Source organism: Centrocercus urophasianus, unplaced genomic scaffold (genome assembly GCF_019232065.1).
Source record: "Centrocercus urophasianus isolate 14NV4802_14NV808 unplaced genomic scaffold, USGS_Curo_1.0 seq_46, whole genome shotgun sequence".
Classification (NCBI taxonomy): Eukaryota; Metazoa; Chordata; class Aves; order Galliformes; family Phasianidae; genus Centrocercus; species Centrocercus urophasianus.
Window position 1 is genome coordinate 2261068 of NW_024885044.1, and position 109827 is coordinate 2370894.

At 46.9% G+C, this 109827-nt stretch overlaps 3 protein-coding genes and 2 long non-coding RNA genes across 5 annotated transcripts; 2 read left to right on the top strand and 3 right to left on the bottom strand.

The window, feature by feature from the left end:
• The first annotated feature begins 4742 nt into the window (after positions 1-4742).
• Positions 4743-16444, top strand: RBM38 (RNA binding motif protein 38). The gene is made up of 4 exons (XM_042834442.1): positions 4743-4954; positions 5301-5424; positions 5987-6041; positions 16008-16444. The coding sequence occupies exons 1-4, from the start codon at positions 4787-4789 to the stop codon at positions 16306-16308; spliced, it is 648 nt and encodes a 215-aa protein (XP_042690376.1). The 5' UTR covers positions 4743-4786; the 3' UTR covers positions 16309-16444.
• Positions 16445-23505: 7061 nt separating this feature from the next.
• Positions 23506-44075, bottom strand: LOC122168838. The gene is made up of 3 exons (XR_006171381.1): positions 43738-44075; positions 42566-43286; positions 23506-25258 (listed from the first exon to the last, which is right to left on the bottom strand). It is a non-coding gene; the product is annotated as an uncharacterized LOC122168838 (long non-coding RNA).
• A 6513-nt stretch (positions 44076-50588) lies between these two features.
• On the bottom strand, positions 50589-58661 carry LOC122168837. The gene is made up of 4 exons (XR_006171380.1): positions 58216-58661; positions 57952-58098; positions 55743-55953; positions 50589-50668 (listed from the first exon to the last, which is right to left on the bottom strand). It is a non-coding gene; the product is annotated as an uncharacterized LOC122168837 (long non-coding RNA).
• Positions 58662-59256: 595 nt separating this feature from the next.
• On the bottom strand, positions 59257-66462 carry CTCFL (CCCTC-binding factor like). The gene is given in 8 exon segments (XM_042834331.1): positions 59257-59312; positions 59515-59598; positions 61939-62098; positions 63133-63243; positions 63995-64068; positions 64071-64127; positions 64580-64750; positions 66415-66462. Coding segments are annotated over 8 exon segments (738 nt in total). The 5' UTR covers positions 66440-66462.
• Positions 66463-77474: 11012 nt separating this feature from the next.
• PCK1 (phosphoenolpyruvate carboxykinase 1) lies at positions 77475-85287 on the top strand. Its single transcript, XM_042834392.1, has 10 exons — positions 77475-77885; positions 78066-78340; positions 79730-79911; positions 80524-80727; positions 81060-81247; positions 82110-82272; positions 82398-82622; positions 82714-82845; positions 83559-83654; positions 84224-85287. Exons 2-10 carry the CDS (start codon positions 78117-78119, stop codon positions 84676-84678), a joined length of 1869 nt encoding a protein of 622 aa, XP_042690326.1. The 5' UTR covers positions 77475-77885; positions 78066-78116; the 3' UTR covers positions 84679-85287.
• Positions 85288-109827: the final 24540 nt, after the last annotated feature.

Sequence of the window (109827 nt, forward strand, 5' to 3'; positions counted from 1 at the left end):
AATTAATATTTCCCATGTGTACAATATTAAATTTAAGTTATGAAAACATTTGTTGAGCTAATTGGAAAGCTTTGCAGTTTGACTCAAGTGGAATGGAAAAAATAAAAATGCAGGGAGGGCGCTGCCTCCTTTGCACTGAGCATCCTGACGAGCTCACTGAGTGCCAACAGCCTGAACGGGCCAAAAGCCATCCTCCCCTGGAAGGTAAGGGCTGCATCACTCAAGGCAAAGAAATCATCCTAGTGATTATGATAAAGCCGTTTGGCGTAGATTGCAGTGATGCCAGCAAACAAGTCGCTGCTCTAATCGAGGGCAGCGTTCTCATCACTTAGAAAGGCAGCAAAGCACCCTGCAGGCAGACTGTGACAGTTCCCAGCTAGCAGGTCTGATCAGATTGTCTGCATCCTCAGAGCACTGTTATCCCAGCTCCTCAGCGTGCTCTGCCCAGGCTGGCTATAGTTGGGTTGGCTCCACAAATCCCCAGAGGTGACCTGTGAAAAACAGACCGTGGAGGAGAAACTCCCCAAGAGCAGAATAACCAGCTCTGCTCTGTGGATATCGGCAGGGAAGGCATGACCACTCAAAGTGCACTGCAAGATGTTCAGCTGAAGCACAGTGAAACAAACCCTTTTACTTGCTGACCCAATCATCTGTGGTCCCAAGCACATGCTTCATTTTTCCGCAGCTCCTTCTGGGCCAGGAACTTGTCTCAGCGATGATTTCCACCTCCCAGCAACAGGCAACCAGCAGAGTCCTGCACATCAGGCTGGACCTCAGTTTCATCAAGGCTTGCCACCAGCTGCTCCCAGCCGGCCACCTCACAGGCAGCAATTCAGCACAGAAGGACTTATTTTCCCTTTCTCGCCATCATGGCCCATTTTGGTCATGGATCTGTTATGACACAGATGCTTCACAGCCACACCTATCAGTCCCAAGCATGGTCTCAGCATGAAGGGAGTCCGTAATGTGTATGCTGAGTGCTGGAGCATGTGGAGGGGAAAGTGCCAAGCTGCTGTGCTGCATCTGAGCCTGATGTGAGGAAACTTGCAGGGAAAGTGATGGTGAGAGTACCAGTGAGGAATCTCACCGGGGAATCTCACTGCCACAGCTCATCTATTCTCACATCTGGGAGCAAAGCTCTTGCAGTGGCAGCACCCAGCAGCTGGAAGTGATTTACCATCCAATGGACTTTGATTCCTGACATTGCCTGTCGACCGTGTGAAGTACAGGACTGGAAGAAGGGGGAAAGAAATTGCAAGATCTGCATGCATGCCATCAACAAAAGGCAAAGCACAGCACTCCAAACTATAGAACGTCCATATTCATGTGGCATCCTGTTGTGCTTGTTCATTGCAGGTTACCTGCAGCATTAAATCAGACCTCTCTGTGTCCACTAGAGCTAATGGTCTGCCTGTGTGCAACCAGTGGAGCCAGCAAAAGAAATGGAGCATGCTCAGCATCCCCGGTTCTGAAATATTTCAGAACAGAAAATAATCCTGCTGGAAGACTCCTACTAATGCAAAAGCCTATTCAAAGAGCACTCCTGACTAGGAACATCCTCTATTCAAATATTTTATTAAAAGTGGCCTGAAGAGAAAGAATATTCATTTTTTAATTCTCATTGCAGCAGCTCTGAATTAAGCAGTGGTCGTGGTGCGTTCAGGGCATCAAAGCAGAAAATCAGACAAAGGGCCCAGATGCAGAATTTCCTGCCATAACCTAAACCAAATGCCACTGAACGCAGCTTCCCCCAAGGTCTCCCTGCAACACTGCTGCTCACAGCCGAGCTGGTGGCCAGCATCCAGGCAGAGCATTAGTAAAACTAACAGACCAAACTGTTCCCACACTAAGTCCCTTGCTCTTGAGCTAACTTATTTAACTGCTGAGCATCTGAAAGGCATGTTTCATCTACTGTTGCAACAAGCAGTGAGTGGGTATCCATGACAAAATCCAAGGGCACTGCCCTGCAGCCACGAAGCCTTGGCTGAGCAGCAGCAGAAACTGGGAAAGGTCAGAGTTCCACAGTAGCACTGCTCCTTTCTAAAAATAAAGCCCATCAGTTTCTTAAGAAACGAGGGACATTCTTTAATAGCTTTCAGATCAGATGTGTGCTATCTCAGCACACTTCTCCCAAACAAAGGAGAAATGTACGTGAGGACAGTACCACTGAGCCTCACTGGCAGCTGTTTTGTCCATCCCTGCAAGAGAGGGACAGGAGCAGGGCAGGCTTAACAGCAAGCAGGGCACGGGGCTAGCTTTCTCCCTGCAATGAGTTTGCTATCTGCTTTTCTTTGATCCTGCTCTTGTGCTGTCAGGCACACAGCTCCCTCTGCCACCATTTGTTTTTGTTCCTTTAGTCAGGGACGTTTCTATGGTTCTGTACCTGTTTGATCTTACAGTGCCTTTGCTAAAGCTCCCAACAGACTCCGTGCACGTGGTCTGGTGACCTGCAGCTGCTCTGTGTTGGCTGTGGGATATGCTGCTGCTGGAGCCCACTGGGAGGAGCCTTTGTGTATCAGTTCTGCGTCAGCCTTAAGGAGTAGATGAACGTGAGTAGAAGTATATTAATGTAAGTAAGAAATCAGTGAGTTTTCTTAACTATGTTATCACGAAATTAATCTTCCCAGTGTGTATTAGGATAGGATGCTCTGGATGTGCCATACAATTCACATAAATCAGGAGTACGGACAGTTGCACACTGCTGCCAGATAGGACTTTTATTGCCTCTGTGTTGGGTGACCGGTGTACTTTTAGTTCTTAATAACTGCACAGAGCTTCATAGAGCTGTGCAATAACACGTATCAGATCTGCATTGCTGCTTCTGTGACTTTTTGCTTGCAGTCATCTCTCAGCTTTGTGCTGAGCGTTGCCCAGTGTTCCCAAAGCAGCTCTGTAGTCGGAGATACATCCCATGTCTGCAGGAGTTGACCGAAGAAGCTCAAAACACGCTCTTCTCAGGTATTCCTCTTATCATAATAAAAGCATGGGAAAATCAGCTCCTGCAGCTTTGATCTGCTGGCTGAATCAAATCGCTTGGTGTTAGGGGGAGGCCAGCTCCCCCCGAAATTAAAGTAATTATATGTATCTCTATAATATATACATAGACACTTATTTTTTCTATTATAGATATATAAGCTCTTGTAAAGCTACTCTTACTCACTTTCTTTCTCTTTTCCTTTCCACTGTGTTTGGGTAACATCTCAGGCTGTGTTTGTAATAGCTGCATCATGAGACAGGAGATTTCATTTCCCGTCCTGCTTGCAGGCTGTGGCACAGCAAATGTGTGCTCCCCCACCCCACAGTGCCAGTGGTACCGTGGGATTCAGAGCGAGGATTGAATCCTCATTTCTTTCTTCTCTTCTGACTGCAGAGAGCTCCCATTGCTGTCTCCACGAAAGAAGAGGAATTGGGTCTCATCCTGAGAGAGAGGTGGGGTGCAGTGAGGCAGAAAAGAGAACAGTGTGTGTGATGGTTTTTGTTCTGATGGGTTTGAGTGTCAAGAGCTGAGATGTTTGTGGTGGCTTTCAAGGACTCCAGGAGCCTTGCCTTCCTTGGGGCAGGAGTCCATGTGCATGGTTTGAATCTCTGCCGCCACGTGGAGCAGAGTGAGGGCTGTTAAGGGCTGGTGATTGAATGCCAACTAGGTTGTTACTCACCGAGGGTGGCCCAGAGGGCAGTTTGTGGGGGAAGTCATGCAGGCATAGGGCAACGATGCAGTGTCACAGAGGTGCGGCTCCCGCTGCGTTCTGACCCCTGAGATGTGCCCTGGCTGTGGGCTGTGTTGCTGGGAGCCAATGGCTGATGGTCCCTGGCTGCTCCTTGTTCAGAGGGTGCTGCTGCTGTGGGATGCTGGCTGTGCCAGCTCAGCTCCATCTGCCTCTACAGCAATCAGTGGAAATGTGTCTTAGCCTTAAGGTCTGGGGCTTTAGGAATGAAAAGCTTAACGGCTTTCCTTTCTTCTCTTACGGAGCATAGGATGTTTAGAGCTATGGAAGCAGTGCAAGAAAAAATATTAATGAATAACGATGGAGTGCAACCTTAATGCATTCCTTTCTCTTGAAATAACTGGCTTTTCTCTGTGGGCTCTGTAGAAGAAACATCTGTAGAGGCCGAGTCTGTTCAGAAGCCAAAGGATGGAGTCAGACCCTTCAATGGTTTTCTCGCTAAAATGTTACCCCTGCGTTTAGTGCCCGGCAAAACTCCTCCTTCTGCCCCACTCTAAAACCATAACGCAGGATGAGCCGAAGGCTCCGAGGCTCCGGCTGATGGAAACCGGGGCGTGGGAGCTGCGGCGGTGAAGGGGTGCGGTGCGGTGTTGTTCGGTGCGGTGCGGTGTTGTTTGGTGCGGTGCAGGAGACCCCCGCCCTCGCAGTGCAGCAGGAGGAGGCGGGCGGTGCCGGCGGCGCGCCCGAGGCGGGCTGTGTAGCGGCACTCGGCTCTCGGCCCCCGGCGCCCTTCGGCCCTCCCTCCCTTCCTCCGGGGCCGCCGCCGGTGCCCGGCGGGCGCAGGGCCGGACTACGCGCCCCGAGCGCCTCTGCGCGGCGGCGGTGCGGCGCGGGGCGGGGCCGGGCGCGGCCCTACAAAGGCGGCGGTGCGGCGCGCGGCCGATACTCACCGGCACCGGCGGGCGGGGAGGGCGGGCGGCGCCCGCGCTGACGGGACAAAGCGCGGCCATGAGCCCGCTGTAGGCCGCTGGGAGCCGCCGCCGCCTCCAGGGAGGGAGGGAGGGAGGGAGGGGGTTCTGGCCGCGGGTGGATGCCGGTTGCGGCCGGCCGCGCCCGGCACCATGCACACCGTGCAGAAGGACACTACCTTCACCAAGATCTTCGTCGGGGGGCTGCCCTACCACACCACCGACTCCTCCCTCAGGAAGTACTTCGAAGTCTTCGGGGACATCGAGGAGGCGGTGGTGATCACCGACCGGCAGACGGGCAAATCCCGGGGATACGGCTTTGTAAGTGCCGCCGCTGCGCTGCGGGCCGGGCTGCGCGCGGGCGAAGGGCGCGGTGCGGTGCGGTGCCGGTAACGCTCCGTGCGTCCCCCAGAGTCCTCGCTCTGCTGGGACTGCCGGGACCGGCCCCGCTAAGTGCCCTAACGGAGCGCCAGGAAGGCGAGGAGAGCCGCCGGCTGAGGGCAGCTCGGTGCGGGGCACGCAGCCCGTTTGGGCACGGGGCGCTCCGAGGAGCGGAGCGGAGCTGAGCGCCGGACCGAAGCGCGGCGGTAAACAAAGCGGTCCGGGCGCCCGTTGGCGGAGCGCTGCCGAGGCGCGGTCGCTACAAACGACGCGGTTGTCCTTCCAGGTAACCATGGCGGACAGAGCCGCGGCTGAGCGAGCGTGCAAAGACCCCAACCCTATCATCGATGGCAGGAAAGCAAACGTGAACCTGGCGTATCTGGGAGCAAAGCCGAGGAGTATTCAAACCGGTGAGGAGCCCGAGAGGTCCGTCCCTCTCTTGTTAGGTTGCTGCGGCACGGAAGGAGTGCTCGGGCTGATCGGCACGCTGCCTGCTCGCCCCTGGGTGCTGCTGGTGGAGGACGCGCTGTGGTCGTGTTACCTCTGTGCCGTATCCATTACTGTACCTGTTACACCAGCACAGCGCACCCAAGTTCACGTAACTGAGTTAAAGCCCTTTTCTTCTGCGGCCGATCTGTTTTCCTGCTCTCCCCTCCGTTACGTCAGCGTTAGCACCGAGATCCATTTCAGCGTTTTGCCCTGGGGTTTAATTTTACCCGCGGTGCTGGGCGGTAGATGAGGTGTTGTGCCCGTTGTCTGTGCTGATGACTGCACTCGTGCACCATTCTTTAATCTGAATCCCCATCTGCTGTGCGCTGTGCACCAAACGAATTTGCTCCTAAACGGGGCTCTAAGTTTGCTCACGCACGCAGCACACAAAATGGATGTGTGTTGGTCTGATGTTGTGTGTGCTGAGCCGCAGGGCACAGTGGGTGCCATTCGGTCATATTGTTTTCCTGAATGTTTTTTCAGGTTTTACCATAGGTGTGCAGCAGCTCCACCCAGCCTTCATCCAGAGACCCTTTGGGTAAGTGGATGTTGTTTCTTAACAGTTGGGTGGAAATCAGATTCGCAAATCAGCTTCCTCATTATTTAAAATGCGTGAAACGAGCCGGGAGAGGGGAGTTGCAACAGCTGTTGTAAATGCTGGGAGTGCTTTATTTCTGGTGGAGATTTCAGAAGTTTTGTGCATTTGTCAGCTTTTGTATAATTCCCAAAGATCCTCCTTTATCCTCAGTAAGTCTCAGTCACAGCAGACCCGGCGCGCTGCTCGCTGCTTTGCCAGCGTCAAGAATTCACGCGAATTCAGATATATGGAAAGTAGTTTCTCTGTTGCAGTACTTAAGGTGTCAAAGCAATTAAGCAAATTCTGTTCTCATGTTTCTCAAATAAGAGCTGCTTCCTCTGCGCCGTTTCCCACGTAATAATGCTTGGGGTACAGTTTTATCCTAGAAAACAAATTGCATTGGAAACAAAGTCTGTTACTTAATGAAAGTAACACTAGGTCAAAAATTGATTTTGGACAGATGTTATACAAGGCTTGAATAGTCTGCAAAAGTGGGCTTTTGTCTGCTGTTTTCAATAGCTTATACCATCCCTGCTCGGTTAGAAAAGTCCTCTTTTTATACATCTAATAGGATCTGGCAGCTGCTCGGGAAAAGACAAGTGTGCTTCACGAGAACAATAGTGACTGTCATACTGCCTTCATTTAACTGTTTAATGATTGATGCCTTTCCTTTTCTATGCTATTTCAGAAAGTGAATATTGATAAGGTTTTTTATTATTATTTTCTAAGAGCATTAAGAAAGTAGTGCATTTTGTAAGGCTTTTGAGCACCTCTCTGTTGTAGTTTTTATGTGACAAATATAAATAGATGGGATTTTGGCCTTTGTCAACAGAAATATTTCATCCCTTCCCTGTTTTCTGTTTGTAGCACTTCTTGTGCCTTTTTTGAGGGATGAGGGCGAAGAAAAAAAAAAAACGAGCTAACAACAAAATAGAAACTTTCTCTCCTCTGCCCTCACGCCTGCAGTTGCCAACTGCCTGGGTAATCTCATTCCAGTGAGTTTATGGGTGCAAGAGGCTGTGTTGCCACAATAGCGCACTCCCAGTGTACGCGTTGTGCACAGTTCAAACATGCCAGTTTTCATAAGTGGTCACAGCTCTGTTGGAAGGACTTGAAGAACATCTGTCATGAAACGAAGAGGAGTTTTTCTGTGTGTGAGAGCCACAATAGCACGGATAGAGAAGCTGTTGTTCTTCGGGAGTGTTGGGAGTTACAGCAGCTTTCGGAGCCTTGGAGGTAGGCAGCGCCTCTGAGATGTGACCACCAGAAGCTTTCCAAAATGCATGAGAGCACACAGTAGAGCTGGGTGATAAAGCCCAGCATGTTATGAGGTTTTTCATGAGCAAACAGGCGAGGTGTGCAGGCAGGAGCTGACCCTTGCCTATTCCCCATGCAGACGATCTGCTGTTCCTTCGTGTGCCTCCCAGCAGCCACAGCTCTGCGGCTGTGGAAAACGTGGTTTTTCTTTTTGAGCAGTTCACTTCTGAGCTTCAAATCCAGAAAAATGTGGGATCGAGTGAGTAGGTGTTCCCTGTGATCTAGGCGGCTCCTGTTCCAGTTCTTGGTTTCATCATTAAGCCAGCAGAGCTGCACTTGGTGCATGCAGCAGAGAGCACTATAAATTATTTATCAGTTGCCAAGAGACAGGAACCAGGAGACCAGAGGGGTGGAAGGAGAGAGGATTATATATCGTTATTTGCAAGCATCGGTAAACATGAATTTCGTTGCATTCAGTCACCACTGGAGCAGAATGGCTAGAAATGTGGGTTTGGCAGAACGTGGAGCCATTTACCTGAGCACCACGGCTGGGGCTGTTCTGTGACTTCTGAGCACAGCATCAGGTGCTCAGTCAAGCAGTGGGGCTTGGCTGCCAGTTTTCCCTTTGTGTTGTCATTAGATCAGCAGAAACAAGAGCCTGCCAGGCTCTGCTCTCGTATTCCCTTGAACTCACGATGTTCTTTGTCCTCTGTGGGATCTGAGGATGGATGAGGAGTTTATCGGGGTCTGGCAGTCTTTGGAAGTGCGGCCAACTTGCTGTTGCTCATTTGCTGTCCACATTGTAGAGCGAATCCTGGTCTTCCCCAAACAGAACTCTCTATTTTCTCTGCTTTGCTGCACACAAGGTGTTGCAGGGTTCTCCCTCCTGTACCTTCTGTCTCTGCAGAATGTTTGCATCCAGGGATTGCCATAGAGTTTCCAAGTGACGATTGTTTATGGGACGTGGGGTATTATGTGTGCAAGCTGGATGTGGCAAGGAAGAAATGAATGAACAGCTCATGATCTATGAGGCAGTTAGATAGGAGAAAACAAGCCACAAAATGCAGGTTTTTTGGTAAAACGTGAATGGAAACTATGATGAAAGTTACCCAAACATTAGTAAAGATTATTTATAAACCGAAGGCTTCCCCACAGCCCCAGGGACCCAAATGCAGCTGTAAATATTGCCCAGGGTATGCGGAACAGAAAGAGAAACCATGAGGAGCCTCTCTCCTTCCTCCTGCTGTCCTGGCAGGGGAGGCACACAGCAGACAGCACGGAGTCGGTAGTAAATCCTGTTTTGAAAGTAGGCTCTGGGCTGTCGTAACTGGAGATCTTAACAGTAATGTGAGGTGAGGGATGTGGTTGTGTCAGGGTGACTTGGAGATCTGGCTTCTGGGGTTAGGGAAGCAGCCCTGGGGGCTCAGTCTGTGGCTTATAGGTTGCACTTGGCTTGGGGGCAGGTGGGAGTGCCCCAGCGTTTGCCTGCGGTTACCAGCTGGCATGGAGCTGTGTTTATGTGACCAGAGGATGGGAAGACTCTGTAGATGGACTTATGTCTTACTGCTGAAATGTCCCTATAAAGAAATTTTGAGAAATATCTGAAGCATCTTTGGAAGCTGCTAAGAGTACCTGCATAGGCTGCTTGGCCAGGAGCATTGGTGATGTGGCAGAGCTGCCTTGTGCTCCCATTGTGGTCCTCTTCTCTGGGACTCCTCCTCAGGGGAGGTTCAGGTTGGATATTAGAAAAGATTTCTTCTCACAGCAGTCAGGCACTGGCACAGGCTGCCCAGGGAAGTGGTGGAGTTGCCACCCCTGAGGTTTTCAAGGTGCATGTAGATGTGACACTGAGGGACGTGCTTCGGTGGAGGAGGCTCGGCGGTTGGACTGGGTAATCTTGATGTCTTTCCTAGCCATAATGATTCTGTGGCCCCACTCACTGCCCCAGGCTGGCTTGAGCCCTGCAGGGAGGGGGATTCCCTGGTTCTCCTCTTCCCAGCTGTGCTCTCAGCTCTGTATGCAGGCGGTGCATGGCAGCTGCATTCCTGTGGCTGTGTCTCAGCAAATGGGCTATCTGTGTGGGAGATCTACCAGTGGCTGAGTAAGTGACTGAGCTCTTGGAAACTTACAGCTGTCTCTTGCAGTATCCAGCTCTTTCCATATCTGCACATGAGATGTTGCTCCAGAGACTTCATCTCCCATCCTTCAGCAGTTGCTTATTTTGCTGGCCTGTGGTCCTGGGCAACACTGGAAATGGTGAAATCTCTGTGATTTTGACATTTCATGCATTGGTCTTGCTGCAGTGGGAAGTGAAGTGAAGGAGGTCCCTATCTGTGTCAGCCCACCTCCCTTGCAGCTGCTTATCCTTAAAACTTCTCTACTGAGTTCAAATTAAGAAGAAACAAACTTTCAGTGGCCAGAGGCACAGGCTGCCCTTGCTCTGTTCAGGCTGACAGCTGGCACCCCCGGCTCTGACTTTCATTGCACCACGTCCCAAAGCTGGCTTGCTGTGGGACCCCCGGCTGCTCTGCTGCTCCTGTGGGGCAGGCTCATCAGCACCTGTTGTGTGTCGCGTGCCAATAACATGAAAGCTTTGGGGGTGGGTGATTTCCTAAGAAACACTCAAATTTGTTTTCCAAATGGCTTCAGCTGCTAGTTCTCAGGCATGCTTGCTGCTATTCAGACCAAAAGATTCCCAGTCAGAAAGAACTCTTTATTTTTTTTTTTTTTGCTGTTTTTAAGAATAGACTTGTAGTTATAAATGGATCTGATGGCTTTGCAAACTAGGACGTCTACTTCAGGATGGCAAATGTTGGTACTGGGGCCAACGCCTTGGTGCTGTTGTTTTGGACGCAGTATTCTCATGTTCTGCATCTTTATAGAAGACACGAAGAGAGAACAGCCTGATATACTGACTGTATGTGTGGCTGTACAGCTGGGGTGCTGAGCTCAGGACAGCACTGGACCTTTCCTAGGGACCAAGCTGTTGATTCAGGCTTCACTGTGCTGTTCTGATGTATGTGAGGGAGAGCAGGGCTGAGCTGGCCCTGCCTTAGTCTCATTAAGATGTGGCTCAAGCTGTGCCCTCTCCTCTGCGTGGCTCTGTTGGTGGATTTACTGTTCTCCATCCCAAAGCAGTAGCAGCAGTGAACCAAGTCCTTTCTCCTGGCTGCAGGGAGCTAAGGAGCAGCAGCTGTAAGCCTGTCCTCTTCTGATCCATTGCCACTTTAATCCCAGGGCATCGGATTTGTGCACGTGCCTGAATTTTGAGAGCAGCCCAGCCTGTTCCTGATCTCGTCTTTCTTGAGCGCAGCTGCTGGCCGCTGGTCCCTCTGTGCTATTAAACACATGCCCAGTAATTCGAATGAGAAATGCAGCTCTGACCAGCCTGCTTCTGAGCTGGGGACAGCATGAGGGAACAGTTGTGCTGATAATTTGGTAGCAAGGACACTGGGTCACTTCTAAATACGACTTCTATAAAGAACTTCTTCCCCACAGATGGAGCAGGCTGCATACAAGAGCTAAATATACTTTATGATCACAAAAGATGAAAAGTCTTGGACCTCAGAGTGAAAATTTACTCTCCTGTTTCTTAATTTCTTGATCCCGTAAGCAGGATTGCACTGACCCTGATTCCCTGTGTGTGTCAGCTGCCCTGTGCCCTAGCTGGGGGCAGTCACTGAAGGCACAGCTGGCAGGAGACACCCCAGAAACACTTGAAATCAAATTTCTTTCTTGTCTGAGCAACTGCTTGTTTTATCCATTACCTATTTCTGATAAAAGAAAACCTATTACTTCACTGCTTCTTCTGTAGGTAAAGCACTTTGCTTCAAAATACTTTGTATATCCAGGAAAGAACTTTGATAAGCATGAAGATTTTAATTAAAAATCAGTGGAAAGAATCATACAAAAAGAAGCCTGCTAGAAATAGTCAGTTAAATGTAGGCAGCTTAATATATATATTATTATCAAGCTTGCCAGGTACTGGAGAAGACTTTAAAGATGTTTCTGTAGCTTTTGCACCTTCCCAAAATGCAGAGGAACATGGGAAAGCTCAGTTGAAAGTGGAATTTCTGGGGCTTCCTGGGCGTTAATCTCTCAGAGCCATTAGTTTTCCTCCTATGTGGACACAATGAACGTAGCATCCTACTGACTTTCTCTCCTTGATGCTGAAGGCACCTGCAGATGACTGAGGTGAAGAGTTTTCTGCTGCTCCAGTCAGTCTGTCTGTTTGGGCTGTGCTGATAACTGGATCGCTGACTGGCTGTGGATAAACTTCCATGTGGCTTTTTCCCTGGTGCCAGATGGCTCTTGTTTCAGGTCGATTTTATTTCCACCTCTTCTACCTGAGTGGTTTCCAGCCTGCTTTTCCAAATCTGTTTTTGGTTTGTCCCACTATACTTTTCTTTGGAATTACTACTGATTTTTCTTTTTCCCATGGGTGTGTGGGAGATGAGATGCAGAGGATAAAGCTGTGAATTGTTGAGCCTGGTTAACTGGTGGTGGAGCTCAGGATGTTACTCTCAGGCTCTTGGTTAAGAAAAAGGATTAGATCGTTGTAGGAGATGCGTTCTCGTCTTCGATAGGCATCCTCTTTCTGTTTACTTTTTTGTTTTTTCTTTTCCACACCTCTGCACTGGCTGTGCTTCCTGATGAAGGCGTGGATGGCATTTATTTTTATTTCTTTCTGTGGGATCCACCTTCATTAGTTTGCATCCCAAAGTCAAGATTAGCTAAGGCTGTAAAATGATGGCATCGCTGGGCTGTGTTGGGTTCTCAGCTGCTGCAGTGCTCCCTGTTCCCTATGGTGTTTTTTTTCCTGACAAAATGAAGTTAGTTTGAAATCATGAATGTTCATAATAATCATGAATAGTTGGCATTTGTATTTCTTAAGCAGTGGTTCTGGGGTGCTCAGCTATCAGTAGGGGTTATCACTGAATCCTGCAGTATGCTCACTTTCTGCTCTGTACTGATTCCTGCCTGGGACAGTGTTGCAGCAGGCTGCTCCTCGGCCATTGCCACCAGCACATTGTGGCAACCAAGCAGGAAACCCAGTATGTACCTGTTTCCAAAGGACTAGAGCAGGAAGAGCAGAAGACAGACAGGCAAATCAGTTACAAGATGAGCAGAATTTTTTTCTTTTTACCTTTTTTGGTGCTGATTTGTGTTTGTGTCACAGTACAGTAGGCAAGGGTACATACACAGCCTCAGTGGCTCGCCCTTGTCTGTTTGGAATCTGGCTGATGAGGCAGAAACCATTGACATTTCAATGCACGCTTTAATAGGGACATTTCAGGAATCAGAAGTCTGTCATGCCAGTGGTTGAAGCCCAGCCCAAGTCAGTAAATGCTGATGAACTGCACAGTGGTCAGTGCAGAATCAGTGTCCCAATCTGCATCAAACTGTTCTGCGTTGTGTTTGGATTTGAGAACAGGACTTGAATTTGTTGCATTTCTGCAGCCTGGCACTGTGGCTGTAGGCATTGCCCAGACACCAGTGTTTCACCCAGGGTTAAAGAGCCCAGGCAGCTCCTTGTGTGATGTGTGCTGTCCTTGTCCTTCAGGAACGTTGCTCCTGGGGCATTGGCCATGGCAGGATGTGTCTGTACCTCACTTACCACAGTGGTGCTGCACCACTTCAGCCAGGGGTTTTCTCAGAGCAGCTTTGGTCTGATGCACTTAGACTCACAAATTCTCTTCAAAACCTCTCTTCAAACCGATCACCCAGGCTATGGTTGGACATGTTACTTCTGTGCAGGCAGTTTTTACGTTGCTGTGGTACCTACCAGCTGGAGCCCAGCATCCCATGATATCACTGCTGGTGCTGTGTACCCAGAGGGCTCAAACACATCCGTCTGTCCTGGCATCACGTGTTGGGGCAGTGTGGGTGTCTCTGTAGCAGCTGACGGGTCAACGCTGGTGGAAATGGAGGCCAAATTCCTGGGGAAATGCTGCCGTTTGTGCCTGCAGTGGCAGACACAAAGGGCTCTGTTTCTTTTATTCTTCAAGGACTAAATGGCTGGCCATGGCAGTGGCATTTGTGTGCTGATCTGTGAGGCTGCCAAGAGCCCCGTGCCCCTTCTTGTTTACTAAGTGTCTGTGTGATGCTGTGTCCCTCCTGACAGAGGACTGCACTTGTCTCCCACCTTGGCAAAGGCAGCTCTTGTGTGGCTGGCGGAGCTCGAAGGGGCCAGGAGCTCCAGCTTTCTCAGACCAGCACACTTTGCAGGGGTCTGAGTGATTCTTGCTGGGCCTTCACCCCCATTGCCACCAATGGCATCAGCATCTGCTGCATCTGCTGGTGGGAGCAACGGGGGGTGGTGGCAATTGCTGCTCACCTGGGTGATGTTTCCTACTTGTGCTGTGCATTCTGGATGAAGTTCCCTTCTGGCTTGCAGGGCCTGTTGTGGAGGTGAGGAAAGCTGCAGGGAGGAAGGGGAGGCATGTGAACACATCTCATTCTGGAAGATGTTCAGGTTACAGTTTGCTGGTCTGTAGAAAAATACAGCACTCCAAAGGAGGGGGTTTTTTTTGTTTCTTTTTTTTTTTTTTTAAGATTTTTCAAATATAACAAAGGAGGGAAAGGTGTTTCAAGACCTTCTAGAGATGCTAAATGTAGCCAGCAGTTAACTTCGTCTGCTGTACTGGTTTTGTTGTCTTTGTAACTGCAAGTAATCCAAGTGACCTTATCTTGGGTTGACAAATGACTCTCCATCTATATGCTAATTCAGAAGCCCAAACTCCGTAATATCTGTAGTGAATCTCCTATAACTAAATGCTAGAAACCCACAGACCAGAAGAGCCTTCCCTTCACACAGAACGTGATGCTGGAGTTTTTTCAGTGCAGTAAACTGATGTGTGATGCGTGCCTGTGTATGCGCTGAGCTGGGATTTATTTCTGGAAGCAGGGTACAAGAATACTCCTTGTCTTGTTAGCTAATGGTGCTTTTTATTCGAAGAGGCACTGAAGAGATGGAAACTTTCCTTGCTGAGGAAGTAGCAGTCTAGGATGTTGCAGGCTCGCTGTCTCTTTGGAGCATGCTTCAAGAGGAGCCATGTGCTTAGAGACAGCCCCTGGAGCATGCACTCACATGGGGTGTAGCTTTGATGGATTTCCCAGAGGCTGTCAGCCCAGCCGGGTCATTCCACAGGCAAGGCTCGATGGCCCAAGGAAGAGGCCATCTGCTGCAATCCGATGCGAGCACGGGACATTGAGCCTGAGGTCTGAGCTCTGGTGGGAGCTTCTGACTGAGCCATGCTGGTCTTAATTTGGATCACAACTGCAACAAAAATGATTCAGTGAACGTCTGTCACCTCATTTCATTCTTGTTAGTCACTGGCTGATACTGGGTACTGTGTATTTCTGGACTGAAAGGCTCCCTGTGAGCTCTGGAGGTGGCCATTGCATTTAATCAGCCACGCATGGGGGTGCTGCTCCCCGCCATGCATCCTGCCCCATGCCTGTGCTGCCACCTCCTTTCATCTGAGGAGGGAGAGTTGTTGAGAGGAGGAAGGATAGCAATCATTCTCTCATAGTGCAAATTGCCTACAGAAAAAAACAGTGTGCGAGTGGCAAAACAAGAGAAAGATCAGATAACGTGTGTGCTTGTTTGGGGAAAGCCTTTCTCCTGCCTGAAGAGCGGGTGAAAGCATCCAGTGCTGGCTGGAGAGCAAATGGGAACAGCCCCATAGCTGCTGGCAGGGGCAGCCCCAGGGCACTGAAGGCACTGCTGAGGCCCTGGGCAGTGCTCAGATGGGGTGAGGGAGTGAGAGGCCCTGCAGAAGCTTCCAGGCCACGGCTGGGGCAGCGCACGGGGTTCTGCTGCCCTATTTCTGACAGGGATCAAATGGGAGAGTGGGTCCCTGAGCAGCTGAGCTCCGCTTCGCAAAGTGCTTCAGGCATGCAGCAGCCTGCAGTGTGTGAAAAGCCTGTGGGAGGCTTTTAAAAGTGGTCGCGTTTGAAAATGCACTGTCACACATCCACACAACAGTCCCCCAAATGCTTGAATCTGCATAAGCGTGGTGCAGTTATACCTTGGTTTTTGTTTGCCAAAGCAAGTGGGATTTGGGGGTGGGGATGAGGAGCTGTCTGTGGGTCACTGCTGCCACTCAGTGCAGCACGGCAGTCCGATGGAGAGCCTTTGCACATGGATGGCACCTCTTGGGGCACGGGGCACTGCTTTTTGGTTGTAACGTGCTGTCAGCTACTATTTTGGCAGCCCCAAATCTTCTCATGGGCATTTCCTTCTGTTTTTATGTATTTATTCATTTATTTATTAGTTGCTTATTAGCATTTCCTAACAAACGAGTAGGCAGTCCTGCATTAAGCATCCCCAGGATGGCTCGGTCTGTGCACAGCTCGGTTCCTGCCAGCAGCAACTCAAGGTACAGACCGGTGATCCTGGAGTGCTGCTCTGACCCAACGGCCACCAAAGAGCATGACGGGGGGGAAGAAAACCAGAAAGAATATCTCGTGTTTTACAACAAACACATTGTAGCGTTGCCCTAAACATCCCATGTTATGGAAACACCAGCCTAAATGTGTGCTAACTGATAACAGTGAGGAAGGCCTGGGGAACAGCCCATGGGGCACGGGGAGGGAGCGTGGAGGTGACGGGCAGGGACACGCGGGCCGGACCCCTCACTCACCCCTCTCCCTTTGCTCCCACAGACTCACGCCTCACTATGTTTACCCCCAAGCTATCATTCAGCCCAGCGTGGTGATCCCCACCCCCGTGCAGTCCATCGCATCTCCCTACATCGACTACACCGCCGCCAGCCAAGCCTACTCCCAGTACACCACAGCTGCCTACGACCAGTACCCCTACGCTGCCTCTCCCGCCGCGGGCTTTGTGGGTTATGGCTACACGGGGGCTGTGCAGCCCCCCATCACCGCCAGCACCCCGGCAGCGCCCGCCACCGCCTTTGTGCAGTACCAGCCCCAGCAGCTGCAGCCCGACCGCATGCAGTGAGCCCGCCTTGCTGGGACAAGTCCTTTGCAATGGAAGGAGACAATTAGGACAACAAAAGCAACGGCAAAAGAGAAAAAGAAAAAAAAACAAGAAGAAAAAAACCCCACAAAACAGAACCAAGATGCAAAAAACAAAAACAAAAACAAAAAAAACAAAAACAAAAAAAATCCCAAAACAAACATAAAAAAAAACAAGGAAAAAAAGAAGTCGCCCTGACCTGTCTCCCATTTATTTAGGTGCATATCAATACCTAAGCTATTTCTAGTGTTACGGGCAAACCCAAAGCCTCGCAGTCTGACTGTGCTCACGAAGAAGGACTTCGGGTAAGTTGTTTTTCAATCTGGACAGATCGCGTCTTGAAGATGTTCTTGAAGTGACTGAAATGATTCACAGGAAAACTGCAGCTCCTCGCACATGTCGCAGGCTGCTTCCATCACCTGTGGGCTTCTTTCTGCCCCCCCCAGCCCTCCTCATCGAACCTGCAATTTTCTTATTTACTGTTGAGGTACAGAGGTACTCGGAGAACGTGGAGAAAAGCAATCTTATTTTTTGGTTGTACAAAAACTTTGTAATACTCAGAGATGCCTTACAGAGAAAAAAAAAAAAAAAAAAAGAAAAACTATTTTTTAATATTTATTGCGATTTTATTCGCATGAGCTGTGAATTGCAGACAGAAGAATAGTAGTAAGTATCTGCCTTGTTTAATTCTCATTTTACTAAATTATTGTACGTAGTTAAAAGTTCCTAAGTAATTGCTGAATCACTTCAACTTGCAAGAGGGAATATCAGCTCGAGGGAGGGCCGAATATTCCTTTAGTCAACGCACTGTACTATTTTCTTATTGTAATTGTTACTCTGTTAAGATTATCTCAAATTTAGGTATATTTTTAAAATGCAAAAAAAAAAAAAAAAAAAAAAGAGAAAAAAAAAAAAAAACAACCAAGAATACCGAACATTTTGTCTACTTCAGTAGATCTTTTGTTACAATGCTGCAAACTATGGAGACATTTACAGTATTTATGTCAGAGATTTGGGGCTGTTGGCCAGCTAAGCTTAGGAGAATATCATGAGTGGAGCAAAAGGAAGAAAGGTGTTATTCACTGAACAAATGAGTAAACGTGACCTTTTTATGCTTATAACGCAACAGCCAAATAAAGGAAGAGAACAGGCAATGTAAGTTAAGTGCATTTCTACAAAGAACAGCAATAAACTATTTTAACTTTTAAAGTGAATGGATACTGTTACGGAGTCATGTTTGCTTGGCTGGAGTGCATTAGGGTGTATCAAACCAAGCTGTTGCAGCTGGCCTCTGTCTGCGATGTGCCAGGGTGGGACCTCAGCCCAGCACTGCGTTGTGTGGTCACTACCTGAGCACAGCACGCACTGTTGGTTGCTCTGTCTTTCCCTGTGGCTCTCGGCAGCTGGGGCTTTCTGAGCTCTGGGAGCATCGTGCTGGGGCTGTGCTTGGGCACAGGTGCTTGAGCACAGGCAGTGTGTGTGGAGCAGGGCAGATGGGTGCTGAGCCTGTGCAGCAGTGCTTACACCTCGTGTAGCCTCAGTGCAAAGCCAGGCAGCTGCCATCCCATCCCAGCCCAGAGCTCTCAGGCAGCAGGCAGTGTTCTGCCCCAGCCCTGCCTCAGTCTATGGGCTGCAGAGGTGCCTGCATCCCCTGAACCTCCTGTGCATTGCTCACATGGCCACATGTGACTTGACCTCACTGACTTGCTTTAGAAATTTGGTTTTCAGATTTTGACAATTAGGAATTTCCAATATTTGTTTTTAAAAGTAAATAAAATGATTCTGTTTGAACACGACAGCAATCTATTTAATCTCTGCAAAGGCGAGGGCAGGACTGGTGCCAAGAAGTGTTGCGTCTTTGGCACCAGGTTGTGTTACTGCTCAGAGGTGATGATGCCTAAAGCTGTGATGGGGGAAGAGGGTGCTGTAGGACAGAAGTAGAGGCTGGACAGTTCTGTGTCTGATCAACTGCCCTGTTGAAGTTAAAGGCACAGAGCGGGCATGTCTAACGTCATCAGTAGGCTTCAGAGTAAACAGCCCATCTAGATGAATGGAAACAGCTCATTCCTCCCTTCTTCATACTGCATGAGAATGCAGAGCCTGATGGTGCTCTGTTAGCTCTGCTTGGGGTTTTACTTACAACCATGCGGGTGACATTTATTTCCTTTTTAAGTAATTACTTTCTGTATACAGCTGTGGGGCTGCCAAACGAGTAAGAGCTGAGCACCGCGTCCAGCCCAGCGCCGGCGGGATTGGAGCCTGGCTGCTGGCTTTGGAGTCCTGTTGGGGTGGGGATATTCAGCAGTTCCTTCTCCCTGTTTGAGTATTTGGTGGGGAGCACATTTTGGGGCTGGGAGCTGCTGGAACTGTCTGGCCCTGCAGCATCCCTGTCCCCAAGCCCCAATATGGTCCTGCAGCAGGGCTTAGCACTGGCTGCTGCCTGCACCTGGGGCCTGCCTCTCCCTCAGTCAGTAAGACCAAGGCCTCTGAAGTGTCATCTGTCAGGAAAAGTGCTTAAATTGCCTTGCAATCGTTTAAAAGCTTAATTATTATTATTTCTGTGTGAGTGCACTGCTAGATGGAGCCTCATCTTTCCCCTATGCCATGTGGCTTCTGTTGTCCTATGGCCAGAGAGCTTGTGTTGGGCTGCTATTTCCATGCTGGTACAGGCCACCTCCCTACAGCTGTGCCTGTATGCTCAGTCATTTGCAAGACAAATGCAAATACTTTTCCCAGGAAAGCATCAGACTGGGGCTATCCAGGTGAGCGTTGAGCTGCAGGACATCCACCTGCTGCCACTTGTCAGCATTGCCTTAAATGCCAGCACATCCCTCAACAGCATGCCAGGACTGTCACCCTGACCCAAAGGACAGTGACATCCTGGGGTGCTCAGGCAGTGCAGTGCTGCCCACATGCAGCCCTGCTCCTGCAGCAAAGCCAGAATTTCTGATCTGCGAGGGAAAGGCCTGAAGTGGGGTTCGGTTGCATGGCAGCAGGGATGCTGGTGGCACTTGCCCTTTAAAATGTGAAGTTCACAGCAAAACGGTTTTACCCCCTCACACACAGGGAATGCTAACAGCATCCTTTTCTTTTTTTCCCCACTTCTGGCCGAAACTTGTTTTTCCCTCCTTTGTGCCTCTCTGAATCCTGCCAGCGCAGAGATTCCCTTGTTCAGAGAGAAAAAAAAGGAAAGAAAAAAAAAAAAAGAGAGAAAGAAAAAGTTAAGCCTGGGATTAAAAACCCCATCACTAAAATAGTCTGAATAACAAAGTCAACTGCCTGCATGGGGGACTGCCGCATGCCTGTCCCATATCGCCGGCCGGCACAGTCATGTGCTGCTCGAGATAGTTCCTGGCAAAGCTTCTGCTCAGCCTGATAGCCCCGCAGCTGCTGATACTGCTCTGCCTGCAGGAACAGCCACAGCGCTGTGGGATGATGTGGGGGAGCAGCGAATGTCCCTTTGGGAGCAGAGGAATGGGTTCTTCTTGGGACCGGAGCCACCTCGATGCCTCCGATACTTCCCATGGGATGGGGCACTCCAGGGCCTCACTGGGGGATCTGTCCTCACCCCGCAGCCTTATCCCTGTGCTGACAGTGCAGCACAAACTTTGGGGCACAGAGGTGTGCCACGGGAAGGGATGATAACACAGATAAGACCCTGCTGTGTGAGGGCAATGACAGGCTCAGATTTATCAGCTGTGTGCTCAAAGCCCGGCAGCACTGGGGCTGGGGGATGGCGTGGAGAGGGGGGAGAAGGAGATGCCTCACATGGAGAGGTCAGTGCTTCATGTGCTGCAGTGCTTTAGGGTGAAACTGCACAATAAAGGCAAGAGCCCGAGAGCCACAAACTCCTCAGCCACTGAACCTGGGCTGTGCCCCAGCAGGTGCTGGGCTGCAGAGGTTATACCCATCCTCTACAGATGTGCATGACTGCATTCGTTTACTTGTGTAGGCATTAAAACTCATACATAACATCTGAAGAATTATGCAGAGATTTGTTCAAACGTGCATCTATTGTTTACTTATTTGCTTAGATGTTAGAATCCATGTATGTAATTTGAAGACGTAATTTCACACCGTCGTGTTTAAATTCGGTGTTGCACAGCCCTGCGTGACAGCAGAGACACAGAGGTAATGCCCACATGTGGGCATCATTGCTGTTGTTCTGCATCTTTCTGTAAGAGCCACTCTACTCAGCTTCCATCAGCAATGCAAGAAAGAAGCTTAAGGAGAAATAATGCAGCACAAAAAGGCGAGAGGTGAGCTCCAGCCCCGTGCCTGGAGGTGGGTGGGCAGCCCAGCATTCGTTCCCATTGACATGATGGGCCCCAGAGTCCCAGCAGCAGATTTTGAGGAGCTTTTAGACATACAAAGCCAAAGAGCACAGCCTTTTATAAACCAGCACGGAGCATCTTGCCTCAAAAATAGCACTGAGCATCTTATTACATGTTCAGCACTCAAAAGACCTTTTAAAATCGGGCTAAGCTCGCCTGAGTGGTTCCCGTTTAATCTCTCCCTCTGGATAAACACTGGGGAGTGCACAGATACAGCCATCCATTTGTTTTCTTGAGTAACATCAGCTGCTCGTGTTTACATTTGCTTCTTGCATGCTAGCATGTTAAGTAAACCTGGAGCCCTGCGAAATGAAAGTGAAATGAAAGGAATCATGGTACCATTATTTTGCTGAGATCTGGCTTAAAAATTAGCAGACCTTAGGCATAAAGATGAGCCCTCAGGGGAAAAAAAAGCCTTCAAACCCCACATCCTACTTTATTTTCAACGCTGTACATTGCTATGACTCATTTTGGAAAGGTAAACCAGTTGTTTCCTGTTTCCGATTAAGTTTGTGTGTGTATATATTTATACATTAGTTATATATATTTATATGATCTATAGAAAAATCTCGTTAGAAACATACATGCATGAATACATATACGTACTTTCAGCTGCATGCATATTCATTATATGCAATACAATACAATATTCATGTATACATGGACAGATGTGCAGTACGGTTAGCCTGGACAAGAGAAGGCTCTGGGGGGACCTGAGAGCGGCCTTCCAGAACCTGAAGGGGCCCACAGGAAAGCTGGGAAGGGACTTTTTATAAGGGCATGTGGTGACAGGACAAGGGAAAATGACTTTAAATTGAAAGAGGGGAGAATTAGATTAGATATTCAGAAGAAATTCTTTACTGCGAGGGTGGTGAGACTCTGGAAGAGGTTGCCCAGTGAGGCTGTGGATGCTCCCACCCTGGACGCGTTCAAGGCCAGGCTGGATATGGCTGTGAGCAACCTGGCTTAGAGGGAGGTGTCCCTGCTTATAGCACAGGGTTGGAATGAGATGATTTTAAAGGTCCCCTCCAACCCAAACCGTTCTGTGACTCCGTGATAGTATACTTATGTATGCTATAAACCTACATCAGTGCATGGATGGGTGCAGGAGTGAGGGCTGCCTGCTGGGGGCTTTCCCCTCTGCATGCTCCCCCCGTGCTGAGCCCACTGAAGTGCCTGCAGGGCTCACAGCAGTCTTGCAGGAGCCCTGTGGTTTGTGGCAGCATTCCCACATGTGCACTTCGATCAGCCAACCGCGAGCACTTCTTCAGTCTCACTCAGACACAGCTATTTTGGGCACCTGCATGCTGGACGAGAGCTTCAGCCCTGCCAGCAGCTCTGCATGGGTGAATGGAAAAAATACATATATACACATATAGCCCTTCAGTTGGGGGACTGCTGGCAGGAGTCAGGCTGCCCCAGCTCTGGGCACTGCCATCCCATCCCACATGGGTGAAGGGGAGGTGCTGTAGCCCAACCCACCTCCATCCCCCTCCTCATTCCCATCCCCGCTGCCCCCCCAACCTCATCCTGCCCAGCCTGCCCAGCCTCCCAGCAGCACCAGGATGAAGTACAGAAAAAATAATAAATTGAATCCAAATGTTTATACCATTGGCACTGTCTGGGGCATGTGCCTAATAAAGATGAAGAGTATTTTCTTGTAACTGCCTGCTAAATTGCCAGAAATGGCTGCTGAGCAGACTGTGCAGAGGCAGGATGGAGGGGGGGGTTAACCTGGGACAGATGATGGACAGACAGACAGATGCTACGTGTTCTGGCTGCTGCACTGAGATGCCTGGGAAAAAAAAACAAAAACAAAAACAAACAACCAAACCAACAAAGCCCAGCCTGAGCCATTGCAACAGAATGGCTGCAGTGAGGTGACCGGGCATTTACTCATTTCTTCAGCATCATCAGGCTGTGAACGGGGCCCCGGGGGCGGCGGGGCTGCAGGCTGATAAGGAGCAGCTCCGTAATCTCCAACCCCAGCAGCTGGGCGGGCGGCGGTGATAACGCACATGCACAGGGTGTCCAGAGTGCTGTGGGGTTTGTGTAGGTGCAGGGGGGGTAGGATGCAGCGTGCCCACAGCACAGCACCCTGCTGCCACCCTCACTGGGATGCTGCCCGGTCAGGGCACAGCACACAGCTGTCATCAGGGTGGGTATGGGCAGCCCGGCTTCTGATGGGGGTAGAAAGCCAAAATCTCAGTGCTTGGCTAGCACTGCCAAAACAAATGGCAAAAACCAACTGTGGAGCTCACACGCTGATTAGAGGAGTTCCTCATTGGTGTGAGGGGCACGGGGACCTGCAGAGCCCCCTTGGAGATGTGCAGGATCTGTGGATGCCCACGGGGCACTGGGACTGTGCCCTAGCACCAGGAGCACTGAGCGCCGCCGCTCTGCACTGCCACTGCTCGGCTCCTGGGACAGCCCCTGTGTGCCAAACTGCACACACGATAAGCTCTGCTGCAAAGCACATTTTTGCCAGAGGGCAGAAAGATAATATCTTAAAATAGCTCTGCGTGACATTTGAGGGGTCTGTGCCACTGCCTTTTCCATGGGCTGCCTTCCCCTCCTGCCCTCCCCAGCTCTGGGCAGGACCATCCCGTGGGAAGGCTCTGCTCCTACAAGCTGAAGCAGCCACGTGCAACTGCGGAGGCAGCGCTTTCTGCAGCGGGCATCGCGCTCTCCTCGTGGCACGGTGCACTGCGTGGCACTGCAAGACAAAGCCCTGCCTCCACACCTCGGTGTGCCCGCAGTCCCTGTGCCAGAAGTTCCGCGCCTGCTCTGCCCGCGCTGCCTTGGCTCGGGCTGAACAGAATTTGGCCAAAGCCCCGGCGAGGGAACAAAGCGGAGAGCCCCAGCAAAGCGTGGGGGAGCTGGAGGAGGGCCCTGCTCCATGCACAGCCTGTCTCCAGCACCAAAAAACAACACTGCATGAAAGTTCAACCTTCCCCTCGCTGCCGTCGCCTCCTTTTCCCTCTCCCTCTGCTCCCAGCGCTGCTCAGGGAGAATGGGTCGTGTTTGCTGGGGTGCACTGGCAGCTGTGTGACACCGGGGAGAAGAGTGAGGGGACGATGCCAGCATCCTGCCTTGGGCAGGACAGCTCCAGTGCTCTGTGCTGCAGGCGCACAGCCTTAACCCCCGTGGTGCCAGCTGGGCATTGTGCAGCACCGCAGGCCTTGAGCTTGCAGCAGCACTGACAAGCTTTAAGAGAATGTATCCCCCCACAGTGGATTTTAGGCACACGCTCCAAATCTCTCCTGATTTGCTTATGCTTCTGTGCTGCTTCTAGCATGTCATCTTTAAAGGCAGAGTTTCAATTTCTATCTAACCTTTCTTAATGGAAGGTTAGAAATGCCTTCAAAGAAAATAAACATTGCAATGCCCACACAAATTTTCTAACTTTTTAAAAGGCCCATGAGAGCAGCTGCTTTGTGTAGTTCAGAATTTCTGCATTTAGGAAATGAAGCAGCTCACATAGACAGGAAAATGTGGCCCACACACTGCTGCACTGCAGACCCAGCTCCTCTCTCAGTGGCCAAACTGCAGCTGGCCCACAGCACCCAGTGTTTGGGTGATCCTGGGAGCCAGCTACTGGACTCTTATCCAGGGCACAGACACCTTGTGTCCTTCCAGCCCCTTCTGCTGTGCTAGTATCCCCAAAATCCAGCCCTGCCTGTGAGTGCGTCCCCGCAGCTCTGTGTGTCCCCCCCTATGGGTGCCATGCATGGCCTGAGAGCAGCCAGCAGCCATTCGAGCAGCAGCACAGGGCTGTATGGAAATGCAGCACTGTATCTCAGCAGCCATTAAATGCACACCTGCTCCCGCATCGTGCCGTGGTGGGATGGCCCTGTCCTCTAAGACACGCATGGGTGGCTCCTTGAGTTGTGTTTCAAGCACCCAAACCAGCCATCTAACCCAGCCACCCACCAAACCAGCCATAAAACCAGCCATCCCAAGTGGCTCCCTGGAATGGCTGCCCCGTGTCCTCCCTGCAGGTGGCCCAGGGATGGCCCTGTCCCCCAGTGGCCTGCCTGCCCCTAGCATGCTGGTGGTGATAAGGCTGGAGGGTGCTTCGTTATTACTGTTATCAGAACAAAATAAAGCCTGTCTGCCTCCAATACATTCTTTTGTCTTAATTGTTCTATTTCCCTGTGCCTGTGCTCTCCTGGCCACACCACTCCTGCCAGGAAAGCAGAGCGCTGATCATCCTCAGATGGTTCACACAGAGGTTTCTGTTTTGTTTTGTTTTAACAAGGATCCAAGATGATTGGGGGAGGGAAAGAACTTTTGTCCTCTGCTTAAAATAATTCAAGAGCTTTCCACTGCCTATGCCAGGCCAGGCCGAAGCAGATATTTGCATAACAAACGAGCTTCTCCTCGCTCTTCAGCCCCAAGCGACTCCTGAGGCTCCTGCTCCATTCTCCAGCTCCAGCTCCAGCTCCAGCTCCAGCTCCAGCTCCAGCTCCAGCTCCTCCCATCGCTGTCCCACAGCCCCATGCAGGAGCTCAGCCAAGGGCTTTCATGGAGCAAACTGGAGAAGGTGGGTGGAAACAAATGCTACCAGAGCCCCAGCGCCATCCAAACATTGCATTCTAAGGAAGAAAGGTGGGAGAGAAGGCAGTTATTCATTTTGAAATGAGTTTCCATCGAGATTAGATCCTTTTTTTAATTACATGTCATTATGGCTACATAATTAAAAACAACAATCCGTAATCGGGCAGATGCTATCATCCCTCCACAGACCTCTAGACCTCTTGAGCATCTTTGCAGCCCACAGGTAGCATTTGCTACAGGGCAGAATGAGGATCCTTCTGGCCATTTTCAACAGCGTTCTGAGGCACAACGTCCTTGCCCTGGGACGGCGCTGCCCTGGGCCTCAGGTTTGATCTGATTCCTCCCACCTGCAGCTCGCTGCCTTGTCTGCTTCCTCCTCCTGCCCAGTGCCAGCTGCTCACAAGCCCCGCCGCATCAGTGCTGCAATGGCACAGGTATGGGCAAGACGTTAAACCGGTCACCAGTTTACAAAGACAAGAAAAAAAAAAAAAAGGCAACAAAAGACCAACAAATAGTTGACTCCGTTCCCAGGCAAATAAAAAAGAACAGTTTGGGATCGTCACCAGTGTCCCTTTGTTTACGGAATGCAGCAACAGAATAGACAAGGAAAGAAAAACCCCTGCTGATAGCGACAGCTCAGCGTGGGTGAAGCAGGCAGGGACATGCCCAAGGAAAGGAGGGTCAGGCGGTGCCTATCTGCTGCTGACGGGAAATTAATGTGCCCGAAAGCACTTAAAAGAAAATAAAAAGGACCAGACCTGATTGCAGCAGTTAGAAGAGATGTATTCTTGGCACGGAAACAAAAAGCAAATTCATAGCAGGTTTGGAGCCGATCTTACTGGCTTACATGGGATTTTATACTTTGGTAATTCCATTGTTGGCTGGTGATACGTGATTTATGGCTGAATAAGGTCCTGATCCTGCAAACATTTACTTATGTATTTTAGTTTTACCTTTGCCCCAGACGCCCTATTAATTTCACTGCAGTGAGGATAGTGCTTGTTTGCAAAGCTGGCGCCTTTGCAAGAAAATCTATGCCATAACGCCTGCGATGAGGAGGAAATTTTGCAGTGAGAAGTGAACTCTCCCAGACGGGTGACTGCTTGTGGCCTCAGGCAGAGACAGCGTGGCACACGCAGCCCCTCCAGCCCAGGAGCTTCAGCAGGCAGCAGGGAGAGCCCTCAGCTGAAGCCTGCAGCTGCTCTCAGCTCTGGCAGCCACTGCAACAAGTGGAGAATCAGGCAACAGTGTGGCATTAAGTTCAGTGTTACACCGTCGTTTCCCCTGGGCAGACCATAAAGACGAGCTTCTAAACAGAGCCAAAACAGTATTTATTTGTTGTTTCCGTTCAAGAAAGTGACGTTTACCATTAAAACCACTGGGTTTAGTCTATACCCTCCTTGTCAGAAGAGGGGACATGCTAAAATTCATCCACCAAACACCATCCTTTAACAACACAACGACCGAATCTGCTTCAGGTTGATCACAAGAATAAAAACCTGACAGAGGGGAGGAAGAAAAGCTGTGAAGTTGTGGACACATGGACAGAATGCAGCAGCTTCGGCTGCCAGCCCAGCAAGATGCTCCCAGCAGAGCCGTTGCTCACATGCCCATCACATGGGAACACTCTGCTGCTAAAACCAGCCGAAAGAGAAAAAAAAAAGGGGTGGTGGTGGTGGTGGTGGCTGTGTATCTTGGAGCAGCTGCTTTCCTCACTACTGCCGCCAAGCCTTCCTGAGAGCAGAGCTACTCCTCAGTGCAGGGCAGAATTCATTTGCTCACAATGGAGCCGTGGGGGCTCTGCGGGTCTGTGCACGGCCAGGGGCTGCTGGGGGCCTGGAGCCGGGCCCAGGGGCACTGGAGGCTGTGGGAGGGCTCAGAGCAAAAGCCCTCCGGTGCAGATCTGTGCTGCTCCCTGTAGGAGATGCTTGGCCAAGATGCAGCAGTTCCCAGCCCACACTCAGTGCTAGCTGCCCAGCCAAGCTTGGAAGCTGCTCGTGTGATGTAGGGCACTTCGGCTCCGTGTGAACACTTCCTCCCTGGCACATCTGTCGAAGAACAGAAGCAGCAAGACATGTGCTGCTATACTTTGATTTCAACATCTCTACCAGCTAATGGCTTGCTGCCTGCGGGCTGGGGCTCCTGCTCCAGAGCCGGAGCACAGCGTGATGTGGGTCTGGACTTGTGCAGCTCAGGTGGATGCAGCCTGCAGCAAATCTGGGCAGTGCTGGGGCAGAGGGCACAGCCACAGCTCTGCTGCAGCACCCTGGCCCTGTGTGCCTTGCACGGCTGCAGGCTGCTCCCACGAGCTCTGGTACACTTCCAGAGCAACTCCTGTGAATTTGGCTCAGCTTCCAATGCAGCAGCCTGGAGAAGTGAATATTGCCTCTCTACACCAATTTAATTATATATAAAATTAGAAGGAGGAAGTCTTAGTTAAAATTTCATACTTCTGGAAGACAGCCGGTTCGTTAGCATCACTTTAATGAGGCACTAACCTCACTGTAATGCTTTTATTAATGCTCGTCACTTATTGAGTGCCAACAGCTTGGCTCCTCTCCGACAGGCCGGCTGGCCCGCAGAGTGAATGGTTTAGGGGTTCTTTGATGCAAAATGCGAGCGCGTTTCCACCACAGCCACAGGACAAACGACAGTTGGTGAGATGAGACACAGCAAACCCCACCAGATGGTGCCCAGAGTGGGCGATGCAGCAAGAGAGTGAGATTGGGATAGACGGAACGGGCCCGGGAGGAACAAACCAAGGAAGCAGAGGCGATGCTGTCCCACTGACACCACTCCTGTTGGCTGCAGTGGGGTCAGGATGGGGCCAGGCCAGTGAGCAATGACAGCCCATCAAAAACACATCTCACAATGGGCTTTCTTTGGCCCAAGCAGCCTCCAAGCACCCAGGCTCCTGCACTCTGCCCTGCCCAAGAGCAGAGTCTGCTGCTCGCAGGTACAGCCCAGGTGCTCCAGGCACACCTTTCAGACATGGACACAGACAGAAGGACGAGATTACCCCAACAGCTGCCAGGACAACAGCCCCACACCTCCTGGGAGGTGGCATATGCCATATGTTTCTCCTCCTGTTCCTTCAAACGCTCTGAATAGAGGGATTAGAAATTATCCATTGCAGCCTAAAACAGCAGAGCCAAGTGTGGGCTGATATTCCAGCACAGAGCTTACCATGGCAGCAGAAAGCTGGTGGGTGCTGCATGCACACCAAAAAGTGGGGCATGGGTTGGCTCTGGTTTCCTACCACCTTCTAGGAATGGCTGCAGAGGTAACAGGAGAGCCCTCAGCAAAGGATTCAGCTCCATGGCTGTCATACTCTCGATTTTTCCTGCAGCTGAAATAGAGCACTCCAAGTCAGCAACAAAAAGAGGGAAAAAAGATTATGCAGAGCAAGGGGGAGGAAGGCAGTCGGCTGCCTGGCACAGAGCGGTGGGACGGGGCCAGCTGGATGAGAAATAGGGCAGAGGCTGGAAAAGCAGGGAGAAACCCCCCCGTCCCCATTGCATTCTACCAAATCCGCAGAGCAACAGCACCAAACCACACAGTCATTGAACTGGAAAATTCTCAACATTGTTTTCTCCACCTAATCTGACAAGATTCAAAGCCAAACATGGACATTTCATGGGGTGCTGATGTGCTTTTTTCCCTGTGAAAGTTTCTCTGGGTTTCTGTGGGAACCAACCTGGTTCTTGTGAAGAAAATAATCATAGAAGAGAAAAGAAAGAGGATATTTTCAAGGAAAACTAGTGAAATGCAGCAGCTCTTAAAGTGACTGCTACAGGTAACTGGGGAAGTGGTAAAACAAAGTTGTTTTTCCAAGTATATTTTTTGCCAAAATATGGGAGTTTTTTGGTGAAATTAAGAGCTTGCAGGGCTGCTTGGGCCCAGGTGTAGCTGTTGGGCAGGCTGGGCTGCCAGCATGCAAACACAGCTCGCTCACTACAGTGGCTTTAGCAGCAAAAAACTCCAAACTTGATATTTTAAATGGGATTGTATTCAGGGCATAGAGAGGAAGTACATTGTCCTGGTCAGAAACAAGAAGACTCATTAAGAGCTCAGTGCAGCTGTAAACAAGATGCACGTTGTTAGGGTTCATCACCCTGGCAGGGATAACTGTGTCCAAGCTTAATCAAGGTAGAAGGGGGAGTTTGGGAAGCATCACATCCATGGCACACGTCCCTGCTTTGTCACATCGCACCAAGCACTCGATAAAAGGTCCCTTTGAAGAGGAGCCAAGTTCCTCCTTGCTCTACTACAGCCCTGTTGTGTTGGGTTCGCTGAGCCGGGTTTCCAGTCGTGCAAAGGATTTGTGAGAGGCAGAGAAAGAGTGAGAGCGTACAGAGCGCGTTGTGGCTCAGAGGGAACAAGAGGTAGAGCTGTAATTAACTGTTGGGCTTTACTTCTGGGTTTTTTGTTCTGGCAGTGGGACAAGCAGCGCTGTGTTGGTAGAATGCCGGCCCTGCGTTATGAGCAGGCTTGCCTTCTGCATGGCAGTTGGTTTCATATCGTTAGATATTCAAAATCCACACGCCACGTCCCCAAAATCACAAGATTGGTAAGCAAATCCCGAGATTAAAAAGGCTAATAGTAACAAAGGGCTGCCTTTTGTCTCTTAGTGGAGCTGTTAGCCTGCCAACCTGATTTCAATAGGGACTTGGGTAAAGGAAAATAAAAAAGGGAAGGTGAGACTTTCCCATGGTTACACCAGGAGTTTAGTTTCCCAGAAAAGCGAATCTGTAATTCATCTGTAATGTAATGAGATCATTTCCATTCGATGAAGCCTAAGTTTATATTCAGAAAGCTAAAGAGAAAAAAAAAATCCGGCATCTAAAAGCATATGAGCCAGCCAATGGGTATTGGGATGTGTGTGTGCCCAATCAGAGCGCACAAAGAACGCCCTCTTTCCTTCAATTAGGGGACTGTGGCCCTGGTTTCCTTAGCAGCATTCACTCTGCAGTGGGTAGCAGAGGTGTGAAATGGAGATGCTCATGACACAGAATGCCTGCAGCCTCCTGGGGCAACTCGGGACCACAGCCCCACTCCTTTCCTCTGCTGGGTGTACAGCTGTGGTAGGAACGGCCCAGAAGCTTCTCTTAAAAGCTTGTGGCCCTTTCTCTGTCTTGGGTTTATTGGGCATGAGCTTAACTACTACATGTCAGCCTGCTCTTGGGAAGGAGCTCAGCTGGCTGCTCCTGTGAGGAGCTGGGAGCAAGCAGGGTGCTTTGGCATGGCATTAGCATGGGCTGATTAGTGGCAGGCACACCCTCATGCTCCTGCCAGCAGCCCCAACCCAGAGCACCATGGCACCTCTGCCCACCAGCCGTGCTGCCTTTGTCCATTTCCCCGCAGCTGTTTGCTCTCAGCTCTGCTGCTTGGACAAGCTGGCCACAGTGGCTGAGCGTTGTTGCTATTTGTTCTCAGCCCTGGCTTGGCTTTGTTGCCACAACCAGGTGAGTACGCAGTTGGTTGGTTCTCCCACTTACTTTCTACTGGAAGGGGACTTCAAATATTTGCTTTCAGAAATATTTGCAGCAGCTCCTCTACAATTAACAGCATCAACCAAAATGCTCAGAGGGGGTGGGAGAGTGCTCCTGTGCCTTCACTCTCTCCTCAGTCTTGCTGTGATGACCCAGAAACTCTTGGACTTGGTTGCTTTGCTACTGGGTGCATCTGATGGGCAACATATTAGAATATATGTGGGAATTGCCATTGGCATCACCATTTTAGATATCCCAGTTCCTATTCCATACCAGACAACTTTGCAGCTCTCAGGAGCAGCTTTCAGTAATACCTGTACAAAATCAGAAAGTCTCATTGACTCACCTTAGGCTGATAGCAGTGCAGCAGAATAGAATCTAGCCCTTGCATTTAATGAACTACAGAACTGCCTGAGGTTAAGTGCTAATTACAGAGGTACTGGTCTGGTCATGCTGGGTTACAGTGCAGGACACCATCCAACCAACCAACAACCTGGCAAAGCGTGCCTTAATTCTGACAGGAGCTCCAGCCAGACACCCATCCATTGAGCATGGATGCTCTGCTTGGGATCAGTTCAGGGAAGGGTTTCTCTTTGCACAGCAAAGGCTGAGCTGAGACTTTCACTATATGGGCTCCACAGCCTGTTGGGTATCTGTGACTGCCATCAGCCTACTGCAACCTACCATTGGGAACTTGCTTTAGCAGGGGGTTGGACGAGATGATGCCCAGAGGTGCCTTCCAACCTCTGCAGTTCTGTGACTCTGTGATCACTTGAAGCCTCCAAAGGCGGTCTAAATCCCAGATGAGCTTCCACTCCCTCAGAACACACAGACCTAATGGCTGTATTTCAAGAGCAGACTAAGAATTTTGGAGACAAACTCCGTTGCTGAGATGTGCTCTGAGAGCCTGGCTGTGTTGCCAGGAGATGGGCTTTCCTCCAGACACAAATCATTGCTCCCTGCTGCAAAAGGGATCCACAGTCACAGCAAGTCAACATGAGCTCTGCAAAAAGGGAGAAGCGACCCAAACCAAGGGGTGTTTGGTACTGGGCAGTGCATCCCGAGAGCTGCTGGAGAGATGCCACTGCCTGCAGGGTGCAACACTGTGCAGCATCAGGACAGCACAGGATGGGGCAATCCAAGCAGGAAATCCAGAGGTGGACTCTGGTCAGTGGGTTCAGGCAGGAGCAATGTCTTCATCATCACCTCTCCCGACTGCCCGACTGGAGTCACTGATCTGTAATGCCGTCAGACCCACACACTGCACAGCATGCGAGTTGTTGCTAGGTCCCTTTTATTCTCCATCCTGCCTGGGCAGAGCATGCTTTTGGCTTTATGTACGCTGTAGTTTCTCTCTTTTTGTTCTTTATTTTGTTCTTTTTTTTTTTTTTTTCCATCTCTTGTAAAGACTTTGCTATGTCAAAATCTGTCAAACAACTCCTCGTGCCATGTTTTTACAAGAATCCTACTTGCTGAACGGTGCCAAACACCCTTTAAACAATACTCAGTGAAGTATTGCGTTGCTGTGCTCTCTCTTGCATGCCATATTTAGACAAAAGTTAGGGAATTCCCTGGCCTAAATGAGGGCTTGAATGAACCCATTCTTTTCCCACCTCAACTAAAAATGTACGTGATCACACCAGGCAGGCCTTCTTCTCAGCTTTATTATTCATTGATTCCGCACTTTATCTGTCTAGAAATCAGAAAGGAAAAAAAAAAAAAAAAAAAGGGAATCAGAAAAAGAAACGAATGAAGTGCATGTGAGCACAGACACACGCTGGGTCCTGCTGGGTGCATTCCCACCCCAGGCAGCAGAACACAAACACCGCACCCCACGCTGACACCCAAGCCGAGCGCACGCGACGTCACATCACAGCCAAATGCAGCTTTATTGCTTGGGCCCGGTGCAAACAAGCAACAAGGTTACGGCCGAACCGCAATCAAGGTTTTCGTGGGGGTGTTGGCAGTGCACCAGGACCCTGTCAGCCACCAGAATGTTCTGCACAAAGGCCGCAGCACGTGGGGCACGGCGTGTGCTGCCCTGTGAGCAGCAGCCCGGCGAGCTCTGCGCTCCCTGCACACGCTGCCCTGCACGTCCATCCATTCAGGCAGGCGAAAGCCGGAGTGCAAGGGCTCCTACTGACAATGCAAAAGTCAATGGGGCTGCAGATCTTTCTGGAGCGGCTATTGAGGCTCCGCATTCCAGAGCGCTATGCTAATCGCTTGTAGCCAGCCCTCCAACATCCCTGCAGTCAGTAATGTTTAAACTCTTTGCCATACTTTTGTCCACAGTGCGTGGGCCCCCCAGATTTTATGACATGTGGCTCTCCCACTTGCTGCCAAGTCCTGTGGGATGTCAGCCCACAGGGCCCAAGCAGATGCCTTCCACGCATGAAATCTGTTGGAAAAGCATCAGATAAAAGCCCGTCTTCCCCTCTGCTCTGTTCCATAAAGCACTAAAAAATGCTCACTATTCTGCCCCGAGAACCGACTTAGAAGGAAATCTGAACCCTGAAGCTGAGCATCGACAACCACAGTGTATGCAGTCTGAAACACAAGGTGAAATACTCTGAAAAAGAAAGCATTAAATGTTTTATATACAAGCATACACATATAAAATCCATTACAGCCATCTCAGTTGTATCCGTGCTGCCGATGGCGATGGTGGGGACCTGGTGATGGTGCAGACAGGATGCCAACAGCAGCTGCCTGTAACTGCTGTCATTTAATTCCTTCAGTGTGGCCTGAGACAACATAATAACTGAGACATCAGTCACGGCCTGAGCAGCCTGGTGCTCCTGGTGTTATTGCCACTGTGGGAAGCAATAGAGGAAAGGAATGGGACGGAGAGAGCTGTAGTGCTACAAAATGCACCCTTAGGATCAGATGCTCACAAGCACTCAGTTCCCATTTAGGAACCGAAATGCAGCTGGCAGGATTTCAGAAATGCTCAGCATCTATCAGCTCCTACCGAGAACATGCTGAGCTCTTCTTGAAATTGTTGGAGAAAAACAATTCAAAGATAAGAGCCAGCTTGTGGTTTACAATTAACATCATTGTATGGGTCTTCTTGGCAGTTTGGCAGGAGCAAGAATAGTGGCTTTCACACGAGATATTCCGTATGAATTCATGTCTGAAAGCATGCAGGCAGGTCTGTGAGCAGTCACTCCACTGACTGCCTCCTGTGAAAACTGCACACCCTAAGGAGAAATTTCCACTTTGTGTTAAATGATGCCTTGTATAGCACTCAGCAAGATGGGATCTGCTTCTGATTGCATCAGTAGAGACCAGAAAGAGCAGCATAACACACTGAGCTGCAATCAGGAGAAAACATCTGGAGAAATGCACTGATTTAGTCCTAACTGACATCAGTTTCTGACTTGCAGTTAGGAGCAATATTATACACAGGTTGATATCTTTAGTCCTCAGTAAGCTCTGTCCCACGAATGCACAGATGCCTTCTGGCAGTGGTGCAAAAGCAGTGTTCTCACACAGCCACAGCAGGGCTGGCTCCAGCACACACCTCCAGCAGACAGAGAGGGCTCTCAGATCTCACCACACCAGGAATTCCCTACACGAGTGCTGTGCCTCAGTCAGAACTGCTGGGTAACGCCCAGTTCTGGGACTACATGTTTTGTTCTCTTGCACCTAAGGAAAAGTTTTGTTTATTCTCAATAATGGGTGCAAATCACAAATGGACGGAACCCAGAGGAGCTGTGCTCCTTTAGAAGGCAGATAAAACACCACACAGCCATGCATCCCAGACCTTACAAACTCAGGCTGTGTTGATTTACTTCCCAACATCTAGAAATGAAAGCAGAACAACAGCAAAATGCATACTGCTGTTTTCCATTCTGACCAAAACATTTAGCGTGCTGTTCCTCAAATGTAATGATTCTGCACAATTCATTACATCCATCTATCACAGCTCGTTTTTTACAGCTGTAGCAGCAATGCTGAGTCAGGGCCTGAAGCAGTGATGGAGCACCTGGTGGGAAGGTGGGGCCAACACAGGAGAGCACAGGTGTAAGCAGTGCATCTGAGTGATGGAAGGGCTGGAGCCAGGATCCACCCCTTTCAGTCCTCATTTAAGGGCTGGCAATGGAGATGTGGGTATCTCTCTTTGGAGGTTCCTGTGTATCTGAGGTCTTTTGAAGGTAAATAGTTTTCTTTCTTTTGTTTCTGCATCAATAGTTGTTGTTGTTGTTGGGCTTGTTCTCATTTGCTGCAGCCTAGAATTGTGCCACTTTGCTATTATTGCTGTATTCTTTGTCAGCAAATATTATAGCATTACAATAGCTAACTTTGTAGGCAATAATTTGCCCAACAGGCACCAACGCTAGGGGGAATGCTCTATTCCCAGGAGGTGCCTCTTCAGAATAGATTACTGTAATAGGCTGCAGGAATGGGAAAACAATTGATTGCCATGCTTTGGCTAAGGAGCAATTCTGTCCTTCCTCTCCTGAATTTGTTCTTCATAGGACAGGACAATCTGAGAAGATCTAGCCAAGAGAAATCTCCATGCCAGTAAGTACTCAATTCAAGCATGGTCTCCCAGTGAGCAGGGAAGACACAGAGCTGCAGAATCACTGCCACAGCACTGAGGGTCAAACACTCATCTGTCTCTGAGCTGAGCTGAGCAAACCCAGGTGAGAGGAAACAAAGAGAAATAACAAATTAAAAGGTGTGTCTCCTAGGATGGGGTGCTGTGGGTGTTCCTGCCCCCAGGAGCTGGTTGCTCACATGCTAATACTTGGGGTTTGGACATGGCCTTCAAATCCTCCTCTCTGTTCCTTTTATTCCCTGCTAGGTTTACACAGCCTCTCAACTTCTAGTGTATATTTAGTCCAAAGAAAAACACCATTAAAATGCCAAGGAGGTTTTCAAGACAATTGTTTTATTATATTAAACTAACTTCAAGTCTAAACTCTGCTTCTGTGAAGTTACTCAGTAGATGGGTTGCTTCAAACCTAAATTGCTGACCAAGTGCAACCATCACCAAAAAAATATCACAGCTTTCACAGGTCAACCAGAGCAGAAAGGCTTCAACAAGAGGATGCCTGACTTCAGGGGTCTGCACACAGCCCTTCTGCTCCAGCTGCCATCCCAAAGATGGGCATCCTTCAATGCAGAAGGCACCTTCCCCAGTCCTGGTGCTGCCACCTGAGCAGTGCTGCAGCTCTGAAATGCCCAGTGCTTGTGTGTGCAGCTCTGGCACATGCTTCTTCTGTTTCTGCTGATGCTTCAGAGGAGAATCAGTCTGAGCACCACAGCCTGTGTGTCACCCAGTGAAACCCAAGAGCTGCATCCATTTTTAGCACCCGGCTGCTTGCCTGGAGATATGTTGCATTATCTGACCAACACGTAAGGGAACAAAATGAACTGCAGCTCCCCCTGCCACTTATTTACCTTCAGTTTAAACAATGCCTCTGCAGCCTGCTCTGCTCTCTCCTGTGCACCCATTTACTCAGCACCTCTTGCAGGGCTGCTCTATTTTTAAAAGTGTGCTGCTGGCTTTTATCTTCAGCTGGCTGCTTTTTTTTTTTTTTTTTTTTTTTTTTTTTTTTAAGCTCTTGTACTCTCTAAACTTATTTAAAACATGTTGGCAGATAAAAGTAGCAAGGGGAGATACAGCAAATGCATCATGGTTGGCATTGATAATTGAGAATTAAGGCAAGAGATAACAGCAGAGGTTAAAAGCAAACCATTAAGCTGAACAGCAGCAGTGTTGGTGCTCAGCAGGTGAGCTGTGATGAGGGAGCTCTGAGGCCATGAGCACTGAAGGCCTCTGGGTTCTGAGTGCACCAATACATCACCCCAGTACATGCAAAACCACTTCAAAGTCTGGGCATCATTAGAGCTAAGAGTCTTGTTCTCCTGAGGTTGTGGTGTTTTTTTTTTTTTTATTAACAATTTTGGTGACTCTCTTTGCCGGGTTTGTTTCTGTCCTATTTCTATCAAATCTTGCAATATTTTGGTTGTGTTTTAGTTTCTGTCTGTTTCATGCAATCTGTAACCTTTGCTTTTCTCTATAGATCTCATCTGGACATTTAGAGTAAGTCACAGGCTCATGGACTTGTGTACATGTTATGGCTTCCTGCAGTGCATCCGTCTCTGCGTACATGGGGGAAATTCTCTCTCAGATGGAGCAGGAGTTGGGGCTTTGTTTGCCTGATGCTCAGGTGCCAGCTGTGCCCTGTGGGGCTGCCTTGTGCTCCCATGGTGTTCCTGCAGCAGTCCCACAGCCACCTCTGGTACACTGTGCACGTCGGGGGCTGAGCTCAGCTCCATTTCACATTCAGGCTGTCTCAGAGCTGGTTGGAATGAGGGCTTGCTAAAGCTCCCATCAGATGCTGACGGGCCTTTTTGTGCCAGGAAAACGGATGTGTGTGACAACAGCAAAAGTGCCTGGAAGCATCCCAAAGGCTGAGTGAAACGAGGGAATTTTGAGTGGCACCGAACAAAAGGAGCAGTGATTTAATTGCCACAGATGGGGAGGGGGGAGTGGTGTTAGGAAAAGCAGGAGGCTGAGATTAGCGAGGCAATAAAATGAAAATGGGCAAGAGGTGGAGCAAACTGTGCTGAGATAAGGGGAGGTGGATTTCAGTGGTGGCAGATGGAGGGGGAGCTGGCAGCCAAAGAGGGAACAAAAGGAAACCCAACAGGTAATAAATCCGTAAAAATCTCAATCAACAACTCGAAATACCATTTCCAAACTCTTTCCTCCAGGGAGCTGTGATTACAGCAGATGGATGTGCGGGGCTGTGTGCTCTCCTCAGATGCACTGAGGACCTCCATCCAGGTGAGTGTAGGCAGCACAGTCCTGGCACAGCAGAATGGTGGTCAAACAGCAAGAGGTGAAAGAAACACCTTCTTCCTTGGTTCCAGGCTGACCATTTGACTCAGCCTGAGTCAGCAGCACGAAGGCAATGCGCTGTGTTTCCTCAAGCCCTGTGGCAGCACACTGCACCAGGTATCTCAGCTCTGGGTGATAAGGCAGCTGTTAGCAAGAAACTCATTAATGAGTAAAGCTGGGAATAGGTGATTAATAACAAGCAAGCATCTGGCCACTTTTAAGGAGTCATTAAGGCCTTGACCATGGAGGTTTTAGCAGATAATCTCTAGAATATCTGTGTCATGTTGGAAAGGCATCCCACATGCTGAGCCTTTGCAGGCCTTTGTGTACCCCACATCAATCCCCCAGTTCTCCATTGCTGCAGGTGGGTCTGTCCCAATTCTCCCTGGCTGTATTCCCATCATTAGATGGGAAATCATTCATTTGACATAATATTCTGGGAGAATGGAAAATATCTGGGTACTGCAAGAACAAAATGGGGAATGAATAGGTGAAGTATGCTGGTTGCTCTGAGCTGGCACTTTCCCACCTAAGTGTAGGCATGGTCTGACTGCTGCTGAGATGGGTTCATTGAGCCCTGCTTCCAGGCTGCCCCTTCCTTACCCCACATGGGTCTGTCTTCCTCCCTATGCCTCCTCAGCCTATGTAACATCTCCCTAACCCAAAAGAACAAAATTGTACCATAAAAGGGTACTGATCATTGTAAAAAAATGAATAAATAAAATATTTATGCTTTAAAGGCTTCCATTAGCTTTCCCTCATTGTTTGTTACAGGTAGGGCAAGAAGATGCTTGGAACAATGATCCTTACTTGTGGCCTTTAAGAATCATAGACCAGAAATGAAATTTCATCTCAAAAAGACCAAATGTAAGGGAAAGGGGAGGAAAAAATGCAGCCCAGCACAGGGGCAGGAGAGCTGTGAGCAGTGAGGGGGCACAGGGCAGCAGGAAGCCAGGGCCACAGCTGTTTGTCCAAGAGTTTTCTTGGAAACCCCTGGGACTCCTTGCTCCCAGCATGTCAATGGGAATAAGAAGCATTTCTGCAACACTGAGCTTACTGCAAAATCAGGGGTGGTCTGTTTGCTTTTTTTCCCTTAGGGAAGCGCTGTGGTCAGCCAGAAGTTCTTGGACAGACAGTGGGAGTTAAGTGCATGAAATCCAACACTCCATGCCATATACCAGAGGTCAGGCCCAGGGTCCCTTCAGATCCAAAGCACAAACGCAGCAACTGTTTCCCACCAAGAAAGCCCTCCAAAGCCTGTTTCTGGAAAACGAGAGCAGAGGCAGAATGAGATGGGAGAACAAAGTCAGCCTAATGGACACAAAGCACTGCGAGTCGACATCTGATGTCAGTGCCTATGGACACCAAGGCTTGGCTCAGCTGCAGGGCCCAGCAGTGGCAGCCCAGGGTGCTGGTCCTTGTCTGACCCCGCTGTGTTTCACATGCTGTTCTCCTCTGGGCTGAGCCAGCTCATCCCGCTCGAAACTCCGACTGAAAACATCATCTAAAAACAGCTCCTCGTGCTGGTGCCCAGGGGGGAGGAGAAGAACTCAGCAGGCACAGATGGAGCTGCAATAAATAGCGGAGCCGACGGGACGGGGTGGGATCTCACACTGACAGCAGCAGCTCTGCATGAGCTGGGATGCAGGATGTGCAACTGCTATGCACCCTGAAGGTGGCTGTGGTAAACTCACAGCTCCTCTGCATCCAGGGCTTGGAGCTGGCAATGAATGCTACAAGAGTATCATGGTGTTCTTACTACCAACTAAATAAGCTTTCCTGTGGTTGAAAACCATTCGTTTTTTTTCTTTAAAGCTTCATATATCAGCTAGACACAGAATTAAACAAACAAACAACCCGGGACATTTAAAATGCTGTGTTTACACTTCTCTTTGGAGGAGCTCAACTGTTCTCTGCTCCGATGCAAATAAGGCGTATTTCCACTCTATGTATTTTTGGTCAGAATGAAGAGATAAATAGTGCACTCCAAACGTCACGCTTCCAACCGGCTCCAGCTTACTTTGGTCAAGAAAACTTCACACAGAACACCAGCACATTTTGAGCCTGAACTGTAATTCTCCTGGCAGGAATTTATTGCTAATCGAGCCTATCTGCAGCATGGGAACCAACAAGTGAGGCCCAAAACCGAGGCTGTCAGACTCACTTCACTTACTGGTTATGAAATGGGACAAAACAGCCCCAGAGTCACACGGAAACATGAGCATGGTGGTGACACGGCCTTTCATGCACAGCGTCAGCACTAAAAACAGCATATAGATGGTTTGGGAAGTTATAAACACCGACCTCATGATTCTATTCTGGGTTGGTCCTATGACAAAAGGGGAAAAAATAACCGAATGAAAACAGCAACAACAAAAATCCAGTGGAAGATAAGGGCCCAAAGCAATGGGCAGCACTGCTCGGGGCGCACCGTGCTGGCTGTGGGATGGGAGCTGGCGGCACTGACTGACACCAGCACAGCTGCAGCCCCATAGTGCTTCAGAGCTCCCCTCTGTCTTCCTCTTCTTAATTATTGTGACTTTTTAACTCAACAGCTGTTGTCAGGTTACTCGTGCCGTGCCCCTGTCTAGCCTCCCCATGTCCAAAGTTTGCATGGATACTGAGAATGGCTCTTCCTCATCTTCAGCATGTCAGACTTTTTCAGTGGATCTCAAGTCTACCTCCAGACATCTCCCAAGTATGGTGTGGGGCTGATCTGCCCCAGACAGCCCTGCAGGAGGCCTGGATGGGACTCTATGGGGCAGATGCAGAAGTGCAGCCCCAGCCGCACCTGCCCTCCTCTGCCCTATGCCTCCATCCCCCAATCCCCTGATTATTAAGCAGCATTGATCTGCAAATGGGGGACTGAAAGGTCTTTGGGAGACAAGCGACAAATTGTTTAGAAGCCAAAAAATTTCCATGAGATAATTTTCAGTGGAAAAAGATGGAGAAAAGCCCACTGTACCTTAAATGCAATATAAATTCTTATCCGTGAGTGTTTTGATGTAGCTTTAACCTCTGAATTAAGAGCTACAATTCAAAAGACATCTGCTAACTGATGATTCTGCAAAACCAGAAGTGCATCGCCTGCATTCAAATGAGCTCAAAAAAAGCACAAGCACATCTGGTTTCGTGAATCAGATCAGAACAAAAACTGTTCTTTGTTGCTGCTGGTTTTGCCAGCAGTGGAGATGAAGGTGAGTGAAAAGCAGAGCAGATGAGATTTCTGAGGGTCGTGCGGAGTCGGCTCACCCCCAGCTAGGGTGATGTGCTGGGATGATGTGCTTGTGCGTCAGCACACAGAACTACTCCTGTGTTTTCCACACAAGAAAAAAATATCAGCTTCAGCCTTGAGTCCAGAGATGCTCCTTTGGCCCTGGGTATGTTGAGCACATGAGAGCTGGAGCTGAGGGAGCCCTCGCTGTGTAAGTAAGGGGGATTTCTGCCAAGAAGGGGGGAGAGGTTTTTCTGTAGCTGGCCCCTGGAGAATGCTGCCTTTGACAGAAAAAAGTAAATGTAAAAAATCCATCCCTTGCAAGCTTGTGAAAGCATGGCTGTGGGCCACGGCCATTCTGATGGGCTTTCTAACTCCCTGGCAAATGTCCCCCACCTTACTGCAAACAGAAGAGGCCTATTACAAGAAGTCCTCGTCCCTTCTCCTTTTTTTAATTTATTTTTTTTTGCTTGTTCTTCTAAAGCACTGTCATCACATTGCTCAAGTGCTGCAGTTCTGACTTCCCCAGCAGTAATGCACAGTTTTCCCCAGCCACCCTTTTCACAGCAGAGATGATGCTGTCCAGCCCTGCTGCAGCAGCCCCCCGCTGTGCTGTGAGCACACAGTGACAAACCCAGCCTCCTGTTGTGCGCTTTGCAGTAGATATCTTTCCGCTCAGAAAAATCACATTCCCCTCTCCCAGGGCCATTCCACCACCTGACCAAACACCTCCCTAAATTCAAGACACCAGGACTGAACTCTGGACTGGCCCTGGGCAGGAGAATTATCCACAACCCTGTCCACCAGGGCCCAGTTTTCTCTTACAGAATTTGTCAAGAATTGCCACCAGCTAACCTCAGCTTGAGAGCAGACGCAGGTTCCAGTATCAGTGCTGTCTGCAGCCCTTCCACAGCTGGGTGTGCTCTGCTCCAGCACCTGGAATGTGCTTCCGGAGCCATCTCCTCTCTTATCACTCACTGCACCGATAGTCAGCCTGAAACAAGCTCGACCTTCTCATTGAGTTGAACTTTGGACAACAGGAAAACACTTGTTGTAGCAACACAGTCAGGCACCCAGCTGTCTGCTTTGTGCAACGGGACAGTGGGGTTGCATTAAGGCCCGTTCCCCACCGTGAGCACAGGGGAAGAATGGAAACTCACCAGATGCAGGCATCAGGATCAGCAAGATGTGAGTGCAGGTGGGGCTGTCAGTTCTGCCTCATGCTTACACTGCAGAACGCATTTCAAAGAAAAATAAGCTTTCCAAATCATTGAGAAAAAAAAACCCTGGTTTGTCACCTTCTGCCGCCCCCATGTGCCCTCCCAAAGCCATCCCTGTGCTGAGGACACTTCCTGAGAAGGGTCACTGCTGATCCTGCACACTTCGTCACCAATGATGGCCAACAAAACCTTGGGATTAAGGGAACATTTCCGTGGCATTGAAAACAGAATTGGAAAGGAAAAGATTTAGTTGAAACAAACAAACATGCTCATCAAGCTGCCACAGGCCAAATTCTGTAACTTCATGCTATATTTCAAACTTGGAAAGGAGAAACGACACCGAAACAACAGAAAATGGATAACAAATAGTAAGTGGAAAGCAATGCAAAAACCAGACATGCAAGAAAAACCACGCTGGAGTGGATCCAGATCTCCCCAGCATTATAAAGCTATTTTATATTAACATGAAGGCGAATTCATGAGTTTGTTCTCTACCCTCTGCACAGGATTCAATCCAGACAGACCTAAGTACTGAGAAACAGTTTTTCTTCAGTGGTTCCCACCTTGTGAAGCCACACAGCCAGTGCTCTCCTGCTGGTCCCATGCTGCTGCTGTGCAGGGCAGCGGCTGTCACATGAGATCTCGCCCTGCTCGGATGCTGCCGCAGGACAGCCCCGCTGCGGCACGGCGTGATGCCCTCAGGGCGGTGGGGACGCGCACTCCCTCCTGGGGTTCTGCAGATGCATCGCTAGGCGCTGCCAGCCCCGAGGGGCTCCGGGAGGAAAGCAGCCCGGTACCGCTCTGCTGCTCCCTGCGGGCTGATTGCAGAACTGCTGTCACCCTGCAAAACCTCTGTAATCCTTGAGCGAGTGCCAGAAGCCTTGCTCATTCTGGGTAACTCTTGCTGTCTCTTTAGAAGGGATTCTCAGAGCCGCAGCTGTCTGCAGCCAGCATACAACACCTCTTCTTTCTTTCCAACACCAATACGGAAATGGTGCTACATGCACAACACACGTGGTGCCTTTGGAGCAGTGCAGCCACTACTTCAATCTGGGGGCTGGAGTGCAGCAGCGGTGCCTTCAGCACAGATGTGCCTTTGCCTTTAGGGCTGTGCTGCAGCATGGAGCTCTGCACGAGGAGCCCTGAAGCACCGTCAGGAGGAGCACAGTGTTCAGTGCTGACTCTTCGGGTGCAGAGGAAGGAAGGTTGGAGAGCAAGAATTCTGCCCTTCAGGGCTCATCAAACAGCCACACATGAAAATCGCACCTTCAGGGCCCCAAACACCTGGCAGCAGGGAGAGAAAAGCACTTTTTGGTTTTAAAATGTAAGAACATAACAACATTCTGATTTGGATCACATCTCCATGTCCATTCAAGTTTGGAAAGTTAAATATAGCCAGCACCTTATAAAATATTAATTGAAGCAAGCACCGCACTGGGACCCATGAATCACTGTGCATGTGTTCAATACTTACAAGTGTAGCTGTGGTGAGGAGTTGGGCTCGACCCCTCACTATGGTGCATAAGGGCTGGTGGGCAACCTGCTGCTGCTGGCTTACCAAGCCATAAACCACAAACCTGTTATGTGGGTGGGGACAGCCCTCAGGTCACAGAACAAGGCTCACAAGTCAACAGCACAATTTGATGTTAATCCGCAGCTCACGTGTCAGCTGTAAAAGAGTGAATGTTACAAGCAAAACGTCTGGCACAGACCCTAGGAAATGCTCTTCTTTTACCTGGTTGGTTTCTGTCTTCTTAGTGAGGATGGTTGGGGCTTTCTCCACATCGCATTGGGGCTGCAGTGCTGAGCATCTGACTCATCCATCCAGGCATGGAGGACCTCGCGCATCCCTCCTCGCTGCTCTCAGCCACCGATTATCTCAGATCATCATCAGTGCTTTGGATGACCGAATAAACAGGATTATCCTCTCCCGGTGCCTGTTAAGTCAAAACTGGATGGTGATCCTATTAGTGGATCGCAGTAGCACGAGGATATCCAAGCAGGAGATTATCTTTTACTTGCTCTGCAGAGCTGAAAACAGCACTGGGAAACTTTTAATCTCCATGAAGGGGACAGTAGAGCTCACAGAAAGAAACCTGAATTCATCACCATCCCCTCAGTCAGCTGCCTAGCTCAAAAAAAGCGTCACGATCGACAAAGTCACACCATCCTTTCATTGATACAGTAATGGATTTGGGATGCCAGTGGAAAACATCTTACATGCAACGCCTCTTTCATCCGAACTGATCCCAGCAAGCCTTACAAGCACCACATGCCAACGGCACGTGGGATTAACAGCACTTACAGGAGCCTGTCTGTGCTCCCACTGAGGTTACAGAGCAGGGGCACTCACTGCTGAGTCAGACATGGGCTGGAATGGGGCCAGGCTGCTGAGCTCAAGCCTTGCATTGTGCTGGAAGGGTTTGGGCCTGCGCCTCGTGCAGAACAACGGGGCAGGTTGCAGTAGGGCACAGAACAGTGCTGTTTGTAACATCTTGATAGCTCACCCTTGTTTTTTTCAGCATTGAGGGTTAAAAATATTGCAAGTTGCAGAGGAGGAAATACCCGTATCTCAAGTAAAATCTACTTAAAGAAATGATCTGTTTTTTAAAGCAGAATATCAGGGAAGCAAGCCAGCCATTCCCAACACCTTTTAATAAATGCATGCAGAAAAATAAATTCCTTCAAAAGAAGCTTTGAAGAGTGTAATTAAGCATGAAAGTTACCATATATTAAATTATACATCTAGTAAAAAAAGAATCATTAGCCCAGCAAATGGGCTGTTAATGATTTCAGGTTTGCCTCAGGCTGCAAGCTAACCAACCTGTGCTGAAGCAGCGGCTGGGCTGCTGCTGAGCCTGGCTGCTGCCACAGACCTTGCTCACTGCTTGACAAGTGTGGAACAGCCAAACCTACGATAAGTCACACCAAATGTGACCTGTAGAAACAGCTGGCATTTGGGACAGGCAAAATGCCAACTTTAAGGTGCTTGGAGCTCCTCCACGCATCAGACTCTGGTGTGCATCCAGCTGCACTCCCCCACTTTTGCTGGGTTTCATGGTCCTTTGCTCCTGCCCAGAGGGGTCCCAAAGCCATGGGGTTCCCTGCAGAGCTGCCACAGCCCCATGATCCCCACAGCAGAGCTTTGGCTGAAGCCTGCCTGCCTTCAGCACTGAGCTGGCTGCCTGCCCAGAAAGGGGAGATGTGGCACTGAGGGGCACCGTGGTGGGGCACAGTGACATGGAGTCATGGCCATGAGGGCCCAGCTGCTCTGCCTGTTGCTGGCCGGCTGCTGCTCCCCTCCTCTCTCTGGGTAATTTCTCCTCTTCCTGTGGTGCAACCCAAAAGCACAGAAACCCATTCCCTCGCTGGTCCCTGAGCTCCACTGTTGTGCTCCCTGGAGAGCTGCTCACGGTCTGAGCTGGCAGAGGACTCCCCCTGAGCAGAAGTGGTGTGAACACAGCACACCATGGGACGGTCCAACAGCAGAATGAGACTCTGTTCGATTTAAGGAAGCTCTGCTGTCACTATTTTGTAACGAACAGGTCTGGTTAGTTCCAACTTTTTTCAAATAAAACAAAGAGGCGCTTCCCTCTTTTATGGCTCACATGATCGAAGGGCCAAGATTTGCATTTCCACATAAGAATAAATTGGATCATGTCAGCAGACAGTGGCACGACCCCCAGACCCAGCTCCCACCAGAGCAAGGCCACTTGCCAACTAAGGGAGGGAGTTTCTGTAGAAACAATGCTTACCAACAGCACCAAGAGCTAAAGTTTCCTTTCCCGACAGCAGCATTCAAGGTAAAATCTCAGGTGGCCTTTGGGACCCCATTTAAGACATCTGTGTCATTCTATGTCAGATAAATCACATGTATGGTGCCTGGTCCTTCCTCCAAATGCTGTTTTCTTCTCATGGTTATTCCTACAAAAAGAACATGGCTCGATTTTGACAGCAGTTGCACAGACTTCAGGGTAAATATAGCTGCCGTTGACTTTCCCTGAGCCTCAAATACTTCTGAAAATAAGCTTTCTGGCACCCACTGAGGAACATGCTGAACATCTTTAGTTACATGCCCCCAAATAAAAGGGACCCATAAGATCCTTACCAGCAGCAATATGAATTCAATTTGAGATCACATTGAACTCTGGTTAGAAATATTCGGGCGCAGTCCATCTCTCGCTCCACTGCTGCAGCCAGAATATCTTCAGTGTAACTGGAAAGTAAGATAATTAAATAAAAGAACTGAATTATTCAATTTAACAGCCTCCCCTGTGGGTCCACATGCACACTGGAGGCTGTTCTAAGAGCACCTGGGCTTCCACTGTGCCGATCCCAACCTCAGCTCACACAGCTCTCAGGTCTTCATATTTAAAATACACTTTCCAAATTTTTTTTTTTTTTATAAAATAAAAAAAAAAAAAAAAAGAAAGAAAAAAAAAGAAAAAAAAAAGAAAACCTTTCCCACTAAAGCAAGTAGATTTTCCAATGAACTCCAGCACTTAACCCTGCAGCACTTTACTATTTCTAGATTAGAGCATGAGTTTCGCATTTTTTCCAGGAGAAAAAATATATGCATGAATTTATAATGCCACTGTAGCAAGCAGAGGAAGAATCCTGGAACAGAAAATAACCCGAGCAATAATACTGAGCCCAAACTTTCCCAGAAGTTCAGGAGCAGCAGCTCACTTCTGCTAAGGCTGCAGACAGTTCTGTGCCCCTGTGTGCAGCTGCCCCATCCATCAGAGCTGGGTGCTCTGTTACGGACAGCCTTTGTTCACTGGCTCTCTGCTGTTCCAGGGATGCTCTCCTGAAGGGACAAATGCTGACACGTTTTGTTTCACATCCTACCTGGCTGGCATGGCCTTGGTGTGGCCTTCATCACTCACAAGTGAGCACAACAAATGAGCATTGCTTCTTGCTGAAAGCATCCCGGTCGGCCCTGACTGACCCAGAAGGGTTTTTATCACCACAGCTGGTCATGAGATGGGAATCCTTTTCCATAAGACATCTCCCGATTAGGAAAAGTAGTAATAGAAGAAAGCTACTTCATTTCCCCAGAAGAGCATTTTGGAGGAAGCAAACCAGGGCTTTTCATTCTGTTAGAAACCTGTCTGGGAGGCATCACCCACCCCATGCTCTCCCACCATTTGGGAGAGGATGAGACGAGCCTTCTGGAGCTGAGATACACACTGCATGCTCATGGTTTCATTCAGAAACACGAATGACAAAGTGAACTCTTACTTCAAACCACATTTCAAGCCCTCTGAGGATGGACTGCAGCTGCCCAGAGCTGGGCTCAGGGGGCTCTGCGGGGCTTCAACCTGCTGTGCTGCTGTCCCTCCCCACAGAACCACAGAACTGCCTGGGATCAAACTACTAAATGTCATTTATTTGTGATGCCTCTCCTTTGCAGAGACGTGCAGACACTTGCTGTGGGAGCTGCTGGGCATAGGCAGCACCAGAAGGGCACTGCTGTCCCTGGGAGGGCAGGCTGGCTGTCCCACACCCAGAGCTGCCTTGGGAGCAGCTACTGCTGTGAAAAGTGGAAGAATAGCTCCCGTTTTTAATTATCTGATTTTTTCCACACTAAATTCAATTGAGACAGCAAGGAGGGGGCAGTACTTGAAGACAGACAAGGCATTTGCATCTGTTTTGCCGATTATAGTAGTTGCACATTTTACTTTAAACACCAATGGGCTGCAACTGCTATTCAAATGATATGGAAATTGGTACTTTACACTGAAATCTCCCTTAAGCAACAAAGGAAGGGATTAGCACATGGCTCTGCTTCTCCTTTTCATTTTACTAAAGCACTGTGGCAGTGGAAATCTGATGGCTCATAAACAACACCTGTATCTTCTGATTTTTATTACATCAAGCTGCAGAATATTTGAACCCTTTTGTGTAACTATGACAAAACAATTTTTAATGAAAAAAAGAGTGATCTATATCTGAAACACTGAATTAGCTTCATGTTCACAGGGCCTGTCCATCCCAGATACATAGGCACACAAATGACAGAGGACAGCGATCAGCTGGGTGCCTGCACACAACCTGCCTCTCCTGCACAAACCCACATGGGGCCAGTGCCAGCCAGGACTCAACAGCTGCCCTCTACCCCCTTTCATGCAGTCCCACAGATGGCAACTTTCAGTGAGCTTTAATGGAAACGTTGCATGAATGCACCCTCTCAGCACAGTTATCCAGGACTTGCTGGGGAAACAAAGGTGCATTGCTAATAAAGTATTTTCATGCAATCCACTGCAGAACCATTGATAGAATTAAATGGTGAAAGAGTTTGCGCAGCTCACAACATGCCTGTGTCAAAACTTCGATGCTCCAGGGACCTGGGATGGGCGAGATTGTCAGGTCCTCACCAAGTCATGCAGCCCCCTGTGCTGAAAATTGCTGATTCAAACATTGAAGCACTGAACACAATCACTGCGTTCTCATGTTCCACTGAGACACCTTCAGCTCTTCATAGAGCACAGACAGGATTAAACAAAGTAACTCCTTTATCTCAGTAAAATTTCACTACGTGACCCACAGAATAGAGCATTATCAGTCTGGAGCTGCCCACATTACACAGGGACCCAAATTCTGCTCTTACCCAGTGCCTCTGCATCCCCACCGCCTTCAGGGGATTTTTAATCACAGAAATAAAAGGGCAACATCACTTCAGAACATTTGCACTGTATCCATCATACTAAAACCAACACAACAGGGCAGGCCACAGCACATTCATGCAAGAACTCTGATAACTGCATTTGCACTTCTAGTTTTGTCAGCCACACATGAATATTTATGCACATTTCCATGATGTGCCCCTGGTTTGCATAGGGCACAGGTTGTCAGCAGCTGAAAGCCATTAGCATCTGACAGCTGCTGAAAGAGCTTGTTTGGAACAAATAGGTGTCCTGTCCTGCAGAGCAGGCAGGTGATGGGGCATCGTTAGGGGTGCAGCTCTGGCAACTGTCTGACAAGGAAGGCACTCCCTGTGCTGCTCAGCCCGGCCTGGGCAGGGAGATTTAATTATCATCACCACATAATGGGTGGTTTGTAGGAGGCCCAGACCTGACAGAAACAGATAGTGGGCAAACAGAGCAGATCGCAGCCGATGGAGCAATTACAATCCAAATAAGAGCCTGTGAGCTGAGAGAGCAGATGTTGCTGCCCATCTCCCCACCAAATGTGTGTTTGAATGGGATTTGAAGAAAAGGTAAAAGAGCATTGCTTGCAGAGCTATGGGATGCTGGTGGGGGATGCTCAGGGACAGGTCCTCAAGGGCCTCTTGGGAGCAGAGGTGGGGACATCCAGTGATGGGGATTGAGAGAGCCCAGGAGGGGGCATCTCCCCCTGCAACCAGCACCTCCCAGCACAGCTAGAGCAGGACTGAGCTGAAGGCTTGTTGTTTTATTCCATGGTAGGGAGATGAGCCCTGTGAAGTTGGCAGACAGTGCTGGGTGTTCCCACCTCAGCCACAGGGAGGTGAACAGAGCCCATGGAATCCTGCTGGGAAAGGCTGCACTTATAAAGCATGCCCACAAGTGCCAAACGCTCCACAATATCCATCCAAGCAACTGTGCTTTCTCAAAACCAAAATAAAAGCATTAGGTGGGCAGAGATGAAATCGAGTGGTCAAATATAACAGAAGAGGTACATTGCAAGATTACCCTTCTGAGATGCTGGAAATACATGCCTTTGTCCCACACCAACAGCACAGCAATCCCGCTCAGCACTATTCACACATCACTCACACCTCCCAGCACTCATCTGCTTCTGGGGAGAGACTTGAGAGCACATGGGGCTGGGCCTTCATCTCACATTCTGTGCCCATGTTTGCAATTATAAGCACAGTCATGGTGAATGTCTGCACAAAGGACAAGCTACAAATCCTCTTGGTACTTCCTGGGTCGTTGCTTCACTGGTGTTCTTGAAAACAGCAAGTATGGAAATGCCCCCACTTTTCTACAAGCACACGCGTGATACAGCTCTGATTGACAAGCCTTGAAGTTAACAGGAACAGCAAACATCTGTGCCCAAAACCATGGGTGAGGAAGCACCCTCCATCTCTCAGGGCTCACAAAGCATTCACTGCTGCCTGTTTGAGCTGTGTTTTTAAAACACGGGTTGTTTAAAATATACACCATTAGTATTAACAAAGACCTGCATTTCTCAGGGCAAGGCACTGGCACAAGCACTGCCTTCCATCTCATGTGCAGTGACCTTTGGAAGTATTTTTAGGCACTGTCCCATAAGCAATGCCTCTTGCACCAATTGCTTCTCTTCTGCCCAGATATAAACCAGCAGTAACCGTGAGAGCTGCGTGGGATGGATTTGTGTTTTCTAAAACTGGGGGGAAAAAGACAATTACTGAAGTTTGGAAGAGGGTCTAAGCTGCACAACTTTCTCATTTATTTAATTCTAACACATACAGAGACTGCATGCCATGGGTAAGGACACTGCAGCACATGGAGAGCCAGCAGGAGGCTTCTCAACAGATCACACCACAAACCAAACTGGTGCCAGAGTTCAGAGGTGTAAGATGAAGGATTTGTTCCTTTTCACTTACTATTTAGAAGGGTCACGTGAGGGAGCAATCAGCATACGAGAGATGAACAGAGTTCCACTTCTTTTTAAATTTATTTATTTTGCCAAGGCTCCTGAAAGAAAAAAAAAAAAAGTTCAGCAGCCTTCTGTGCCCAGACTTCTCACTGTCTGCCCACCTTGCAATGCTATGACATGATAGAAAAGAAAATATAACAAGGTGGAAGAGCAGCAAGATCTCAAACTTCAGCGAGTGAAGACCTGCTTAGACGTGATAACAGCAGGTGCAGAAATAAGAGAAAGAAGCTGCTTACCTTCAGGATGCCTGCAAAACCCTGTCATACACCAGCATCTCCAAATGAGATACCTTCACTTTCACTGCCAGCCCTTAAATGAGGGCTGGAAGGGGTGGATCCTGGCTCCAGCCCTTCAATCACTCAGATGCATTGCTTTCACCTGAGCTCCCCTGGGTTGGCCCCGCCTTCCCACCAGGTGCTCCATCACTGCTTCAGGCCATGATGTACCATTTGCCCTGCAGTCACAGGACACAGCCCTCAAAGCTGCTAGGGGTCCTGGTGGCAAACCCTCCACCCTCAGTCCCCATCCCTGCCATGTGCCCACACTCTTTACACCGCACACAGCAGGAGGAGTGCCGGCCACCTGGCTGTGCAGGCACAGCACTGAGAGAAGTGATGCCAAGGAGCTGCTCACTGTCATTTCCTGCAATTAAAGACTATTTATTTTTGAAGCTCGTGCTGCCAACCCCCCATCTGACTGTCACGTTTGCTGAATTTTATTTTCAGGACGTTCTAATTTGTTAGAGATCACATCCAACTGGTTATTTGACTGTCTGGGTTTAAATACCACCTTTGTAGCTAATCCTGGGTCTCTGTATCACAAATGTGAAAATTTAGGAGAACTTTCTCCATTTGTATCTCATGAAGGAATTCTCTTCACTTAAGGCAAAGGATGGAGTTCTCTGCCAAGCATTTATATACAAATAGAATCACAATCTCTGGCTTTGTGATAGGAGCTGCATCCTCGGGGTACAATTACGGCAATTATCTGGATGGATCTTCTCATCAGTAACCTTTGACTCATCTCCTACAAACTGTCAGTCTTCATCATCAAATGGGGAAAGCAGCCTATTGTTTCTATTCAATCATCTGCTTCTGAGAAAGAGAAAACTCCGCGATGAGGACAGCCTGCCTGCCCATTTCCGTGACCTCCTGCAGCTCTCCTGCATCTGCCAGGCGGGCGGCAGGGACTGGCAGCAGCTCACTGCTGTGCTGCACTGCTGTCGTGAGGAAAGCAGCAGGCGCCCTCTGAAAATGCTGCATTTCTTTTAGGGATTTCAAGGCAAGCAGAAAAGATCTTTTTGCATGCAAAATACAGATGCACCTCCTGGTTCTAAAAGGTACCGAATGCCTCAGTCCTCCGTGGGGTCTGTTGGTCACCCATTATTTCTGGGACGTGACCCTAGAAGGGAGAGAGCACTGTCCCAGCTCCCATCTAACTGTAATGCATTACACTGAGCTGAAAGGGACTGCTAATGATTTGCACCTCTGCAAAGATGGAGCACAGTCTTGCATTAGCACTACTGTTATGCTTACTGCCACACAGCTGGTACTGAAACACCAGCAGAAATGTTGTTGGAGGGCATGGCCTGGGGGATACAGCCCATTTTAAATGGAGTGATCTTAATTTGAAGTCAGCAATGCACAGCAACATGGCGTGAATGACTCAGTTCCAGGAGAACATTTAATATAGGATGGTAAATAACCACTGTAAACATTTTTAGAACTTAAATTATTGTGAATTATTATGGGAAAAGGACAGATGAATTGCTATGGCAAAACAATGGAGAATCACTCCTGCCCTAAAGGGGTATGGCTTAATTCTCCAAGCATACAGTCCTTCCAGAAAATAAGTAGCAGTTCCCAGGCTAAATTACAGTCACCATTAGCTGCTGCATACTCTTGGATAAGGTGGTAACAAAAGCAAACAGTAACATCCCTCCTTGCTTTCACCCCATTAGCTGTGAGTGCTGCTGCGTGAGCAGGACAAGGACACAACTAATAACAGACCACAGCTGGAAAAAAATCAAAGCTAGAAATAAACTAAATCACAGCGGTGAGCTACCACAGGAGTAAGAAGCGAAGTTCTTCATCCTCAAGTGCCAATTCAAAATGGAAACAGATTGAATGAAAACTGTCAGAGGATTCTTCACACCTTCGCATTGCTCACACCCCCCCATAAGCTCACACAGCCCTGTGATGCTAGGCAGAACCCAACTGGTTTGCAACTGACTTCAAACAATAGCTGGGCTGTCCAGAGCCCAACAACACCAATGACGTTTGCCTGCAGGCATGCTGTATTAATGTCAATTGCTTTCAGATGCGCATTTAGTTTCTCAAGCAAAACAAAAAATCAATATTAAACTGTGCAAGTGGAAGTTAGTGTAAGAGCACACAGCATTCTGTCCCGCACGCCTCTACCACCATCAGTCACACAGAGCAGCTCCCTTCATTGCAGGAGGCCACACTGCATCTGTACCCACATGTAAGAATTCCTCATTTCACTCTTGCTACTTTTGGAAGGTCTTCAGACTGTTGAACCTGCATCTCCTTTGTGAGCCTTCCTTGTTACCAACAGCTGAATCTCATCCACGTTTCCTCCCCGCGAGACCCTTTGCCACCAGCCACAACCACAGCCTCTAGTCGTGCTGCCATGGTGCTTTTACATCAGCCTAAGCTCTGACCTTTGCAAAGTTATGAATGTTATTTCAATTTTAATACCTGGAGTTTAATGTCTCTGGAGGAGATTAACAGCACCAGCTTAATGTCTTTAGGTCCTTGCACATTTGCTCACTGCTTTCTAATGTAACGTGATCACTGCATGCTGCTACACCCCTGTTTCTTTTTTGAGTTCAGTGAGATGACTTAAACAAGCAATAAGACAGCAGCACACTGTATCATCAGCGGGTCTCATTGCTCCTAAAAGCAGAAGAATTAAATCAGAGATTAATTTTCTTCTGTTTCATCTTCCTCCTCCGTACAATGGAGGCAGCCATAGCTGCTGCTGCAGGGAGCTGCCAGGTTTTCACAACAACAGATACAATTAATAGAGCTGCGGGAGCAGGGAGGAAAAGGAGGTGTGCTCAGAGCTGTGGGCAGGGAGCTCTGGCTGCAGCTGTAGCAGCACAACGCCTTTGCTTCCACCAGTACCAGCACTGCCCATCAGGGAAGGAACCAGGCAGCACTGCCATGAGGTCACCTCAGGTTTGAGCTCTGAGGTCCCACCACTGTCACTGGACTCCTTTTACAGAACAGAGCAATGTGCACCAGTGCAAGCTGGTATCAGAGAAATTGCGGCTGTGCACCTTTTCCAATTGCAGTTGTGAGATTGTTAAATAACAGTAACAAAATAATTCTAACTGACAAAAAAAAAGTAATCGCTGTGAAGATCTTGAGCAGATGACAGTCAGTGTGTTTTGTTACTGAGACTCAGCAACCAGCAAGATTTAAAAGACACAAACAGTTATTTTGGATACGAAGGAGAGGGGATCAGGAATTTAAGATGACAGTCAATTTCTTGGAAAGGAGACAATTCAGGAATGGAAACAAGCTGGAAACTCGCTGTTCTCTGCTCTTACAGAACACTGCCTAGGCAAAAGATAAAGATCACTGTTCAGTGAAATCCCAGATCACAGCATGCTGAGCTGCCCTCATGTGTGCAGTGACACTGTGCACCATTCCTACGCCACTGTAGGAGCACACAGGCACAGGAGTGCAGGCTGGCACGGCCCCGAGGAAGGCAGGCTGTACACTGGGGCTGTGCCCCCTGAGCACACTGCCCTGCAGCCCGTCCCAGCAGCGCTGCTGTGGGAGCAAGGCAGATTCACAGCCGTCCTCCTTCCTGGCAGCGAGGCTGCAGCTCGTAGTGACAACTGGAGCTTCGTCTGCTAAGAAAAACAGCTAACAAGAGCTCTTGTTTAGCCCTGAGCTGCGTAAGATGTTAAGCGAGACACCTGATTTCTAACTAAGGCAAAAATAAATAAGTAAATTAATTAAAAAAAAAAAAAAGAAAAAAGGAAAAAAGAAAAAGAATCGGAGCATCTTTGTCGGCGTCTAACTTTTGCTGGTCTGCTGTCGGAAGAGATGCGAACCGGTGCTGCCATCTCCAGGAAGCGCTGCCCATCGCCTCCATCGCGCAGCGCTCAGCACCAACCCAGGGCAGCACAGCTCACAGCACCGAGCCGTGGCAGGGCAGCACTGCTGTGAATTTCTATCTCACGACGTGAGCCGTTCCTGAGGCTTTAATGACTCCTCTATAATGAGTAACATCAAGTTTGTAAAAATTGGCATCTGTTCAGAGTAAGGGCTTTTAAAGGAAAGAGATAAAAGTGTACTGATCTTAAAGGTAGAAATAACACCGTTAACTCTGTAAACTAATCACCTGAAAGCCATGGCAATGCACGTTCTGAACCACAAAGAACAATCAGCGTTCCCAATTAAAAAGCATGAGTCCATAAGGAATGACTCCTGAACAGGTTGAAAGAATTCATTCTTGATTTCAGAAAGGACACATTCTGGCTTCTCACTGTTCAATAGTCATTTTTCAACTTCATTAAAATCTTTTATTTTTGTCTTTTACATTCCTCTTTGCATAGTCCGGTGCTCGGACCCCAGCACAAGATAGCATTCAGCTTGGTTATGGACAATTGAAGCAAGCAATATATTCAGAACATTGATAAAGTAGCTTCTACAGACTTCAAAGATGAATTTCAACAAAGAAATCTGTTGCTCAGAATTTATAACAATAATGAAAACCTTCATGAAACAGACACAAAACAATAATTATTAAACCTTATTAAACGCTCTAATAACAACTGCTATAATGGAAGGACGAATGGAGTGAATAATCTTGATAAATGAAACAAACTGACTCCTAGTAATTGCCACAAACATCAGATATAGAGCGGTCACTGAAAGGACAGTTAGCAAATGTTCCTTACACTGAAACATCGTTGCCTTTCATTTTCTCACCTCAGGAAAACACAAACAGACTGAAGCTCGCACAGCTCTCAGTTGTACAGATTACTAAAGAATAAATCTGTTTCAGGTCAGCATGTAAATCTAGAAGAAAAATGACATTCAAGCAGAAAGAATCCTATCTTTTGCAACTTACTTCAAAATTAGCTGGTTTTCTTCATCCTGTTGTGTGAATGTAATACAAGAGGTGAAGCTTCCCTATAACTTTCAGACGTCAGTCCATCACAGCCATTTCACAACGTGGTTCTGTCTTCTGCTTTCAAAGCTGTTGCCTCTATTCCTTCTAAAACAGGAAGAATCTCCCTGGCACAATGTTCACTCTTCACAGTAGAGACATCTGGGAACAACTGCAGGACAGTTTTGCAAAAAAATTAAATATTGTGATGATTAACCAGAAAGACAAGCAAATATTTCAATAGTTTCCAGTATTAGACAATTTAATGTAGTGAATAAAATAGTTCCAGTATATAACATCATGTCTTAGCTTTCAATTTATTTAGAGAATGAAACTATTTTACAGTGAATATTATGTGAGGAGCCAGGTAAGTAAGCAGCACTCATTATATGTTTAGAAGAAAACTAAGCATGAAGTGTGGAAATTTAATTTTCATATGAGAATATCATCAACAATTAGAAAAAGAAAATGTGTGCTCCAGCAAATCACTGATGGCAGCAGCCACAAGCCATTTCTAACAAGGGCTCAGCTCTCATGATAACAGCCACTAATGAAGGATCCCACAGGCCCTGCATGATGTGCAAGCAGTGAGCAGTGATGTATACCCCAAATGTCAACTGTGTAAAAAAAATCTGGAACTGGCACAGGAATTCTAAAAGTTGTGCGTGTCAAATAACAGACTGAATATCTGCATGAGCACTATCTAATGAGACATTATCTTAGGGTAGAAATTGAAGCTTCCAGATGAAAGGATCTGAAAGATACCAAAAATATATTGTTTGCATGTACCAAAACATTAATAAACAGCTAAATCTAATTATTGCAAAAGCATACACACTGCAGCTGTAAGATTCTCTCTAACCATACCATTACAGCTTTACCAGTGAAAACAGAAATGTCAATGCTCATGTAAACTCAGCTGCTGATATATATTCATTAGATTCTGAAAGGCTTCAACATTTCTTACTGTGTCAAATTTTGTCTCCATATCATTGGCCACAAATCAGTATAGGTATAACCTGCTATATCAAAATGTGATGTTTGAGGACACCTGGGCATCAGATCTATTTCCATAATTGTCTCTTGATGCATGAGCAGACCAGGATCCTGCCCATGGCCTTGCCTAACTGAATTTTGTCTATATTGTGCTTTGCCCAGTCAACAGAATTGCGCATAAATAAGGAAACATCTATGGATCAAATTTAGACTGTAAGGTAAAATTGCTAGAATATTACCATGCATGTGATGACACTCTAAGGTTTAAGAGTATTAAAGTTAACTTCACCTCTTCTAAGAGTTGCAAAGAAGAGAAATACTTGTGCCAGGAATACGCCAGCAGACAGCACAGGTGCTGCTATTGCCCCTATGGAGATCTCTGACTGAGCTCAGCCAGTGAGTTATCTGAATTGATTCACATCTTAGGAACCTTTACCTAATGAGAAAAGATGAGGAAGCAGAAGAAAGAGAAGGAAAGAGATTAACTGCAGACCATCCTCTGTCTTACACTGAAGGAATAAGCGCTCAGTGCTCAAGAGCTACTGAGCATCACTAAGTGATTACAAGTGCCCTTCTGGCTGCACAGACATGCTGAGCCAAGAGCTCTGTAAATGGGCCTGGTCACCTCTGCTGCATGACAGAAGGGTGACTCTAGCTATTCAAATCACTGGAGTTTTTATTGCTGGATCATTATCTGATCCAAGTACGAGAGAAGAACAATTTCTTCATTAGGATGCATATTGAGATTGATGTGCAATTTGAGTTTTGAAAATGAAAATGTTCCAGTCTGGTTTGTATTAAAGCAGTGCATTAGCAAAAATGGGCTCATAAGGAAACTCACTATGGCTCAACTCAGCAACGAGTGTTTCATTCACCTTTATAAAGGCAAAGTGAGTTTGTAAAAGGGAAAAGAAAAAATGCATTTGTAAGCATTGCTGAGCAGGGAGTTTAGGAAGATATCTGCAGGAGCTGGGGAGCAGCAGGCCCAGAACAAGTACCTGAGCAGAACTTCTGCTCAGCAATTCCAGACTATTCTAAAGCATTCCTCCATTCTTAGCACTTAAATTAGCTTCATTGTGAAACAGTAATTAAGCAGCAGGGAAGATTCACCGCCTTAGCCTTTTATTCTTGATTCTAATTTACATGATTAAATTCTAACTTATTCACTGATTACCTTCTTGCTTAGCATGCTTTAGATTCTCCCTTTCTTTCCTTCTATCCTTGCTTCTTTTGCTGGATGCAGCAGTGTTGGCCCTCACCAATCCACAGTTTTCAGGATGCTTGTGCACATCGCCCTGTTAGCATCATGAGCCACAAATACCTGAATCAAATATTAATATATGTAAGAGCTTTAACACACACAAAAAATCCCCCCCCAAAAAATTGTTTTGGCAGGCACATTTTGTACACCGTGTGAAGGGCTAACTTAGTTAACAACCTCCATAGAACTCCTGGAGATTTGTTCAGAACACATGCTAAAGTTCTGCTGGAGAGGAGCTCTGTACATCTGATTTCATATTCATTCACTCTTTTTTTTTCCTTCTGATCCATGCATAAGCAAAAACGTAAAATCTGTGGGGAAAAAAAAGGTTACATTTGTTTTAGAAATTTGCACATTTGATCCAGAAATGGATACACACCTCACAGCACACAGCTTTTGAACAAGTGAATGACAATTTCATGGTAATTTTCTGGCTGAACTGGTCCTAGCACTCTTTCCCTTCACTTATCTTCTTGAGTTCTTCAATTTGTCTTAAAATTCATACCTCCATGCTGCCTCTTGGTTTGAAAAGGCTACTATGCTCAAGATGAATAACTTCCATACCAGACTGTACAAGCCAGTACCAGCTCTGAATGCACGATGTGGCAGACATTCTCTGCCAAAATGGGAATACTATAATTATTATTAATTATAAGTAATGAATAATTATTATTAATTATTAACTATAAATTATTAATTGACCAAAGTAATGCTTGGGAAAAAAAAGACACAAAAAATCTGCTCTGCTGGTTTAGCATTAAGGAGTTAACATTCCACCCAGCAAACTGCTTCTTATTCTCTGCTCCTCCTTACAGTATAATACTAGATTCTTAAAGACAACTCCACAGAGATTCCTTAAAACAAAGTATCTTCCCCAGAGTGAGGAGCCCGTGCCACATTTAGGCATTCATAAGCTGTAGAGTTCACACTGGAATCACAATGCTGCTTAGAGTGAATTGTGAAAAGCTGTTTCTGTTGAAAGGTTTTGCTGCAGCATGAGCAAGTGAAAGACTTCTCATCACTATGAGTTCGTTTACGTGCAATTAAAGGACGTTTCTGAAACAAAGAAAATATTTGCAACATAACTATCCAGCTGTGTATCACATTCAACAAATCCATGCAGAAAAGGACAAATCCACACAGAAAAGGACAAGAGCACTACGGCTCCTTCATTACTCTCCACTGTAAGCAGATTGAGGAATCTGCTCAAGGAATGCATCAGTTGCTGCCCAGTCCCTTGGAGAAGGTCACAGCTTCTCCTCCTGAGGTCATTCCTGTTTGCAACGACCACAACCAGGTGAATCAGTGGAACACATTCCCAGGGAAGTTGCAGATGCCCCATTCCCAGCTGTGTTCAGGCCACGCTGGATGGAGCTTAGAGCACCTTGATGTGCTAGAAGGTCTGCATCCCTAACAATCCTAAGGTTCCCTTCCAACCCAAACCGTTCTATTATGTAAGAGCTTTTTTTATCATACTGTCTAGCATTCTTATGGCAATGTAGTGGTACTCAATTTCACCCAGGACAATAACAACCACAAAGACAAAAGATGATGTCCACACTACAGGCCGTGTGAATGGGCAAAAAGACAGATTTTTCAGATGGCTGAGAAAGGAAGCAATGGGAAAGCTTCGAATGAGGGCAGAATGAAGATGCTTTTACGTGACAATTTGCTCTATCAAATAGTGCTATTATGGTTTGGCTTTTTTAAAATCTTTTGTAGTTTCCATGGAAATAAGTAGGAGACGTCACTGTTGGATCAATCTTCGTATTTCTCCATACTATCAGTTCAGCAGAAGATATATGCAGTGTAATTGATGCTTTCATTCTGGATTTTACAGTTGTATAAAAAAGTATTTGTCAGAGATACACACAGATCAGAACCTGTGGGCCTTCATTTGAGCACACACACTCACTGGTCTAGAGATCTCCCCCTTTTTTTCTCCCTGTAAGTCAGAGAAAAGTATTGTTAAGTTTCTAAAGTGTTGACTGTGCTGCAACATAAAGAAATACAACACAAGCCTGTGGTATTTGTGTGCTGTACATTAGATGACAGCAAAGGTAAGCAACACAGCAACTAATTAAAAGTGGAATACACTGCCAAAGTCCAGTCTTCACTTGAGGCTGGAAAGCAATGTGATCCTGACCGTGTTTGTGGGTATGTTTACATGCTCAGACCAATTTTACCCAGCGACACTGGGTGAGAAATGTGGCTGAAAAATCACACAAAGCACAAATATTTGCCTTTGTTCTCACGTCACTGAGGTGGGCCGTTCTTCCTTTATACTTGTGAACATCCAAAAGATGTAACAAGACAGCCTCACTTTTCTGCATTCCTGTTTTATTTTTCATTTAGGAACCATTTTTCTTGCAAATAAACCATAACCACCCCACATCAGTTAGAATGCAGTAACAAATCTTTATCTTATTTAAGTAAGTATAGCCAAAGTGAACCCTGCCTTGCCAAGTCATCCACTTAATGTGCAATAATTTGTCGGTGAGTTGAAATAGCTGCTTGCATGCAGAGCTGCACTGATCATGTTTGAAACTTTTTCCATCCCTGTGAATCTTCCTTTGCTGATTAAGAGCACAATGGTTGTGAAAGGCAGCTTCACAGTGACTGCACTGAACTGCCATTCCATGTATGGAGGCACGTTTTGGCACCTGGCAGTCAAAATAGTTATTTTAATGGTAAATTTTGGATCTCCACAAGTTTGAACAAGAGTTAGGTTGTGCTTAGCCCTGAGTTACACGTTGGTTATAGAAGAAAATGGAAGGAAAAAGAAGACCTGTGCTCTCAGCAACAATTCCAGAGTAATTAAGCATTTGTAAGCTGAAATATCACTGATTTTAATGAAAACTGTTTAACAAATCAAATCCCTTTGAAAATTCCAGCAACTGCTTTCACCTGCACAAGATTAATTTCAAAACGCTACCCAAAGCGGTCTGTATGTACAAAGGAATTGTGACATGTAGATAATAATCCCATTTCCACCTTGAAATATTTACATCTGTTAAGTGGCACCTTTCTGAAAACACAGATAGATACAAAAGGCAACTTTGTCTGCCTAAATATTTTTAATACAGCCATTTCATAACTTCAAAAAATCTAACACTGCATCGAGCTCTTCTTGGTATTTGTCAACTGAATCACTTAAAATAAGTAAATACACTCTGTGTCTTAATACTGATTTCTTAATAAAACTCTTACCCCTACAAGAAAATTCTCTTCCTAGAAAAGAATTCAATTTACTCATGAAATAAAGCCACAGTGAGTTTACAGGGATTTGAATCAAGTAATCTTCCAAACAAGAGCTGTTCAGAAATGTAGTACATGGAATCACCAGAAAACCCCAAGGGCTTGCATCTCCAGAACTATGTATGATAATTTTAACTTTTACTTTCAGTGTCAATCTGTACGCCAACGCTGTTTGATATGGATGACAATGGGGAAAAACACAAATCAATTTCCTGCGTATAGGATAAAAATGGACTTATGCAGTGCTCTATTTTCTACATTCTGGGAGAAGATCCCAGCCAGAGAAGAGGCATTTCAGTTTATTGTATCACCTTCAATGTTTCATGATTGGTTTGTAGCCTGAAAATAATAGTGGATACTGACATAAGCAAATTCAGAGTCCTACAGGTATCCTGGAGGGGAAAAAGACCAAAATACTTGATGTTTTGTATTTTAAACAGCTTAAAGCATCAACCACAAGATGTCACCCCATCTCCTTGCAGGAGCTTCCCTGTAAATCAGCAGTGACCACATTTTCCACAGCATATTCTGTAATGATGTAAAGTCACAGAACGCATTTGGTTTCATTACAAGCAGCAACAATTACAAACATTTCAGCCCTGCTTATCTCTACATTCCCTTTTCCCCCTGCTTTAAACTCACCCAAATCTCTTTTCTGTGCAATATAGGCACTGCAATGTGGACACTGGTATTTTGGCACATCTTCTCCATGCTTCCTTATTATGTGTGCTTTCATGTTACCACTCTGAGCAAATTTGGTGTAGCAAATGTAACATTCGTGTGGTTTTTCACCTATTAAAATGTGAATATATACTTAGGAACCCTGTATTCGATACAAACACTACATTCACATAGATCTGAACATCTAATCTTTAACAGCAACAGCCAGACCAACCAAAATGTAACGTTACCTTGTAATGCATGAAAGGCCAGCAAGTTTACATAGCCCATTCCTATGCAAACTCCTGGTTTCCTGAATCTGCAAGTCAACCTGATGAAGCATAAAACCATTAATTCTAAATTATTAGTCAGGAATTATCTTCGTTACCTTTTATCCCATCTTGTGGATGGATTCCATTTCACGTACAAAAATGCAGTGTTACAATTGAGTGCACAAGGAGAGGAAGTGAATGGCTGCAACATCAAGATAAAATTGATTCAACCCCAGCCATCAATATTGGGGAAATATTTTCTTTTCCTTGACTTTCTTTCCCAGAAATCCACATCAGCTCTGAATATCATCAAAAATTACATCAGCACTGGTGGAAAGCCCAGCCTAAGAGCACAGGGAAACATCCAGTGTTGAGGTTTTGAGCCAACTCCAGTCTGGCCCTAAGCGCTGAGCCCCCACCACGACTGGGCAACACGAGGCCCACTTTTAGATATTTCTGGTCAATTCCTCGAAAAAGAAGTTAGTCTGTTTGCACCAGATTACTCTGGAATGTAAACCAAAGCATAAGTGGGCATTTTCAGGAGATGTGAAACACACTGCCATTCGTGCTAACATGTTAACGAGGCACAGATCACACTGTGACTGAACTGATGTGAAACCTGAATTATGAGGTAGATAAGGTAGATACTATGTTCTCAGACAGTGTGCATATTACAGTCAATTTGGGCAAGATCAATCTGAGGTCACAACAATGTGGAATAAGCAAACTGCACAAAGAATGTGCTTTTCAGGTACGTTTTTACTCAAAACCACGAATGAAAAGCGTTGTGATTTACAGTCTGAAATTAGGTCACAAGGAAACCCATGAATTTTGAAGGCCTATACTAGATACAAGCATAAATCATTACATTGGGGAATCCTACCTGATTCCAAGTGTTCCTGATTGCCAAGTGTCTTTTCAGTTTATATGCATCTTTGCCAGCATAGCTGCGCAGGTAACATGCATGAGGACGCTCTCCTGTATGTGAGCAAACGTGTCACTGCAGTTTACTTGCCTGGCATAAAAACAAGACAATTTCTGCAGTAACATTTACGTTTATAGAAGTATAAACAATTGAAATATCAGGACATTCACAAAATACATCTACTGCAATTTTAAATACTGCATCCGTTACAGACTTAGTGCTGCCTGTTCTGGATTTAGCTGATATTCTGTACTCTTCCCCCAGATGATCTTGCTTCCATCTTTAGTACCAACATAAGTAAAAGGAGAACCCTTAACGTGAGAACAGAAAAAGCCACATTTTAAAACTGGCTGAAAAGAACACCAATTACCTTCATGCTACTCTGTATACCAAATTTAAAATGCCCAAACTCATTAGCTAAAGCCTTTATTCATCTTCAAGTTCATACGAAGAACATTCACTGCAGAAGCCTAATTCATTCTATTTTTTAATACTGTTTTTGTGTTCTGTCCTACATAAATAACAAGTATGCAAGTTGAAATTAGGAGTTACTTTCTGTAGAATTCCTGCATACTTCATGAGCTCGCTTCTAGAACCACTTAAATCTACCATACCATTGACTTACATAGAACTAAGCACGATTGTTTCCCCACTTTTGTAGCCCCTGTGGTCCTTTCACAAGTCAAGTTTTATACAACGTCAACTTTGGCCATTTGGCCATGCACTGTCCAGCTGTACATTTGCACTGCAAGCCAAGCATTAATGCTGAGCTTGACATATACAGCTTAGTATCTGAAAGCCTACCAACTTTCCCCAAAGGATTCAGAAATGCTGTGCTTGCTTCTGCACTTGAATATTTACACACTGAACACTTGAAAGGTTTTTCAAAGGTATGCTTGTAACACCTGTGCTGTGAAGCTCTCCACTGGTCACAAATGCCATATCACAGTCACTGCATTTACAGGGCCTGGTCCCTGTAGGAATATATCATTTCTTAAAACCTTATTTAACAGCTGTTTGATTTGTCTGCATTAAATCAACACAATTTTTGCCAGAACCTTTTTGTGACTCTATTTTTTTAAAAATAGACAATAAACATCCCCCATACACTGATCATAAACACCTGCTGTGTCAATTCTCTTCACATTCATAAACAGTCACAAAGAAATCATCAGAGAAGTTTCTATCATGCATACAAAAATCCGACAAAACCAAAGCAAATTTTCAGTTGATAAAAAATCTTAGAATGGCAAAAGGTAACAGGGAATCACAAACAGACCACATCCTGTCAGTGCAGAACTCCAAACAAAACTGGTGAAGCTTCTGAGGACAGAACGATCACAGAATCCGCCTCTAAGTCTGCCACTTGCCCGTGGATTAAATCCTGCAGACAATATGTAATGGAATAACTACACACATTAGATACCTGCATGCACATTCACGTGGTTCTGCAGGAGAGCAGCTGTTCGAAAGGCCTTGAGGCTGATGGGACACAAGTGACGTTTGCCTTTAGAATGGATTTTCCTGTGGCGGTTCAGACCTGATACCTTGAGCGAGGTGCATGTACACAACTCACAGCTGAAGGCTGCTTTTTCTCCTGTGAGAACAAAGACGCATTTAGATCATGAGATAGAAAAGAATGACTTCACTCTTCAAAAATAGTACTGAATTCAAGATAGTGCCTCTAGTTTAGGGAAAACTACCTCACATTTATACATAAAAGTGCTTCAAAATGCAATAATTTCTGCCTGACAGCTTGCCTTTTCGTAATGTAGCTATTTAAGACTTAAGCAACTCACCCCAAGATAGTGCCACGCATTAGTGATACAGTTCAGAGCCTAATTCTAGAAATCCTACCTCTGGTCACAGAATCACAGAATCACAGAATCACAGAATCACAGAATCACCCGGGTTGGAAGGGACCTCAAGGATCATGTAGTTCCAACCCCCCTGCTTAGCAGGGCCACCAAACACACACATTCAGATCAGGTTGCCCAGTGAACACATCCAAGGACGGGGCATCCACAACCTCCCTGGGCAACCCGTTCCAGGGCCTAACCACTCTCCTTGTAAAGAAACTAACTCCCACCTCCAAGAGAAGATGAAAGTGGCTAAGACATGGTTCATGAAGGCACTTCTAAACAATGCAACACACTTCTTGTTGTCAACTGTATGATCAGTACTAACAAATTTAAAGATTTGGGTATGGCAGGCTAAGCTATCCTCAGCTTTCAGTAAGGAAAAGTAAAATCTGGTACGATGTAAAAGCTGCTACAAAATCATTAGTTGACTTCAAGGAAAGATCAACTACTTGAAGAAGACAGAATAAAGTTACAGGATTATATAACGTTTCCAAGTTCTTATCACAGCAGTAAGAAGTTCCTTTGAGAGTACCAAGTAAAGAGGAAGCATGCTGCACTTTCAGTTTTGAAAAAGATTCAAAACTGCAAAATGGCAAATAGATCATATGAGAAGAGCCTTTCCAGAACAGTTGCCTCAGCTCCCAAGTGCACTTTGTAATGTTTTTCATGCTGAGACCAGAATACATTTATACAGTGCTTCATAGCGCACAGAACATGCAGCTAACACTTGAGTGACAGCAAACAAGACTGCTTTGTTGTTGTTTATTCATTATGGATTCATCCCACAGAACAGAACTTCCTTTGCATTGTTAAACCTGCTAAGTGTGCTTCCTTTAAACACAATATCCAAACCAAGGGACATTATTGATTGGTACAACATCCATACTCCAAACTTCCTCCACCAGTATACCTTCATAACCAGATATTATGAGGGACACATTCACAGATTCTTCAACCCCACTGATGTCACCCAACTTTCAGAGTACAGACATACAGATGCTAGGGAAAGTCACATTACATGCCCTTTAAGCCAGTCCTTAACCTCTGCAACACACTTTTAACATTCCTGAAATATTAAGACAGCTACGTTCCATTACTCTTATTTAGGATCTGGGAGATAACCTTGCTGACAGGCACTGGTATTTGCCTACCACTCTCAACCAGCAAGTTGCAACCATTCTAAGCTCATCCATAAACCCCTGAATCTTGCAGCTGAACGGACCAAGGAAGATTAAATAAATTATTAGGCTTATTCATTATATTATTCATTTATACCCAGTCTTAACTTTGACAGCTCCCTGGAGGTTTTAAAAACCACATCATGTTCATCTTGTTTCAAAATCTAACTTAAAATATGTTATCAAATAATTAACTACAAATATTATAGTCAACTGTTTACCTTTCTTCTGAGGTGAAGCACTCATTTGACATTTTAGATACTTGGGATTTCTTATAACTGCTTGTACTGATGGAGATGCATATCTGTGGTTTTTATCTTCATCACGCGAGTCTGACAAATCATCACTAGCTTCACAGCTCAGACCCTCTGCTTCCTTTCCTCCATCCTCTGCAGATTGGGCCAATTGCTGGACCTTATTTTCAAATTCAGTGACATCATTATCTCTGTTAACCTACTTAAACAAGAAGTTTTTAAGCTGCCTTAATCAAAAGTAGTTGCTAATGGCAAAACAACTCAACTTTCATCAAGAATCAATCTGGTAATGCACAGTCATCCTAAATGCTATCAGGGAAAGCTGCAATGAAATTTCACATTTAACATCCAGCAACCTAGCTGGGATCTGAACCATTACTAAAATGGAGTCCTTGCTCCTGAGAATTGTACATTGAGTTTCAGAGCATCTTTCTGAGACAGCAGCAAGGAGAACATAGAAACTCATATCCTCAACATTAAAAGAAAAGGTATTTTAAACTTAATTTCAGTACTTTTCCCTTCTAAAAAAGGACAAGATATGTTCTCAATTTTTTTTTTCTTTTTTAAAATGGAACTAATATAGGACACACATCCAACAACCACTGTTGTATTGTACTCATTACTAAAAGAAAGGAAATTATCTAACACTATTTAACAGACCTAGGCTATGAAAAACAGAAGCACCACAGCGTTTCTGATGAATTGAATTAAAAGTTTGAGTTGTAGCAGCTTAGAGCTAGTAATCTAGAAAGGCTACATTTTTTGTTTGCTTTCCTCAGTATAGCTTGAAAACAGAGAGCTGCACAAAGGATTAGCTATTTCAGTCCAACAAATCTCATCACTTAGGAAAAATGATACGAAAGTCAGAACAGTGGCCCTCAGTCTTAGTTGTAGGCCCTGAACCTTCTGTCCCTGCTCAGCTGGAGGCCACGCGGTGCAGCTCAGTTGGTTTTCCCACTTTTCAAAGTATTTGAAGTGATTCCCATGTTTCCCATCCGGAGGCACTCAGCCTGGTGCCACCTCTCTGAGTGCTGCTGAAGAGCTGGCTGACGGCAGCGCTCAGCATCTCTTACCTTTGCAGCTTAAGTATTGTGCAAAGCTGATGAAGTACATTCATAGTGGCAATGGAGTGCTATATAAACATCATTATATTATACTTTAGGCCACTGCTGGTTATTCAAGGAGAACAAGTTTTGGATTAAGTGCTCTCCAAAGGTATTGTAAAAATGTTTTTGAGGTAAACTGGTGAGATTTGAGAGACTAACATTTAATCTCGTGTACCTTTCCAGACTAGCGATTTCCAACACTCAAACATCTCACAAGGCCCACTTATCATTCATACTCTATTGGAAACCAGTGCAGAGGAAGGATGTGGAGCCTTCCCTCTAAATGCTGCACAGCGCATTGCAGAGCTGCAATAGCCAACTATGAGCCAGATCCCACTCAACACTTCACTGACCTTAAAAAATATCCCTTGCCAATTTATGGTTTTCCTCACCTGTGTAAGTGACCCCTGGAAAGCAGCATTTGTGAAATATCTTTAGTTCAAAGTAGCAGCAATGCTGGTGGCTTGTTTGGCTTTATAGTTCCATTAGACAAGGTGGTATTTTGCCCAACACCAATATTAGACTGTGCTCGTCTGAATACAGTAAGCACTACTGGGTATCCAGGAGCCACATGAGCCCTTTTCCAAAGAATTTGGCAGGGACTTTTGTACTTTCGTGTTTAGAGTTCATAAGATAGCACACGTGATGCAGCTCTGGATTTCTGCAAAAGGTGCAGCCGTGAAAAGTACCTCAGTGGTAAGGCTGTGAGAGTGGTAACAGGCTGTAAGGATGGCAAATTAAAATCTTCCTGAAAAATGAATATAACGATGAGCCAGATATTAATTAGGTCATTGACCTTATTGGACTTTATCCTCAAAGGCAGCACATTCCTGTAATTACCACAGATGTCCTTGACACAGCTACTCTTATCCACAAATCTGTAGAGTTGCAAATGCAAGAACAACATAAAATTTTTACCCTTAGTGACTGCAAATTAGTCATACCTATTCTGTTACAATGATTCAATACAAATCCAAAGCAATTATTTAAGGAAGAGTGTGTACTCCATCAATTCAGGGCTAATATTTCAGTGCTGATACCACATTATGAATAATCTTCTGAATCTGTACATACGCAGCTGATATTATAAAAGCTTCATTATGATGCAACGTAAAACACACGTACTTCAAAGTCTTCAGCTTCATTCTCTTCCCATGTTTTAGAAAATCATTTCAGATGGATTTAGGGGCTGTGTAACCAGCCTTTCTTGTGTATATTTTACACCTCCATATTCCCATCATAGGTCCTAAACTATAACCCTCTGATACCAACAGGATTGCCATTAATTTAAATGCGTTTGGAATTAGGCCCAGAATAGGTAACTACTCAAGTAGAAATGCTATTTGCACATTTATGACCTGTCCACAAAACTCGGGGCTGTTATGGCACAGCAGAAAGAAAAAAACAAAAAACAGACCAAAGCAAAAAGCCTAACAGATAAGCCCCAGTTTAACCTTACATGTTCGTAACCATTCACTTTTATATTTCTTCTTGCAGTTCAAAACTCCGTTCCCCTCTGGCACATGACTCCTGTTACCCTACTAGGAAACTCAGTCTTTGTTGTGACTTATTTTGACAGTTTTAATATCATTTTCCACCTGGCATCTGAAGTTTTCCATTTTCACTTTCCTCCGATGTCTCACTTTTGTTTCCAAGTGTATGTTGCCTTCACACTGCACCTGTCACAGTGGAATCTATGTCCCCTAACATTGGTCTACAAACATATACGCCTTTACTTTTGCTCTTACACCAGGGACAACTGCTGCCTTCGTCACCTGTTTTGCAGTGTGATCTGCTTCTCCGAATGATGATAGCAGGAAATAGCTCTCACACCATCACCTGTTTCAGAGAAAGCCTTTAGAATAATAAGTTCTCCTACCTCACGTGCCTCCTTATATGTTGGTCTGTTATCAGGTTGTACTCACTAAATGGTGACATATTTTCACTTTATTTTCTGGTGCTGTTGTCGACTTGTTCTTTTAGTGTTCCACTTTTGCACTGAAGAAGGATTACTTCAGGGACTACCAAAGGCCTGAACTAAAAAAAACAAAAGTCATGTCAACTAATGGTAAAAAAAAAATACATTATATATACGATGTATATACAAATACATTATATTCAGTGCTGTTCCAAGCACTGAAATTAGCAGATTCAGAATAAACTTAGTGCTTCAGCACTGGCCTAGAAGGTTCTCAGGAGAAATTATACGTTCTGAATTTCAGAAAAGACACTGATCACTTGGAAAGAAGACGACTATTAAAACATGTGAGCTTTTTCCTTTTTTACAGACATCTGGCTCTGGGACAGGAGTTGCAGTTGTTTCCAGCAGGCATTTTTTAGCATTCAGATCTGCCTTGGATTTCTTGCCGAACAGCACAGGACTACTGTCTTCATCTCTACAGCTATTTAATAGCTGGTCAGACCTCTAGCCCAGCGGTTTAGCTGCAGCTCTGTTTGTATATACAGTCCTACTTGTTACTGTACTTTTTCACCGTAGCAAAAGAAAGACGGGAACACAGCAAAGCAAAGTCAAAGAGAAGTCATTCTGGGGTGCATGGGTTGACCAGTGTCTGGCCAGGTATAAATTACCACTTCTCTTTCTCAGTGCAAAGAGGAGGATGAGCGGAGATACAGCGCTCTCTTAGAGGCACAGAGATGCTCAGACTGTGCCACTCATGCACAAACCACTTGATGTGCACTGTATGAAGGCACAGTGAAAGTCCTGTGCTGCTCTCTCTCCAGGGCTCCTCTTGGCCTTGAGAAGACAAATACCCTCTTTAAATATGAGTGGTTCTAACAGAAGAACCAAAACAACTTCTATTGACTTAAAGACCTTAATACTTTTACAGCTTGCCTCTGCTTTTCAAATCCTGCTCCATGCAGTTAACAATTATAATTATATAGCGTGACAAAAAAACAGGGCATAATAGCATACAGATGTGGGATACATAAAAGGGAAAGCATTTAGCATAAGCTTGTTGGAGCTGAAAGTACCAGGGGTGATTGCTCAGGCACAAGTCACAGGAATGATCTAAAAATATTAACCAGAATTGCAATTTGTGTATTAACTGTTCCATCTAACACTGTTACAGACTTAGAAACAATTTTACCATCCAGTAATGCATGGCTTGCTGCTTCTGGCAGACAGCAGATCTACGTGCCTGGGTCTGTTGGGAAGAAGTGTGTTTGCTTCAGGACCTTTTCCTTCCATTTCAAACGACTTGAACGTAGTTACAGTTAACTACACCTCAGTGACTCCCAGTGTTCTTACAGAATACTCTTTAATCAAAGAGATAGCAAAGAAAGTTCTAAAGACAACTCCCCTTAGTTAGTTAGTGAAGCCTTTTGCTGCTGTTTGTGCAAAGGTCAAAGAAGTTACGTTTAAAAGGCAGAAAGTTTTCCTCTTGTTTTGACTAAACTGGAGGAAACGTGCTAGAGCTGTGCAGAATTTGATTGCCAAACATCAAGTGAAGACACACAGTGAGAAAAGGTAGTAAAGGTTTAACCCAACTGATGTAAGAAACAAAATTCAAGGATGCCCATGTTTCCTTGCCTTTATCACACTGTTAATCTTTAATCAGGAAAACAGTTCTGAGAACAGCACTTTGTGGACAAATAAACAGGCATAAATGTCTGGAAGTTAACAGGATCACCAGAGAACAAGACTATTAAATCATTGTCCTAATAAATCAACAGATGAGATGTACAACCCCAAGGAGTTCAAATTCTGCTTCCACGTGGATATGCAGCAAGTGCACGTTAAACCTTGCAGAATCAGCAGAAAGGAGCTGGTCTGCGGGTTCAGAAGAGCACTGGCTTCCTGTGCAAGTTTTTTCCAGCTCAGATCACAGATCTGCACAGGTTCTAAAATGTCTGAGGATCCTGAATCGAATTCCTCAATGTAAAAATCCAAAGAAATTTAGGATGGTCTGCAGAGTTCAAGGACAAAATAAGGAATTACTGCCTTAGTGCTACTGCAATGCAAATTCCTGAACCATGCAAGATTAACCTGTGGATTACTTGTTTTTACTTTACTTGCTGAATGCACGTTGGTTGCTGGTCATTTGAGCATATTAAAGCTCACAAATAAGACCTTCTTCCTTAAGTAAAGAGTATTTGTATGCTAATGAACCACCCCAAATCAGTAACCTTGGAGACAGGTATAGATGGTCAGTAAACAGAATTGTGCAGCAGTCAGAATTCTGTCTTCCCAGAAGGATGAGAAAAAAAGTGTGATCTCCAGTGTACAGTATGTAGGGTTTCACCTGACCTATTAACACTCACATCAGGGTTTACCAGTCAGCACAGGATCTATTACACAGGGAACTGCTTTATGTAATGTTGATTTTCTTGCAGCAGTCAGGTTCAAGAACCCAAAGGTATGTAGTGCTTGACCTAGGCACATTTGCCTTCTGACCTTTAGTTGTAGCCTGGCTTTTATTTCTGCACAACCAGCTTCTCTCTCTTCATGTTGTCACTTCCAGTGTTACAAAGTGCTTGAAATATTCATTGAAGCCATTTTCCTGGGAAAAATATAGAACAAATCTTACTTGGATCGGAAGTTTAGCCCAAGTTGGTGCCATCAAAGCAGAAAACGGATCATAGTAATGTTTTTCACTTTAAATAAGGACACACTATTTGCATCACAATAATCTAAAGAGTAGCCAGCAGGGACTGTCTGTGGCACAGAATATAAATATGAAAAAAGATAATGATCTCGTCTTATTTATGTTTTAAACTCCTCAGATCAGGAACTATCAACCAAACCAGAAAGAACCCACAAGAAGTGAGAAGCTGACATTGCCAACTCCCAGCCCCTTCCCACGGAGAAGATAAAGGCTTGGAGATGTAAAGTAAAGCATCCAAAGTCAAACAGGAAATCCGTAGCAAATCCATAGGAAGAAACAGAAGCTAAACTTGTGGATCTGCACCCACGCTCACTGTAGGGAACCATTCTTCTTGAAGGAAACCGGCTGATGAATGACACGGATCTGTGCCCCATAGGTTGGATTTCATGTAACGAGGAACAAAAATGACAAGTGAGACAAAAGGTAAATGAGAGTCTTTCAGTAAGTGAGAAGTTTGTTGCCAGTTGGATAAACTGAAGCAACAACTGACAGTGCAGTGCTGCTAGCAAGCAAAGGAACATGGAGGAATACTGTGCAGCACGCAAAAGGAAGGAGCTCCAGGAACCAGGATTAGCTCATCCTAGAAAAAATAAACCAGCTTACATTTTTACAAGGCACTGCCATTTCATTCCATCGGTGAAGTCTCTCTTAAAAGTGCCAGTAGCACCCCAGTAATCAGCAGGAAGACAAAAACTGCTCTTGAACAAGAGATTGAAACATTGCCTGCTGCTCTGAGACTGTGGGTTTGGCACTAAGGTTTGTCATTTACCCTTCCACAGGTAGGAAGCAGGGAGTCCTTGACAGCTGGAAGCACACAGCACTGAGGTAAACAGCTTTCGCTCCAGGAAGGGTTACCATTTTTATTTGCAAAGCTAAATATTGATGCCATCTGGGCTTTGTGTGACTGAGCAGAGCAGATGCTGCATAGGTGAAGGGAAACAGAACCTTATGCTGACTGTTTTCCACTCTGTTTAGTACAGTTTGTCCCCATCTCTCCTGGCTGTAGTCCTGCTGTGCATCCAGCCAAAAAATGCATTAACCACACAAAAAATAAGACACGTTGTTATCAGTCTTGTGCTGGCTAAGGTAAATTCAAAGTCTTTGTGGGTCCAAACACTCCATATGCCTCTTAGATCTTCTATAGAGTGCCCACTCTTGTGCCATATCTGGCGACAGGGCACATACCAGTGGACAGAGTCATGCACAGTGTAGTTAAGGCTACACGGCTCAATGCCATCTCTAGAACTAATGGGATAGTGAGAGAGAAGGGTAAATGGTGGACAGCATGCTGCTCAGAACCAGCAAGTGAGGAAACACCATTCGTGGGGAATGCTTGCCTTGCTCTGCTTGTGGGGTGCTGTCTGGTGTGACACAAAGGGAATTAAATCCTCACAGTCATTTACAGGCGATGTGTAGCTAAGCCACAGTACCTCCCTAGTCAGTCACTCCAGTTTGTATTCTTTACAAGAGAAAACAGAAAAGAGAATCTCAGCACCCCCAGTGACTATAATAATATCTGAGAGCCTGTCAGAGAGAGCTTTAAAGAAAAGAAAAGGAGTAAATCCTTTGCTGAAGCAGAAGAATAACAAGCAAGAAACCAGTCTGTCTGTAGTATAATGTTGGCCTTGAAATGTACTGTGGCGCAGCACTTTCCTTAAAATATAGCTTAGGAATGGGAAGTGGAGCTGAAATTATGCATTAGAATATTCATGACTTTCATCAGAAAACATAAGCATGCACTAATGCATGTTTCCTGAGATTTGCTGCCATTTCTTTCGAGAAGTTTTAGCATGCCTGTTGTCAAGATGAAAAAGCTGGACAGGCTAACAAAAGTTCACCAACCCAGAAGAAAATCTCAATATTTATTCTTCTCCTTCCTCTGCCTTCAGAATGTATCACCTAACTTGAAGGACAGGTAGAAAAAAGGGACACCTCCTTAGTGAGCCACAGACCCGGTATCCTAAGAGCTGCATATAACATGACAGGCACCACTGAAGGTTGGAGAGGGAAATGTGGAAGGGAGGCACTGTGCTCCCAGTTGGCAGAGCACACGAGGAGAGGAGCACAAAGAGCCTCCAAATCTCACGCAACTGCGTCAGAGCTGAAAAAGTGCACACAAGAAAAGGGGCTGTGAGGTGGAAATGTCACACAGAGCCGCAGCGGGTCTGGTGTAAACACCTGGCTCTATCACAGGCTCTTTTGCAACTGCATGTAATCCACACAGGTCAGGATTTGTTGTCTAAAAGTGAGCAAGTAGTCCCTGGTCTCTGCAGTCTGTATGTGCATGAGAGCAGCCCTTGGAGCAGGGCTTGTGCAGCTGCTGGTAAAACAGCCATTGCAGCATGCTTGCTCAGTGGCTCGGTGGCAACTGGGCACAGCTTTGCAGCAAAAAACAACAATCAGAAGCAGCGTTCTTCAGCTAGTACAATAACTGGGAGAATCTATTACAGAAGAGCTATCCTTCTTTAACAGAACAACAAGCGATATAAAAACTCTTCTGCAGTGACAAAATGTGGGATAATTAGTACAGCAGGGGGTAGAATTTCTCAGTATTATTATATGCCATTAACTTTCAGATCTCACTGAGAGTGCTTCCTTACACCTCTGTTTGTAGCAACGAAGCCTGAAACCTTATGGTGCCTTCTCACAGAATCCAAGAATGTTCACATTTACTGAATTGAGCTCCAGTTGGCAAAAGTGGAAGTGCTCAAAAGCATTATTCTGAACAGGCTGAATGATGTCCGTCAAAGCAAACATCCTGAAAACACTCCTTTTGAGGCACTTGTTGAACACGATCATCTTGAAATGTCATATTCGCCCTCATTTACATAATTTGACAGCTTCCAAGAAGACACCTTGATTAGCATCACATTCAAGTGTCAAGATGTACAGAGAAAAAGTGCCAAACAAAAGTTAGATCCAAGGAAGTTGTATCAGCTATTAGATAATATAATACAGTTACTACCAAAGAAGATTTTTCACTTCAGTGGAAAATACACTTTAAATTCAAGATTTTTTGGTTTTTTTTAGTTTAAAAAGAGGCCCCCAGACCAGCTCCCATGTTTCTTACCAGTGAAACCCCCGCGCTCATTGAACCCAGAAGGCAGGCAGACATCCAGCACACAGCAACGTGCTGTGGCAGTGGGTGAACACCCCAAGACCAGCACGGCCGAGCTCCTGGAGATACCACTTCTAATTCCCTGTGGCAGCCACTGGAACTTACTAGTCTTCAGTATTACAACTTCAGTGCCATATGTTGCATATCTGAATCTCTAAATGAGAAGTTTCTTCTAAAATATCTCGGCCTTGATTTGCATATGCTTCAGTTATGTCATTCCACCACAGTACAAAATACTATGCGTGCTTCATATAGGGGCTTCAGGCTTACTGTGTGTTTGTGGCATGCTTTGAGATCCTCTGATAGGAGGTGTTACCTAAATAGAAGTAATTAGATGCTTAAGTGTCTAGAATTCCCAGTGGACATCTGCACTCGAGCCCTGCTGCCATCACAAATGAAAAACATTTGGAATCCTTAATGTGATTTTTAATGGACATATGTTCATAACACAGTGCCACCAATTTGGCATATTTAGTGTCTTCTCTAGAGAAGCCCACAGTTTGTATAGCAAGATTGTGGGAGGTTAGGATTGCAGTGTGAGAAAATTTGCACAACACCTGCCTGCCTATAATTTAATTGGCAGAATCTAATGCTGCGGGTTCAGGGATTTTTTTCTCCACTCCAAACTGAAGAGGCACGAGGACTAATCCTGCACTGCTACACTGTCAGCTTGAAGCTTTTATTCAGACTTTAACCGTGCTGCAATATGATCATTTTCTGGCCCTGTCTTTTTTTTTTCCCCTTCAATCTGAAGTATTACCATTTTACTCTCAGTTGATTATTTCTATGTATAATGACATCTATAGGACCACCAGCAAAGACTGCGATTATTGCTGTACTCCTCTGGAAAGAAAAAAGTCTTCTCAGTGTTTCAGAAGAATGTGCCACGTTTTATTTTTGCTGAAGCGCATAATGACATATTTTAACATGAAAACATTTGGGCAAAATATTTCTGCTCGCAAACACCACTCGCATTATCACATCGGCTCTGATTTTACCTTTGCTTACGGCAGAGCCCTTTCTGAAGCAATCTGCAGCACCTCTTATCCTAACAGATTTTTGTTTTCCTTTTCAGGAATGTTTGGCCTTGCTGTGCATCAAGGGCAGCCCCTCTTACTTCACTATTTTTTTCCCCTTTGCATTTACGACACACAATAAAAGGCTTTGCAGGAGAGATAGAGGATATGGTCCCAGGGGAAGCATTCCCATGCCCACTGACCACTGTGCTTGTGAGTTCCAGCCCTGCAGTACCTGCAGCTCAGAGTGCAGCTTGGTGCTGCTCTGGCAGACCCAGCTCTTTGGGGCTTGCAGCTCTGCTGTCTGCATCAGTGAGAGCCTTGCAGGAAACACCTCACTGACTGCACGAAGCTGAGCAGGCGGTGGGTTAAGAATATCCTTTGCATCAATTTTGTTGCTTTAAGAAACTCCCAGAAACTTATCTTGCATTTCCAAATTCACCATTCTGTGAGCTATTATTGATAATATCTTACATGATGGTAGAACACCCACTGACATAAAAAACGCCAGAATTTAGCATTGCTGGCACTAAATGGAAGCGGAGTGCAATGAAATGGCACAGGGGTTATTTCTACACTGATCTTTGTCTGAAATATGTCAGTCCTCACACACTGACTATGCAGGCAAACTGACACAAAGATCAGCCTCTGTTTGTGGACATGACGGTTTAAAATGGAGTGGCAGAAGGCAAGGAGCTGGCAGACAGGCAGAGTCAGGAGCAGTCAGGGGAGACCTTATTTAAGCACAGGTTAATGTTTTATTGCACCCACAGGATGCAGAGTAAAAAAACAAATAATTTTTTGGGGGGTAATTGCTGAGGCAGTTGGTGACTTGCCTCTTCTCCAAGTTGTAGAGATAGGTAACAATTGCTCAGCTTGCATGAGCCTATAGTGAGCCACAACCAGCAGTTCTCCAGTGCCGAAGCTCAGCATTTCGATTTACACCGCGTCCTTTTTTTAGAGTCACATGGACGAAAACAAGACCTCCAGGCAGGAGCATACCGTGGTTTTTCAGGCCCATCAGTGCTCAGCACTGAACTTAATCCACAGACCAGGCAGAGCAAACACACCTCAGCCAAACCCCAGCTTCACAGCCAACCTGTGAGCAGCAGCTCGCTGTGCCAGCTGCTGGGTTGCACCAGCTCCCTGTTCCAGGCTGTGCCCAACCTCTTCCACACACTGAGACGCTGTGACGCTTTTGGTTTCAAAGCTAAACTGCATCAAAGTGTGGTCAAACTTCATCAAAGTTTTGTAACTGCTCCAAAGAGCAAATCCAGGGACCAAGAACTACCGCTTTCAGCATTCATTAATCGGACCTGTTCAATGATTACCTCGCCAGGGCTGTTGACAACTTCGCACGATGACGGTGTGTCAGTGGCAGTGTCCCAAAACACAACCAGTGGTGATGTAAAGGACAAGCCTCCCTCACCTCACCCGGTGGGATGGACACCACAGACAATATTTAAAGGAGGAGAACGCCGCCTCAGAAACCAACAAGCACTCCAAAGCAAGGGAAACACCATCAGCTGAAAGGGAGCCAAATCCCCACTGACATCCATCCAACTCAACAGTAAGTACAATGCTTTCTATACATTTTTTCCAGCTTGAGATTAACAGTGATTAAAATTCTTTTTGTTGACTTTAGGCAGAGGTATAAGATTAAGCCTACTACAAATTCTGGTCTTTCATTATGCATCATTAATGGTAGAATATCACAGCGTGCTAACAAACAAAATATATTTGATTTTAGATCGTGATCAGCATTTCAAAGCCCTCAACAAGAGCCACTGCAGCTGCAATAATGCCCCCAGAGCTGAAAGATGAGGTCAACATCATACCTAAGGTTATCCAGGGGGATTTGGAGAGCCTGCCTCCAAAAGTGAGGGAGTTCATTGAAAGCAGTGCCAAGCTGTGCCAGCCTGAGAGCATTCATATCTGCGATGGCTCAGAAGAAGAAAACAAAAAAATTCTGGACATCATGGTGGAGCAAGGCATGATCAAGAAGCTGAGCAAGTATGAGAACTGGTGAGTAGTGAAAAGGGGGACAAGGGGTGTCCCAGAACAGCAACGTGCATTCTCTGTCCTGTTTAGGTTTAAAACTGTTCGTAACCTGCAATATTTGCTTTCCATGAACATTTTGGCACCCCAGTTTACATAGTTGAAATAATTGAGAACAGCAAACTTTTCCTGTAAAAATTAACATAAAACACAGGAATATCTGCAGTACATTGTCTCTATTTATTTGTTACAGAAATCAGGGAACTGGAAAAATGTCATGAGACTTATGTAACTAATCATTAGGAATGGTTGAATATTATTTAGCAAATACATCTTTTGAAGAATTCTACTATTTTAGTCAATTAGTTTATTCGTCAAATACTTTTTTGTGGCATTCAAATAGATCCGTGGGTGTTCAACTGTTATTCAGTAGAGGCATTATTCACATCATGCCAATGCGTTTTGACTGTAATATATTCAGCAAATTCTTTTTTCAAATATTTCGTTGTCTCTCCCAACCAACCCAACATGAAAGGAGAATATTAACAACAAGTACACGCTAAGGAATTAAGTGCCAACCAAGAAATCTTCATGGAAGAAATCTGCAAAGACTTTTGAATAACTAAGTGGAGGAATTTGGCAATCTGTTTGCAGACTATTTGGGAGAGAAAAGGGCAAGATTCACCAGATAAATTATTCATTGTTAATTATATGCTTAGCTGTAGTGATGATGGTTATGACAGCCCAGCTAGAACATTTTTATACTCGTGGAAAATTTCTATGCACAGAGGTGAAAACGTGAAACAATCCTTGCCTTTGTAAATAAATGGCAGAAATTTTTAGGGGGGAAAAAAGAATTCTGTTTAGTAAACTCTGTCACTGTTTATGACATGCTGATACTCAGTATTTCTGCTGTGATGCCTCTGTCTTAAAAGGACAATGTGAACTGGATTCTCATTCTGCAGGCATTTTGACCAGCACGTAGCATGCTTGCTTGGCATCCACTCTGCTTGAGGCACCACTTTGTGGATCCCACGCAAAACAACTGTATACTGAGAATTAAACCAGATTTTTAACATTTCTCTCAAAGTCAGCAGCAGAAAATAAAGCTGAGATAAGAGGCAAAGGAACATTAACACGTAACCCGAATTTCCCAAGCCATATAATTTGTTATTCATACTGCAAAGTCTTGAAGCAATTTGTAGGAGCGAATATATCTGACTAATTTTTGAAATTTGTCTCACTTACATTGGCTCTGTCACTTCAGTTTTAGTCTTATAAAACATTGCACCCATTTTGCTAAAGAGTTCCTAGCAGAAGGGTGAAATAAGTGGGTGAAGTGTCATATTGATCTTTTTTTATTTTTTTTTTTTTGAATAATTAACATTGATTTTCCTGGTTTACACTGAAATGCAGCTGGTTGGCTCTCACTAACCCAAGAGACGTAGCAAGAATCGAGAGCAAAACTGTCATTATCACTCAAGAACAGAGAGATACCATCCCAATCCCTACAGCTGGAACCAGCCAACTGGGTCGCTGGATGTCAGAAGAGGATTTTGAGAAAGCTTTCAATATCAGATTCCCAGGCTGCATGCAAGGTGGGTGAGAAAGAAAGGCTGACATGGAATTTTTAGGATTACTGAAACACTAATCATTATTATTCTGATATTTAATAGAAGAAATGTTCACTGAAGGCTTAGGTGCAGGCTCTCACTGTTAGTCATCGTGTAGGTTTCATCCAGATCTTCTGCACAGATCCAAATGCCTGCCCAAGGGTAGCCCTCAGGCTCTTTCCAGTAGAGAACTCATTTTCCTTATAAAGAGGGGCACAGTATGGTTGGAAAATTCAGGTGCTTTCTTCAAGTCACGCAGCACCTCAGCAGCTGATAGAAAGTGAGGCGAGAACAGAGAATCCCCATGCCCAGCACTTGCTTCATCTGCAGCAGTTTACACCAACAGAGAAGCTTCCACCCACCTCTCCTACTGGCTAGACATTTTGTCTGAACAGCTGCTTTCAACATTTAAGATAAAGCTTCTTGCTACGTGATCTGACAAACAGAAAGTTAGATGTTTAAACATCAGAGACACCCACAAGACAAACAGCTTTGAAAGAAGTGAGAAACAACGTCCACATTAGCACAGACGATCTCAAAAGCTCCCTGGTTTGCTCTTCGTCACGTAGCATTCTTGCTCCTCTCTCTGTTCGACAGGACGCACAATGTACGCCATCCCCTTCAGCATGGGGCCTATTGGATCTCCTCTGGCCAAGATTGGGATCGAGCTGACAGATTCTCCATATGTGGTGGCTAGCATGAGGATCATGACACGGATGGGAACAGCTGCTCTGAAAGCCCTGGGCACTGGAGAGTTTGTGAAATGCCTTCACTCGGTTGGATGTCCTCTACCACTAAAAGGTAGGGAAGATTTAAATGTGTCACCCCTGGAATTACTTGGGCATGTTTTAGAGCTGTCTGCATATTTGCATATTCTCAGCACATTGGAAATGCTCATCATTAAAGATTCGGGGTGGCTTGTGTAATTGCACTGGGTTAAAAAGTCAATTAAAGGAATCAAAGCTCAAGGAGAGTTTCATGGAAAGGAGATTATTACCACCAGTATTTACCAGAGGGTTTCCTTTGAAGCATCTGGTACGGGTTGCTGTCAGAGTCTCGATGTTGATGAAACAGCGCAGTCTGATACAGCATGGAAATTGCTGCAGTCATGAGTACAACATTCTGTTCTGCAGAACCATTAATCAACAACTGGCCATGCAACCCAGAGTTAACACTGATTGCTCATCTCCCGGACCGCAGAGAGATCATTTCGTTTGGCAGCGGCTACGGAGGAAACTCCTTACTGGGGAAAAAATGCTTTGCTCTTAGGATTGCCAGCAGAATCGCCAAGGAAGAGGGCTGGCTAGCAGAGCACATGCTGGTAAGAGCTGTTGAGTCGTGATGTGTGTTTGAACAACCATTAAACCTGAATTTAGACCAACATAAGTACAGCCACATCTTGAGAGCAATAAAATGACAGTCTCATGAGTTAGGTATGAACTTATCACTTAGCAGACTTCTGATAAATAGGTACCAAACATTTTAAAGAAATACATATAAAATTGGGAACCAAGAAAGATTAAGAACGTCTGACAGTGACAACCTGTGGGCAGATCTGTGCACTGAGCAAAGCCTAAATGTTATCACTGGGCATCTATATTGACCCTACAAATGGAATCATGAAGGATTAATGCAAGTCTGAAAATTGTCTCTCATGTTATAAACAGGTCTGTGGACTAAAACTTCTGCAATGTTGTCATTTAATTATTCTACTACTGTAAATTACAACTGACAAAAAGAATCTCAAAGTGCATGATTGAAGAGTCTCAGGGGAAATGTCAGTGTACTATGAGAAGTATCATGCCTGAAGTGCACTCACTCCATACTAATTTCACAGTAAAAAAATATTGCCTGTTTTTCTTAGCTCTCAGTTAAGAAACACAGCTATATGCAGTCTGTATGTTTTTAATCAGAAAAACAAAGATGTTTGAATGACACGTATGTGACATTTCTAAAAATATAAGGTCTGTTTACATATAATCTAAGGGCAAGACAAGTGGATTTTTTGCTGAATTAAATACTGCCTGTGTTATTTGTCAACTATATTACATGCTGCTTCTTTTGTAGGAAGAATTTTGCATAATCAAATGTTTTACCATTACCACTTGCTGGGAGACAGTCTTCAAAATGAAAAATGCAAGCAGAAAGAACTATATTTAACAACTGTCCTTGGTTTTCAATAGATCCTGGGAATTACAAATCCAGAAGGTGAAAAGAAGTATTTTGCTGCAGCATTCCCCAGTGCATGTGGAAAAACCAACTTGGCCATGATGAACCCAAGCCTGCCAGGATGGAAGATTGAGTGTGTGGGTGACGATATTGCCTGGATGAAATTTGATGAACAAGGTATGGAACTGAAATTAGATTGGTGAATAGCCCAGTATTGCTTGCTTTTAGAGTCAGCAAGACTTGCTAAAAGTTCTGGAAATAATTAAAGCAGTTTTGTTTATAATTTGTCATTTAACTTCCAGGCAACTTAAGGGCAATCAATCCAGAAAATGGCTTTTTTGGTGTTGCCCCTGGAACCTCAGTCAAAACAAACCCCAATGCTATTAAAACCATATTCAAGAACACCATCTTTACCAATGTAGCTGAAACGAGTGACGGAGGTGTCTACTGGGAAGGCATTGATGAGCCGTTACCGCCAGGAGTAACACTGACTTCATGGAAGAATAAGGATTGGACCCCAGATAACGGTAACCTGGCTCTGTTCCACGTTCTCTCATCTTCCTCTACTGAGTCCAAGTTCCACCTGCCGTTATGACCTTTCTATCACACTCTGTACAGGGGAACCCTGCGCTCATCCCAACTCGAGGTTCTGCACCCCAGCCAGCCAGTGCCCCATCATGGACCCTGCGTGGGAATCGCCTGAAGGCGTGCCCATCGAGGGCATAATATTTGGAGGCCGCAGACCTTCTGGTAAGAAAAGCAGAAACCACCAGCAAGTCTCAAGTGCTCATCACAGGAGAGCTGAAACACAGCTGGGCACAGGCACAAGTTTTGCTATCCCGATACAGAAGCAAGGAGATAACCATGTTAGTTTAGCTGCTCCATGTTAGCCTTTCACACACATGCTTACAGACACTTCCAATGTGTAAACTGCTAGATGTTCACACCAAACCGTTACTGATAAGAGTGAATTGGAGAGTGGAGAGAGTTCAGGACCCAGTACCTTGGGTAGGAGAAGCATAGCAAATTATTTATGTCAAATTGCTTGGTCTAACTAGTTCAGATAGGAAATGATCAGGGATTTAAACCAGTTGTAGGCAGTTTACAGGTAAAGAAGTTAAATAAATTGATCTGTTAGAGACCACCTAAAGCTGAAAAAGAGAAATAATACTAGGCCTGAATCTAAATCACCATCATGACCACAGGATCAGAACCTGTTTCCAGTAAAATTTGTTGGGAATTCAGATATCTCCCAGCTGATGTGTTCAATAACCAGTAGCCAGTTTTGAGAACATTCATACAGATAGCTCTAAGAAGGCAGGAAATTAACCAAGTTAAAAATCAACAAGGACAATTAGAATACATTACATAGTAACTGGGATCCAGCAGTATCTCAGTTAGCAAAACCTGTCATAAAAGTGCTTCTGGATCACTAATCACTGAAGTGACTTTGTTCTTTACAGGTGTGCCTCTTGTATACGAGGCCTTTAACTGGCAGCATGGAGTATTTATAGGAGCAGCTATGAGATCTGAAGCAACAGCAGCTGCTGAGCACAAAGGTAAATCAAAATCTAGTCTGCCTATCTGTATTACAAGCAACCTTCTCTGGAGAGCCTGCTCTCTGTCCTCCTCCTCTGCTCTTGAACATTTAAATCTTGGCAGCTAATTGTGCAACCTATGCATTTTTACAACAGAAAATATTTATACTGGACTTAACAGCCAGATTTTCCTTAAAAGACAAATTATGCAAAATAATCCCCTACGTGGCAAGCATACAGAGCAGAGTGCAATCACGGTGTTGCCAGAAGAGTTGATATGGAGTTCTTGTTACAGTCTGGGATAAGTAAACTTAAATTTTCTGTGCTGCTAGCGCTCAGCAAAAAACAAATGAATAATGAAGGCCAGCTCTCAAGAACCTTAAACTGCTTGACCTGAGCTTTAAGAAATTTACTTTCCACTGATTGCAAAGATTAATTTAATCTATGCTTCAAGGCTAACATTTGTACCATTTCTCAAAGTTCTGTGGTTCACATGCAGAAAGGTGGCTAAGGGTGCTGGGTAATAAATACTGTGAGGAACTGAAACTTCGTGCTTTAGAATAAACGTTCTCCATTTGTGTTTTGAACAGGAAAAATTATTATGCACGACCCATTTGCCATGAGACCTTTCTTTGGCTACAACTTTGGCAAATACTTAGCACACTGGCTTAGCATGGCACACCGCCCAGCAGCAAAACTACCAAGGATCTTTCATGTTAATTGGTTCCGGAAAGACAGCCAAGGGAAATTCCTGTGGCCTGGCTACGGAGAGAATTCCCGTGTGCTGGAGTGGATGTTCAACAGAATTCAAGGGAAAGCCTCTGCCAAGGCAACTGCCATAGGTTACATCCCTGCTGACACCGCTTTGAACTTGAAGGGCTTAGAAGACATCAACTTAACTGAACTGTTTAATATCTCCAAAGAGTTCTGGGAAAAGGAGGTGGAAGAAGTCAAACAGTACTTCGAGGGGCAAGTTAATGCTGACCTTCCCTATGAAATAGAAAGGGAAATGCTCGCCTTGCAGATGAGAATAAAACAGTTGTAGCTGATCAGAAATAGAATTACTTATCAATCCACACATTCTGTAGCAGGATAGAGACATTTTACCAAACCACCACTGAAAGTACAGCAGCACACTGATGAGCAGGACTTCAGATGAAGGGTAGGTCTTAGTTTAGTTAGACTACAGGTAAGGGCATCCTAGAAATAACTACAGACCCGGTGATTTATAACCACATCAGTTGTTGTGTATTGTTGAGCAGCTGTGGGAATCTGTGAGCACAGTCTTCAAAACTGTGATCTGTCACTTGCATGCACAATTCTGCACATACCTATGATGTATGTAAATTGCTTGCTGACAGCTCAGATATAATCCAGCCTGCAAGGTGCAGCACATTGTTTCACAACTGCACATAAACCACAAGAGTCTCAGATTAATTTTGTTTTCCATATCTCAGCAGCATCACTTACAGGAAGGAATGAAAAATGAATGTTGTATATATGTATTATCTAAACATATTTCATGACTTAAATATTTTGTAGAAAAATAAAGTTGTAACTTTTATCAGAGTGAAAGATGGCTTTGTATTACTAATGCATATTTAAGACATTGCTATTGTATGTGCCTCATGTTACTGTGATTTCCAGATGTTTTACGTGGCTTATTCTTTAAGCTATTGAAATAAAAGTTTATACAAAACATGACCTAATTTCCAGTATTCTCACTGTTCATAAAACTACGTGCCAACAAATTGGGCCTCCTGACAATAGCACAGCACAGAGACAAGTTCACAAGTTAGATGTTGACTAGCATTGATCTGCTACTCTTAAGCACAATAGTTCAAACAATTACTTTCCTTGCAACCTTTACTCGAGCCAAAGGAATGATACAGAAATTATGACACCAACTGAGAGCAGACATCCAGCTAGAAGCGTACTCTCCATAACTAGGCATTACTGGTTGCTTCAGACCTTTGTAAAATAAACTGTCCTCTAGGAAAGTCCCATATTAGGATGTCTCTTGTTTGCTGAAGTCTTAGGATTTGTCTCTGTTCCACAGTACTTTGGCTTCTGCAAAAGGAACTAGCAGAACTGCTGAAGCAAAGAGAGCTTGTGAAAAGCTTTCTAGATTGAGGTGTCTGAAGCCTGAAAGCTTGAGCTGAAAGAGTCTCAGATTGGTTTCCTCATAGACCCAAATGGTAAAGCCATCCCATGTTCTCCCAGTTTAAGATATCTTTTATGTGCTTCTCACATCCTTGGCAGGTATCATGCTTTTTCACTTTGGATGCTTGATCTCCCAAAATATATTGCAAATATTTGCTTAGCAAAAAGAAAATCGTTTACACTGTGTAATAAGCCTTTTTATAGACCTCGCTTCCTCCCAAAACAAACACTATCCAAGCTGGCCAACAGATGCCCTTCCAAGTTTGCTAGGGGAGGTCACACATCCTGAAAAGCCACTGACTTTGCCTGTAGGAGTTAACTCAAACATTACCAATTCTGAAACAAGCAATAGGACACAAGTCGATAGGTCACAGAAAGTGTAGGCAACAGAAAGCTGCGAGGGAAGCAGAGCAGAGCCGTGCAGCCCCTGGAGAAGCGATTGTCTGTTGGCCTGTTTGCTGCTCAGTAGCACATCTCTATGGGTGTAGGTCTCTTGAATGTGCTCCAAATACAAATCAATCAGTCAATCAAGGGGGACGACTAAACAACTCAGCGCATTCACACTCCCCTGGGGTGCAAGGGGTGACATCGTACGTATAAAACAGTTACTTGTAATTGTGCAGTTGATTGGCTTGGTCCATTCCCAAACTTGTGGCTATTTGGGAGCTGCTGTTCAGGTAAGATTGAAGGAGGACAAGGAGATCTCAGAGAATCTATCGTGGTAATATCTGAGTGATAGCTAGCTGCAGTCTCAGGATTTCTTAAGGGCCCCCACGAGAGGCTCTTGGTTCTAAACAATGCCAAAACACTCGGCACTTTTTGAAATGCTGCCCAGGAGATGTGCAGAAGTTCAGGGCTTTCCAGAGCTCTACGAATCTGACAGAAGGAGCGGCTCATGTTTCACGTCAGAGGAACCCATGCCAAAGACCCAAATCTTGCACCTATATGGACCTGGATAAGGCAGTGACCCTCGTCCCATGAAATGCTGCTCAGCAGCAAAACAGGTACCATCACTGTGAGCCCACATGACTTACAGCTCATCCCCACCTGCAGGTATCGCTGGCACAAGGCGCCTCACAACCAGCCCAACACAGGGTGCTGCACTGCAGCTGAGGCCTCGCTTCCATCCGTGATGGCTGCCTCGCTGCAGCCTGACAGGCTCTGGGCAAACCCTGCTCTGGGTGTTCTTCCCACAGCTCCTCAGAAAGGGCTAGCACAAAAAATTCTGGCAAAAGCATTCATGGTCATCTCGCTGCACACGTTTTAACCACATGTACCTCCTCAAACACTGCTCAGAGTGATGGGCAGACAAATTGTTCCTGCAAATACAGAAAATGGGGGGAAAGTCTGCTGTACTGCGAAGGCTGAGAACAAGAAAATAACTTCTTACGTGAATCATTCAACAGCTCCTCTGTATGTAAACGTATCTGTAACCTATCAGCATCTATGGGGAGTACAGTTCACATCCTGAATGATCACAGTGTTTAGTGTTGGCATGGAGAATGTTTAAAAAAGAGAAGGCGGAGGTTTAAAATTTAGAAACTCAGTCAACTGAGCCAGATTATGATCTCAACTTGTCTCCTTCCAACAAATGCTATGCTCCGTAAAAACAAAATGAATTGCAGCAAAATGCTTTTAAATTGAAATTTGGAATTTCCCCTGATTTTCTCAAGAAAGAGGGGAAGACAACAAATGCAATAAACTTCTTCAAATTAGTAGAGAAATATAAAACGTGTCCTATTAAACGAGATTCAGAGAAAGGCAGCATGGGAAAGACTAACACATGAAGAGTACATAGCCATAACATTTGCAACAGCTGTGTTATGAAATGCACTTGGTGTTCTGGGAAGCGAGAAACAAAATACTTTGTTAAAACACTTGTGGATGTACCAGTGGCTGGCGAGAAGAGAGACAAAGTCAAAATCACACTTTAACCACGAATGCTATTGGGGATATGGGCTTCTGTCATGATTTACCAAAACCAGATGGCACAATGATGGACACGCCATGCCCATGGAGGCCCTGCTCAATGCTACAAAGTTAGCACAATCTCTTTAACTCACTGCTCTCAGGATCAAATACTCACGTTAACACAAAGAAGTCTGCAAAGCTCAGAAGCAGGCCTTGGTCCCACCTCTGTACAGGTTGAGAAGTCTCTGAGCTCGATGCCCTTCTTGGACTCATTTCTAAACATTTCTGAAGTGTTTCAAGGTCAGATTTCCGACCATGTTTTGTCTCATTTCTTCAAAACCCTTTCTCAGGTTCCAATCCCTTTCATAATTAGTCTGAGTATGTCATATATCAACACACTTCTGTCCTTTCAACATGAATGAAGGCTACACCAAATAGAAAAGTAAAACTGAGAAGCATCATCTAGCTTGCTGCAGAGCTTTTCATCGGAAAAAACAAAATCCCACTTCTAATCTCACAACTCTGTGATGATAGAGCTATTTTCAGGGAAAGAAGCAAAATTCAGAGAAATGACATTTTTGCTGTGGGAAATACTGTTTTTCCAAAAACCTTGGCTACCATAGTAACATGATTTATTCCATACTTGCGGCAGTGTAGTCAATTAGCTCCCTCACTGAAGACAATTACTGTGACTAGAGACATACCTGGCTGCAAGACTACCAAAAAGCTGCTCATGAATGGCACAGCAGAGCATTCTAAATTCCGAATTAGCAATTGTTATTGATGATGACAGAGGACACTTCTGGCAGTGGTTTAACCTCAGCAATACAAAAGGGCACATTTGTCAAATCAGGGCTGGCACACCTCAGTCAGCAACGTTCCGCAATGCACCTCACCACCTCTGTGAACCTCTAGGTGGAACAGCTAGGGGTAAAAAAAGAGGAAAGGGAGAAAATGAATTGCTGTTGTATGCCTTCTAGCTTTCTGCAGCCATCACAGATATTACTTTTGCCTGACAAACTCTAATAGAGAAGAATACACCAATATGCAAAAATTCAGGCTGATTCTGATCATTGCAAACACGATTTCTTTGTTGTAGGCGGGCACGTGGAAGAGCCCCAAGCTGTTCCAACACACACAGAAGGCTTTCCCTGCTTTCACTACCACCAGTGGCACCGGCCACTTGCCTCTGCTCCTCATCATGTTAGCTTCACTGCACTTGCCATGGCTTTTCTCCATTGTAAGTGTGAGCAGACGTATGCAGACATTACAGCTCTTGTTCAAATCAGTAAGCTGCTTGCAGAACTGTTCCAAACACACACCCCAGAAATGGTATTTGTACCTTCCTTGGAAATGTCGGATACTGACCACTGGGGAAAACAAGAAAAAAGACAAAAAGAAAACAAAATAAAACATCTGTTATAATCTTCCCAAAGGAACATATAAAAGCTTTGGGGCTGTTTTTGCACAGCCTTGAGGCCTTGTATTCATCTAACAGAACCTTTTGTAAAGCTGCAGTTTGTCATTGTTAGCCTTCATCCAAACTGCCAGCAGTCGTTCTTGTTCTTACAAAGCACCACAACAGCATTTCTCAAGCAAAGGTGCCCAAGGAATGGCCTTTTGTTCCTGATATACAGCTGCGTTCCAGGACAAATGAAACTCACCCTCTATGAGGTGGACAGGCCAGCCATCAGCCCCCACTAATGCTACCAAAGCACTGTGATTTGCATGTATGTGTTGCCAAGCCTAGAGCAGCTCAGCTCTCCCAGGAATGATTCCTGCTGGCACAAGAGTGGTGAGACCTGAGCAAACCTTCCAGAGGTGACAGCAAACTGCCCTGACTGGTGGAGAATCTGACTCCTGGTCTCTAATGCAAATTAGTGCCTACTTTCCTTCTCCTATAACCCATTCAAGTACCACCTCATTAAAATAAGCATGCCTGAACCTTCCTTCCACCTTAGGCTGAATCACCTCAATACTAAACAGCAAGTTTGTGAAGGGCCATAGTGCCAGAGGAGGTGGAGGGCAGAGCCTCCGATGATCAGGAATCTGGGTTTGGTTTTGTACATTTGGTCTGTTTTGTCCTTGGAACTGGGAAGCCTACCAACAGTTACTTGAAGCTCCAGCGATAGCCCAAGGAAAAAAAAAAATGCTATAAATTTAAGTAGGATAGCAGCTGGGAACAGGAGAGGGAAGAAGTTTTGATAACTGTGGGTCTTACAGTACAAAAACAATATCCCTCTGACACTGGTAAGTAGAAGCAGGCCTCAGATTTCATGGAGTTTTCTTGGACTTTATAGCAACAAGACAGAAAGCTGGCTCCATTTCATCGTAGTTATCTGCACTCAGACACCCCTCCACCCTCGAAGGAGATTAGCAGTGATAATGCATCTGGTACCTGCCCCAGCAATAACAGATCTATGAGGAGAAGATTACAAGAAATTGTTTGGACTCCTGCCCAGTCCTAGAAGCCCTACCAACCATTTCCATAAGTCCCATCGGTTTTTATGGCTTGTCTCTCAAGAAGGCTGCTGAAACCTACATGAAGGAGAGACTTTAAAAAGATTTCTGCAGACATTTATTTTTGGCCAAATTATGATTGCTTGGAGGAAAAAGAAGCCACCATACAAATCTTGTTAGAGACTTCAGCAGAAACTCACAAACCCATGCAGAACTGAGATAAGCTAAAAAAAGCAAGAGCATCCAGGAAGGGAAGACAGACCAGCCAGCCAAATGCAACTCTAATTCCAACCCGTGACAGACCCCTGGGGCAGCTCCAAAGCCACTTAGCGCAGGCATGGAGCAGGGCCAGGAGGAGATGCTGGCACCAAAAGAGCAGCTCTAGCAAGTCTAGCACACAGTTCTGCAAGGGGACTCGGATGGGCTCAGACCCCAGCACAGCTCCCACCTGCGCAGTGCTCCGACCGACAGCCCTGCGCCTCGCGCTCCCTGCACAGAAGAGCACGCACTGCATGCAAGCCTTGGAAACCAGAGCAACAGCACAGCTGTTAATGACACAAAAACATGCTGGCAGCACTCAGCACCGCTCGGCAGAGAAACCCGTATCAACCGCCTGCAGGCCGAGGTCTAAAGGGCAATCCGCCTCTGGAGACGGCTGCAGCTCTCAGGAGTGGCATCTTGCAGCCGGTGGGTGTCCTCCCAGCACACAGCCCCGGGGTGCTGCTCCATGCCTTGAGTGTGCCCTGGGAGGAGAGCACACGAAGCATCCCGGGAGGCGAGGGGCTGCATCCCCTCCCGATGGCTCTCAGTCCCGTGCAGGCTCCAGCACACCACTGTGATATCTACCAACAAGCAGCTCTCTCCCATACTGCAGTAGCCTTAGAAAGCAGAAGCTGAGAGCTCCTTCTCTTCCTGTTCCTGGGAGCAGGTCCCAACCTCCTGGTCCAGCCATGTGCTGCAGGTGCTGGGGATGCAGAGGAAGGCAGGGGAGGACAGCTGTTCCCCAGACATTCATGGTGGTAATGATTTATTTTGAACTATGAATTTGAACAGAAACTGTGCTGCACCTTAAATGTCACTGCTAGGCAAAAGGAGAGTCATGAATCTTTAGCAATCTTCACCAAACCATAATTTTCAGGTAGAAAATGAATATACATTGTAAGAAACACTCCAGCTGTGTCTCAGCAAAGCAATTAATGAAGGCAGAGTCTCACAACCAGTGCAGGCCACTCTGTCCCAGGGCTGTTGAGTTCTTCTCCTGTTCTTCTTTCTCCCCATCACTCTGCTTATTGTTTGCTTCATTGTTAATCCTACCTAATTTAAAAATAGGAAATTGATTTCTTATGTACCCATTACAAACCAAATCATTTCTTTATTACAGCAAGGATCATATTTCGTAAGCAAGTCATGGAAAATTAAAGCCATGCCTGTTGCTTTGATGAAATAAAGGAAAGAAATGCTGGAGGGAAGGCACTGACAGCTGGGGGCTGTCATGCAACCAGCAGTGCAGGTTAACTCTTTGCAGAACCCACAGCTTCTGCAGTTGCATTTTCCTCCCCCAAACTTCCAGTGGCATTGCTAAGCACTCCATCACTGCTAAAACTCCAAAGTCTCTAACAAAGGGAGAGCAACTCCTCAGAACAAAGCAGGGCAGTGGTTTTGGTACTGCAGATTGTTTTGCTGACAGGTTGCAGTGTGTCTGTGTGCTCAACCAGATGCTTCCCAGTGCTAACACTACATACATTAGGTGCCAGACAGTGCTGCTGCAGTGCACACAACACAGGAACCCACTCACCAGCCCCACGTTAGCACCACAGCCCTCACAGCACACACTGTTCTAGCAGGCAGGAGAACCACCTTTGTCCTGGGACAGATCTGGTCAGATCACACATGGGTTATGTCAGGACAGCAGGGCAGACCCACAGCTCATTAGCAGCGTGCTGTGACTTGGCACAGAATTAAAACAAAATCCATTGTATGCATCACCAGGGATTTATGGACTGCTCTATGAACCTCCCTGTGAAGAAGTCAGGACATTGGTGCTCTGAGAACTAATCCAGATAAGCACTGTGGCTAGCAGAGCATTGCAACATCCAACCCAAAGTTCATCAGCTACATCACTACTATGCTGATCTCCAGGCACTGCAGCCAAAGAAACAAAGCCTCTAATTTCCCAATCAGAAAGGAAAAGATCAGCGATTTATCTCTGCACAGTATGTTTTCAATAATTATCAATGCACCGTGCCTGAGGACAAGGGATGAGCAGAGCTGTCAGAACCACGGGAGAAAAGCCCTGCAAGAGAAAGGTGGCAGCAGGGATGGTTCTGGAGCAGCACTGCATCTCTGGACTGCTTTCTGAGCCAGAAACGATTTTCCGTCGCTCTGGGATAAGACCTCTATTTTGAAGGAAGAAAGAAAGAAAGATTCTGAACCACAGCCCGTGTCTGTGCTCAGAGCTTTGCTGTTCTTTCTGGAAGCTAAAGCTGGTGAGATCGTCGTACCAAAGGGATGCTTACACCAACAGAGAGGGCTGGAAACACTTTCACCTCTCTCAGCCCTTCCCTTCCCTGGGAGTTGGCCAGGGCAGCACTTGTGTCCTGACAGCAGGCAGCTGCACTTGCCAGTTTGTTACAAAGAGCTTCCGAAGCAGCCAGCCAAAAAGTCCTTCTAAAACTCTTGATGGTCCTTTTGTGCTGATGGTTCTCAGAACTGGAAAACAAGTTTTGTACGTTGCTGGGAGCAGAGGAAACGGGCCCAGGAACACCCCGTGCTGGCCCTTCTGCCCCCCACCAAAAGTCATCTAAAACTGCATCCCCGGGAGAAGCGTGCTCTGTGCTCCTTGCTGCCAGCTTCTCTGCTGGCCGCTGTCACGTGGAACCAGTTTATAAAGATCCCAAGAAACAGCCTATGTAATTACTGCCAATTAGTGCCACTCAGCTCCAAGACTGGCTGGAACGGCCCCTGTAGGGTTCTCCTGTGTAAAGACAATTCAGTCCTGGCAAGTATTTATTCTGATGATGTATTTGATAAAATAACCCCACCCCCAAATATCAGCAACACGGAAACATGCATTTGCACTCACACAACTGAGCAGCCTCACCCCACTAATATTTTAATGGAACCACTGGATGTTTTCATTAGCTGCATTTGACACCATGACAGCAACAATAACTGCCAGACAGATACTGAGACAAGGCACAATAATTAGGTCAAACCTTCAGGATAGAGCTGTCATCACAAGACATAAATGTACTTTTTTCCCCCCACTGTCAAAGCTCCATATAAGCCATCTTCTTGCTATGAGCTGTCTACGCAGGAAAAAGTTGTGGAAGCAACAAGGGTCATTCTTCTTTCCACTATTCTTCACAGTTACCCTGTGCTTAATCGATCTGGATTAATTATTTAAGGTAAATTCAGCTTTCCTGACCTAATGGCAACATGTCAACTGATTAAGTTTACAAAGCCAGCAAAACGATCTGCGCAGTGAGACCAGCTCCCAGCGTGGGTTATTGAGGCCAAGGGATCCTGTGTCACTGCCAAGGACACACTGAGGTGTGCAGGGTTCCTCTGGGAAGGGCTGGGCTGCCCCTCAGGCCTTGGACTTTCCAGGGGATTCTGCTTCATTTGGGTGCTGAGCCTGTAAGTGGGAAAAGCAGTGCCCTATTTGGACTGCTTTGTCCAATGCAGTAAAATTAATTCCTGGAGTAACAAATGTGTATCAGAGGGAAAAGGTTTGTTTGGGTATCTGCAGCATTCCACGGCTCTTCTGGCCAACTTCTAGGGCAAGTGCACAGATAAACGAGAAGAAAACACTCGTCAGCATGCTGGCTGCAGGGAGCAATAGATAAGGCAGATAAGGCAGCAAGTGAAACTTTCCTGGTTGCAAACACAGCCCTGGGTAAAGGCTGCTCAGCCACAGCAGAAGTGTCGCTTTGGTTGCTAGCAATAATTGCACCTTCAGGCACAAACAGGACAATAACTGCCATCTCATGAGAAGTCTGTTGTGCAGAGAACCTGGAGCCTTCCCCGCAGCCAGAGGAACCCAGGGAGGGCTTTCAGCCTCAAGCCAAGGTCTCCAGCCCCAGGAAGCAGGTACTCAGGGCTGGTCTGCATGAGAGTGAGAGCTCTGGGACCTCACAGAATGCAGAAGAGAGAGAAACATGGACACCAGAGGTCAGCTCAAAGGCCAGTACCACCTGTAGCACCCTCCCACAGCCCCCCCAAAACCTGCCTGTCAGAGCTGGCTCTGCCACTAGGAGGAGAGGCACAAAGGCAGCAGCATCCATCCCCACCAGCCCCAGCAATTCCTGGCCACTTTGGTTCTCTAACCCCAAACCCTTCGAGGAGCGAGAACTTCCCTGCCACGCTGCTGCCAGAGGCTCTCAGATCATCTCACCCCCTCTTTACCCAGAGATTCTTGGAGCCTTCTTAAGGCCGTTTCACAGAAACTGATGGAGGCTTTCTGCCCAGCTGCTGAGACTTATACATCCCAGCAGTTCCTTCCTTGTATTTATTGCTGTTCTGTTTTCTACCTCTGGGACCTGAGCAAGCCATTGAGCCTGGATTAAGAACACCACAGAAGAATTCAGTCCTAGACACAGCCAAACTTTGGTTTCCAATGAAACAAAACAAAAGGCTGCAAAGAAGTAACCACCTCAGCGGCTCTACAGCCACGTATGTAGGTATTACCAGTGGGGTGAGGGGAGATAAGAACACACCATCTGTCCAGTGAAGAGTCCAAATCAAACTGATTTTTCAGCAGTTTTTTCCACCACTCCAACTTGAGCAGAAACGGTGGATAAGCCACATTTAAAAAGTTGTTTTAAAAAGGGACAGAAGAAGTCCTCATTCCTGGTAGGACAGCAGGAAGGCATTTCCTTCCTGGGCTTTGTCCCAAGATGCTGGACATCCGCAGGTCTCTGTCCATGAGCAGGGCACAAAGCAGCCCTCAGGTCTGACTAGTGAGAGCTCAGCAAACTCAGCATTTGGTTTGAGCTAAACATAAGTATGCCTTTCGAGGATGATCATCGCTGCGACCCACAGAGCTGCCATGCAGCCTCATGGTAGCCACCCGAGGGGTGGAGAAGTGAGGGGAGCAGGGCTGGGTGGCCACTGAAGGTCTCTCCCAACTCACACGACTCTATGAGCAGTGCACAGCCCTCCCACCCCCCTCAAACACAAAGGAAATCAGTGCGATGGGAGGCAGCTACAGGTGGACCACACAGACATGACGAGCAGGTGTAGGAAGAAGGCAGCTATGCAACAAGCGGATTTACACCTGTGCGTTAAAGAACAAGAGAACTTACAAAGCCTGAGACCTCTGTTTTCACAAAGGGATGGGGTCAGTGCACAGCAAAACGATGGGTACAAACACTGAGGAATGCAGCTCCAGCTCAGTGCTGGTGTAACCTGTCTGCTCCACGCACAGCCAGCCCTGTTGGCCGGACTTTGGCCTAAGAACATTTCACCGCATGTATTAACCCAGCATCCATCAGAGCAAACATCTCATTTTCAGGCTTTGCAGAAGTAACTGAGCCAGGTGTGGAGGGCTGCAGCCCCACCAGGCCCATGGGTTCCACCCCTGCACCGCAGACACTGTTATTCTTCCAGGCAGAATCACCATCTAGAAAAAGTGCTGCAGGAAAGGTCAGCACTTGTGAGTGCCCAGGATGCTGCAGGGGATGGCTGCTGCACCCACCGAACAGTGCTGTGCTTTGCCCATACACCATAGCCCTGTGCTGCCATCAATGTTTAACCCTGGTGTCCTAAAGCAACCCCACAGAGCTGCCTCACACCTGGACACTGCCAAGGGTTTAGGGGAAGCACGTCACCTCCTGTGGCAAGGAGAGGCTAGCAGGTCTGTGCTCACTGCAAGCAGGGGCACATCTGTGGCCCACTCACACCCGAACGAAGGCATACAGCCCAGCTGGGCTCTGTGATGTTAGAACTCCAACTTATCACAAGTAGTTGTCCATGTAATGCCATTTTCATATTAAGAGATAAGTACTGTAAGAACAGGGCAGCATCACCTGCCTCTCCCTGCTCACCTCTCCACCTCAAAAGCACAAAGCAGCCACAGGTTTCTGTGTGCTAAAAATGAAGTAAATCTCGATGTCCTGCATTGCCACGCATTGCGGCAAATCCAGTAGGTCTGCTGGAGAGCTGTTAGCTGCGTGCATATGAGATTATCAATTTCTCTTACCTTTATAAGCACCATGAATTCTCTCAATACAGCAGTACAACCACTGCTGCAATGCTCAGGATGCCCCACATCCAACCAGCGCAAGCGCTGGGCAGTTCTCCTTACAAAGCCAGCAAGTCCTTAATAAAATGCCCCTTCTGTTCCTGCAGACATCCCCCCACAGAGCAGAGCCCAGCGCTCACCGCTTTGCCTTCTATGGGGCAACGTGTTCGGCACCCAGGAGCAGTCCCCGCCTCCTCCAGGTGCAGCTCAGCAGCGCTATTGGGGCTGCCCCAGCCCCGCTCCCACCCGGCCCGGCTGCATAGGGTGGAGAAGGAAGGGGGGGGGATGTCCCCGCAGTGGTGGCACGGGGAGGGGGAAGCGCCCTGCCCTCGGGGTTCGTCTGCGGACACGAGCAGCCGAGGTACACTGCTGGGTGCCCCGAGCCGTGCTAGCAGCACATCGCTCTCATCGAGCGTCCAACCCTTCCCCGGCCCTGTCTGTGTGTTTGTGTGTCCGTGGCACGGCACGGTGCCTCTTCGCTCGCCCCCTCGTGGCAGCGGGAGCCCGGCACGGCCCGGAGCCGATGTCACCTCGACCCCAAGCCGTCACTGCCGGGACCGCTCAGAGCCGGGCGGCTGGGACTCGCCTGGCAACAGCAGCACACGTCCCTGTCCTTGCAGCCCCTGATGTACCCTCAGCGCTGAGTTTCGAGGTTCTATGGGGGACCCGACGAGCTCTGCCAGTGCCATCGCTGCACCCATACGCTCCCACTGTAGGCTCAGCCAAAGGATTTTCATCAGATGAGCCCTAAAAAGAGCCGATGGATGCCTGGTTGCTCTCCCAGGCCAAAGCAGCATGCCCCAGCCCCAGCAACCACATCCCTCCTGCCCCGCAGCACCCGGCCCTCCACCTTACTCTTTCTGTTTTTCCCCTCTCATTTGGGTTGAAAGCCACAAAAGGAGCCTCCCTCTCCTGCCCCCGCCTCTCCCCCCCCTCCCATCTGGCAGGTCTGTGTTATTATTAAGACACTTGAGATTATGGTTGTCTGAAAGTTGAAGAATGACAGCATAGAACCAGATGCTGCGCACTGATGAATTACAAGGGCATTATGCAGAGGCAGCTGTGCCATATAAACGTCGGGGTTTTACGCGGTGCCATGATTTTCCATGTGGCATCGTATGGTTCCAGCATCTGGGCGTCACCATCAATGCCTCCCATATATTTTGCTGAGCACTGTCATTATGATAATGAAGAAATTGCAGCAGACGTTAATTGCAGTTCCCGCTGGCTATTGAGAGAAGAGGAAGGCATGGAGCGGGCTGTGGGGGCCTCAGCTGGTGAGGGGTTCCCACTCCCCCTTTGGCTTTCTCATAGCTGAGCAGAGTGTGGCCATGGACTGTGTGAGTCCTCCTTGGTCTCCCTGTCCCCTCCTCTGTTCCCCATTCCCCAGGTGGGGCCTTGCTCTATTGGCAGGACAATGTATCTTCAGTTTTCCAATTAGTTCTGAGTTTGGAAAAAGTCAAGTTACGGTTCTCCTTGGACTTAAGTATCAGTGCTTACTATGGAGTTTGGTATATTTGCCACAAGTCTGTGTATTCGGCATTTCTTCCTCTCCTGCAGCCTGAGAAAATCTGAATTGCATGCAGAGCTGCTCACACCTATAGGATGTGGCCTCCTGGCAATGTCCCCGTGCCCTCTGCAAGGGACCAGGTGGTGAGCCATCTCCTCCCATCCCCACATGGATCCGGGAGTTGCCCCCAGGCTGTGGGTAAGGAGCAGCCTCATGTCTCCAGGACTGCTCAGTGTGCCAGGGCTCCCAGGCACTGCCCCGAGCACAGTGCAGGTGGCACTGGCAGCACATGGGGGGTGGCTGCTGGGAAGGCAGCCCGGTGGCACTGCAGCCCCAGCACAGGGATGGGTCCCCACGCACCGCTCAGCCCCATGCCAGGCCCTCCTCTGTCCCCCAGGGAGACTGAGGGACACTTTGGGCTGATGGCTTCATTCCGGGTGCGGGTCCTGGAAAGGATGGCTGCCTAGCGATGCACAAAGCCTCTGGAATTCACCACTGGCGTTTCCTTGCTCTGCCAGCAGCCGGGATGGGCAGGATTGCTGTCCCCTGAGTCACTCCCTGATAACCATCTATTAATCAGGAAGCTTCACGGATGAAACACTGCTGCTCCTGTTTGCCCCCAGCCCAGTGGGAGGTGGCCTCATGGCATCGCCCTGACTCACAGCAGGAGCAGCGCCAGTGCTGTGGCAGGCAGAAGGCTGCACCAGGATCCAGCCCTATATGGGACATGGGACAGCAGGTGGGGCACCACGGTGCCAGGCAGAAGTGACAGCAGCTGCAGGCCCACTCCTCGTGCCCCCCCCAAAACCCACAGCAACGATGGCCCCAAACCTACCTATGAACTCTGCCCAAATTGTTCCCAAAGCCCCTCAAGGCAGGGAGCTTCAGCTCCCCTCCTCCGGCCCTGCCAGACCCATGTCCTTTCCAAATAGCTCCTTGGTGTTGCAGGTGGGACTACTGGTGTTATGGCAGCACCTGGGGCTGGAGGGGCAGCAGCTCTACTGGAAGGCAATGCAAACAGTACTGAATCTGCTTTCTGGGAAGGCAGCGCTCAGCTCTTTTTTTTTTTCCTTTTTTCCAATGGGCAATGGATGATGAGTGAATGTATGTGGCTGCAGCTTCCATGGAAAAGCACTCAGGCTGCCCTGTCAGCAGGCTGTGCTGCAGAGCAGTGTGCTGTCAGCACAGCCAGCTGGGATGTGCTGTGATGCTGGAACACAACAGAGAACCAAAGAGTATTCATGCCCACTCCTGTCAGCTACCAGGAAAAGGAAAAAAAGAGAAGGTGACCAGGCTGTAGCACTATGAAGAGATGGATGGGGATGCAGGAGCTGCTGGAGGTGCAGCACTCGCTGCTCAGGTGTGGATATCCACACTCATTCCCCACAGCGCTCAGCAGTGGGGAGCAAAGAGAGCAGTGCCCGCAGCTTGAGCAATGCTCTGCCTGCAGTGAGAAGAAAAGGCCTGGGGGACACGGGGAAGATTTTCCTGGAGGAGGGGGGGAAAAAAGGGAGAGGGAGGCCGCCTGTCTGAGCGCATCACTGCCTGGCACCTGTGTCCCGGGGCAGGCGGCCAAGCACTGGGAGCAGGCATGGTGCCACGACAGCAGATGGGCACAGAGCAGGCAGCTCTCGGACTGGGGAGGGGGTGGCTGCCGAGGGCAGATTTCCCAGCTGAGAATGTCCAAACAGCTGCCAGTCTGGAGTGTGTACACCTATAATTAAGGGGGTATGCGATTTCTAATCCAGCTCAAACGGAGCTGGATTAATTGGCAAACCTAAAAATAGCATCCATGACCATGTATGGCAAGCTTTTGTGTGCAGTTTAAATTAGGAAAGCGAGCTCTGTTCAGAGTAAGTTAGGAGAGACAGGGGCATTGCTCTGCAGTGGGACAGCCTGCAAGTGACAGGAACAGCCCACAGCACAGCCGTGATCCCACGGCCCCAGGAGCACACGGGGCAGCACCCAGGAACTTCTGCTTATGGGGGAATAGGAGGTGCCCCCCATAGAGACCAGCTCTTGGCTGGGCCCCCCCAGTGTGCCTGTCCCAAAGGCTCCTCAGACGCCCCGCTGTCCCACACAGACCCCAGCAGCAGAGCAAACCCTGCTGACTGTGCTCCACCACCGCTGCCTTCCTCGAACGCCCCGCAGCCAGACTGCGAGGTTAAATTGCTTTTAATTTCTGTTTAATTATCTGCAGTGGAACAAATAACTAACAGTATCGATCTGAACTTGGCACACAAAGGCAGGTTTCAAATGGCAAAGCATATTATGGGATCGAATTATTAAATGTAGCTAATGAGCAAAATAATGATGCGGTGCCAAGCTGTAAGAGGTTAGACTTTAAAGTTGTCACAGTTCATAAGCAAGAAAGATTCAATCACATTCTTAATCAAATATTTATATGATAATGTGCCTTAATCAAAATAACAACAATTAATTTGGAGAGGAATATATTGCCTGCTTCCTGCTCCTGCGTTGTGGTGGTGTTGCAGCGGGCTTTCCCTGCATGTTAATGGAACCCATTCACTGCATGGTGGGACCCATTTATTGCATGGTGGGACCTATTCAATGCATGGGGGGCCCATGTGGTGCTGGGGAGTCGATCAGAGCACTGTGACAGTGTCAGAGCTCTACCCACCCCTCCACACCTTTGGCATGCACCTCCAAACACAGCCTGGTCGCTTCTTTCCCTCCCCTCATGCCAGCTGTGTGTGTGTGCACTTTTCACTCTCAGCCTCTTTCACACTTCATCAGAAAGCTGGAATTCTTTAAGCACCAAATTTGCCATTTCTGTTGGAGTCGAGATGAAAAGCTTTCAGTGAACCATCTCTGATTGGAATCACTTCTGCTGCCTTTGCTTTGGCCAGATGTTTCCCAATTACTTATCTGTCAAGTATGTTTTTTAACATATTTTTCCTCTAAATGAGAAACAGCATACTGTTCTTGTTTAGTGTCTTCGCCTGAGTGATATAAGCCAGGCTAAGCTTCATCAAGGCCACATCTCATGCTTGAAGGCTCAACTCAACATCAGAAGTTTGATCTTTCCCCTATTCAGCATAGCCTTTTTAGAGCAGCCTTAGCAGGAGCCACATGGCACTGTGTGGCATGGATTTAGAACTTTTGTTTTCAAGGCTGGATCCGAGTCATGCAGCTTCCTCCTGGGCCAAGAGTTTCATGCGGTACCCCATGAACCTGCTGCCATTACTCACCTCAATGAAGACTTTGTCACATGGATGGACTTACTGAACTGGTGCTTTGCAGTGTGAGGACAGCGGAGCCATGCAAAAGCAGCCCTGCCCACCCCAATGTCACCTCTCCGTCTGCACAGGAATTGGAAAGCCACACACACAGGAGAAGAAAAGCTACAGCCATTCCCCACAGATTCTACAGTCCAAGCACTGCTGCAGATGATAGAACAATACACAGATGGGATTGAATCAACCGAAAGCAAACCCATAGAACATTTCTTTTTTTCAATAGCTTTAGTTATCTTTGAGGCCAAGCAGCATTCTTTAATGGAAGCAATGAGACTGGGCTGGTAAAGCTTCCAGAGTTTAAAGTTATTTGATAGCCAGTTATTTTTCTTCAAAGGAGACGAAGTAAACCTCTGCCTCCAGCCCTCAGCACAGCAGCAGAAATGCTTTCTCAGTGTATTTGTGACAAATTAATTATAGCAATGGCAAATCTCAGTGGAAATGAATATTCAAAAACAAAAACTTTTTAGGCTGTTGACTTCAGGGAATGCATTTCTGGTTCCAAATCTCTGTGTGTTCCTCATTAGCTCTCCCCCTCCCCCATCTCCTTTCAGAAATGATGAGAAATGGGCCGATTTTCAACCAGCCTGAGGAGCGGCTTCTGAGGCACAGCTGGGTGATGCTGGGCTCTGTCTGGCACCCAGCAGTGGCCTCTGCAAGCTCTCAGAAAATGTGCTGGGATTACTGCATTGCTGCTGAACTGCTGGGTACCACCATGCAGGAAGATGGTGGCGTGGAGTTATCTCTCAAAGCTTAACGCTGAAGGAGTTCCTGTTGCTATTTTCTGGCCCTCATGGCAGATGGTGCAATCCCCAGGCTGCCATCTGCAGAGACCTCCCTGCCCCGGCTGGGCTGAGCGCTGTGGTTGGGCTGGATGGTCTCACTGGTCTTTTGCACACTCTGTGGGTGTAAGAAAGCACAGCAGGGGCTGGTGGCTGTGGGGCAGGGCAATGGGATGCCCAGCACCACACTTGCCCCACGCTGCTCTGCCCTGCTTGGCCCAGGAGCACCCATGAGGGCCGCACCTCCATCCTCCAACCCCCCAGCGTCTCAGCTTAATTAAGAAGTTGAATTAATAAGTAGCATGGGGCTGCTTAATTAATAATTAATTAATCCGTGGTTAATAAGGCCATCAGGAATTAGCTCAGAAGGGAATTGTTTCAATAGATTGAGGTGAAATGAGGAGGTGAGAGCAGCAGCACCCAAAGCTGTGTGTGGTGCTGACCCCATGGGTGATGCTCTGCAGAGCCACGTCCCAGTGATAGTGCACGGGGATGGGCTGTGCCCTCCCTGGGAGCACTGCTCCTGGTGGAAGGGAGGGAGGGAAAGGGATGTCACACTGAGCGAGCAATAAAAAAAGGGAGGATCTGCTACAAAATACACTCTAAACCCATCCTTTCCCTGCAATCACAGTGCAGTTGGGTTGGGAGGAATCTCACATCCCCCAAGCCCACCCCTGCCCTGGGCTGCCTGCCCCCCCCAGCTCAGGCTGCCCAGTATCCATCCACAGCCTTGGGCACACGCAGGGCTGGGGCATCACAGCTCTGGGCAGTGCCTCACCGCCCTCACATCTAACCTAAACCTCCCCTTTTTCAGTTTAAAGCCATTCTCCCTTGTTATTGGGGGAATTTACTTGTTATTTACTTGTTATCTCCCCCTTGAGATAGCCATCGCTATCAGAGTGTCGCTCTGTCTCCTCCTTCTAAGCTCCCCCAAGTACTGGAAAGCAATGTTGATGTTTTCTTCTCATTTTGATACAGTAAATGTCTTGTTTCTATATTAATATTGATCTCAAGGTGTGCATACATATGTATACACGCCGCATTAAAAACGCTCATGTTATCATGTAACATTTCAAATGCAGCTAAACTGAAGCAGGTGATTTCTCCTGATGGCTTTGGTTTGAAATTTCTCATCCACGAACCGCTCTGAAATCTCAAACAACACAAGAAGTCAGAGCTGCCATTTCCCACACAACAGATGCAATGCAACGACGGAGGAAAAGCAGGTTTCAGTTATTTTTGTTGACGGTAACTTTTGCTCACAGAAGGGTTCAGAGAAGATTTTGGGCGTACCAACAAAAATAACAACAAGAAACCTTCACAGAGTGTAATTATCGTTATTTTCACTTATAGTGTTGTCATTTCTGTTGCCTGAGCACATCCACTTGTAGTTCACCTTCATTTAACCGCTCAGCACAGCACTCAGTTGGCACCTGGCTTTGTAATGCCATCCATCACAATCCCAGCGGCCCTTTGGGGCACTGTGGTCACCCCAAATCCAAAGGCAGTGCCTCACTGAGGCTCCTCCTCAGTGCAGCTTAGGGCTGCAGAGCTTGGGGCAGTCAGAGTCCTCCTTTCCCAGGGCTGCACTCTGCAGCTCACGGTGCTTACAGACAGGGCAGGGAGCGGTGCAGGGCTCAGCACACCGCGCTCCCACCCGCCCGAGCAGCTGGGAATTGCAAACATCATTACAAATTCCTGTCCAGTGAAAAACTGCGTTTACTCATCCAAAACAAATGCACGGGCGTCACCACAGTCGAAGAGGGTAGGTCCTATTTTGGAGCACAGCCATCCAACTCAGGCTGCATGCACGCTGGCTGCCTTTGTGACCTTTGGATGAAGCAGGGGATTGCAGATGTGCAGGTCTGCAGCTCTGGACACTTTTTATTCCCTTTTCTGTAAGGAGGAAAGCTCAGTGCAGCTGTTCCTCACCAGCACTGGTACACAGCACACAGCTTTGCTGACCTGACTGCACTGGCACATCTCCCCAGCACCTCCTTCATCTCCCCTGGAAAGCATGAAGTGTGAAAGACTATTCCTTGCAGGCTGCCCTTGTGTGGGGAGTAATTGAATCAGGAAATAGGAAATATGAGGCAGGAGAGCTTAGCTGTCATTATACAAAACAATTAAACACGTGAAATGTATCATAATGATATAATTAAGGCAAAATTCCAATCTTTCATTAGCAGGGGCATGAAGTATTGCGAGCGCATTGCAGTCAGCATCGCTGCAATGAGGAAAGCCTTTGTTACGCAGCTTTATTAAAAAGCATCAAAATAAAAGTGGATTATCGGATCCTCAGGAGAATCTCTGATGCAAAATTCCTTCCGAACCAACCTTGATGACAACAAAATTCAGCTCAGCAAACAGAGGGGAGGAAACAGAACCCTCCTCCCTATGCAGCCACGCAGCTCCTGGATGGTGCCCCACGGCGTGCTGACAGCTGCTGGAAGGGGCCTTGGCAATGGCACGTGGATGGCTTCCTCCACCTCCATCACCCGCTCCATGGGGAAAAGTCAATTAGCAAGAATCATTTGTTTCGGAATGCTGTGGTCGGAGGGAAGCATTAGTTCAGAAACATTAATTTCTGGACAAATGTTTACAATTAAAATGCAGTTTTGATTCCACTCAAGTTCCACACCACCATCACCAGCTCAGTCAGGGCTGGAGAGCAGATGGGCATCTCCAGGAGATGTACAAGGTGGGGGTGCCGGGCAGTTCTGCAGCCGAACTGTGCTGCACAGAGAGCAGAACCAGCGGGGCAGCTCAGGCAGCTCTGAATTACACAGACTGGTGAATATAGAAACTTGTTTGGGCATCTGCAGTAAAGTCTATCCTGAAAAACGTAAACAGAAGTCCAGCTTCATACCACTCTTACAACATTACTGTAAATGGAGTGATATTTAGTATTTCTTTGTGCGTAGGAAGCCCGCTGCCGGCCATCCTGCCCCGGCACAGGAGGATGAGGAAGCTCTCCAACCTCCTGTTTGCAGAGCAATAATCCAGAACAGGGCTCAGGGATCAGAAGCGAAGCACACAGCCCTCCTGCTCCTCCCTGAGCTGCTCTGTGCCTTCCCCAGCTTGTATTTAGCTCTGCCCTGCCCAGGTACTGTGGCTAGGGGCACCGAGTCCTCCTACTTTATCTGCAGTGAATGTGTGCTCATGGCATCATCCTGCATGACAACACACCAATGGGTGCCCACCTGTGCTGGTTTTGCCCCATCCACCCATCACCACAGCGGTCTCAGAAGTGCTTTTCCAGCCTGGTCCTGTAGCACAAGGAAGGAATTATTCCTGCTTCTCTCTGGTCCAGCAGAACTGTCATTCAAAGACCCGAGCTGAGAGCAAAGTGCTCTGCCATGCAGAGGGGAAAGAGTGGGCTGGGTACATGCAGATAAAATACTGCTGTGAAGTTTGAAGTATGGATGCTCTGAAGTCAGAGTTTGCACCTTTCGGTGAGCAGAGCTGGGAATGCTGCAAAAAGGCTCAGTGCTGGGAGGGCAGGGGGGAGCTGAATCTGATTCCTGAAGTCCTATTGAATTTGCAGCACTAAAATCTGTTTAAAACCAAAGCCTTTGCCCCTCGCAGTTCCCAAACTCATGGAATTGTTTCTTCTGCTGAGCAAACGGCAACAACAACAAAAAGTTAAAAATAATCTTGTGCCAATCAGCCGTGCTGCAGTGTCCCTGGCTCACCCCATTAGTGCAGGTAGCTTAGGAACAGCACTCTGCCCATTCCCACACGCTGTGCTGGTTGGGCTTTTTGTTTTTTCATTTAAAAAAAAAAATCCCCTTTGGAAAAGGTGGTTTTATCTGAGTTCCCATTTTCTGTGGGAAGATGTTGGTTCTAGCCAAAAATGGAAAAAAAACCCCAACCATCATTTCAAAAGTGGTTGAAAACCAAAGCTCCTCCTGGGGAAAGGCGTGGGTGAGCCAGGCTCCAGGAAAGGCAGAAAGGGGCTCTGGGATGGGATGAGGCTGTGGTGCTCCAGGAGAGCTTTGGCTTTTTGGCACAACGCTCAGAGCCAGTTGAATTACTTGCTATGTAATGTCTCCGTGAGACATCAGTGTGGGGTCTGCGCTGAGTGCTTGGCCCTACAGATGGTGTAGGTGTGCTCAGGGCCGTGCACATGGCTTGGGATGCACAGCACAGCCTTCCCTGAAGGTGGGAACCCAGCCCTGCAGAGCTCTGCTTTGGGCTAAAGCATGGCATGGACTGCAAATGCCTTAAAAACTGCATTTAGCTCCAGCACTCATGTAAGCTGCTCGGTTGCTAAAAGGAGGGAGAAGGTTTCTGCTCATTTACAGTAAGATTTAGAGGCAAAAAAGGCTGACAGCTGGCGTGTGGTACAGGGTCCTAATGCTGGCACACAGGGCACTGCTGAGCACCACGCACCGACAGCTCTGACATGGCACAGCTTTGTGGCATCTCCACATCCCCAGCTGCCCAGCGCGGCCGATGGCCCTGAGAGTGCAGGGCTCACTGCTGCATCTTCTTCTTGAGGGGAACCCACACTGCACAGGGCGGGCAGCTCTACAGAACATCCTCCAGAAGTACACAAAGAAAACCCCCTGCAAACAGTGACGCTTCCAACCATTTAATTGTGATGGCTGCCATGTGACCGCAGCCTCAAGAAGAAAAGTCACACACGTGGTTGGTGCTTAGGGTTGGAGCCCACCTGCACTGTTCTCATCGACTGATGGTCATTCAGGTTAAAGCTCTGACTGTCTGTGCTCCCATCTCAGGGGCGGCTGCGCTTCTTCTGGGAGGAAAGTGGCAGTGCTGGAGCTCAAAGCAAAAGGAGCTGAGGTGCACAGCAAAGAGCAGCACAGCAAAGAGCAGCACAGCAAACAGCAGCACAGCACACTGCACCCACACAGCACCAGCTGGGCCCAAAGGATGCTGTGCAGAGGAGGAGCACAAAAAAACCCAAACCTGAGAATATTCTTTTTCCAGTATTCAAAAAGAAAATGGGAAGTGCTCCTTAGATGACATTGAGTTGGCAAACTCTGGTTTTAGGGTAACAAAGCGAAAGGTGAAGGCAGATTGTCCAAAGTATTGTAAAATTTATTGTATAAGTATTGCAGCTTTTAGAATGACATATAATTGCCACTATTGGTTACTGTTACACAATAAGCATTTACAACAGAATTTTGTAAATTGGCATCAGAGTACATATTCATACTAAACCAGCAAAATATAGGTAAGTACTGCATTGCATGTGCGGTCAATAGTTTACAGAAGTTTAAACTTGAACAGAACTCGGGATGCAGGACTGCCCGTAACAAACTCCAAAGCCAAAGCAATGCAACTGGAAGGCTGAGGAAAGATGAATACAATGAGGTTGTGTCTGTAAGGCAGGCAAACCAGGACTGTAGTGCTGTCCCTTACGGGCTTCTATAGCACAGCAACAATTTGAAGCGCCATTTCTGGAAAACTTTTTTGTTTTATGGTAGCATTGAGAATGTCTGAGTGAAACAGAGAGACTACGAATTCATTCTGTCCTCAGCCAGCACTGCTGGTGCTACACAGCTGGAGGCATTCCTTGTCTGATCCTCAGTAAAAACATTGGGCTTCTATTTCTTTAACACAGCAGGTAGTGCAGTGTAGAGGTTGTACACACATAGGGAAGGTGAGCGCCCCAGAAATCAGATGGATTTCCTTATAGCCCCAGTTAAGATACCTCAGGCCGTCTCACACCAGCGGGCTGTGGAGGGGGCCAAAGCCTCAACAAAAAGCACTGCTCCTTGCCATCCTCACTGAGAAGCCACGTTTGTTCTGGTGGCACGCTCAGGATGCTGTTTGCCACACTGTACCCTAAGGAAATCCCTCAGATTAATGAACCCTTCTAAAGCCAACACGACTCCTACAGCTCTGAGCAAAAAGGCTGAGTTGTGACGGAGGCTGCTGAGCACTGGCAATGTCTCATTTCTCCTGCTTTTGTCGCAGTAAGTCACTGGGGCAGGGCCTGATGCTCCCTCTGCTGCAGCTGTGGGATGCGAGAGCAGCTGTGGGCAGGTCCTGCATAGAGACCAAAGGGAGACAGAGTGCATGGCCAGCACCCGGCCATGGAGAGAATGGGGGGTGGGAGACATGGACCCCGAGGCAAAAATAACATTAAATAGCAATAATAAGGACAACAATAATAAAGAATCATCATCATAATTCAAGAACATTATTTCTAACACCCATTCAGAACTTGGGAATTCATCTGGGCCCCAGATCTGGTCCTGCATTGGAAACACAGGGTGTGCAGGGCTGCAGGATGCGGAAAGGAGCCGGGCACAAGGGGACAAGTCGGCTGTGCTGAGCTGGGCTGGGCTGGGGCTGCACTGGGCTGGGCTGAGACCCATTCTGGCAGCCTATGGCAGCTCCAGGGGTGTGGGACATGGGCTGACAGCAGTTTGGTGCTGATGAGCCACCCTGCTTTAAGCTCATTCCACACCCCACACGGCAAAGGAAAGCAGAGCCAGTAACTCAGCAAAGGGATCAAAGAGCTGCAGGATGCTCGGGGTGAGGTCTGCGAGATTGAAATTCACACGGGGAGAGGATGGGGAAGGAAAAAAGAGAACGAGTTGAAATCCCAAGGCCTGATAGAAGACCTGGAGCTGCTCTGACTGCACAAAGCCAACAGAGCACCGCTCAGTGCCCACCGCCCAGCAGTGCCAAGAACCCCCGCCTGCTCCGTGCCGGACCACGACGCACATCCCACCCCACACCCACTGAGGTAACCATTTGGTTTTTGTAGCAAACACACGAGTTAAGCTCACAGAACAGAACACCCCCCGGAAACAAAACCCAACCGCACTATGCACGCGTTTTGGCTCAAGAGGGCAGCAGATATTACAGGCGTCTTTTGGTTGGTACCTCACGTCCAACAGCAGCTGCGGTTCCTGACCCCACACCATGTGCAGGAGCAGCCAGGTGACCCAGGCAGCATCCGCAGCCCACGGGGGGACAGCTGCCCTGTGCACGGCATGTGGAGCAGCACTGCTGGGTGGTGATGCCCGGGATTCCCTTCTCCCCTCTTTTAAAAGGGAGCGATGCTGCTTCTTTCATAAGGCACTAATAGATATGTTACATAAAGATACGTTCTCATAAACTCACTTCGCGCCTTCCTGACACACTCAAGTCGCTCTCCTTTGCATTTCTGGTTGTTTCTTTTGTGGTTTTGCGTGGCTGTAAAGCTGGGAGGACCCCGAGAGCTGCAGAAAAGTGCTCTGAAGGACTGAGAGAATACAGGATTTATTAAAAAAAAAAAAAAAAAAAAAAAAAAGCAAACAAAAAACCAACTTCAAGTTCAGTTATTCTCCATCTTCACCAAAATACATATAAATATCGTTCAAACCGTCACAACTTCAGAACTGTTCTCACGTATTTTTCTTTTTCAAGTAATAGAAGAGTTGCTTAACAACAACTTATTGCCTTTATGTCTTCCACATCTGTCACTGCCGGGCAGCACCCTGCAGGGAACGGCCCCACACCTCCCCGCACCGACATGGAGAGCAGAGGGACGGACGGCACCGGAGCTGAGCTGAGGGCAGTGTGGATCTGCAGGCGGAGGGCCGAGCAGGTGCTGCTCCCAGTGAAGAAATCTTCCAAGGAGGTGAAGGGCTTTTGCTTCTAAAGCACTGAGCCTATTCGGTTAGCTTTTAATTGACACACCACAGGAACAGGCTCGTTCCCACCCATCGTGCCTCACACCTATCTAGAGGGGTAAGAAAGCAAAAAACAGCACTGAGTGGAGGCAGGCGGGGCTGCAACCCCACTGCTGGGAGCAGAGTGCGGCCCCACGCAGTGCAGCAGCCCTGCAGCCATGGCAGCCCAGCATGCTGCAGTCCAGGTCTGGCTCTGGGGGGGGGGGGGG

Coding starts and splice junctions, on each gene's coding strand:
- PCK1 (XM_042834392.1), top strand. CDS start 78,117: ATGCCCCCAGAGCTGAAAGATGAGGTCAACATCATACCTAAGGTTATC. Junction 82,273..82,397: donor GATGAAATTTGATGAACAAG/GTATGGAACTGA, acceptor TTTAACTTCCAG/GCAACTTAAGGGCAATCAAT. Junction 83,655..84,223: donor AGCAGCTGCTGAGCACAAAG/GTAAATCAAAAT, acceptor TGTTTTGAACAG/GAAAAATTATTATGCACGAC.
- RBM38 (XM_042834442.1), top strand. CDS start 4,787: ATGCACACCGTGCAGAAGGACACTACCTTCACCAAGATCTTCGTCGGG. Junction 4,955..5,300: donor AATCCCGGGGATACGGCTTT/GTAAGTGCCGCC, acceptor TTGTCCTTCCAG/GTAACCATGGCGGACAGAGC. Junction 5,425..5,986: donor GCCGAGGAGTATTCAAACCG/GTGAGGAGCCCG, acceptor ATGTTTTTTCAG/GTTTTACCATAGGTGTGCAG.